This window comes from Triticum urartu, chromosome 3A (assembly GCF_056163025.1).
Source record: "Triticum urartu cultivar PI428250 chromosome 3A, HENAU_Tu73, whole genome shotgun sequence".
Classification (NCBI taxonomy): domain Eukaryota; kingdom Viridiplantae; phylum Streptophyta; class Magnoliopsida; order Poales; family Poaceae; genus Triticum; species Triticum urartu.
The window spans coordinates 261,743,976-261,888,154 of NC_141875.1; the positions used below are offsets into that span (position 1 = coordinate 261,743,976).

The following is a 144,179-nucleotide window of genomic DNA, read 5'->3' on the forward strand; positions in this document are numbered from 1 at the left end:
CTACTCCTTCCTTGTCATGGAGAGCACCGGGATGATGAAGACGGCCACCGGAGAGGGATTCCCCCTCCGGCAGGGTGCCGGAACGGGTCTAGATTGGTTTTCGGTGGCTACGGAGGCTTCTGGCGGCGGAACTCCCAATCTATTCTGCTCCTGGATGTTTGGGGGTATATGGATATATATAGGAGGAAGAAGTACGTCGGTGGAACAAAGAGGGGCCCACGAGGGTGGAGGGCGCGCCCCCTGCCTCGTGGCTGCCTCGTTGATTGCTTGACGTCCACTCCAAGTCTCTTGGATCATGTTTGTTCCAAAAATAACGCTCCCGAAGGTTTCATTCCGTTTGGACTCCGTTTGATGTTCCTTTTCAGCGAAACTCTGAAAGAGGCAAAAAAACAACAATTTGGGCTGGGCCTCAGGTAATAGGTTAGTCCCAAAGATAGTATAAAAGTGTAAAAATAAGCCCAATAACATCCAAAATAGATAATATAATAGCATGGAGCAATCAAATATTATAGATACGTTGGAGATGTATCAGCATCCCCAAGCTTAATTCCTGCTCGTCCTCGAGTAGGTAAATGATAAAATAAAGAATTTTTGATGTGGAATGCTTTCTAGAATATTCATTAGTGTATTTTTCTCTATTGTGGCATGAATGTTCAGATCCAAAAGATTCAAGATAAAAGTTTATTGTTGACATAAAAATAATAATACTTCAAGCATACTAACAAAGTAATCATGTCTTCTCAAAATAACATGGCCAAAGAAAGCTATCCCTACAAAATCATATAGTCTGGCTATGCTCTATCTTCATCGCACAAAATATTAAATCATGCACAACCCCGATGACAAGCGAAGCAATTGTTTCATACTTTTGATGTTCTCAAACTTTTTCAATCTTCACGCAATATATGAGCGTGAGCCATGGATATAGCACTATGGTGGAATAGAATGGTGGTTGTGGAGAAGACAAAAAGGAGAAGATAGTCTCACATCAACTAGGTGTATCAATGGGCTATGGAGATGCCCATCAATAGATATCCATGTGAGTGAGTATGGATTGCCATGCAACGAATGCACTAGAGCTATAAGTGTATGAAAGCTCAAAAAGAAACTAAGTGGGTGTGCATCCAACTTGCTTGCTCACGAAGACCAAGGGCATTTTGAGGAAGTCCATCATTGGAATATACAAGCCAAGTTCTATAATGAAATATTCCCACTAGTATATGAAAGTGACAACATGAGAGACTCTCTACTATGAAGATCATGGTGCTACTTTGAAGCACAAGTGTGGTAAAATGATAGTAGCATTGCCCCTTTTCTCTTTTTCTCTCATTCTTTTGTTTTTTTGTTTTTTTTTGTTTTTTTTGGGCCTTCTTTTTTTATGGCCTCTTTTTTCTCCTTTTTTTTATTTTTCGTCTGGAGTCTCATCCCGACTTGTGGGGGAATCATAATCTCCATCATCCTTTCCTCACATGGGACAATGCTCTAATAATGATGATCATCACACTTTTATTTACTTACAACTCAAGAATTACAACTCGATACTTAGAACAAAATATGACTCTATATGAATGCCTCCTGTGGTGTACCGGGATGTGCAATGAATCAAGAGTGACATGTATGAAAGAATTATGAACAGTGGCTTTGCCACAAATAAAATGTCAACTACATGATCATGCAAAGCAATATGACAATGATGGAGCGTGTCATAATAAACAGAATGGTGGAAAGTTGCATGGAAATATATCTCGGAATGGCTCTGGAAATGCCATAATAGGTAGGTATGGTGGCTGTTTTGAGGAAGGTAAATGGTGGGTTTATGGTACCGGCGAAAGTTGCGCGGTACTAGAGAGGCTAGCAATGGTGGAAGGGTGAGAGTGTGTATAATCCATGGACTCAACATTAGTCATAAAGAACTCATATACTTATTGCAAAAATCTATTAGTCATCGAAACAAAGTACTACATGCATGTTCCTAGGGGGATAGATTGGTAGGAAAAGACCATCGCTCGTCCCCGACTGCCACTCATAAGGAAGAAAATCAATAAATAAATCATGCTCCGACTTCATCACATAACGGTTCACCATACATGCATGCTACAGGAATCACAAACTTTAACACATGTATCTCTCAAATTCACAACTAATAAACTAGCATGACTCTAATATCACCATCTCCATATCTCAAAACAATTATCAAGTATCAAACTTCTCCTAGTATTCAATGCACTTATATGAAAGTTTTTATTATACCCATCTTGGATGCCCATCATATTAGGAATAGTTTCATAACCAAAGCAAATTACCATGCTGTTCTAAAGACTCTCAAAATAATATCCGTGAAGCATGAGAGTTCAACAATTTCTTCAAAATAAAACCACCGCCGTGCTCTAAAAAGATATAAGTGAAGCACTAGAGCAAATGACAAACTACTCCAAAAGATATAAGTGAAGATCAATGAGTAGTCGAATAATTATGCAACTATGTGAAGACTCTCTAAAATTTAAGAATTTAAGATCTTGGTATTTTATTCAAACCTCAAGCAAAACAAAATAAAATAAAATGATGCTCCAAGCAAAACACATATCATGTGGCGAATAAAAATATAGCTCCAAGTAAAATTACCGATGAACGAAGACGAAAGAGGGGATGCCATCCGGGGCATCCCCAAGCTTAGGCTCTTGGTTGTCCTTTAATATTACCTTGGGGTGCCTTGGTCATCCCCAATATTAGGCTCTTGCCACTCCTTATTCCATAGTCCATCGAATCTTTACCCAAAACTTGAAAACTTCACAACACAAAACTTAACAGAAAACTCGTAAGCTCCGTTAGTGCAAGAAAACAAAACACCACTTCAAGGTACTGTAATGAACTCATTCTTTATTTATATTGGTGTTAAACCTACTGTATTCCAACTTCTCTATGGTTTATAAACTCTTTTACTAGACATAGATTCATCAAAATAAGCAAACAACACATGAAAAAACAGAATCTGTCAAAAACAGAACAGTCTGTAGTAATCTGTAACTAACGCAACCTTCTGGAACCCCAAAAATTCTAAAATAAATTTCTGAACGTGAGGAATTTATCTATTAATCATCTGCAAAAATAATTAACTAAATAGCACTCCCCAATAAAAAATGGCAGCAATTCTCGTGAGCGCTAAAGTTTCTGTTTTTTACAGCAAGATCAACAAGACTTTCCCCAAGTCTTCCCAACGGTTCTACTTGGCACAAACACTAATTAAAACATAAAAACTCAATCATAACAGAGCATAGATAAATTATTTATTTCTAAACAGGAGAAAAAGTCAAGGAACAAAAATAAAGTTGGTTTGCCTCCCAACAAGCGCTATCGTTTAACGCCCCTAGCTAGGCATGATGATTTCAATGATGCTCACATAAAAGATAAGAACTGAAACATAAAGAGAGCATCATGAAGAATATGACTAGCACATTTAAGTCTAACCCACTTCCTATGAATAGGGATTTTGTGATCAAACAATTTATGGGAACAAGAATCAACTTGCATAGGAAGGTGAAACAAGGATAACTTCAAGATTTTCAACACATAGAGAGGAAACTTGATATTATTGCAACTCCTACAAGCATATGTTCCTCCCTCATAATAATTTTCAGTAGCATCATGAAGGAATTCAAAAATATAACCATCACCTAAAGCATTCTTTTCATGATCTACAAGCATAGAAAATTTACTACTCACCACATAAGCAAAATTCTTCTCATTCATAATAGTGGGAGCAAACTCAACAAAATAACTATCATGTGAGGCATAATCCAATTGAAAACTAAAATCATGATGACAATTTTCATGGTTATCATTATTCTTTATAGCATACATGTCCTCACAATAATCATCATAGTTAGCAACTTTGCTCTCATAATCAATTGGAACCTCTTCCAAAATAGTGGATTCATCACTAAATAAAGTCATGACCTCTCCAAATCCACTTTCATCAATATAATCATCATAAATAGGAGGCATGCTTTCGTCATAATAAATTTGCTCGTCAAAACTTGGGGGACAAAAAATATCATCTTCATTGAACATAGCATCCCCAATCTTGGGACAAACGTTAATTGCAGCAAATATATTCTCAAACATGTCATTCTCATCAAACATAGCATCCCCAAGCTTGGGCCATTTCATATCATAAGCATAATCATTCTCATCATTAATAGTATGGATAGCACCAATAGTATAGCAATTATCATCATCACAATGAGTAATAGGAGCAACATCATTTGGGAGGATTACCTTATTACCTTTGCTTCTCCGTCCTTTCTTTTTCTTCTTCACATCATGTGTGGGTTTAATCCTCTTTTTGGAGCTCGTTATTAATGAGATTGGTTGGATAGAAGGCTCCTCCTCATTACCTGATTCAGCATAAGAAATAATAGGAGGATATTGGGAAGTCTCTTCCCTTTCATTAGTATTCTCTCCATACTCTATTTGTTTTCTTTTCTTTATGTAATTGGCAATATAAGGATTTTCAATGCAATTCACCGCACAATACATAAGAATTTTTTCTAGATCAATATCGAGGAATTTCTCAAGGTTATATTCTGGAATATTCTTAGTTATACGTTTCATTTCTTCATAACCCAAAAGCAAACTAAGTTCATTATGATGTGCAAGGGAAATCAAATCATCATAATTTTTGGACACGATACGATCATGGAACAATTTGCATCGGAGATTTAAATGACCATGTTCATTGCAAAGTTCACAAGTATGGTGAAGAAATTTTAAATTTTCAGCACAAACATCTAGCCTCTCTTGCAACCACTTAGTTTCCAAATACTTATGCCTCTTGCAAAATCTATCTTCCCTATTTGGTGTGTACTTGCAAACTCTATGCACTCCACAAAAGTTGACATGCTTATAAGAGACATTTTCATCATGACTAGTGCAATCGTCATTAGTACTATGGATATTCAAGGAGTTCATACTAACAACATTGCAATCATGCTCATCATTCAAATATTTATAGACTTCTTCTTCTAGCATTTGAGCACAATTTTCCTTTCCATCATTCTCACGAATGATATTAAAAAGATGAAGCGTATGAGGCAAACTCAATTCCATTTTTTGTAGTTCTCTTATATAGAATAAACTAGTGCTAAAACAAGAAACAAAAAGATTCGATTGCAAGATCTAAAGATATACCTTCAAGCGCTAACCTCCCCGGCAATGGCGCCAGAAAAGAGCTTGATGTCTACTACGCAACCTTCTTCTTGTAGACGTTGTTGGGCCTCCAAGTGCAGAGGTTTGTCGGACAGTAGCAAATTTCCCTCAAGTGGATGACCTAAGGTTTATCAATCCGTGGGAGGCGTAGGTTGAAGACGGTCTCTCTCAAACAACCATTCAACCAAATAACAAAGAGTCTCTTGTGTCCCCAACACACCCAATACAATGGTAAATTGTATAGGTGCACTAGTTCGGCGAAGAGATGGTGATACAAGTGCAATATTGATAGTAGATATAGGTTTTTGTAATCTGAAAATATAAAAACAGCAAGGTAACTAATGATAAAAGTGAGCACAAACGGTATTGCAATGCTAGGAAACAAGGCCTAGGGTTCTTACTTTCACTACTGCAAGTTCTCTCAACAATAATAACATAATTGGATCATATAACTATCCCTCAACATGCAACAAAGAGTCACTCCAAAGTCACTAATAGCGGAGAACAAACGAAGAGATTATGGTAGGGTACAAAACCACCTCAAAGTTATTCTTTCTGATCGATCTATTCAAGAGTCCGTAGTAAAATAACATGAAGCTATTCTTTTCGTTCAATCTATCATAGAGCTCGTACTAGAATGGTATTGCATTGCATTGAAACAAGGCCTAGGGTTCATACTTTCACTAGTGCAAGTCCTCTCAACAATAATAACATAATTGGATCACATAACTATCCCTCAACATTCAACAAATAGTCACTCCAAAGTCACTAATAGCGGAGAACGAACGAAGAGATTATGGTAGGGTACGAAACCACCTCAAAGTTATTCTTTCCAATCAATCCGTTGGGCTATTCCTATAAGTGTCACAAACAGCCCTAGAGTTCGTACTCGAATAACACCTTAAGACACAAATCAACCAAAACCCTAATGTCACCTAGATACTCCAATGTCACCTCAAGTATCCGTGGGTATGATTATACGATATGCATCACACAATCTCAGATTCATCTATTCAACCAACAAAAAGAACTTCAAAGAGTGCCCCAAAGTTTCTACCGGAGAGTCAAGACAAAAACGTGTGCCAACCCTTATGCATAAGTTCACGAGGTCACGGAACTCGCAAGTTGATCACCAAAACATACATCAAGTGGATCACATGATATCCCATTGTCACCATAGATAAGCACGTGCAAGACATACATCAAGTGTTCTCAAATCCTTAAAGACGCAATCCGATAAGATAACTTCAAAGGGAAAACTCAATTCATCACAAGAGAGTAGAGGGGAAGAAACATCATAAGATCCAACTATAATAGCAAAGCTCGCGATACATAAAGATCGTACCACCTCAAGAACACCAGAGAGAGAGATCAAACACATAGCTACTGGTACATACCCTCAGCCCCGAGGGAGAACTACTCCCTCCTCATCATGGAGAGCACCGGGATGATGAAGATGGCCACTGGAGAGGGATTCCCCCTCCGGCAGGGTGTCGGAACGGGTCTAGATTGGTTTTCGGTGGCTACGGAGGCTTCTGGCGGCGGAACTCCCGATCTATTCTGCTCCTGGATGTTTGGGGGTATATGGATATATATAGGAGGAAAAAGTACGTCGGTGGAGCAAAGAGGGGCCCACGAGGGTGGAGGGCGTGCCCCCCTGCCTCGTGGCCGCCTCGTTGATTGCTTGACGTCCACTCCAAGTCTCCTGGATCATGTTTGTTCCAAAAATAATGCTCCCGAAGGTTTCATTCCATTTGGACTCCGTTTGATATTCCTTTTCGGCGAAACTCTAAAATAGGCCAAAAAACAGCAATTTGGGATGGGCCTCCGGTAATAGGTTAGTCCCAAAGATAGTATAAAAGTGTAAAAATAAGCCCAATAACATCCAAAATAGATAATATAATAGCATGGAGCAATCAAAAATTATAGATACGTTGGATACGTATCAAAGGTGTGTGTGATTGAGGGCATACTCTTCAGAAGGATTAACTATTTGCGATTAGGCAATAGAACAGAAACGGGTCAGCCAGATCAAAGTATCTGCGATTGATGGAATACACTTCACATGGATGAACTATTTGTGATTAGCCACAACAAACTGAAATAGTTAGATAGATAAATGTGTGTGCGCTAGACGGGAACACACATTCTAATTAAAAGAAGTGTGCGCGATGGTAATAACGAGCGTGCAGGGTTTTTGGAACAAGACGTGTGCTGACGCCACGTATGCGGCCGAGAAGGCGTACATGCCCACGTTACGCATTCCGGAAATAGCGCCGCACTTATAACCATCAGTAAATTTTGAGCATGCATCCCGTCACAATTTTTTTAGAAGAACAGGGAGGTCGCGTCCCGTCACATTCCAAATTGCAAACCTATTCACACCGATCAAAACCTAAATGTATTCCCACTTAGGAGCGTATTACTACTCGGTTATAAATACTACTACTCCAAGATGACTGCACATTCCTCCTCAACTCCTCGTCCATAAAAACAAACAAGTCATTCATCATCATTCCCTTGCGTCTACCATGGCCAGCGTGAGTTCTGGGTCGAGAGATTGCCACCAGGGAGAGGCCAGCCTGGAATCAAAAGCACGCGAGATGTCCCGCCTCACCGCGAAAGCAGCCAACATGTCCCGCCGCACGGCCGTAGCAGCAGAAAGGTCCTGCCGCGCCCCCGAAGTAGCACGGAGGTCCCGCCGCACCGTCGATGCAGCAGACTGGTCTGGCCGCGCCGCGGAAGCAGAAGAGATGTCCCTCCGCGCCGCGAATGTAGCAGAGATGTCCTCCCGCGCCGCGGAGGCCTGGGAAAATGTCTCGCGGGCAGGCGAGGACTCTTACAGGCGCATGCGTGCCCTCGTCCTTAGGCAGATGGATCGGATCTCCAGGTGGGCGAGGTTGCAGGATGACCTCAAAGCCTCCTTTGAAAAGTCTACCGACATCATCCGACAACTAAATGGGAGCAATGCGAAGCTCCAGGCCGACCGCGACCTGCTAAGGGCGAAGATCGTCGGAAGTGCGGAGTAGCAGGAGCAGACCACTGTCTTGTTGAAGAGGACCAGCATCATCGTCGAGAAACTTATGGATGAGAATGCTATGTTGCGCATCGAGCGCGGAAGGCTGGTGGAGGAATCCATGGATGCTCTCAAGCAGCATCTTGAGGACAAGAAAGAGCTCATCGCCGCTCGCCGCGGAGACTAGTTCCCGCGGCCTGCAGCAATGCATCAAGAAAGTAGAGATCAGCGAGCTAGATCATTGTATTCCTTCTTCTTTTGCCCTTGTGTATTTCAGGCGTTGCTGCATGTGGATTTTTTTAATTATGTTCCTAAATATGTAAGACAATTTTTATCCATTGTCATCATCCTTATATTCATCATGCTTGCTATAACTCGCAGTCGATGCTATATAGGTCCATCGGATCTTAATCAAGATCCATGCAAAACTTTCTTTTCAGATTTTCATTTTTCTCTCTTAAATCTCAGTCTAGTGAGACATTTAGCCACACCATAGAACAGGTGCTTGGGCACCATTAATGGAGACGTTGGGAGGGAGGTGCGCGGCGGGTAGCGGTCAAAGGGCTCTCCTCCCGATGAGCACGCGCAGGGGTCTGATCGCACACCTCCCGTACTCAAATAGCTACCCCGCACGACACCTCCTAGCCAATAAAATAAGGGGACGCGTGGCCGCACGTAATTGGTTAGTAGAACGCCCACGGTTTCAATAATACTTGTGTTTCTGATTTGTAACGTGACATCACTTGTTCCAAAATGACTTTGTTGATTGTTAATGTGTGCGCCTTCGCAAATCAGACAGAAAAATTACCACAGCATGTTGGTGCCATGTCATGACACCATGCCAAGTTTCATGATTTTCAGGCGTGTTTTGGATTTACAGGAATTAAAAAACCAAGTTTCTCAATCTTTCCGGTCGGGCCACGATGCCCAGATGTTTGAATTTCATTCCCATCTCTTGCATAGTACCTAGAAATTCACCCAAGGACACACATGTGATTTTTCAAACAACTTGGGTGCACTGGAGCGTGTGCTTGTAGTTCAAATCTGAATTATGCACATTAAATGCGCAGAAACTCAATTAATGTATAAAAATGCCAAACGAACCCGGAATAATTCCAAAATTTAGCACGATACTTCTATTTGGTCTAATCTGTCTGTGTAAAAAAATTACGGTGGGAGAAGGCAGTGTACGTAAGTCGTTTCGCACACGGAGGTGACACGTTCCCTCTCGGAACCACGAGCCTTCTAGAGGGAAGCTCGAGTTTGCAAGAAGCTTACACCAAAGCTTGTCCCAATTCGGCCAAATAAATTACACCAGCATGTTGGTGCCATGTCATGATACCATGCCAAGTTTCATGATTTTCAAGCGTGTTTTGGATTTACAGGAATTAAAAAACCAAAATTCTCAATCTTTCTGGCCGAGCCACGACGCCCAAATGTTTGAATTTCACTCCCACCTCTTGCATGGGACCTAGAAATTCACCCAAGGACACACATGTGATTTTTCAAACAACTTTGGTGCACTGGAGCATGTGCTTGTAGTACAAATTTGAATTATGCACATTAAATGCGTAGAAACTCAATTAATGTATAAAAAAGGCCAAACGAACCCGGAATAATTCCAAAATTTAGCATGATACTTCTATTTGGTCTAATCTGCCTGTGTAAAAAAATTAAGGCAGGAGAAGGCAGTGTATGTATGTCGTTTCGCACATGGAGGTGACACGTTCCCTCTCGGAACCACGAGTGACAAGCCTTCTTGAGGGAAGCTCCGGTTTGCAAGAAGCTTACACCAAAGCTTGTCCCGATCCAGCCAAAAAAATTACCGTGGCATGTTGGTGCCATGTCATGACACCATGTCAAGTTTCATGATTTTCAGGCGTGTTTTGGATTAACAGGAATTTAAAAACCAAAATTCTCAATCTTTCCGGCCGAGCCACGACGCCCAGATGTTTGAATTTCACTCCCATCTCTTGCATGGGACCTAGAAATTCACCCAAGGACACACATGTGATTTTTCAAACAACTTTGGTGCACTGGAGCCTATGCTTGTAGTTCAAATTTGAAATATGCACATTAAATGCATAGAAACTCAATTAATGTATAAAAAGGGCCAAACGAACCCGGAATAATTCCAAAATTTAGCATGATACTTCTATTTGGTCTAATCTGCATGTCTAAAAAAATTAAGGTGGGCGAAGGCACTGTACGTATGTCGTTTTTCACACGGAGATGAGACGTTCCCTCTCGGAACCACGAGCCTTCTTGAGGGAAGCTCCGGTTTGCAAGAAGCTTACACCAAAGCTTGTGCCAATTCAGCTAAAAACTTAACCGCAGCATGTTGGTGCCATGCCATGACGCCATGCCAACTTTCATGATTTTCAGGCGTGTTTTGGATTTACAGGAATTAAAAAACCAAGTTTCTCAATCTTTCTGGCCGAGCCACGATGCCCAAATGTTTGAATTTCATTCCCATTTTTGCATGGGACCTATAAATTCACCCAAGGACACACATGTGATTTTTAAACCAACTTTGTTTCACTGGAGCATGTGCTTCTGGTTTAAATTTGAATTATGCACATTAAATTCCCACAAACTCAATTAATGTATAAAAAAGGCCAAACGAACCTAGAATAATTCCAAAATTTAGCACGATACTTCTATTTGGTCTAATCTGCCAGTGTACAAAAATTAAGGCGGGAGAAGGCAGTGTATGTATGTCGTTTCGCACATGGAGGTGACACGTTCCCTCTCGGAACCACGAGCCTTCTTGAGGGAAGCTCCGGTTTGCAAGAAGCTTACACCAAAGCTTGTCCCAATTCGGCCAAAAAAATTACCGCAGCATGTTGCTGCCATGTCATGACACCATGCCAAGTTTCATGATTTTCAGGCGTGTTTTGGATTTACAGGAATTAAAAAACCAAGTTTCTCAATCTTTCCGGCCGAGCCACGACGCCCAGATGTTTGAATTTCACTCTCGTCTCTTGCATGGGACCTAGAAATTCACCCAAGGACACACATATGATTTTTCAAATAACTTTGTCGCACTGGAGCATGTGTTTGTAGTTCAAATTTGAATTATGCACATTAAATGCGCAGAAACTCAATTAATGTATAAAAAAGGCCAAACGAACCCGAAATAATTCCAAAATTTAGCATGATACTTCTATTTGGTCTAATCTGCCTGTGTAAAAAAATTAAGGCAGGAGAAGGCAGTGTACGTATGTCGATTCACACACGGAGGTGACATGTTCCCTCTCGGAACCACGAGCCTTCTTGAGGGAAGCTCCGGTTTGCAAGAAGCTTACACCAAAGCTTGTCCCAATTCGGCCAAAAAAATACCGCAGCATGTTGGTGCCATGTCATGACACCATGCCAAGTTTCATGATTTTCAGCTGTGTTTTGGATTTACAGGAATTAAAAAACCAAGTTCCTCAATCATTCCGGCCGAGCCACAACACCCAGATGTTTGAATTTTATTCCCATTTCTAGCATGGGACCTATAAATCCACCCAAAGACACACATGTGATTTTTCAACAAACTTTGGTGCATTGGAGCATGTGCTTGTAGTTCAAATTTGAATTATGCACATTAAATGCCCAAAACTCAATTAATGCATAAAATGCCAAACGAACCCGGAATAATTCCAAATTTAAACACGACACTCATGTACTAGTTGCATGTTCACTGTACGTAAATGTTCTAGCAATGTAAACGCCATCCTTTCCCTTCGTAACACCATTTCGTCTCTCAAAACATAATGAAAAAATCAGGTATGCCACAAACAGTTTACTAGAAAGAATCGTGTGGGATGCGATATAAAATATCTTGGCGCACTGTCCTGTCTGGCTTACACAGGAAGCTTCGTCGTCTATAGTCCACCGCCCCCGCTTGAACCACACTTGCGCGCCAGTTTCTCGCGGCACCGAGCGAAATTTTTTTGCCACCACGAAAATATCTATCTCCCCACCCCCTCCCTCCTACCAAAAGCCACATTTCCACTATTCCTCCTTGCTTTCCAAGTTCAAACCTTCACTGCTACTTACTGGCAGCTCAGCCTCCTCGCCGGTGAGCCTTCTTCTTGCAGCGCTGCCTCCTCGCCGGTGACCCTTCTTCTTGCAGCGCCGCCTCCTTGCCGGCGACCCTTCTTCTTGCTACGCGGCCTCCTCGTCGCCGACCCTTCTTCTTGTTGCGCGGACTCGTCGATATGGTCAGGTAATCCACACCCCACCCACACCATCCTCCTCCTTTCCCGTCCCACATGCCCCGACCGACGGAGCGACACCTTCCACCGAAATCACAGCCCCCTCCTCCAATTAAGTGTCGCCCACAGCCATTTTACACGCAATATAACGTGGAGCTCAGTAGCATGTGGCCGCACGCGTGAACAAGGTCGCTATGGCTGCCATGTGTGTCGACCACCAGATCTTGGAGGAGCACCTCGTCTTCGAGGCCACCGTCGACACCGTCATGCGGTTATCTACTTTAAAATACAGTTCGTGATGTTTTCTCGAGGCCACCGCCTGTGCCTTCTAGTGATTTGTCCTCTGTAATGTTAATATGCAATTTGATGTTCAGTTAACAGTTTGGTCCTCTAAAATGTAATGTTCAGTTAACACTTTGGTCCAACAGTTGCTACATTTCGTAGTACTGTTCTCAAGCATTCTTTGTTTTGTTAACTGACTTATCTTCTAGTACATGTTTTTATTCTGCAATGTCGTGCTCAGTTAACTATTTTGGTTCATTTGGTCTGCTGTCCATTTCACTGTTTGGTTCAGTTCTGCAATTTGATTTTCATTTGATGTGGGTACAATTTTGTATTGTTATGCATGTGACACCAATTGAATTTGGTTGTACTCAATACATATTATGCTGATAGTATGGCAACTCTTAGTTAACCTGATCAAGATCTTCATTATGTGTGTTGCAGGGAAACAATGGGAGACATTGTGGTTTATCATCGAGGTTTGTTCAAGCAGGGTCCTTTGGCTAATAGCACATTATTGTGCAGTTGCAGGAATCATTCTAATATTTAGGTTTCTTACAATTTGGTCATGCACATGTAGGTCCTGCTGTCAGAGAGTTAGACCCACTGTTCGACCCATTTTGTATATGGGGAAATGAGATGTCCATGAATATCAGACAAGTCAGGAAACTCAGAAAGATTGTTAGGATGAAGAAACTAGCGACGAATAATATCAAGATCTTTGTTTGCACAATGAAGAAGACATCAGTCAACTATAGGATAGTACCAACTCTTTTACCTTGTTTTTACCCCTTGCGCCATTTCAAAATTTACAACAACGATTTATGCATAGCTTTGTTTTCATTACTTTTCAAAGCAGTTCACCAATGATTACCTCTCAAACCACCTGCATGGTCAAGAGGCTAGGAAGGTATTCATTCAACACCCACGGTACAATATTGAAGTCTTGCTGAAGAGGTCGAAGGTTCGGCGGGCAATTATCCATAGCCACTGGCCTAAAGTTGCAAGGACATTCAACATCACTGAAGGCTCAATATTTGCCTTCCGCTTTTGTAGTTTCCCAGATGAGATTCATCTGTCTATTTACCATGTATGATGCTACTTTCCTAAGGTTTTTGATGCTGCATGTGAAACTTGGTGCTGTTGTGTAACGGCGTAACTGAGTGCCGAAGCTATCTGATGTAATTCGATTATGATATCCTGGTTGCTTTTATACGGATATGAAATATCTGGCGTGTTTTATAAGAAATATCAATTTGATTAGTACATGGATTATCAATAATAGGCTAATTGCCCTGCTTATTGGGGTTTTCTATTGCAGACGGTTACTCAGACAGCACCATGGGCGATGAACTCAAACAACACGCACGGTTTCTAGAAAGTAGGCATGTTCGATCAACTAACAATCACACACGGCTTCCAGCAGCGAACTGTTTGCGTTAGGCCACCTTGCACAAACGTTTCCACACAAAGAACTGTGTGTGATATACATACCTACGGAAATGTTTTTCTAGGATTCACCGTGTGGGATGTACATACCTACGGAAATGTTTTTCTGGGATTCACCGTGTGGGATGTACATACCTACGGAAATGATTTTCTAGGATTCACCATGTGGGATGTACATACCTACGGAAATGATTTTCTGGGATTCACCGTGTGAGATGTACATACCTACGAAAATGATTGGGTTTTGATGCCTTGCCCGATCACACACGGCCCCAGCCTGGGTCCTAGGAGGGCCTATCCCCAACGATTTCTGGGTCATGTGGGAAGGACCCCCCCCCCCAATCGCTCACACTCACTTGGCGACCGTTCCAAATGTTGTCGCGGAAAGGGGTTAAAAATCGTTTGTTTAGCATGTCGATGTACCAGCGTAGCATCATTGAACGTTACGCGTGCGGACCCTACGTGTTCGAGAATCATGTATACATGACCGAGACACATATCTGGTCAATAACCAATAGCTGGACCTAGATGTCCATATTGGTTCCTACATACTCCATGGAAATCTTTATCGGTTGAACCATGATGTCAAGGATTCAGTCAATCCCGGCAATTCCCTTTGTCTGGCGATATGTTACTTGCCCGAGATTCGATCGTCGGTATCTCCATACCTAGTTCAATCTCATTACCGGTAAGTCTCTTTACTCGTTCCATAATACAAGATTCCTTACTAAAACCATTAGTCACATGAAGCTTATTATGGTGTTGTATTAATGAGAGATATATGATATATCTCTCCATCACACTGAGTGAAATCCCAGTCTCGATCCATGCAACCAGGCAGACACCTTTGGAGATACCTGTAGAGCACCTTTATGATCACCCAGTTACGAAGTGACATTTGATAGAACACAAGGGACTCCTCCAGTATCCGTGAGTGGCATGATCTCATGGTCTAAGGAACTGATACTTGACATGAAGAAAGATATAACAAATAAACTAAGTGATATGATCTGTTGCTAAGCTTACAGTTGGGTCTTGCGCATCACATCATTCTCCTAATGATGTGATCCCTTTATCAAATTACAACTCATGTCTATGGTTAGGAAATCATAACCATCTTGTATCAATGAGCTAGTCTAATAGAGGCTTACTAGGGACACAGTGTAGTTTATGTATTCACACATGTATTTAAGTTTTCGATCAATACAATTCTAGCATGAATAATAAACATTTATCATGAACAGGAAATATGATAATAACCATTTTATTATTGCCTCTAGGTCATATTTGCAATTGTCTCCCACTTAAACTAGAGTCAATAATCTAGTTACATAGTAATGAATCTCACACCCATAGAGTTCTGGTGCTGATCATGTTTTGCTCGTGGAAGACGTTTAGTCAACGGGTCTTCCACATTCAGATCTGTGTGTACTTTGCAAATTTCTATGTCTCCATCCTTAATGTTATTACAAAGGGAGTTGAAGTGGCGCTTGATGTATTTTGTCTTCTTGTGAAACCTTAGCTCCTTGGCTATTGCAATGGCACCGATGCTGTCACAATAGAGAGTCATCGGATCTGATGCACTAGGCACAACTCCTAGATCAGATATGAACTCCTTCATTCACTGCTTCCGAAGCAACTATGTATTCCGCTTCACATGTAGATCCCGCTACAATGCTTTGCTTGGAACTGCACCCACTGACTGCTCCACCATTCAGAATATATATATATATGTATCCTGTCTGAGACTTTGAGTCATCCGGATCAGTGTCAAAGCTAGCATCGATGTAACCCTTTACGACGAGCTCTTCGTCACCTCCATAAACGAGAAACATGTCCTTAGTCCTCTTGAGGTATTTAAGGATATTTTTTACTGCTCTCCGGTGATCCACTCCTGGATTACTTTGGTACCTCCCTGCCAAACTTATGGCAAGGCACACATATGGTATGGTACATAGCATGGCATACATTATAGAGCCTATGGCTGAGGCATAGGGGATGACTTTCATCCTTTCTCTTTCTTCTGTGGTCGGGCTTTTAGTTTGACTCAACTTCACACCTTGCAACACAGGCAAGAACCCCTTCTTTGACTGGTCCATTTTGAACTTCTTCAAAATCTTGTCAAGGTATGTGCTTTGTGAAAGTCCTATTACGCATCTTGATCTATCTCTATAGATCTTAATACCCAATATGTAAGCAGCTTCACCTAGGTCTTTCACTAAAAAACTCTTGTTCAAATAACCTTTTATGTTTTCCAGAAATTCTATATCATTTCCAATCAACAATATGTCATCCACATATAATATTAGAAATGCTACAGAGCTCCCACTCACTTTCTTGTAAATACAATCTTTTCCATAAGTTTGTATAAAACTTTGATCACCTCATCAAAGCATATATTCCAACTCCGAGATGCTTGCACCATTCCATAGATGGATCGCTGGAGCTCGCATACCTTGTTAGCATCCTTAGGATCGACAAAACCTTCCGGTTGCATCATATACAACTCTTCCTTAAGGAACCCGTTAAGGAACGCTGTTTTGACGTACATCTGCCAGATTTCATAATCATAGTATGTGGCAATTGCTAACATAATTCTAACAGACTTAAGCATCGCTACGGGTGATAAAGTCTCATCGTAGTCAACTTCTTGAATTTGTCGAAAACCTTTTCTGACAAGTCATGCTTTATAGACAGTGACATTACCATTAGCGTATGTCTTCTTCTTGAAGATCCATTTATTTTCAATGGCTTGCCGATCATCGGGCAAGTCCACCAAAGTCCATACTTCGTTCTCATACATGGATCCCCTCTTGGATTTCATGGCCTGAAGCCTCTCTCGGAATCTAGGCTCATCATTGCTTCTTCAGAGTTCGCTAGTTCGCCATTGTCCAACAACGTGAATTCTGGGACAGGATTACCATACCACTCTGGTGCGGAACGTACCCTGATCGACCTACCAACTTTAGTAGTAACTTGATCTGAAGTTTCATGATTATCATCATTAGCTTCCTCTTTGGTTGGTGTAGGCATCACGAGAACTGCTTTCTGTGATGTGCTACCTTCCAATTCGAGAGAAGGTATGGTTATGTAACGCCCTCGATGCGGCTATATCTCCCACGTGTCGAAGCACGACTTAGAGGCATAACCGCATTGAAATCAATGTCGCAAGTGAGGTAATCTTCACACAACCCATGTAATACATAAAGGAAAAGATACATAGTTGGCTTACAATCGCCACTTCACACAATACATGAATAAAGCATTACATCAACCAGATACACTCAAGGTCCGACTACGGAACCAAAATAAAAGAAGACTACCCCAAAAGCTACACAGATCCCCGATCGACCCCAACTGGGCTCCAGTACTGATCAACTAGAATGAAACAACACAAAGGACAAGACTTCATCGAGCTCCTCCTTGAGCTTGGTTGCGTCACCTGCTCGGTAACATCGGCACCTGCAAGCTAGTTTGGAAGTATCTGTGAGTCACGGGGACTCAGCAATCTCACACCCTCGCGATCAAGACTATTTAAGCTTATAGGAAGGGTAAAAGGTATGAGGTGGAGCTGCAGCAAGCGACTAGCATATATGGTGGCTAACATACGCAAATGAGAGCGAGAAGAGAAGGCAAAGAACGGTCGAGAAACTATGATCAAGAAGTGATCCTAGAACAACCTACGTCAAGCATTACTCCAACACCGTGTTCACTTCCCGGACTCCGCCGAGAAGAGACCATCACGGTTACACATGCGGTTGATGTATTTTAATTAAGATCAACTTCATGTTTTCTACAACCGGACATTAACAAATTCCCATCTACCCATAACCGCGGGCACTGCTTTCGAAAGTTCAAATCCCTGCAGGGGTGTCCCAACTTAGCCCATCACAAGCTCTCATAGTCAACGAAGGATATTCCTTCTAGCGAGAAGACCCGATCAGGCTCGGAATCCCGGTTACAAGACATCCTCGACAATGGTAAAACAAGTCCAGCAACACCGCCCGAATGTGCCGACAAATCCCGATAGGAGCTGCACATATCTCGTTCTCAAGGCACACTCGAATAGGTTAAGCTACGAGTAAAACCAACCCTCGAGTTGCCCCGAGGTGGCCCCACCGGCTGCCCATTTCGGACCAACACTCAGAGGAGCACTGGCCCGGGGGGGTTAAAATAAAGATGACCCTTGAGTCTGCAGAACCCAAGGGAAAGAAAAGGCTAGGTGGCGAATGGTAAAACCAAGGTTGGGCATTGCTGGAGGAGTTTTATTCAAGGCGAACTGTCAAGGGGTTCCCATTATAACCCAACCATGTAAGGAACGCAAAATCCGGGAACATAACACCGATATGACAGAAACTAGGGCGGCAAGAGTGTAACAAAACACCAGGCATAAGGCCGAGCCTTCCACCCTTTACCAAGTATATAGATGCATTAATTAAATAAGAGATATTGTGATATCCCAACAAAATATCCATGTTCCAACATGGAACAAGCTCCAATCTTCACCTGCAACTAACAACGCTATAAGAGGGGCTGAGCAAAGCGGTAACATAGCCAAACAATGGTTTGCTAGGACAAGGTGGGTTAGAGGCTTGGCTCAACAATATAGGAGGCATGATAAGCAAGTGGTAGGTATCGCGGCATAGGCATAGCAAAAGAGCGAGCAACTAGCAAGCAAAGATAGAAGTGATTTTGAGGGTATGGTCATCTTGCCTGAAATCCCGCAAGGAAGAAGAACGAGTCCATGAAGAAGACAAACGGACGTAGTCGAACGGCTCCTCACAAACGCGACATTATCGGAACCAACCTGAAGAAGAAACACCGGAAAGAACCACACAACATAGTAAACAACCAACACATGAAGATGGTATGATATGCGGGATGCGGTATGTGATGCATATGCATGATTTGGAAAGGAATGATTGAACCTGGCCTCAACTTGGAAAACCAAGAGTTCCAGTGGAAAGAGGAGTTGATTTCGGTTGAAATCGATATAAAGATCACCGGAATCGGATGTACGGTTTGGAAATGGCAAGCAAAACAAATATGGCATCGGTCTGCGATAAACAGCAAGTGACCATATAGATGCATCAAGTTAAATATGCTACAGTACTCAAACATGACAAGAAAATACATTGCAGGGATCCACTCAAGATGCTTGACAAAAGATGAACAATGAACTACGGCTAATTCACTCAATAACATGTTCAAACAAGCATGGCAAAAGTGGAAATGATAACAAGTTTCAGACTTAGTGAAATTAACACAAGTCTGGAATTTATCATCAGGAAGCACACTATGGAGCATGAAAACTACAAGCTAAAGGAACTTAACATGGCAAAGCAAGGCATGGCATGAAGCTACTCAAAGCACTTAATAAAAGTCCCTTAGTGACCTTGAGCTAAAAGGGATTGGAAAATACAATTGCAAGCATGTGAACATAGCAAAAACATAAACAGATTCAGACTTAGTGAAAAACTGGAGCATGCAAAACAGTTAACGAGTAGGCATGTTTACGAGCTCGATGCACTCACTACAGAGCATGGCATGACAAAATAATCATACACCCATCAAGAAGACATGGCATAAAAGCTAGACATGGCAAGAACAACAACATAGCATGCACGGATCAATAACAACAAGCCCGGCAAAATCGCTAAACATGTCAACAACCTGCCAGGATCATTTTATAGCAAAAGTAGAGCTCGATTGACTCAAGCTAGGTTGCTCCATAATTGCAAACAAAGACATGGATGGATAGACCACAATGTTAACAAAACATCCTTACTGATCATCCTCAAAAGAGGCACGGATCACTAGGAAACAACATGAACATATGGCATAAAAACAATATCAGGACAAGGACTTAGTGAAATTCTAAGTCCCTGAAATTAGCATTATCGAGTAAGCTACTTTGCATGCTTGTGCTAGTCACCAAAAATATCACAAAAATATGTGGCAAGCACCTCTGTAAAGATGGCATGGCATATAACAAAACACATGTAGAGCTCAGGATCATAGCATGCACACATTAATCATGGCAAAAATGACAAAATGCCATTTGCTGAAACAGATCTGACAAATTCATCACATAGCCCTCTTCCAACAACATTTCGGGCATCAAGGTGAGCTCAAATGAAAATGATGCAATGAGATGAAATGATTTACTCGTCGAGACGAACATTTTGATATGCTACATGCACGAATTGGATCTACAATGAGAGAGTTATGACATGCCAAAGTTTGCAAAAAATTAGGGTTCGGGGATGAAAAAGTCAACCGAGGGGATTTCCAGATCTGGATCCAAATCGGATGCTTCCTGAGGATGACCTTGAGCTCGCCGGAAATGGTGTCACAGTGGCCAGAGCGAGGGGACTTGACGCCGGTGAGGAAGATCGTCGAGGAGGCGGCTCTGGTGGCCGAAGGTGAGGGCCGGCGAGGACGGGGCAGAGCAAGGCGGGGCCGGCGAGGTGGCGGCGCGGTGGCGCACGGCAGACGAAGTCCGGCAATGGGCCGGCGGAGTCGCGGTCGCCGGCGGGCGGGAGCGACCAGGCGCGGGGCGCCGAGCGCCTCGGGCGGCGACGGGGTCCGGATCCCGCGGGCCGGATCTGGGCCCTCAGGGCCTGGCGCGGTGGAGGAAAGGGCGGTGCCAAGTGGCGCCACGGGAATGGTGGAGGGCGCCGGTGGCGCTGAGGTGGCGGCGCCGGATTGGCCAGACGACGTGGCGGCGGCGCGGACATGTCCGGGCGGTGGGCAGTTTTTGTTCGGCGGCGCGAGGGGAAGAAGCTAGGGTTTCATCTGCGCGGATTTTGGGGGAGAGTCACTTATATATAGGTAGAGGGAGCTAGGAGAGTCCAAATGAGGTGCGGTTTTCGGCCATGCGATCGTGATCGAATGCTCTAGATGATAGAAGAGGTTTTGGTGGGTTTTGGTCCACTTTGGAAGGGTGTTGGGCTGCAACACACATGTGGCCTTTTCGGTCCCTCGGTTAACCGTTGGAGTATCAAACGAAGTCCAAATGGCACGAAACTTGACAGGCGGTCTACCGGTAGTAAACCAAGGACGCATGACAAATCTCGGTCCAATCCGAAAACGTTTAGCACCTGCACACGAAAGGAGGTAGAAAGGGACACCGGATGACATAGGAGCGCCGGATTGCAAAACGGACAACGGGGAAAATGCTCGAATGCATGAGACGAACATGTATCAAATGAAATGCACATGATGACATGATATGAGATGCATGATACGCAAGCAATGACAAGGAAACAACAGCAATAATTGGAAGACACCTGGCACATCGGTCACGGGGCGTTACAACACTCCACCACTATGAGAGGATCTCGTCCCGAGATCTAGAATGGCACCGGAGGGAAAATAGAAGAGAAAGAGAAGAGGTAAAACTAAGTTGCTTCTTTGACAGACGAGTGAAACCAACGAACCTTGAGAAGGTTGAAAAAATTGAAAGAAATAAAACAACGGAGAAGAACAAAGTTGAAAACACTCCGTTAGAAAAGAGGGACAAGGAAGAACAACTTCGGGCAGCACTCCGATTGAAAAATTATGCAAGACTTGATAAGATGAAAAGAACTTGAGCAGAGGGCACAACACTCCGTTAGGAAAAAGAAGGTAAAGAATATAAGCTTGACAAGATGAGAGGATACTTGATGAAATCACAAAACACTGCCTCCAGAAGAAAAGAGAGAATGGAATGGAATGAACGAAGGAGAAAAACAAGGTCTTGTGAGAGCACGCTAACAACAAATGCTAGAATGGAGTTGTTGGAAAACCAACAACGAAAAGAATAATCTTGATATGGTCTTATGGAATACATCTCAAATTATGAGGTGACAACATGCGAGTAACGGGAAAAAAAATTGGATTGATATGACCAAGGAGAGGAGAAAATATTTCACCGGAAGGATGGGTGAAGAACTTGGGTCACTTATAAGCACCATAATTAGAAACAATCTTTAGGGAAGGCTTTAGGTGGAATATAACCCAAGATAACTCCAATGAAGAGGTTGATGGATTTAAAATACCTCATTCTTAACCACATGTGAATCATGAGCCATGAACTCAAATTATCAAGAATGACATAATACCACCTCCAATAATATGGTAGAAAGAATTGCACTCTGGACTGCACGAAGAAGAAATGCTTGAGCTCCTTAGAAAAGAATCTCAATGAACACTTGGAGAAGGGATTATTTCCTTGATGAACCATCGTGTAGAACATCCATGAAGAACTCCGGTAACAAAAGGATGATGAAGATGAAAGGAAAAAGAAGTTGAAAACACAAGGTGAAGCCTTGCGATGATTTAAATGGAGCTTCGCGACAAGATAAAGTGGAAACTTGGAACCCTGGAAAAGAAAAAATGAGCAAAAGAAACCAAGAATTTTTCAATGAACCTCCGGATTAAGGAATTAATCACTTGGATGGACAAGAATAAGAATTATGTTATGCTTGTCCTTCATCAATTAAATTGATGATAAACAATGGATTTGGCACACTACTTATTCCCGTTGCAAAGGATTGAAGAGAGATATAGCCTAAACTTGAAAAAGGTCTTCCACGAACCACCAGTAGGATTGGAAAGAACGAATGAATTGATATGATAAACAAGGAAGAGAAATCTTGAACGAACCACTGTAAGAATTGAATATGAGCGAAGTAGGGGTGAATCACCGGTAAGAATTAGCAAATGAACGAAAATATATGAGAGAGTTTAGATATAAGAGAACGAAGAGATCATGAACTGATTAGAGAATATTTGAATGATGCACCGGTAAGATTTGTAGAACGAGAGCTGACAGCTGAGAATGAATAATTATGAGATGAGGGACTTCGGAGAAACAAACTGAAAAGACTCCTAAATTGCTCCGGATGAGTGAAAAGAATTCCCACAACTAAAACCAATTATGAGAGGATGGCGTCAAGCTACACCCATGAATCTTGAAGAGAACGGATAAGATTGCGAGAGAAATCTTCTTCGGTCTTCAAGTGTTGTGAAAGACGATGAGAGACACCACCATGAATTATTGAGGCACTCGGGAAGAATCAAAGCGAAGAGGTTGAGCCAACTATGAAAAGAATTTGAAAGATCTTGGAGAAAGACATTTGACTGATGATAAATCATTCTTACGTCAAACTTCGAAAAGAAATTTGAGGATAGCTCTGGAAAAATAAGAAGAGTCGGGTAAGATCCTGGGAAAAACCTGTGGGTTAGGGCCCACTCAAGAGAAAACACCATTTGAATGATTAAAAAGAGAGATTGCACCGGTTGAATTAAATGACTTGAATGAGATAACAACCTCGAAAGATCTTGAATGAATGCAGAGTGGAAAACATGAATCTTCGAGATATCTTCAGCACTCCGTAACAAATGAATAGCGAGAAGTGAATGAATATCAGGAGCACCGGCATGAGAGGGTATTTGAAACGAGGAAAAAGATATGATCAATAACGCTTGAATTTAAACCACCGGAGAAGAAAAATGAGTGATGAGTGATGAACTTGAAGCTCCGTTAGAATCTTCATGAGAATCGCCGGATGCGAACATTGAAAGAAAAGAATGGAGAGACTTCCATCGATAACATGGATACTTGATAAAGAAATCTTAGTCCTTCAAGAAAAAGGGTGGGTGGGCGGGAAAAACAAAGGCAACTTGGAGACGGATGAAACAAACACCGTTGAGAAGAACTGATACTAGATCTTGCGGATGTTGAAAATGGACGGATCCGCTTGAAGAGAAGCACACTAGTTGAAAAGGATTGGCAAGACAATCTCGATGATCAAGAAGGATTGTATTCACATAGGAATATGAGAACACCACTTAGACAAGGGATGTAATCAACATTTGACTTCGAAGCAACTCGAATACCACAACTCAACAAAAACAAAGGATTGGCTTGCAGAATAAGCCGGAACAAACATATGATAGAGATTTTGTCCGAAGTTTTCGTGGTGGGGCCTACACGGTCTCGATCGTACAGCACCATCATGTACAAGGCAGTGCACATGACATACGAAGCGTCCCCAAGTCGGCATAGCCAAGGACTCTTTAAGACACAATGAGACCACTGTAAAACCAACCGTGGATAGGCGGACCACTAGACGTCGAACCCCAATTTCATATCATACATCCGTCGGAAAGATATCCTAAGACCTACTTGAATTCCCACTTATAAACTCTCGAAATTTTCCGGTTATGCAATCAGGTGTTAGGGATACAGGGGAAGCATAATATCTCACCCAAACTAACAAATCCTACATCCAGTTGTATCCATCCTTCAACACATAACCAAGAAACCTTCGGAAATTGTTTACATCAACCTTCGAAAAGCATCCGTTATACGAGTTATGGCAATACTCCCGAACTCCCGCCCCAGTACTGGGTGGCGTCGAGGTTATCTCACCAACAACTGCATAAAAGAGATTTCCGATGTCGGCTTCCAGAACTGCAACGATAAAATTGTAACGACAACACCTCGGAGCTCAACTCCCCGGGACACTGCCACAACCCCTAAATGACAGGAGGCACCAAGAACAATGTTCTCGTCACAAATCGATCGGAACGATTCCAAGATACCCGCGTGATCCTAAAAAAAGTTTTAGTGAAATTGAGAAGAGAAGAGTCAAAACTCTACATCAGGATGCCTCACCAGAGCGACGAATGGACTAAGGAGTAAAAAGAATTCCTAACTCTCCGATATATATAATTCCTAAATGACTCAAAACATTTTTATAGACTCAACAACACCAACGATTCGATCAAGCAGGGGGGCTCCTAAGGTCGGGGAAGGCTCTGATACCAACTTGTAACGCCCTCGATGCGACTATATCTCCCACGTGTCAAAGCACGACTTAGAGGCATAACCGCATTGAAAGCAATGTCGCAAGTGAGGTAATCTTCACACAACCCATGTAATACATAAGGGGAAAGATACATAGTTGGCTTACAATCGCCACTTCACACAATACATGTATAAAGCATTACATCAACCAGATACACTCAAGGTCTGACTACGGAACCAAAATAAAAGAAGACTACCCCAAAAGCTACACATATCCCCGATCGACCCCAACTGGGCTCCACTACTAATCAACTAGAACGAAACAACACAAAGGAAAAGATCTTCATCGAGCTCTTCCTTGAGCTTGGTTGTGTCACCTGCTCGGTAACATCGGCACCTGCAAGCTGGTTTGGAAGTATTTGTGAGTCACGGGGACTCAGCAATCTCACACCCTTGCGATCAAGACTATTTAAGCTTATAGGAAGGGTAAAAGGTATGAGGTGGAGCTGCAGCAAGCGACAAGCATATATGGTGGCTAACATACGCAAATGAGAGCGAGAAGAGAAGGCAAAGCACGGTCGAGAAACTATGATCAAGAAGTGATCCTAGAACAACCTACGTCAAGCATTACTCCAACAGCATCTTCACTTCCCGGACTCCGCCGAGAAGAAACCATCACGGTTACACACGCGGTTGATGTATTTTAATTAAGATCAACTTCAGGTTTTCTACAACCGGACATTAACAAATTCCCATCTGCCCATAACCGCGGGCACGTCTTCGAAAGTTCAAATCCCTGCAAGGGTGTCCCAACTTAGCCCATCACAAGCTCTCACGGTCAATGAAGGATATTCCTTCTAGCGGGAAGACCCGATCAGGCTCGGAATCCCGGTTACAAGACATCCTCGACAATGGTAAAACAAGTCCAGCAACACCGCCCGAATGTGCCGACAAATCCCGATAGGAGCTGCACATATCTAGTTCTCAAGGCACACTCAGATAGGTCAAGCTATGAGTAAAACCAACCCTCGAGTTGCCCCGAGGTGACCCCGCGGGCTGCCCATTTCGTACCAACACTCAGAGGAGCACTGGCCCGGGGGGGTTAAAATAAAGATGACCCTTGAGTCTGCAGAACCCAAGGGAAAGAAAAGGCTAGGTGGCGAATGGTAAAACCAAGGTTGGGCATTGCTGGAGGAGTATTATTCAAGGCGAACTGTCAAGGGGTTCCCATTATAACCCAACCTCGTAAGGAACGCAAAATCCGGGAACATAACACCGATATGACGGAAACTAGGGCGGCAAGAGTGGAACAAAACACCAGGCATAAGGCCGATCCTTCCACCCTTTACCAAGTATATAGATGCATTAATTAAATAAGAGATATTGTGATATCCCAACAAAATATCCATGTTCCAACATGGAACAAGCTCCAATCTTCACCTGCAACTAACAACGCTATAAGAGGGGCTGAGCAAAGCGGTAACATAGCCAAACAACGGTTTGCTAGGACAAGGTGGGTTAGAGGCTTGGCTCAACAATATAGGAGGCATGATAAGCAAGTGGTAGGTATCGTGGCATAGGCATAGCAAAAGAGCGAGCAACTAGCAAGCAAAGATAGAAGTGATTTCGAGGGTATGGTCATCTTGCCTGAAATCCCGCAAGGAAGAAGAACGAGTCCATGAAGAAGACAAATGGACGTAGTCAAACGGGTCCTCACAAACGCGAAGTTATCGGAACCAACCCGAAGAAGCAACACCGGAAAGAAGCACACAACATAGTAAACAACCAACACATGAACATGAAATGATATGCGGGATGCGGTATGTGATGCGTATGCATGATTTGGAAAGGAATGATTGAACCTGGCCTCAACTTGGAAAACCAAGAGTTCCACTAGAAAGAGGAGTTGATTTCGGTTGAAATCGATATAAAGATCACCAGAATCGGATGCACGGTTTGGAAATGGCAAGCAAAACAAATATGGCATCGGTCTACGATAAACAGCAAGTGACCATCTAAATGCATCAAGTTAAATATGCTACAGTACTCAAACATGACAACAAAATACATGGCAGGTATCCACTCAAGATTCTTGACAAAAGATGAACACTGAGCTACGGCTAATTCACTCAATAACAGGCTCAAACAAGCATGGCAAAAGTGCAAATGATAATAGGTTTCAGACTTAGTGAAATTAACACAAGTCTGGAATTTATCATCAGGAAGCACACTTTAGAGCATGAAAACTACAAGCTACAGGAACTTAACATGGCAAAGCAAGGCATGGCATGAAGCTACTCAAAGCACTTAACAAACGTCCCTTAGTGACCTTGAGCTAGAAGGGATTGGAAAATACAATTGCAAGCATGTGAACATAGCAAAAACATAAACAGATTCAGACTTAGTGAAAAACTGGAGCATGCAAAACAGTTAACGAGTAGGCATGTTTACGAGCTCGATGCACTCACTAAAGAGCATGGCATGACAAACTAATCATACACCCATCAAGAAGACATGGCATAGAAGCTAGACATGGCAAGAACAACAACATAGCATGCACGGATCAATAACAACAAGCCCGGTAAAATCGCTTAACATGTCAACAACCTGCCAGGATCATTTTATAGCAAAAGTAGAGCTCGATTGACTCAAGCTAGGTTGCTCCATAATTGCAAACAAAGAAATGGATGGATATAGCACCACAATTTTAACAAAACATCCTTAATGATCATCCTCAAAAGAGGCACGGATCACTAGGAAACAACATGAACATATGGCATAAAAACAATATCAGGACAAGGACTTAGTGAAATTCTAAGTCCCTAAAATCAGCATTATCGAGTAAGCTACTTTGCATGCTTGTGCTAGTCACCACAAATATCACAAAAATACATGGCAAGCACCTCCGTAAAGATGGCATGGCATACAACAAAACACATGTAGAGCTCAGGATCATAGCATGCACACATTAATCATGGCAAAAATGACAAAATGCCATTTGCTGAAACAGATCTGACAAATTCATCACATAGCCCTCTTCCAACAGCATTTCAGGCATCAAGATGAGCTCAAATGAAAATGATGCAATGAGGTGAAATGATGTACTCGTCGAGGCGAACATTTTGATATGCTACACGCATGAATCGGATCTACAATCAGAGAGTTATGACATGCCAAAGTTTGAAAAAAAATTAGGGTTCAGGGATGAAAAAGTCAACCGAGGGGATTTCCAGATCTGGATCCAGATCGCACGCTTCCCGAGGATGACCTTGAGCTCTCCGGAAATGGTGTCACGGTGGCCGGAGCAAGGGGACTTGACGCCGGTGAGGAAGATCATCGAGGAGGCAGCTCTGGTGGCCGGAGGTGAGGGCTGGTGAGGACGGGGCGGAGCAAGGCGGGGCCGGCGAGGTGGGCGGCGCGCCGGCGCGGTGGCGCATGGCGGACGAAGTCCGGTGACGGGGCGGTGGAGTCGCGGTTGCCGGCGGGCGGCACCGACCAGGCGCGGGGCACCGAGCGCCTCGGGCGGCGACGGGGTCCGGATCCCGTGGGCCGGATCTGGGCCCTCAGGGCCTGGCGCGGTGGAGGAAAGGGCGGTGCCAAGTGGCGCCGTGGGAATGGTGGAGGGCGCCGGCGGCACTGAGGCGGCGGCGCCGGATTGGCTGGACGACGTGGCGGCGCTGCGGACATGTCCGGGCGGTGGGCAGTTTTTGTCCGGCGGCGCGAGGGGAAGAAGCTAGGGTTTCATCTGCGCGGATTTTCGGGGAGAGCCACTTATATATAGGTAGAGGGAGCTAGGAGAGTCCAAATGAGGTGCGGTTTTCGGCCACGCGATCGTGATCGAACGCTCGAGATGATAGAAGAAGTTTAGGTGGGTTTTGGGCCATTTTGGAAGGATGTTGGGCTGCAACACACACGAGGCCTTTCCGGTCCCTCGGTTAACCGTTGGAGTATCAAACGAAGTCCAAATGGCACGAAACTTGACAGGCGGTCTACCGGTAGTAAACCAAGGCCGCATGAAAAATCTACGTCCAATCCGAAAACGTTTAGCAGCCGCACACGAAAAGAGGTAGAAAGGGACACTTGATGACATAGGAGCGCCGGATTGCAAAACGGACAACGGGGAAAATGCTCGAATGCATGAGACAAACATGTATGCAAATGAAATGCACATGATGACATGATATGAGATGCATGACACGCAAGCAATGACAAGGCAACAACAGCGAATAACTGGAAGACACCTGGCACATCGGTCACGGGGCGTTACAGGTTACCTCATCAAGTTCTACTTCCTCCCACTCACTTCTTTCGAGAGAAAGGACCCATTCTTAGCAACAAAAATCTTGCCCTCGGATCTTTGATAGAAGGTATACCCAATGCTCTCTTTATGGTATCCTATGAAGACACATTTCTCCACTTTGGGTTCGATCTTATCAGGCAGAAGCCTCTTGACATAAGCGTCGCATCCCCAAACTTTAAGAAATGACAACTTAGGTTTCTTGCCAAACCATAATTCATACGGTGTTGTCTCAATGGATTTAGGCGGTGCCCTATTTAAAGTGAATGCGGCAGTCTCTAATGCATAACCCCAAAATGATGGTGGCAAATCAGTAAGAGACATCATAGAATTCACCATATCCAATAAAGTACAGTTACGACGTCCGGACACACCATTACGTTGTAGTGTTCCAGGTGGCGTGAGTTGTGAAACAATTTAGCATTGTCTTAAATGAGCACCAAACGTAACTCAAATATTCACCTCCACGATCGGATCTTAGAAACTTTATTTTCTTGTTATGATGATTCTCCACTTCATTCTGAAATTCCTTGAACTTTTCAAAGGTTTCAGACTTGTGTTTCATTAAGTAAATATACCCATATCTACTCTAATCATCTGTGAAGGTAAGAAAATAATCATTCCAATAAGTCACTAGCCCACTCCATTGTTCCGGAAAAGGGGGTTTTAGTCATCTTGCCCATAAGGCATGGTTCACATGTATCAAATGATTCATAATCAAGTGATTCCAAAAGTCCATCAGCATGGAGTTTCTTCATGCGCTTTACACCACTATGACCTAAGCGGCAGTGCCACAAGTATGTGGAATTATCATCATTAACTTTGCATCTTTTGGCATCAATATTATGAATATGTGTATCACTACAATCGAGATTCAACAAGAATAAACCATTCACAAGGGGTGCATGACCATAAAAGATATTATCCATATAAATAGAACAACTATTATTCTCTGACTTAAATGAATAACCGTCTCATAATAAACAAGATCCAGATATAATATTTATGCTTCACGCAGGCACTAAATAACAATTATTTAGGTTTAAAATTAATCTCGGAGGTAAATGTAGAGGGAGCGTGCCGACGGCGATCACATCAACCTTGGAACCATTTCCGACGCGCATCGTCACCTTGTCCTTAGCTAGTCTCCGTTTATTCTGTGGCTCCTGTTTTGAGTTACAAGTATTAGCAACCGAACCGGTATCAAATACCCAAGCACTACTACGAGCACTAGTAAGGTACACATCAATAACATGTATATCATATATACCTTTGTTGACGTTGCCAGCCTTCTTATCTGCCAAGTACTTGGGGCAGTTCCGCTTCCAGTGGCAATTCCCCTTGCAATAGAAACACTCAGTCTCAGGTTTGGTTCTAGCCTTGGGTTTCTTCACGGGAGCGGCAACTGGTTTGCCATTCTTCTTGAAGTTCCCTTTCTTTCCCTTGCCTTTCTTCTTGAAACTGGTGGCCTTGTTGGCCATCAACACTTGATGCTCTTTCTTCATCTCTACCTCCGCGGCCTTAAGCATTGCGAAGAGCTCAGGGATTGTTTTATCCATCCCTTGCATATTGTAGTTCATCATGAAGCTCTTGTAGGTTGGTGGCAGTGAATGAAGAACCTTGTCAATCGCTACTTCATCCAGAATATTAACTCCCAACTGATTCAAGCGGTTGAAGTACCCAGACATTTTGAGTACGTGCTCACTAACAGGGTTGTACTCTTCCATCTTGCAGCTAAAGAACTTATCGGAGGCGTCATACCTCTCAACCCGGGCGTGAGCCTGAAATACCAATTTCAGCTCCTGGAACATCTCATATGCTCTGTGGTGCTCAAAACATCTTTGGAGCCCCGGTTCTAAACCGTAAACCATGGCGCACTGAACTATCGAGTAGTCATCAGAACGTGTCTGCCAGATGTTCACAACATCCACAGACAGCGCTGGAGGGGGTGGCACACTGAGCGGTACATCAAGGACATAAGCCTTCTGTGCAACAATGAGGATAATCCTCAAATTACGGACCCAGACCGCATAGTTGCTTCCATCATCTTTCAATTTAGCTTTCTCTAGGAATGCACTAAAATTCAGGGGAGCTACAACGTGATCCATTTATCTACAACATTAATTTGCAAAGACAATTAGACTATGTTCATGATAATTGGTTATGTTAATCAAATTACTAAAGAAATCCCACTTAAATCAACATCCTTAAGTTGTCTAAGTGTTCACCCGGTCCATATCAACCAGCCCATGTCCGATCATCACGTGAGATGGTGTGGTCATCAACAGTGAACATCTCCATGTTGATCATATCTACTATATTACTCGTGTTCGACCTTTCGGTCCTCCGTGTTTCGAGGCCATGTATATACATGCTAGGCTTGTCAAGTTCAACCCAAGTATTCCGCATGTGTAAAACTGGCTTACACCCATGGTATGCGAACATAGAGTCTACCACACCCGATCATCATGAGGTGCTTCAAAATGACGAACTATCACAATGGTGCATACTTAAGGAGAACACATTTATCTTGAAATTAAGTGAATGGATCATCTTATAATGCTACTATCATTCTAAGCAAAATAAGATGCATAAAAGGTAAACATCACATGCAATCAAAATATGTGACATGATATGGCCATTATCATCTTGTACTTTTGATCTCCATCTCCAAAACATCGGCATGATCTCGATCGTCACCGGCATGACACCATGATCTCCATCATCGCGTCGTCACATGGTTGTCTCGCCAACTATTGCTTCTACAACTATTGCTAATGCATAGCGATAAACTAAAGCAATTACATGGTGTTATTTGTTGGCACGCAAGTCATACAATAAATTATAGACAACCCTATGGCTCCTGCCTGTTGTCGTACTCACCGACATGCAAGTCGTGAACCTATTACAAAACATGATCATCTCATACATCAACATATATCACATCACGTTTTGGCCATACCACATCACAACATGCCCTGCAAAAACAAGTTAGATGTCCTCTACTTTGTTATTGCAATTTTACATGGCTGCTAGAGCAAACTATAAGAACCGTTCTTATCTATGCAAAACCACAATGGTGATATACAAATTTCTTTTAATCTTCCACAAGGACCACCCTCGTCAAATCAAATTCAACTAAAGTGGGAGAGACAGACACCCGCAAAGCCACTTTTATGCAATACAAGTTGCTTGTCAAACAGTGGAACCGGTCTCATGTGCGTGGACATGTAAGGTTAGTCCGAGCCGCTTCATCCCACAATACCGTCGAATCCAAAAGTAAAGGGAAGTAAGCAATGAGGACATCAATGCCCACAACAACTTTGTGTTCTACTCATGCATATACATCTATGCATAGACCTAGCTCATCATGCCACTGATGGGGAACAAAGCATGAAAATTAAGAAAATCCTATGAGACACCCAAGATCTAATCTAGGAGACGCATAGCAACAAGAGGGGAGTTTGTCTACATACCCTTGTAGACCTAAAGAGAAAGCGTATATAACGCGGTTGATGTAGTCATACTCTTCGTGATCCAATCACCATCCAATCCGATCTAGCGTCGAACGGATGGCACCTCCGCATTCAGCACACGTGCGGCTCGATGATGTCTCCTCCTTCTTGATCTAGCAAGCAAGAGAGGAGAAGTAAATGGGATCTCAACCAGCACGGTGGCATGGTGGAGATGGTGGTGGTGCAATCCTGGTAGGGCTTCACCAAACGCTGTCGGAACCAATCTAAGGAGAAAACGGAGTTTTGGGAGAGGTAGGGCTGCCGCCGGGGCGTTGGATTTGGTGTGTCCAGCCCCTCCCTCTCCCCCGCTATTTATAGGAGGCAAGGGGGAGGGCTGGGGTGCAGCCTTGGCCCCTCCTCCAAAGGAGGGGCGCTGGCCTAGGGAGGAGTCCTCCCTCCCCAAGGCACCTAGGGGGTGCCTTCCCCCTTAGGACTCTACCACGTCTCCATGTTCTAGGTGCATGGGCCTCTTGGGGCTGGTGCCCATGGACCATGTAGGCCAGGGCGCACCCCCTACAGCCCATGTGGCCCCGGGGCAGGTGGACCCCCCTAGTGGACCCCGGAACCCTTTCAGCACTGCCGGTACAATACCAATAATGCCCGAAACTTTCCATGCGACCAAAACAGGACTTCCTATATATGAATCTTTACCTCCAGAGCTCCTCGTGATGTCTGGGATCTCATCCGGGACTCCTAACAGCATTCGGTTACCAATGCGCATATCCCAAAACTACTCTAGCATCACCCAATGTTAAGCGTGCGGACCCTACGGGTTCGAGAATCATGTAGACATGACCGAGACAGTTCTCCCATCAATAACCAGTAGCAGGATCTGGATGCCCATATTTCTTCCTACATATTCCACGAAAATCTTTATCGGTTGAACCATGATGTCAAGGATTTAGTTAATCACGTATGCAATTCCCTTTATCCATCGATATGTTCCTCGCCCGAGATTCAATCATCGATATATCCATACCTAGTTCAATCTCGTTACCGGAAAGTCTCTTTACTCGTTTTGTAATACAAGATTTCGTGACTAAACTCATTAGTCACATGAAGCTTCTTATGATGTTTTATTACCGAGAGGGCCCAGAGATATCTCTCTGCCACATGAAGTGACCAATCCCAGTCTCGATCCATGCAACCCAACAGACACCTTCAGAGATACCTATAGAGCACCTTTATGATCACCAAGTTATGAAGTGATGTTTGATAGCACACAAGGCATTCCTCCGGTATCCGGGAGTGGCATGATTTCATGATCTAAGGAACTGATACTTGACATGAAGAAAGCTATAGCAAATAAACTAAGTGATACGATCCGTTGCTAAGCTTATGGTTGGGTCTTGTCCATCACATCATTCTCCTAATGATGTGATCATGTTATCAAAAGACAACTCATGTCTATGGTTAGGAAACCATAACCATCTTTGATCAACATGCTAGTCTAGTAGAGGCTTACTAGGGACACAGTGTAGTTTATGTATTCACACATGTATTTAAGTTTCTGATCAATACAATTCTAGCATGAATAATAAACATTTATCATGAATGGAAAATATGATAATAACCATTTTTATTGCCTCTAGGGCATATTTCCAACACTAGTGTCCAGCAGTTTCTGCTCGCGGACGATCAGGTTGTGCTCCCGCTGAGCCAGTCAGACGCTTTCTACCACAGACTCCTGGCGAGCGGCCTCAAGGGCCCTATCATCCAGTGAATCACCCGCTGTGGGAGTGTGAAGGACTCGCTCGGCTGCCCCGTGTTGTCCCTGAATAGTCGGGTCCTCAGCAGATGCATCTCCTGCGAATGCCATGCTTGGTTTTGCCGCATTCTTCCCGCGACTCGGCTCGGGTAGTGGAGTTCCACCCATAAAGACTTTCGCCACGGATGTCTGTCATCTGCAGCTCTCTTCTCCCTCGGAGACGGACTCCAAGAGGATAGATATACTCAGAGTCCATCATTCCCACGAGCCGACTCACGGGATGGCAGAACTGGGGGCGAGGTGCTAGCTATGTCGACTAGTATGACGATGGGAGCTGCATACCCAAATCTCCCAAGTACGTGGCTTGGTAGTGGATGCTCCCGCGAGCCGGCAGGTTAGCACAATTCAATAGGGCATCAGAATGGCACGCTGAATCATCGATGGGGAACTCGAGGATCCCGAAGTGGATGTTGCCAGCCGGAACCGATGAAGATGAAGCCAAATGCACCATACTGTCGTTAGACGCTTGCCCCATGTGGGCGCCAACTGCCATGAATATAATACTGACAATACTAGGGGGTATGGATGTAGAGGCAATCGTATCTAGTGAATGGTGGGGTTGGGAGTAAGCCCTCTGCACTGGACGTAACACCTTACTCCTATGGTGCTCTTTGTTCTTAGCGTAGGTACAATGTCAGTATGTTCAACCTTCTGCCCGAGGCTTCCCTCCCGGCTTATATAGAGTGCGTCAGGTAGGGGTACATAAAGGGCTGGTATTAATACTATTCATGGCCTCAGGTGTGGCCAACTGGTTCCTAGCATTTACTAGTGGTAATTGTCGTATTTAACAAGATTATACCATTGTTAGGTAACTACCCCCATTATGACATCGTGGCCGAGAGGTATCCTAGGTAGCAGCCGACTAGAGGCATAGCCGACTGCTCCCTTAGTCTCTGACCGAGTGCCTTGGCGATCGTTAGTCAAGTGGCCTACCGTTCGGCTGTTGGGACTTAGCGCGGCCTTATGCCACCCCCCTTGGCCCATTATCTTCCGGACTGCATTTTATACGAGTCTTGGGCCTCTAGTGGGTCACTTGTGCACTTAGGACCACCCCGTATTTGTAACCCCGACAGCTGACTACACAATAACACCCCAGCCGGCCAACGAGATCACATAAAATGTGGTCGGCACCGGACCAGAAAACAACAACTGCCACCAGAATGGAATGATTTAAGAAATAGAAGAAGAGGGGTGCCTTTCGGGTTGCCCTCTCTCCCAAACCGACATGCGAGTGGAAAGACCAATGCACCCATCCAAAACCGACATACGAGTGGAAATACTAAATTACCCACCCAGCGCCACAGTGGCCCTCGAACATGGTTCGAACTTTACGAACATCATAGGAGTAAATTTATAAAAGAATTAAATTGATTTGGATTTGTGGCATTAACTATATGTTCAACTATAGTTTGAGTTTAAATTTAAATAAATTTATATTTAGAAAGCCAATCTTGAGTCAAGCTGATCTCAAATGTTTGGTTTATCTTTTGGGATCCAAATAAAAAGCAAATTTTCAATTCAAATAACAATTTGAATTGGATTCCAAAAACATTGTCATTGTAAAGTAAAATGGTCGCCATGGCGGCATCTTTCAAACCTCTGACATGGCAAGAATTTCTATTTTCGTCCAGTTAGGCACACATGTTGGCTTGACATAGCCGGCTGGATGACCGTTCTCACAGCCGGCAAGACGGCCCTCCCCACAGTCGGTGCACATGAGGAGTGGCGGTGTCAAAACCGGCGGATCTCGGGTAGGGGATCCCGAACTGTGCGTCTAGGCCGGATGGTAACAGGAGGCAGGGGACACGATGTTTTACCCAGGTTCGGGCCCTCTTGATGGAGGTAAAACCCTACGTCCTGCTTGATTAATATTGATGATATGGGTAGTACAAGAGTAGATCTACCACGAGATTAGAAAGGCTAAACCCTAGAAGCTAGCCTATGGTATGATTGTTGTTCGTCCTATGGACTAAAACCCTCCGGTTTATATAGACACCGGAGAGGTCTAGGGTTACACAGAGTCGGTTACAATGGTAGGAGATCTACATATCCGTATCGCCAAGCTTGCCTTCCACGCCAAGGAAAGTCCCTTCCGGACACAGGACAAAGTCTTCAATCTTGTATGTTCATAGTCCAGGAGTCCGGCCGAAGGTATAGTCCGGCTATCCGGACACCCCCTAATCCAGGACTCCCTCAGTAACCCCTGAACCAGGCTTCATTGACGATGAGTCCGGCGCGCAAATTGTCTTCGGCATTGCAAGGCGGGTTCTTCTCCAAATTCCGTGTACCTATTGAACAGTGTCCGGTTTCTTGTAAATGTAGTGCTCCTTGGCTTCTACGCCCAATAATGGCCGTTTTCCACGTATCAAACGAATACGAAAAGTTAGGGTGTTTTTTATATTTACACCCCTAGCCGCGTGAATGAGCCACCTATTTAAGGGGATGAGGATTTAGATCCAAACCACACCTTCTCCCTTCCGCGAGTATTCATCCGAGCGTATCCGACAGAGGTCCATTCCATCATGGCCGGCCACCGCAGCTCCTCCTCTCGCCCTTCCAGCCCTCAGCCTAGAGATTGGAAGAGGTGCTACGTCCCGCACAGCGAGCTAGTGACGCTCCAGACCAAGGGATTTCTCCCCCCGGCCTATATGGTCCCGGTTCGAGCCGGACTTGCCACCTATAATGGCGGAGAGCAAGCGGAGAGCGCCCCCAATCCCTCCAAAGGAGAGCGGGTATGCCTTGTCCCTTACTTAATAAGAGGGCTCGGATTTCCAATTCATCCGTTTCTCCGGGGGCTTCTGGAGTTCTATGGCCTCCAGCTGCACAACCTCACGCATGTCTCCATATTGCATATCGCGGGCTTCGTAGCCCTTTGCGAGCTGTTCTTGGGCTACGAGGCTCATTTCGCGCTGTGAAAAAGGCTATTCTGCCTTGTGCCCCGCTCTAAGGAGGGGTCAATATATCAGGTGGGCGGAGCCGAAGTGTGGTGCATCGCCGGGACCGGATATCTATCCGGAACCCCAAAGAAGGCGTCCGAGGACTGGCCTTCGGAATGGTTTTATATAGAGGACGTCCCGCTGCCGGATCCTGTCCGGATCGGCCTCCCTGAGTTCGACAGTGCTCCCCTAAAGAAGCGCCTAAGCTGGCGTCCATGGAGCCCTCAGAGGGAAAGTGACAGGGACGTTATTTACCTAATGGGCCGGATAAGGTTGTTAGCTCATTCCGGACTGACCATGATCGGGGTCATGGCCACATGCATCATGCGAGGGGTGCATCCGCTTCAGTATAGAGGCCTCCCCATGTGGGACTTCAACGGGGAGGACGACACCACCCGCTACGGTCGTAAGGGGCCGGATTCAGCTGTCGCTCTAATAAAGACCTTGTCCGCTTTATACAAGGGAGAAGAGGAGGAATTTCTCCGCGTCAACACATGGGGTGGATTTTCTATGTACAATCCCCCAAGTTGGGTAAGTGGACACTTTTACTTGCCCATCCGTTTTATATTCCCATTGTTAAATTTTCAGTCTAACGACTTCAACGCAGGAACTGCGCCAGGCTGTTAAAGAAATAAACAGCCCTCCTCCACAACCCGAGGATCCGGGACGGTCCCTCGACCCGGCCTCTCAAGAGGATCCGGACTTATCTGTGGAGCTGATTGATGGAGTGTTTCATCAATTGAGCAAGGACAACGCCTTGGTGGCCATTACGGCCGATTATCCAGGGCTACTCCCAGCCTCACAGGTAACTGAGACCGGAGTCCCAACACTTTGAAAAGGGATCTGTCCTCGCGTATTTTCGACTGCCGTATGACAACCGTGTTTTGCAGGGGAGGTCCTTGAGACGGGAGGCCGAGCCTGCGGCGACTAGCCAACGAGGGGCGGCAAGGCCCCGCGAGCTGAAAAGAAGTGCGGTCCGGACTGAGGCATCGGCGCAAAGGTATAGCGCGCCACCTTATTCCCAGGTGTTATTCCTTCGAGGCATATTAACGCTCATGCTCTCTTCAGGACAAAGAGACCTCGCCGGACTATATCCGGAGAGGCTGCCAATCACGCCTCCACCAGCCAGGCTCCAAAGCCTGGTCCGGAAGCGGAGGCGAACACGAGGCGCGCACCGGACGCTCCTCCGACGGAGGATGCGGACAGGCTGCCTGCCACCAATACCGAGGTGGAGAGTGCCATGAACCACAGGCGTCGCCGACAGTTCTTCGCGATGCTTGTTTCTCCCAAGAGGCATTGGATGCCTTCAATTCGGGAGACGCGTACCTCCATGCCGCTCAAAATGGTCTAGCCAGAGCCACGGAGCAGTATGTGAAAGACATACGGGTAAGAAAATTTTGGTAATTATATATATGTACCAGTAGCCCCCGAGACTTGAAACAGTTAGAATAACTGATTTAAGGATCATCTGTTATGCAGGTTCTTACAGAAAAGAATACCCTGCTATCCCAGGAGCTGGAAGAGTGCAAAGCCCAACTTGAGGCCGCACTAGCCGCGGCAGGGGAGCCCAGGGAGACCCCCTCTAGTAATATACGCTTTGAAAGATAAGTATTTTGCAAAGTGCAGCGTGGGTGCAAATCTGACAAATGAAATTGCAGATGGCGCCGGATTAAATCCGGAAGTGCAACAACTCCGACGCCAGCTAAAGGTTGGTGAGAGCGTGCTGACAAAGGTGAGGCGGGAGAAGAATGATCTCCAAGATGCCAACACCAAGCTGGGCATTGAAATGAAGGACGTTCGTGCCCAGCTGTTGGACTTCGTGAAGGAGAATCAGCGGCTTCGACGCAGCATATATAGTAAGTGCTTAAACGAACTTTGAAAAAAGAGTTCGGCGAGGAAGTCGACTAACAGAGTAATGTTTGTAGGTATGCTAACAGGTCGTCCTTCAGAGGAAATGCCCGGTTCTACGGGTGATCTTCTTCCCGAGCTCTCACAACTGCATGAGCGAGTTCGGCAGGTGATGCAAGGCGTTGCCCAGGCTTTGTGGCCATCTGTCTCCATGCCCGAAGGCCTTGGAGAGCTTGTAGAGAAGCTGAAGGGAGCGTGGTGGCGCTTCCGATTGTGGAAGATGTCGGCCTGCCGTCAAGGTGCCAGGGAGGCCTAGGCCATGGTGAAGACGCGGTACACGAAGGCTGACCCAAACCACATGGCCGAGGTCGGACCCGTAGGGCCCGATGGGAAGGAGATCCCTGTGAGCTTAGTATATGGCCAAGTAGAGTTGTCCGCAAAGTATTCCCAACAGGACTATAAACTAGACAGCCTGTTAGATGGTATTGAAGAGGAATACTATCAGTCAGATTGACTATGTAATTTTAATTGACATGTGTAATGCCTTCTAGCCGGATTGTAGATCGTTTGTCATGGCCGACCTTTTCGCTTCAACCTCGGGACCTGACAGTCCGGAGTGTGTCCGAATACCCTCGCGGTTATATAAGAACCGGGGTATGCATGGAGACCAGGCGTAGGGGTCATTAGTGCTTGAACAGACAAGTGCCCAACTAGTTATGTTATATTACATGGTTAGTAAGAAGCATCTTCCAGGGAGAATAGTTCCATTAGGGGTTCCTTTCCCTGGGAGGCATGCCCTAAAGTGCATGTCCATTCTGCGAAAAGAGGCGCAGGAAAAACATCTGGGGCGTATAGATAAAAAAAAGATCATCTTTAGTTCACCGACCGAATATTCCCTTAAGAACATTAGCTTTCGGCTTCACCCAATCTGAGGTACACATCCGGCTGACCCGGCAGTAACAATCACAGAGGTGCTCCCTTTACCACCTAGCCGAACAATCGGGAATGTAGGGGTAAGCACAGGAGCCAGGCAACCCAGCTTGGCCAAAACTTAAGTCATATCGATGCATATCATGGCGAATAAAAGGTACATGCGGAAGTGTGACACATGTGTTGGGCATGAAGCCCGTATAAATAAGCTTCTGTTTAAAGAAGCCCCCAGGTTTAATGAGCGCGGATAGAGCGTCATTTTATGAGCCTTTAAAGGCTATAAGAGAGAGAGGAGAAGGAGAGAAATGTAAGACAGAAAGTATGTAAAAATGGACAGAGGAAGGAGACGAACACAGAGTCCGGCGCTAGGCATAGAATCTTCGGAGACGGGTTGCGTTCCATGGGTTCGGCTCGAGTCGGTTATCCGATGCATCTCGCAGGCGGTACGCTCCACCAGTCAGGACTTGGTCAATTATGAAGGGACCTTCCCACTTGGGCTTGAGTTTGTCCTTTTTCTTGTCCGGCAGGCGTAGAACTAATTCGCCAACATTGTAATTTTTGGCCCGTACTTCTCTGCTTTGGTATCTTCGAGCCTGCTGTTGATAGAATGTGGAACGGGCTTTTGCCACGTCTCGCTCTTCCTCCAAGGCGTCCAAACTGTCCTGCCGATCGAGCTCGGCTTCTCTTTCTTCGTACATGCACACTCGAGGTGAGTCATGAATTATGTCGCAGGGCAAAACTGCCTCTGCGCCGTACACCATGAAGAATGGTGTGTATCCGGTGGTGCGATTCGGCATGGTCCGCAGCCCCCAGAGTACGGAGTCGAGCTCCTCTACCTAGTGCGTATTAGATTCCTTGAGGGACCGCACTAATCTGGGTTTGATGCCGCTCATGATAAGACCATTTGCACGTTCGACCTGGCCATTGGTTTGTGGGTGATAGACGGAAGCATAATCGAGCTTGATGCCCATGTTTTTGCACCAGAGTTTTACCTCATCGGCCGTAAAGTTCGTGCCGTTATCAGTGATGATGTTGTTGGGAACGCCGTAACGGTGTACAACCCCGGATATAAAGTCTATCACCGGTCCGGATTCGGCCGTCTTAACAGGCTTGGCTTCTATCCATTTGGTGAACTTATCCACCATGACCAGTAAGTATTTTTTCTTATGGGTTCCGCCTTTAAGGAGTCCAACCATGTCAAGCCCCCAGACCGCGAAGGGCTAGGTGATGGGGATAGTTTGGAGGGCAGTGGGTGGCATATGGCTTTGGTTTGCAAAAAGCTGGCAACCGACGCACCGTTGGACTAAGTCCTGGGCGTCTGCCTGGGCCGTCGGCCAATAAAAGCCTGTACGGAAGGCCTTGCTTACAAGGGACCGAGCTGCAGTGTGATGTCCATCGAGTCCGGCATGAATTTCAGCTAGGAGGTTCCGCCCTTCCTCTTCGGAGATGCACCTTTGAAGGACTCCGGTAGTGCTTTTCTTATAAAGCTCTCCCTCATGGACTTTATAGGCTTTAGATCGCTACACTATGCAGCGTGCCTCATTTTGGTCCTCAGGGAGTTCCTGCCTGGTAAGGTAGGCGAGGAATGGTTCTGTCCACGGGGCGATGACGGCCATTATTACATGGGCTGAAGGTGTTATTTCATTGGCAGAGCCTTCAATTATGTCAGAGTGTTCGGTGTCGGGCAGTGCGGTTGGGTCCGGGCTGTTATTGCCAGGTTCCCCTTCCCATACTACGGACGGCTTGAACAGCCTTTCCAAGAAGATGTTGGGGGGGACTACATCGCGTTTTGCGCCATGCGTGCCAGGACATCTGCCGCCTGATTATTTTCCCGGGCTATATGGTGAAATTCGAGGCCTTCGAACCGAGCTGACATTTTTAGGACGGCGTTGCGATAAGCTGCCATTTTTGGATCCTTGGCATCAAAGTCTCCATTTATTTGGGATATTGCGAGGTTCGAGTCCCCGCGCACCTCTAGCTGTTGAATGCCCATGGATACTGCCACCCGGAGACCATGTAAAAGGGCCTCATATTCGGCTGTGTTGTTGGAGTCTGTGTACATTATCTGGAGTACATATTGAACTGTGTCTCCTGTGGGGGACGTCAAAACGACGCCAGCCCCTAGACCGGCCAACATTTTGGAGCCGTCGAAGTGCATGACCCAGTTTGAATATGTGCCGTAGTCTTTAGGGAGTTCGGCCTCCGTCCATTCTGCGATGAAGTCGGCCAAAACTTGCGACTTTATAGCTCGCCGTGGCTTGTAAGTTATGTCGAACGGGGGGAGCTCAATGGCCCATTTTGCAATCCGGCCCGTCGCGTCGCGGTTGTTTATAATATTGTTAAGTGGCACTTCCGAGGCTACTGTTATTGAACACTCTTGAAAGTAGTGTCACAGCTTCCCGGATGCCATAAATACCGCGTACGCAATCTTTTGATAATGTGGGTACCGTGACATGCACGGAGTAAGGACAGTGGACACATAATAGACCGGCTTTTGAAGGGGGAATTTGTGTCCATCTGTTTCTCCTTCGACGACGAGCACTGCGCTTACGACCTGATGGGTTGCTGCAATGTATAATAGCATTGGTTCGCCAATGTTTGGCGCGGCCAGGACTGGGTTTGTTGCCAAGATGGCTTTTATTTCGTCGAGTCCGGCCGTGGCTGCATCCGTCTACTCGAAGTGTTCGGTGCGCCGAAGGAGGCGGTAAAGGGGTAGGGCCTTTTCTCCTAAGCGGGAGATAAAGCGGCTTAGAGCCGCCACGCATCCGGTTAATTTTTGTATTTGTTTGAGGTCCTTCGGGATATCCAATTGTGACAGCGCTCGGATCTTGGCTGGATTTGCTTCAATTCCTCTACCGGATACAATGAAGCCCAAGAGCTTTCCGGCTGGAACGCCGAAAACGCATTTTTCCGGGTTGAGCTTGATGGCGTATGTTCGGAGGTTATTGAATGTTAGCCTCAAGTCGTCTACTAGAGATTCGACATGTCTTGTTTTAACGACCACATCATCTACATATGCCTCCACTGTTTTACCGATCTGGTTTGCCAGACATGTCTGAATCATGCGTTGATATGTTGCGCCGGCGTTTTTGAGCCCGAAGGGCATTGTGTTGAAGCAGAATGGGCCGTATGGTGTGATGAATGCCGTCGCGGCTTGGTATGACTCTGCCATCTTTATTTGATGGTAGCCGGAGTATGCGTCGAGGAAACACAACGAATCGTGTCCTGCGATAGCGTCGATAATTTGATCGATGTGGGGGAGAGGGAAGGGATCCTTTGGGCAAGCCTTGTTAAGGTCTTTGAAATCAACGCACAGGCGCCAGGATTTGTCATTCTTTGGTACCATCACCAGGTTTGCTAGCCAGTCCGGATGTTTTATATCTTTGATGAATCCGGCCTCCAATAGCTTGGCTAGTTCCTCTCCCATGGCCTGTCTCTTAGGTTCGGAAAAACGCCGAAGAGCCTGTTTGACTGGCTTGAATCCTTTTAGGATATTTAAGCTGTGTTCGGCCAGCCTGCGTGGGATTCCTGGCATGTCTGAAGGGTGACAGGCGAAAATGTCCCAGTTCTCTCGTAGGAACTCTCGCAGTGCGGCGTCTACATCAGGGTTTAACTATGCCCCGATGGAAGCTGTTTTATTGCGGTCCGTTGGATGGACCTGGAATTTGACTATTTCGTCTGCCGGTTTAAAGGATGTGGACTTGGATCTTTTATCGAGTATCATATCGTCCCTATTCACCGTGGAGCGCAGCACAGTCAGTTCCTCAGCCGCTAGGGCTTCGGATAGCGCCTCCAGGGCCAGTGCGGCTGTCTTATTTTCGGCGCGGAGTGCTATGTCCGGATCACTAACGAGAGTGATGATTCCGTTAGGCCCGGGCATCTTGAGCTTCATGTACCCGTAATGGGGTATTGCTTGGAAGACTGTAAACGCTTCCCGCCCTAGCAGAGCATGATATCCGCTACTGAACGGGGCCACCTGGAACGTGACCTCTTCAGACCTGTAATTATCCGGCGTGCCGAACACCACATCTAGTGTGATTTTTCCTGTACAGCGTGCTTCCTGACTGGGGATTATTCCTCTAAAGGTTGTGCTGCTTCGCTCAATGCGGTTCCAGTCTATTTCCATTTTTTGAAGGGTTTCCTCATAAATGAGGTTCAATCTGCTGCCGCCATCCATGAGTACCTTGGTAAGACGAAAGCCATCCACTATTGGACTGAGGACCAATGCAGCTGGTGCTCGGGCTGTTCGGAATTTAGGTTCATCACTGGTGTTAAAAGTAATAGCCGTGTCACTCCATGGGTTTATTGTTGCTATTTGGTAGACTTCGGCAAGGCCGCGGAGTGTTCTTTTTCACATATTATTTGATGCGAAAGTCTCGAAGACTGTTAATACCGTACTGGTTTCTCTGGGGTGGCTTTCTATGGCTTCTGGAATTAGAAGATCTTCGCCAATTTTTGCCACCTGCCGGAGTATCCAACATGCTCTAAGGCTGTGAGTTGGTGTGGCGCCCTCTGCACTATGAATTTTACAGGGTCCATCAAGCCATCCTTCCAGTACGGTTCCGTGCCCTGTAGAGGGCTTTTGCTTTTTGGTATTGAACCCGGGTGTCTGACGATGATGCACCCTTTTATTTCGGACCGGGTTTGTATTCAAGGCCGGATTGTCCCAAAAAAAATTTCGGTTTTCCAGGCACTTTCCATCGCACAGTACTTTCGTACTATGGATGCCAAGTCAGCAAAGCGTGTAATATCACAGCGACTTATGGCGTTGAGGATTCCCTTGTCCGTGCAATTATTGCAGAAGAATGAAATTGCGTCTTCCTCGCGGCAGTCCTTTATCCTGTTCATAACCAGGAGGAATCTGGCCCAGTAATGATGTATTGTTTCTTCGGGCTCTTGCCTAATTTGGGATAGATCGCATATGTACGGGTGGGTGGGAGGAATCAAATCCGAAACCTCACCCAATCTGAGACCCAGGGGCCAAGGAGTTTCCGAACTCGGAAGTTTGGATTCTTGGATGCTGTCCAATGAATCTAGCCCGTCACCTGACTTTAAGTTCAGGTCTTGAGTGATGTCCTCCCCTCCGCGGGTATCTGACTTGGAGGAATCGGGAATCCAGACATATCTAGTCCTTAAGATAGATGAAGGGTCGCCGCACTGTCCCTCTACCACGGCAACGTGATGGGTGACCTGGGGGAGTTAATCTCTCTCAGATCGGGTTTAGACCCAATCTGGTCGTAATCCGTAGCGACTCCCAGGGCGGCAAAGCAATCCAAGAGATCATTTAGGGAAGAGATCTCCATTGGATCTAGCTGCTCGGCAAATTCCGAGCTGACGTGAAGATTGCTTTTGATGACCCGAGAGGTCATCGTCGGCGCAGCAGCCGAATGGGTGGTCATAAGGAAACCACCTAGCCTGAGAGTCTAGCCGACAGCCAAAGCTCCCTTAGCAACGGTGTCGTCTTTAAAGACGGGATGAGGCATCCTTCCTGATGGTGACGGCACAGAGGAACTCTCAATGAAAGCACCAATGGCGGTGTCAAAATCGGCGGATCTCGGGTAGGGGGGTCCCGAACTGTGCGTCTAGGCCGGATGGTAACAGGAGGCAGGGGACACGATGTTTTACCCAGGTTCGGGCCCTCTTGATGGAGGTAAAACCCTACGTCCTGCTTGATTAATATTGATGATATGGGTAGTACAAGAGTAGATCTACCACGAGATCAGAGAGGCTAAACCCTAGAAGCTAGCCTATGGTATGATTGTTGTTCGTCCTATGGACTAAAACCCTCCGGTTTATATAGACACCGGAGAGGGCTAGGGTTACACAGAGTCGGTTACAATGGTAGGAGATCTACATATCCATATTGCCAAGCTTGCCTTCCACGCTAAGGAAAGTCCCTTCCGGACACGGGACGAAGTCTTCAATCTTGTATCTTCATAGTCCAGGACTCCGACTGAAGGTATAGTCCGGCTATCCGGACACCCCCTAATCCAGGACTCCCTCAGGGAGCGCAACATGCGAGTCACGTGCATGGGGCCAACGAACAGCCAGAAAAGGCCCCCCATGCTCGAGCCGGTGCTATGACCGCAACCGACCAGACCAGCCTGACAAGGGCCGAAGACGTCAACACACGGGTCTAGATACGCCTTCAGTCCACTGGTCATGGGCACTGTAGCGATTGTGCACCTTTGGTCCACCAGTCATAGGCACGCGATGACTACGACGATCGCACGCCCTCGGCCCACACGTCATCGAACTGCCAACCGGGTTGCTCGAGTGCAAGACGCCCGAGCAGCTTGAAGTGCCCTACCAATAGGCGGGGCTGGGCATGGCATCGCGTGCGAAGCGGCGCGTAGTACCTCACCCCCCGAAAGCGCCCGAAGGCGCCCAATGACGGTGGCCCCATGCATGCCGGGTGGTCCCCCTTCATCGACCCTTTAGCCGGGTCACCTAGTGCGAGCCGTCCGGGCACAATGGCCGGTTCGGAGCGACGCCGTGTAGCCATCGCAACACGCCATCGACTAATAGATGCTGATGGGTGGGTCCAGGCACACCTTTGCGCGCAACAAAGCGCTCGATCCGTCGTCACCCACGGGCACGTCCGGAGTCGCCCAATGGCGGTGGCCCCAGCGAACCAGGCGTTCCACCTATCATGGACCGTCTAGCCGAGTCGCCTGCTTGGACATCTCACGTAACTACCGAGTAGCTCCCATGGCAAGCCACCCGGCAACGGACCACCAAGAGGGTCTCTTCGCACCATGAGAGTCCAGGGAGGCGGGTACTCCTGTTGGGGAACGTGGTAGTTTCAAAAATTTCCTACGCACACACAGGATCATGGTGATGCATAGCAACGAGAGGGGAGAGTGTTGTCTACGTACCCTCGTAGACCGTTCACGGAAGCGTTATATCAATGAGGTTGACGTAGTCGTACGTCTTCACAATCCGACCAATCCAAGTACCGAAAGCACGGCACCTCCGAGTTCTGCACACTTTCGGCTTGGTGACGTCCTCGCCTTCTCGATCCAGCAAGAGGGGCAAAGTAGTAGATGAGTTCCGGCAGCACGACGGCGTGGTGACGGTGTTGGTGAAGAACAATCTCCGCAGGGCTTCGCCTAAGCACTACGAAAACTATGAAGGAGGATAAACTAGAGGGGACGGGGTAGCCGGCACACGGCTTGGTGTTTCTTGATCTGTCTTGGGTGCTAGCCCTACCCCTCTATTTATATGTTGAGCCTTGGGGTCGAAACTTGGAGTAAAAGCCTCCACAAAGTCGGTTTCACCCGAAAGGCAAGAGTCCTTCTCGGACTCCAGGGCCAGATGCCAGGGTTCCCGGCGTCTGGACCCCTGGACTCCGCAAAACTTCCTTTTGCGCTTTCCAAAAACCTTGTGGGCTTTCCCCTTTGGCCCAAACAAAGTGTTCTCGTACCCAAACATTTCGGGAAACATACGAAACCCCTTCCGGTGAATTCCGGAACCCTTCCGGAGTCCAAACACTATTATCCCAAATATCAATCTTTATCTCCGGACCATTCCGGAGTTCCTCGTCATGTCCGTGATCTTATCCGGAACTCCGAACAACATTCGGTCACCAACATACATAACTCATAGTACTATATCGTCAACGAACGTTAAGCGTGCGGACCCTACGGGTCCGAGAACTATGTAGACATGACCGAGACACCTCTCTAGTCAATAACTAATAGCGGAACCTGGATGCCCATATTGGTTCCTACATATTCTACGAAGATCTTTATCGGTCAGACCGCATAACAACATACGTTGTTCCCTTTGTCATCGGTATGTTACTTGCCCGAGATTTGATCGTCGGTATCTCAATACCTAGTTCAATCTCGTTACCGGCAAGTCTCTTTACTCGTTCTGTAATACATCATCTCGCAACTAACTCATTAGTTGCGATGCTTGCAAGGCTTATAGTGATGTGTATTACAGAGTGGGCCCTGAGATACCTCTCCGACAATCGGAGTGACAAATCCTAATCTCGAAATACGCCAACCCAACAAGTACCTTCGGAGACACCTGTAGAGCACCTTTATAATCACCTAGTTACATTGTGACGTTTAGTAGCACACAAAGTGTTCCTCCAATAAACGGGAGTTGCATAATCGCATAGTCATAGGAACATGTATAAGTCATGAAGAAAGCAATAGCAGAATACTAAACGATCGAGTGCTAAGCTAACGGAATGGGTCAAGTCAATCACATCATTCTCCTAATGATGTGATCCCGTTAATCAAACGACAACTCATGTCAATGGCTAGGAAACATAACCATCTTTGATCAACGAGCTAGTCAAGTAGAGGCATACTAGTGACAGTCTGTTTGTCTATGTATTCACACAAGTATTATGTTTTCGGTTAATACAATTCTAGCATGAATAATAAACATTTATCATGAATTAAGGAAATAAATAATAACTTTATTATTGCCTCTAGGGCCTATTTCCTTCAGTCTCCCACTTGCACTAGAGTCAATAATCTAGTTCACATCGTCATGTGATTTAACACTAATAAATCACATTACCATGTGATTAACACCCATAGTTCACATCGCCATGTGACCAACACTCAAAGGGTTTACTAGAGTCAGTAATCTAGTTCACATCGCCATGTGATTAACACCCAAAGAGTATTAAGGTGTGATCATGTTTTGCTTGTGATAGAAGTTTAGTCAACGGGTCTGCCACATTCAGATCCGTATGTATTTTGCAAATTTCTATGTCAACAATGCTCTGCACGGAGCTACTCTAACTAATTGCTCCCACTTTCAATATGTATCCAGATTGAGACTTAGATTCATCTGGATCAGTGTCAAAATTTGCATCGACGTAACCCTTTACGACGAACCTTTTTGTCACTTCCATAATCGAGAAACATATCCTTATTTCACTAAGGATAATTTTGAATGATGTCTAGTGATCTACTCCTATATCACTATTGTACTCCCTTGCCAAAATCAGTGTAGGGTATACAATAGATCTGGTACACAGCATGGCATATTTTATAGAACCTATGGACAAGGCATAGGGAATGACTTTCATTCTCTTTCTATCTTCTGCCGTGGTCGGGTTTTGAGTCTTACTCAGTTTCACACCTTGTAACACAGGCAATAACTCCTTCTTTGACTTGTTCCATTTTGAACTACTTCAAAATCTTGTCAAGGTATGTACTCATTGAAAAACTTATCAAGCGTCTTGATCTATCTCTATAGATCTTGATGCTCAATATGTAAGCAGCTTCACTGAGGTCTTTCTTTGAAAAACTTCTTTCAAACATTTATTTATGCTTTGCAGAATAATTCTACATTATCTCCGATCAACAATATGTCATTCACATATACTTATCAGAAATGTTGTAGTGCTCCCACTCACTTTCTTGTAAATACAGGCTTCACCGCAAGTCTGTATAAAACTATATTCTTTGATCAACTTATCAAAGCGTATATTCGAACTCCGAGATGCTTGCACCAATCCATAGATGGATCGCTGGAGCTTGCATATTTTGTTAGCACCTTTAGAATTGACAAAACCTTCTGGTTGCATCATATACAACTCTTCTTTAATAAATCCATTAAGGAATGCAGTTTTGTTTATCCATTTGCCAGATTTCATAAAATGCGGCAATTGGTAACATGATTCAGACAGACTTAAGCATAGATACGAGTGAGAAACTCTCATCGTAGTCAACACCTTGAACTTGTCGAAAACCTTTTTGCGACAATTCTAGCTTTGTAGATAGTAACACTACTATCAGCGTCCGTCTTCCTCTTGAAGATCCATTTAATCTCAATGGCTCGCCGATCATTGGGAAAGTCAATCAAAGTCCATACTTTTTTCTCATACATGGATCTCATCTCAGATTTCATGGCCTCAAGCCATTTCGTGGAATCTGGGCTCATCGTCGCTTCCTCATAGTTCGTAGGTTCATCATGGTCAAGTAACATGACCTCCAGAATAGGATTACCATACCACTCTGGTGCGGATCTCACTCTGGTTTACCTACGAGGTTCGGTAGTAACTTGATCTGAAGTTACATGATCATCATCATTAGCTTCCTCACTAATTGGTGTAGTAGTCACAGGAACAGATTTCTGTGATGAACTACTTTCCAATAAGGGAGCAGGTACAGTTACCTCATCAAGTTCTACTTTCCTCCCACTCACTTCTTTCGAGAGAAACCCCTTCTCTAGAAAGGATCCATTCTCAGCAATGAATATCTTGCCTTCAGATCTGTGATAGAAGGTGTACCCAACATTTTCTTTTGGGTATCCTATGAAGACGCACTTCTCCGATTTGGGTTTGAGCTTATCAGGTTGAAACTTTTTCACATAAGCATTGAACCCTCAAACTTTAAGAAATGACAGCTTAGGTCTCTTGCCAAACCATAGTTCATACGGTGTCGTCTCAACGGATTTAGATGGTGCCCTATTTAACGTGAATGTAGTTATCTCTAATGCATAACCCCAAAACGATAGTGGTAAATCAGTAAGAGACATCATAGATCGCACCATATCTAATAAAGTACGGTTACGATGTTCGGACACACCATTACACTGTGGTGTTCCAGGTGGCATGAGTAGTGAAACTATTTCACATTGTTTTAACTAAAGGCCAAACTCGTAACTCAAATATTTTACTTCTGCGATCATATCGTAGAAACTTTTATTTTTGTTACGATGATTCTCCACTTCACTCTGAAATTCTTTGAACTTTTCAAATGTTTCAGACTTGTGTTTCATCAAGTAGATATACTCATATCTGCTCAAATCATCTGTGAAGATCAGAAAATGATGATACCTGCCGCGAGCTTCAATATTCATCGGACCACATACATCAGTATGTATGATTTCCAACAAATCTGTTGCTCGCTCCATTGTTCTGGAGAACAGAGTCTTAGTCATCTTGCCCATGAGGCATGGTTCGCAAGCATCAACTGATTCATAATCAAGTGATTCCAAAAGCCCATCAGTATGGATTTTCTTCATGCGCTTTACACCAATATGACCTAAACGGCAGTGCCACAAATAAGTTGCACTATCATTATTAACTTTGCATCTTTTGGCTTTAATATTATGAAAATGTGTATCACCACGATCGAGATCCAACAAACCATTTTCATTGGGTGTATGACCATAGAAGGTTTTATTCATGTAAATAGAACAACAATTATTCTCTAACTTACATGAATAACTGTATTGCAATAAACATGATCCAATCATATTCATGCTCAACGCAAACACTAAATAACATTTATTTTAGGTTTAACACTAATCCCGAAAGTATAGGGAGTGTGCGATGATGATCATATCAATTTTGGAACCATTTCCAATACACATCGTCACTTCACCCTTAACTAGTCTCTGTTCATTCTGCAACTCCCGCTTCGAGTTACTATTCTTAGCAACTGAACTAGTATCAAATACTGAGGGGTTTATATAAACACTAGTAAAGTACACATCAATAACATGTATATCAAATATACCTATGTTCACTTTGCCATCCTTCTTATCCGCCAATTACTTGGGTAGTTCCGCTTCCAGTGACCAGTTCGTTTGCAGTAGAAGCACTCAGTTTCAGGCTTAGGTCCAGACTTGGGTTTTTTCACTTGAGCAGCAACTTGCTTGTCGTTCTTCTTGAAGTTCCCCTTTCTTCCCTTTGTCCCTTTACTTGAAACTAGTGGTTTTGTTTACCATCAACACTTGATGTTTTCTTGATTTCTACTTTCGTCGATTTCAGCATCACGAAGAGCTTGGGAATCGTTTCCTTTATCCCTTGCATATTATAGTTCATCACGAAGTTCTACTAACTTGGTGATGGTGACTAGAGAATTCTGTCAATCACTATTTTATCTGGAAGATTAACTCCCACTTGATTCAAGCGATTGTAGTACCCAGACAATCTGAGCACATGCTCACTGCTTGAGCTATTCTCCTCCATCTTTTAGCTATAGAACTTGTTGGAGACTTCATATCTCTCAACTCGGGTATTTGCTTGAAATATTAACTTCAACTCCTGGAACATCTCATATGGTCCATGACGTTCAAAACATCTTTGAAGTCCCGATTCTACATCGTTTAAGCATGGTGCACTAAACTATCAAGTAGTCATCATATTGAGCTAGCCAAACGTTCATAACATCTGCATCTGCTCCTGCAATAGGTTTGTCACCTAGCGGTGCATCAAGGACATAATTCTTTTGTGCAGCAATGAGGATAAACCTCAGATCACGGATCCAATCCGCATCATTGCTACTAACATCTTTCAACTTAGTTTTCTCTAGGAACATATCAAAAATAAAACAGGGGAGCTAAACACGAGCTATTGATCTGCAACATAGATATGCTAATACTACCAGGACTAAGTTTATGATAAATTTAAGTTCAATTAATCATATTACTTAAGAACTCCCACTTAGATAGACATCCCTCTAATCCTCTAAGTGATCACGTGATCCACATCAACTAAACCATGTCCGATCATCACGTGAGATGGAGTAGTTTCAATGGTGAACATCATTATGTTGATCATATCTACTATATGATTCACGCTCGACCTTTAGGTCTTAGTGTTCTGAGGCCATATCTGTTATATGCTAGGCTCGTCAAGTTTAACCTGAGTATTCCGCGTGTGCAACTGTTTTGCACCCATTGTATTTGAACGTAGAGCCTATCACACCCGATCATCACGTGGTGTCTCAGCATGAAGAACTTTCACGACGGTGCATACTCAGGGAGAACACTTGTACCTTGATAATTAGTGAGAGATCATCTTATAAAGCTACCGTCGAACTAAGCAAAATAAGATGTATAAAAGATAAACATGACATGCAATCAAAATATGTGGCATGACATGGCCATCATCATCTTGTGTCTTTGATCTCCATCTCCAAAGCATTGTCATGATTTCCATTGTTACCGGCATGACACCATGATCTCCATCATCTTGATCTATATCAATGTGTCGTCACATGGTCGTCTCACCAACTATTGCTCTTGCAACTATTGCTATCGCATAGCGATAAAGTAAAAAGCAATTATTTGGCGCTTACATCTTATGCAATAAAGAGACAACCATAAGGCTTCTGCCAGTTGCCGATAACTTCAACAAAACATGATCATCTTATACAACAACTTATATATCATCACGTCTTAACCATATCACATCACAACATGCCCTGCAAAAACAAGTTAGACGTCCTCTACTTTGTTGTTGCAAGTTTTACATGGCTGCTACAGGCTGAGCAAGAACCGTTCTTACCTACGCATCAAAACCACAATGATAGTTTGTCAAATTAGTATTGTTTTAACCTTCTCAAGGACCGGGCGTAGCCACACTCGGTTCAACTAAAGTTGGAGAAACTGACACCCGCTAGTCACTTGTGTGCATAGCACGGCGGTAAAACCAGTCTCGCGTAAGCGTACGCGTAATGTCGGTCCGGGCCGCTTCATCCAACAATACCGCCGAACCAAAGTGTGACATGCTAGTAAGCAGTATGTCTTATATCGCCCACAACTCACTTGTGTTCTACTCGTGCATATTACATCAACGCATAAAACCTGGCTCGGATGCCACTGTTGGAGAACGTGGTAATTTCAAAAATTTCCTATGCACACACAGGATCATGGTGATGCATAGCAACGAGAGGGGAGAGTGTTGTCTACGTACCCTCGTAGACCGTTCGCGGAAGCGTTATATCAACGCGGTTGATGTAGTCGTACGTCTTCATGATCCGACCGATCCAAGTACCGAAAGCACGGCACCTCCGAGTTCTGCACACGTTCGGCTCGGTGATGTCCTCGCCTTCTCAATCCAGCAAGAGGGACGAAGTAGTAGATGAGTTCCGGCAGCACGATGGCGTGGTGACGGTGTTGGTGAAGAACAATCTTCGTAGGGCTTCGCCTAAGCACTACGAAAACTATGACGGAGGATAAACTAGATGGGACGGGGTAGCCGGCACACGGCTTGGTGTTTCTTGATCTGTCTTGGGTGCTAGCCCTACCCCTCTATTTATATGTTGAGCCTTGGGGTCGAAACTTGGAGTAAAAGCCTTCACAAAGTCGGTTTCACCCGAAAGGCAAGAGTCCTTCTCGGACTCCAAGGCCAGATGCCAGGGTTCCCGGCGTCTGGACCCAGACGCCAGGGACCCTGGCGTCTGGCCCTTGGACTCCGCAAAACTTCCTTTTGCGCTTTCCAAAAACCTTGTGTGCTTTCCCCTTTGGCCCAAATAAAGTGTTCTCGTACCCAAACATTTCGGGAAACATCGAAACCCCTTCCGGTGAATTCTGGAACCCTTCCGGAGTCCAAACACTATTATCCCATATATCAATCTTTATCTCCGAACCATTCCGGAGTTCCTCGTCATGTCCGTGATCTTATCCGAAACTCCGAGCAACATTCGGTCACCAACATACATAACTCATAGTACTATATTGTCAACGAACGTTAAGCGTGCGGACCCTACGGGTTCGAGAACTATGTAGACATGACCGAGACACCTCTCTAGTCAATAACCAATAGCGGGACCTGGATGCCCATATTGGCTCCTACATATTCTACGAAGATCTTTATCGGTCAGACCGCATAACAACATACGTTGTTCCCTTTGTCATCGGTATGTTATTTGCCCGAGGTTCGATCGTCGGTATCTCAATACCTAGTTCAATCTCGTTACCGGCAAGTCTCTTTACTCGTTCCATAATACATCATCTCGCAACTAACTCATTAGTTGCAATGCTTGCAAGGCTTATAGTGATGTGTATTACCGAGTGGGCCCAGAGATACCTCTCCAACAATCGGAGTGACAAATCCTAATCTCGAAATACGCCAACCCAACAAGTACCTTCGGAGACACCTGTAGAGCACATTTATAATCACCCAGTTACGTTGTGACGTTTGGTAGCACATAAAGTGTTCCTCCGGTAAACGAGAGTTGCATAATCTCATAGTCATAGGAACATGTATAAGTCATGAAGAAAGCAATAGCAGAATACTAAACGATCGAGTGCTAAGCTAACGGAATGGGTCAAGTCAATCACATCATTCTCCTAATGATGTGATCCTGTTAATCAAATGACAACTCATGTCAATGGCTAGGAAACATAACCATCTTTGATCAACGAGCTAGTCAAGTAAAGGCATACTAGTGACACTCTGTTTGTCTATGTATTCACACAAGTATTATGTTTCGATTAATACAATTATAGCATGAATAATAAACATTTATCATGAATTAAGGAAATAAATAATGACTTTATTATTGCCTCCAGGGCATATTTCCTTCAACTCCATCATCCTTTATAAGAGTAATCCATGTGTAAGAATTGGCTAGTAATCCACGTATTCGTGAAGTCACTGTTGAGTATAATGTTTAGATTGAAAACATAGGATAGACTAGGAAATATTCTGGCTTGTCTTGTACTCCAAGAAGATCATGTACTCCTATATATATGTCTATGAGGCTCAAACAATACAAGAACTATTCCATCTATCTCTCTCCGTTCTAACATGGTATCAGCCTAATCTCGATCCAAACCCTAGCCATCGCCGCTTCCACACCGCACAGCCCCCGGGCGGTCGATCTCCATGATCGTCACCGAGGGCTGTGCCGCCCGTACCTAAGGTTCGTTCGCCGATCGTGTTGATCGGCTGTCCTAGAAAATCTTTTTCCCAATCCTTATTCGGGTTTTCTCTCTCAGCCGGCCATCTTGATCGGCGCTTCTTTTTGTTAACGTACACTAGCAAAGGGGCCCGTGCGTTGCAACGGGAGAAATAAATCCTTGCTCGTCCTAGTCTATGATTCCACTTCTCTTGCTTGCCACCATTGTCGTCCGTGCGTTGCAACGGGTCAAAAAAATAGCAAAATTTGCTTTGTGTGTGCGATTGCGCAACATTTCTTATGTTCAATTCTCTTTTTCGGAGTATGAAGTGTGGATTTAAAGAAGCCACCTTAACATCCTTCATCTGATTAAAGAGTAGTTGTGCATGGAATAATTTGTCAATCATTTTTTTACTTTCCGAGAGAACATGAATATTTATTTATTTTAAAAGTAACATTTTTGAATTTTTTAATCATTTTTAAATGGGATTTTTTACAATTCACATTCGTTACACATTTAAAAATAATTTTGATTTATTTAATTTTTGAAAATATTTTTAAATGCAACATTTTTAAAAAAATTGGTACATTTTTAGGAAATATTGAATATAAAAATGATGAACATATTTAAAAATGTTCACATTTTTTGAAATAAAAACCAATTTGATACAACCTTTCTCTTAAAAAAACACACGCTCGGTGTCTGCAATAAAAAAAAGAATTGTCGATGTTTGGACCATGTAGTATAGAGTTGAGAAAGTCATAGTCATGTCCTTCGATGTCACCTCCTTCGACTTATCACTATCATCGGGTAAAAAATAGAATTGTTGGTGTTTGGACCATGTAGTATTGAGTTGAGAAAGTCAGTCATGTCCTTCTATGGCACCTCCTTCGACTTATCACTATCACCGGGTGGAAGAGAAGTGATGGATGTGTTCTGAGTGGTATATACAAACGGTGTAATTGTTGTATACAATTTAAAAGCTTAATAACTAAACCAAAATTTTATTTAGAATTTGCAGAAGATAATAAATGAAAAAGGATTTGAATAGTTTTAGAGATAGTGTTTTATTTTCATTATTTGGGCTTGGCCCAAACAAAACACTTCATGCACACAGAAGTACAATACACACGCTCTTTCCCTAAAAATCATGCAAGCACGAACTCATCTCCCTTCCCTTTCCCTATGATCAAGTATCCCTACTGCTCGAAGTGCGAAGCACTGCCACCGGCTGATCATGTCTCCTCGTCGTTCTCGGGATACAAAGCACTTCATGTCGTGTTCTTCCACCATGGCCATCGGACTATATTTTTTAAAACCGAACGGGCAACTGAACCGTTGCGTCTGTCACCGGTTGGACCGCCGGTTCATCGATTTGTTCGTGACAAAAAAAACAAGTTATTAAAAATAACCTTAGATCAAATGAGTACACATAATATTGGATGTAATATAAACATAACCAGCCAGGTCACAGGGGCTGAGACATTTTAACTCACCTTCCCTTTAGTTGCCAATTTGAAGGGAGGGATCGAATTATGTTGTGTTTATGGCCAATTGAGCGGTCCATGAGCGATCAATTTAAAATACATAGTGATAACCTGGCTTCTAATGTAAATAATAATCCAATTCTTTTGCAATTGGATACCCAAATTTAGCATACTGCACATTCATCTCTCTTATCGTCAGTGTTTGATTATGCAAAAATAGGTTCAGCATGTAAAATCAAGGCAGCTTCTCTGCACACAATTTCTTGGGAAGAGACAACAAACCTTTGCATCATTCAAATTTCATAGGTGACTTGTTTTAGTTTGGGATCTTGAAAGAATCAAACCAACATACCTTTCCCGGCAAGAGTCAGCAGTGGTAAGCATGTGCCACTGGAGCCCGACCAACTTCCCTTGATCCCATTTATTGTCTCCTATCCACGGCGACAAAGTGAAAAAGGTTTCAGCGGACTTAGTCGGGCATCCACGATCAGGTTTTAGAGGGAGAAGACTCACCGCCTGCTGGCAAGGTCGGGACCGTGGTCGTCCGTCTCCGCTTTGCCGGCCGATAAGATCATTGATATTGGCCAGCCAGCTGAGTACTCATCACCTTGCTCTGCTGAATCACCTTGAGGCTATCGTTGGTGCTCCGTGAGGTCTGCGGCCAGGCTCTAAAGTCCTTGATTTGCTGTTCGGTTCACCACAGTGACCAGCGAACAGTGTCAGGAGAAAAATGTCGCTTTACGATCAAGACGGTAGAATAAATCGAGATTATTTCCAAATAAAACGAACAAGAAACTTCATGCATCTACGTGAACAAAATTATAATCAGCAGGGAACATAATTATATTTGACAGAAGCCTCAAACTCGATTGAAATCACAACCGGTACAATTTTCTAAGTTTGGTCTTCACAACTATACAAAAGAAGAAGAATAAATGTATACCATCATTTCAAATCCAAGACAATATTATCAAGGTTAAGAAAAATCGAATCACAACACAGTCCACTGCAATGAATTCTCAAAATATCTTGGAATTACTCTGCTTCGCGTTATTTAGTATGCTTGTTCTCCTTCCCATAGAGTGTCCGTTGATTCAGCTAGTTGGTGATTGTTTTTAGTCCATAGTAGCAAATTTGTTGCACATGCTGCATGCATGTAAAAAAACAATGCACGGTGCTGTTTTTTTGTCTGTGAATCGTGTGCACAGCCCACGACAACATAACTGAAGACATACTAAATGCTTTCTAGTTAACTCTTCAAATGACTAATCAATACAGTAAGTCCTCACTGCATCTCTAGGTAGGAACCGAATATCCCGGTCTGTTTTCTCTACCAGTTCAGATCTCACAAAAGTAGGGAGTACGAAAAATATAGCAGAAGGGATAACCTGAAGTAGCTATTATGAACCAAGCATCATATATATCAGCTGCCCATTAATGGGTAGTTCGTGCAATGTGCACAATTTCTATTCAAGTAATAAAAGTGATGGAAGACCTCAAGTACGTTCAACCCAGATTACTTACACATGCAATGCACTTGCCATCAATCGGGCTTAAAATTTGTTCACAGGAGACGGAGATATCGGGTTAGAACTTCCCTTGTTTTTACATTGATTTTAGGGTGGATGCAGTAGTAGGGCTCTCTTGAATCTAGATGATGTGCAGGTTAGGTGTGGCTGTGAAGGAGATCTGTGAGTTCTTAATATAATCATGAAAAATAGAAAGCTCTTAATATAATCATGAAAAATAGGATGCTCTAGTTCACAAGAAACCAAATTGGCTCTTATAAGTCGATCGATCGGCACAATCAAAACAGTTGTTAAATTAACAACAAAATTGAAGGTCATGGCTTTGTTGGAGCAAAGATCTAATCTCCACATCTTGAATATGTGGGAACCAGATTAGGATGACAATGTCCTACAAATTCAATACTTCATTTTTCTGTGATCAATGCAAATGTCTTCTACGGGCTTCTGGCTACTTGTTGGCAGCAATAGTAGGTTGGTGAGCAACTGAGCCTGCTTCCTTGTTTAGATATTCAGACCAGCACATGGAAAGGCCGAACAAGTATACTTATATAATACTAACAACCTGTCAGTACCAGGGTAATATTTGTTGGTGATTTTAGGGTGGATGCAGTAGTAGGGCTCTCTTGAATCTAGATGATGTGCAGGTTAGGTGTGGCTGTGAAGGAGATCTGTGAGTTCTTAATATAATCATGAAAAATATGAAGCTCTTATAATATAATCATGAAAAATAGGATGCTCTAGTTCACAAGAAACCAAATTGGCTCTTATAAGCCGATCGATCGGCACAATCAAAACAGCTGTTAAATTAACAACAAAATTGAAGGTCATGGCTTTGTTGGAGCAAAGATCTAATCTCCACATCTTGAATATGTGGGAACCAGATTAGGATGACAATGTCCTACAAATTCAATACTTCATTTTTCTGTGATCAATGCAAATGTCTTCTATGGGCTTCTGGCTACTTGTTGGCAGCAATAGTAGGTTGGTGAGCAACTGAGCCTGCTTCCTTGTTTAGATATTCAGACCAGGACATGGAAAGGCTGAACAAGTATACTTATATAATACTAACAACCTGTCAGTACCAGGGTAATATTTGTTGGTGAAGATGCCTGAAAACCAAAGTTGTGAGTCTAGCTTCTTTCCTCTTGCATCATCTGTGTGGAGGTCATGGCTTTCCATACAGCGGAACAGGGCTAAACTCCACACCTTCAACCAACCAGAGAGAGCTAGTTAGGAAAGGTGGTTATAATGGCGTACTGGAAGCTCAACTCTTCTTTGTCTACACTAATGTACTATTTAACTACTTGGGCCCAGATGCATACAAAAATTGAAGATGAAAGGTTAGGTAGATGCAAATGAGGTTACAGTACATTAGGAAAATTCACTGCTACAACGGACCTGCTATTTTGAAACTTATGTTTGGGACTGTATATGCCAATATCTTCATATCATGTGCAGCAGCCTCTTCAAATTGCTAGTCTTGTTGACATGATTTGTGAAAGAGTCCTACAGGCACAAATTATTGATGCAGTAAGTTGCCGCTGCTATTGCCAGCTTCCGAAGTATAGCAAAAGAATCTGCGTCATGTAAGTTGCAACTCGCACAATCTCGTCGGGAGGCTTGGGAGCAACATCGTGAACGACAGTGCGATGACAGTTTGCCTGATGGATAACCTCAGGGTGCAGCCAAGGTGCTTGTGACGCGCTCCATCTCCTACTCGTCAAAATCGCCGCGCTGCTCCTGCGCCGACTGAGCGGAGGCAGAGGGAGAGGAGGAACACGTCAACGAGCAGCAAGAAATTGTAATCGAAGCAGGCCGAATTGGCGGAGTGAGGCGGGCGGATGCAGATCTCGCGCCCGGCGGCTCACCTTGTCCTGCGCTGCCGCCGCCTCGTCGTCGTCGAGGAAGGCGAGCGGGGTGTCCGGGCTATCGGCCGCGGGCTTCTTCGCCGGCGGAGCCGCTAGGGCCTTCCTCGGCCGGCGCCGGCTCCACGAGGGGATCTCCGGCCGCGCCTGCTCCTGCTGCTGGCCCGCACGATGGACGACAGGTCCGCGAGAATGGCTGCCACCTCCAGCTCATGCTCGCCGAACTCCTCCTCCCGCGTGGGTCCGCTCCCAGCCGACGCGCCCGCCTTGGATCTCACCGAGCGAGCGAGGGATTGGGTGGAGCTCTGCGGGCGATGGCGAGAGCAGGGGAGGAGGCGGAGGATTCGTTTGGTAGTTTTGGTTTAATAGAGGTTTTTTTTGGTAAAAACAAAGTGCGGGCTCAAATTAGTACCACCTCATTTATATTACGATTTTGTCTATACAAATCATAATCATAAAAGCGTATTATGTCATGAGAAGAAAGCGTATTGTGATGATGAACCCACGGAGTCAATCCGTGCTTTATTATTAGAGATTAGGGATAAATAGAATAGTATCAGTCATATCTCATGTAATTATGATGAAGATATTAAATAGCAATTGTAATCTGCCGTGAATTGCCCCTGAGCTGCATTTCTATTTAATCTGATAAACCTTGTACAACAAGGATACAATCAATCTGATACTAATTAAATTAGTTTTCCAATCTATAGATCGGTTTGCATCGCCCGTCACCGTTCGTCATCAACAACGCGCGTCTGCTTCATCAACATCTTTGTCATCTCCTGGAAGATGTTTACTTGGGCAGTCAGGTTCACGCATGTCTCGCGAGCGCGCTGGTACGGGCGGCCGCTACGGTGCTCCCGCACTGGACCCCTCTCCTCGCAGCGTCGCTGCACGCGGCCACTCATGCGCCATGCCCGGACAGAGTTGACCGCGGGACTGCCTGGACGAATGGCTTGGTCCACTCACGCGTTGCATGGCTGATCAGTGCTCACGTATGTAGCATCCTGGACGGATGTGGCTACACGTGCGCCCGTTGCACACGCTTGTCACGTTCGCCCACGCGACGTACGGCGCCGGCACGTCCATCCACGACAGAGCAGCTGGTCTGACCACGCGAACAATTGGCTTTATCAGTCGCGAGCACGCGATCTACTCTGTCCTTGTCGCCTGTTCGGTCTGATCAATCATATGCGCGTCATTGCAAGTTTTGGTGAAGATTGTTATCAAGCTTACACGCCTCTCTACCGATCCAGTAACGGACTGCAGTTGTGTCGTCCCTTCGGACAGCAGCGTAGCTGTCCCATAGTTTTTCCCGCGACTGCATCGATCCGCGTGCTGCCGCTGTGTCGTCCCTTCATACCGTAGTGTCGCGGCCCGCAGTCTACTGTCGCCCAAGATCGTTCGCTCCAGGGCGTCCCCGTGGCTGCAGTGACCCTCGCGCTGCCATTATGTCACCCCATTCGACCGTAGCGAGCGTGACACGCGGTCCCTGTGGTTGCCCCATGGTTCTTTCTGTGGCTGCATTGACTCGCGCGCTGCCGCTGCGTCGTCCCTTCGAGCCGTAGTGCCGCGGCCCGCGGTCCGCCGCCGCCCCGAGGTCGTCCGCTTCAGGCTGTCCTCAAAGCTGCACCGACCCTCGCGTTGTCACTGTGTCGCCCAGTCGGGTTGTAGCGAGCGTGACACGCGGTCCCTGCAACCGCCATGAGGTCTTCCCCGCCGTCGCCCCGACCAGCATGCTGCCGCTGCATCGCCCCTTCAGGTCATAGCGTCACGGCGCACGGTCTACTCCGCCTTCTCCACGAGTCGACTTCTATGTGATATGCGTCGCGCCGCCTCCTTAGGCACGAAAACGCCACCGTTCGCGCCGGTCTTCGTCATATTGTCGGGTTCTTCCTCACCTACTTCGAGCACCATCACCGCGCTTCTGACCTAGCCGCCGCCGCTCTTTTTTCCGGTGCACGGCGACTACCTCGACATCGGCCACCCCGACTCGACATCGACCACGGCGTCCCTCGCACGGCTATCTCGACCACGGCTACACCACTCTACGTTCTCGGCTATCTAGACAAACGGCACAAGGGGCTACCGCTTTGCTTGAGCAGCTTCGTCGGTTTCCACTCCAGCCACGACTTCCCCGATGCATCGACCGTTACGACTGTGGGGGGTGTCCGTCGGCTTGCCTTCGGATGCTTCTCCAGCCTCACCGTCTGCGACGCTACCGTTGTGACTACGGGGGATGTTGAGTATAATGTTTAGATTGGAAACATAGGATAGACTAGGAAATATTCTGGTTTGTCTTGTACTCCAAAAAGATTATCTATACCTACTAATAAAAGAAATATGTATTTTTAATCCGTCATACTATTTTACAGAAAAAACGTTAATGTTTCTGATATTAAACTCGCAGTACATATCAAATGTTTTTTAAAACGCTCATATTTTCTAAACCGTAACTACAAATTTAACATGCTATATACGGAATTTGATTAGAAAAATATATAGAATCTGAATATGATGTTATTTTACCTGTTAACCATTTAAAAAGTACTATCTACTATCCATCTTTCTTTTATATCATTACTGATTCGGATTGTGGATGAACATCTCAACAAAATCAGGATTGGAGACAAAATTGAAGATCACTTCCCCGTTTCTTTGTATGTATTAAATCTACATGTAAACCGTGTTTAAATAGAAGAAAGGTGGAATCTTGAACTTGTGCTTTTGTATGCAAAGACCATCTTTGTTTGGGCCATAGCTACAAATACTCAGATTATAGACCATTTTTTGTAAATTAAAAGCATGTGGTATTCTTTACTCCCGTTGCAACGCACGGGCCCTTTTGCTAGTATATTTCTCTCTCTCTCTCTCTCTCTCTATATATATATATATGTCCACGAGGCTCAAGCAATACAAGAATTATTTCACATATCTCTCTCTCCCTTCTAACAGTCACCTAGAACTGAATTCCATCCTCCTCATCTATTAGAAACGCTACTGAGGCCCAGTTCTTTTGAACATATTGTGTAGAATCTCGTCCTGGAAAATCCTGAGCGAAAAGAACTCGATTTGCCTTCCAAAATCTCGAGCGGATTCTGCAGAATCCTAGTGCAATTCAAAATCCTCGAAAAACATAGATTTTCACAGAATCCCAGGATTCTGGTAAGTCCCACCAAAGAAAACGTTTTGGATATGAGAGTACCCCTATTGGAGGGATAATTTACAGCCAAACTGCCCCTTTCGCACGACCGAACGGCCCAGCAAACCCTCGATCCCCACGAGCGCTAGCCGACGCTCCGCCCGCCACCGCCGGACGGGAGCTCCACCAGTCCGCCACCGGCCACCCCCTGGCCGCCCAGCCTACACGCCGGTTCTCGCCTAGGGGCGGCCCCTCTCCTCACGACGGCCCGCCTCGCCGCCGCCAGACGGGAACTCCGCCAGCGCCCCTCCTCACGACGCCGCCGGACGGGAGCTCCGTCAGCCTCGCTCCTCGCGACCAAGCTGGACGGGCAGCCCGCCGCCTCTGGCCGCCCTACCTAGACACCCGATGGGAACTCTTCTTCTCTGTCTCGTCTCTCTTCTACCTCTGTATTCTTCCCTGTTTCTCTGTTAACATCTAGGTGAATAGATGGATGGATAGATGCATGTATTGATGAATAAATGGTACTGCTAATGCATTGATGTATGTTTAAATTTGTATCTGTCGCTTGACAATTTCAATTTGGTAATTGCCAATTTGGTACTGCTACTTGGTGCTTGGTAATTTTGGTATGTGCTGATGAATAGATGCGCTAATGGTTGTATGTTTTAGATGGAGAAAGTCAGTGCAGCTAAAGCTAAAGTGTTAACAATTCATCAAACATTTTCCGTCTAAGGGCAGTATGGACATTTTGCCACATAACTGAATCCACAATCTCAAACTATAATCTTAGAAAAGAACTAGGCGGCAGATTCTGTGAGAAATTTCTAGAATCTTGATTCTGCAGAATCCACCGTGAAAAGAACTGGGCCTGAACCGAGTCGAAAGCGTTTGAGATGTCCGGTTTTAGTATAACCTCGGATCCTTGAGCGCATGCAAGAGACACGTCGTGCAATCATACAAGCATTAAATTATCATGAAGAGATCGCCTCGCGAAAATGCACTCTCATGCTTCCCCACTATAGTTGGTAGATCCTCCACAAGACGAGAAGACAGAATTTTATCATAAATCTTGATAGCTCTATGAACAACACTGACCGGTCTATAATCTCGCAAATCCACAGCTCCCTCCTTTGGAAGCAACAACACCAACGCCTCCGCATATCTCCACGGTAGAAGGACTGCAGGGCCTTCATGAAATCAACCTTAATGATGTTTCAGCAGGATGCATAAAAGCGGTGAGTGAACCCATCTTGCCTAAACTTTATCTGCCAGCATGGATTAGATAATTTTCGTCCTCCAAAGAGAACGGAAGCTCCGGACAGGAAAGTTCTAGCCTTGTAAGGATGGCGCGGATCCAAAGATTTTCACAACTATACCTATACAGATAAAAGGGATTAGTGTTTATGCCTGTCCGTTGATAATTTTATAGAAAACCCCCAGTAGTTTTTAGTAATTAACCCACGACACTAAACAATTTTGTTCACAACCCCCCCCCCCCCCCCCCCCCACACACACACACACACACACAAATTGGGTAATTTACCTGCAATGTTGTTTTAAGTAACTCCAAAGAAAACATTTTGCTTTTTGCAAAAAAGGCCCCTACATTTTCTCAAATCAACTTGCGGTCCAGTTTCAAGTGATTACTGAAAAACTTTGTTGTTTATGGAAAACACCCTGATATTTAGTTTAATCAACCCGCAATCCATATCATATGTTTCTTAAAATAGTCATCTTTTAAAACGTAACTCTAATTTTATCATATTATATGGAATTTGATTAAAAATGTATAGAATCTGATTATTATGTTATTTTATCTATCAACCATTTTTAAAATGTTATCTAGGGTACAACCTTAATTAATAGTGCACAATTCGTCTTTCTTCCTTATCAGTGTAGATCCAGATTTAAGATAAGTACCTCAGCAAAACCAAATTGGACACGAAAGAAACCGTCTATAACCACCCATGCACGCGTTGGGAAAATTTCGAAGGGGGAAAAGAAAGCATATTTCTCATCTTATGCCGAGAGATAGACGCCTTAAGACCACGTTCAAACGCATTGTAATTGTGTGAGCACCGAAGCCACCGTCAGCGAGGATGAGAAGGAGAATAAGTGGCAACACATATGGATGCCATGTTGAAATACAAGACATGAACCTATTAGGGTCTAGAATCATGATTATTGGATTAGGGGTGTGTTATTTTTCTTCTCCCATTACAACCCATGGGCTCTTTGAACAGTAATATACTCATCCACCACGTCTGTCATTTGTTACTACCCCATGTATATCTCCTCATTGTTGCACAGGGTCGTAATGATATCCTTCTCTAGCGACGGCAGACATGTTTGACGGAAAAATCGCCGTGTTAGCGTCCCCTTCTCCCAACTATAGCTGCCACGCGATCGTCCGCTCTACAGAGCATAGGCCCAATAGCTTTCATTTTAACAGCCTACGCAGCTCAAATTCCTCATGAGACATCGATTGAGAGTCAGAAGCAATGTCCAGCCCAAGAATTACCTCCAGAGCAATGGAAATTTGTAGCTTGATGTGCCAATCCACTTGTCACTCCACCATTGCAGGCTCTTCGCGGCGGCCCTCAGTTTGTTATTCAGCGTAAGGGATTTCCGGTCGACAAGAATGTGCTGGATGTTGTCAAATTGTGGGACGCTGTCTGTTTCGATCGATCGATTGCTGATATCCTCCAAGAAACCTAAGAACTTTCCAGAAATTTGCTACTACTTTTCATATCTCCGTCGTTGAGCAGGAAGCTGACGAGTTAGTCCGCCGCTGAGCAAGACAAGCTAGTGAGAATATAAGTTGTATCACCCGCAAAAAAAAAAGAATAAAAGTTGTATCAGCAGAGAACAAAGCATTCTGACAAAAAGAAATGGACATGCCTGAGTCTGTGTGTAAGGATCATAAGATAACCGGAATTGAACCCATTCTGCCGGGTGGGCTGACCTTGATTGAATGAATTGCATCTTTCTCAACAACTTTTTACTACAGATTAGTTACTGGGATAACTTCAACTATCAAACTTTGACGTATACATTATCAAATGTACATGCTATCAGAAAAAACGTACTGTATTTAGCGAGAACTACGAGGTCTATTTACATGGTATTGTTCTAAGCAGCCTGAAAGCCGAAAATACAGAGGGCCTCGAGTGATGTGGCTCCTCATGGATCAGTTAAAGACCTATCAGCTAAGCCTCTTGTAAAATACTGGGATTAGTATTTGCAAAGTTGCTCCTTTTGCAGAATCGGAGGCCTAGTCTGGCTTGGTGTACTCGAGCAGCATGTGTGGTGACCTGTAAACATTTACCAATGTCCAATATAAAACTTCTTCCACTTCTAACTCGCCCTCTGCCCGCGCAGCATAAATGCCTTCACAGATGTCGAGCAACCTATAAAAGACAGGCATACCTCATTAGTACAATTCTACTATTCAGGTTATGCAAACAAAATGCCTTGAGGTAATTGTAGCATCAATTAGATCCGGAAATTTTCACTTATGAGCTTCCAATCCCACAAAAATGATCCATTTTTCCCTCGTTTCAGATGGAGCCAAAATAAGTCGACCAAAAGATCAGGAGGTTAGAGCATCTGTTGCAGATAACTTATCCTATATTCCACAAAAATCAGACCATTTTGGAAGAACTTTATCGACACGGAACCTCTCCACCAACCATCAAGCTCATTTTGTCATCCAGACATCTTGTAAGTGATCATTGGGTAAGCCTACATCTACCACCACGACTACTTCGACAATGACCGCTTCATCCTTTTTGATACCATAAGCAAGGCATATCATTTCGACTTCATCAAGGGTAAAAGATGGCGTCGAGGTATCCACTCCGTCACAAGCTTTACTTCCACCTTGCCATTGCCTTTGTGAGCCACTCACTACTTTTATACGGAAACGTCACACTTGAAAGTCGTTAGAGTGGTGCCAACTTTGTGAATCTTTTTCGTATCGTGCAATCTAGCTAGCATCTCTCATTGTGTTTGAGCAACACGAGCCTAGTCTTCAATAGGTCAATATTGTATGCTCATTCCTTTGGTTGCAGAAGCCTCGTCATCTTTGCACGTGAGTTCCCTTTGTTCATTCTTATATTTGTGGTCAACTTGCATTTCTTTGAGTTTTGTGGATATTTACCAATATTTTCAATATCTTGATCTACTTCTTGCTTGATTTTGTTTCCACTAACCTTACCAAGCTGCACATATAGCTTCCTTATGAGTGTGTATGTGTGCAGATAAGATTCTTTGCCAGCATATCTCTCATTTCCAATTGTCCATTGAGAGGTCTTTTGGATCTTTCAACTCCACCGGAAAGGGGTAACTTTGGTATGGTTCATTTCCTTTTAGCTACTTACATCTTGCACTAGTGCCATTATGTATAAGGAGAATGGAGCAAGAACTTGTGGCGAAACCTTAAAAACTTAATCGCCCACACTCTATCCGAGTGACCGATAGAAGCAATGACAACTATGGTGGCCATAGCAAGTCCACCCACAACTCCCACAAGCCAAGTACCTTTACATCAAGAGAGTACACCGACAAGGGTTACAACCGAACTCATCGTCTAAGTGCAACCTCGGCAAGCCCCTCAAGTCCACAGGCACAAGAAGCTTCCCATGCTCAAGTCCACTACTGCCAACAATTACAACGACTCCACCAATCAATTGGACACCCTGGAACCTCGGCCCAATGGACCCCCGGAGCCCCCCCCCCCCCCCTTGCGGTCTTTGGAGACATCAGTGCTCCCTCCGGTCACCCCCAGGCCTCCGGCCATGCCTGCAAGCATTAGGGGTAATTCCTTTGCCCCCCCCCCCCCCCCCCATTTACCCACTCATTACCCTAGGACCTATATATTACGTACCTCTCTCATTTTCAAGCATAGAACTAAAAATTGACATAGCTTTGCTCAATCTACCCTTCTCCCTAAGAAACCAAGGCCTCCTTGAAGGAGAAGACTCCATTAGAGTAACCAAGACCGACATTCAAGAAGAATCCTCTTGGATTTCAAGACATCTCTTGGGAGATGAACTATCCCTTTGTTTCTCTTTCGTTTTGTGGTGTTTGAAGTTTGAACTATCCCATTATTCCTCTTTTATTGACTTTGGTTATGAGAAAGGATCTTGGGTGTGAATATTGTCTTTGTTCTTCCGTTTCCACTTGTGTTCTTGAGTTTCCCCTCACATCCACCTCCAATTCATGAAGATTGGGCCACCCTAGCGGTTTGCCCATATCATTTGGTACCATGAGAAAGGTTGCCACGATTTGGAGCCCTCCCCTCGTATTTCTAGCCTAATTTTGGATTTGTGCTTCCGAATTTTGAAAACCCCACCAAAAATAGCCATACCCGATTTTGAGCAACTAGATGTTTCTAGTGAGTTTTGATTGGATATAATCAACGGATCATGTGTTTTGCAAGTGATTCAACCTCAAATTGTGCCCCCATAGCCGAAATCTTTCTTTTTTACATCGATTTCATGTTTGAGATCCACCAACCCCAAACCTCCGGGCCCTTGACCCCTCCCCCCCCCCCCACCCCCGAGCCTCCAACCCCGGCCCCCGCAGTTCATCTATGGCATCTTCGCCAACTTCACTCCCAGACGCACGACATCTTCGTCAATGCTCCAAGGCCACGTGTAAAGCTCCATCGACTACATCAACCCTCCAAGTTCGCCACCGACGATGATCATCCCATCCTTCTTTACACCGACATGGGGAGCAAGGCCGACCATCACTGCTTTTCTTGAGGTAAAAGTATTGACGACGTATACATTCCATCAAACTAGTTTTGCCTTCCTTGCCATTACCCTTTGTGAGCCATTCCGTCTTTGCGACACTTTAACCCTATTGACACTAATTACCCGAGTGTTGTCGAGCCTCGCGAACTTGCGCACCGTAGTAATTATTTTTGAATCATATAGTGTGCATAGTTACTCTGTGCATCATCTTGTGATACTTGTCTTGCATATTCGGTCAAGGCTCAAAAGGGAAGTGGTGAATATGAAGGAAAAGTTCAAAAGAAAAGAGAAAGAAGAAAAAGCAAGAGTCGCAAAAGCTTATAAGCAAGATCAATCTTGAGCAGAAGATAGTTGTACCAAGGATATAGTGGATATGAAAACCTTACGCTTGTTATTCTAGGTTGGTGTCAAGTTCTCGAATCTTGACATACCCTGCAACCAAGCTTAGCATCTCTCCTCAAGTTCGTATAACACAGAGCCTAGTCTTTGTTAGGACAATTTTGTATGCTCATTTTCTTAGTTGCACAAGCCCCATAATCTTTTCATGTGAGACTTTCATTTGCCTCTATCTTTGCACTTGTGAGCACTTGCATAACATTTGAGTTCATTTTGGTTTGCTTCCAACTTCTACATATCTTGAACTTCATCTTGCTTATTATCCTGCCACTTACCCCTCGAAACTACACATATAAGCCTTGTCTTAGGTGTGACCCCAAGGATGCGGTTCACTACCAATTCTTTCTCAATTCCAGTTAACAATTAAGAGGTCATTTAATACTCGCCGACATCGGAAAAGAGGTAACTTGGTATAGTTCATTTCCATTTGATACTCAAACCTCACTCGGGTGTCATAATGTCTAGGGAAGGTACATCCCATCCGGTCTACGACGACCAAGCGAACGCGCACGACTACGTCTCCAAGGCTACACAGTTCAGACTTCAACGAGCTATGTACGATGCAAATGCCATATTGGATGAGCGCATTCAAAACCTTGCCATTGAGATGGGAGAAGCCAAAGCTCGCAACAAGGACTACTTCAACGCCAAGATGGATGCACAAATGGAAAACATTCAAATCATGTTCAATAACAACAAGTCATCATTTCAAGATGCCGCTCAAGTGCACATTCTTCCAAGCGACCATCCAAATCAAGTTCACACCGGCCTCGATGAAAAATCGCCACCACGAAGACCAATAGCCCATTCAAGGACTAATTGTCATAGCATGTCACACAGTGTTGTTCCGACTCAACCGTTTGCAGTTGCGCACACCGTAAGGGCGTAGAGCGATGGCGTGTATCTCGGGTAGGAGGCGGATGCGGTGGGTGCGCTCATGCTTAGGTTGCATGCCATGGGGCTCAATGATGACGTCGTTGAGCACGACCAACGTCGTGCAAGTTGCTGTACGAGCCAAGCAGGCTGCTGGTGGCAGGCCATGCCATGTCACTTGCTTGCCAATGGCCCTCCCTCACAAAGGACGTGGTGTTGTTGGTGAAGTCCCATGTGATCGGTCCTAGCGTACTTGGCCATTGGAACCCTACGTCAAAGCCATCAAGAGGCAGGGCATAGCAGTCCAGGAAAATGTTGTTGGCGAGGGCATGATTTTCCATTAATATCGGCAGGGAGGCGCAAGGTCTGTCCCATGCGTGGCTGAACGCCTGCTATGGCTGCCAGTGATATTTCCATCACCTCCCTATCTTCGATATTAAGATCTTGCTCATTGACGCCCACAAACGGATCAACCACTAGGAGAAAGGGCTTCTTCCAGCAATGGCCAGGAGCAAATTGCTCCTCGCAGTTGTAGCAGACGCCTTGTTGGCAATGCACGTCCATCTCAGCCGGCATAATAGTGCGTGCTCCAGTGGTGCCGCTGGAACAGCCCCGCACCCTGGTGGTTCTGCCATCGTGAGGGCTCCTCAGCCCTCTGATGCCACCACGAACCAGCTAGTGGTGCCCAATTGGCATGCCGTTCACATGAGCGAGCCAAGCTCATGGCATCCAATAGGCTGCCTGGCCGCCACATCTCCACATCGATCTGCAATGGTTCCTGTAGGTTAGTGGTGTAGATGGAAACCACCTGGTCCTCTCGAAGTCATGCATGCAGCATAAGAGCGCGGTGAACTTGTTGTAATCTCACACCGAGCTTGTGCGCTTGAAGGAGATGAGTTCTCCTAGAGCATCGCTGCACGACCGTGGCCCAAACTGAATAATCAATTCAGTGAGGCAGTGCCATGTGGGAGGTCCATGTTCGCCTTGTACTACTTGTACCACAGTTGTGCATCGCCCGTCAGGTGTAAGGTGGCGATGCCTAAAGTTGCACATTGCCCGTCAGGTGGAAGGAGGCAATGCCCACCTTCTCCGTGCAGGCCCTGCGCTGGGTATCAAAGAATTGGTCGCGGCAGTTCAACCAGGCAAGTGGGTCAACTTCCCCTAGGGAATTCCATTTTGAAGAAGCGCGGCGAATGGGCGTCCGTCGCCTTAGGGATGGTTATAGGCAAGGAAAACAGCCCGCCATGCCCCTTCTTATCATCCGCATGTGTGCTGGACTCTTGCTGCACACCAGTCTCTAGCTTGGCGACAGCCAGATTATGGGCATGGACGTGCTGGCTGGTGTCACACAGATCGGCAGAGATGAAGTTGAGTTTTTTGTTCTGCCCACTGAATCTCTGCTTGCTGCCATCTAAGCGCTTCATGAGGGTGATGAGCATGATGTTGATCTTCTCGACATCATCAGTTGTAGCCAAGATGTTATGAACGTGGTAGGCTGCCGCACAACAAGAACGGGGAAGAAATAGAGATAACTGGGATAATTTTCTGCTTGTCTATTGATTGATGCTGCTAGGCATTATTTAGCCAGCTTAAAAACTTGGAGGCTAAGCCGAACTAACAAACATTAGGAAATAAGAAACCTGAGGATCAAGAATATCTCTAAGAGGTTTAAACTGCTAAGGATAACTAGGGATACTTATCCCCTTAAGTTTCAACCGTAACTCTCTCCTTGGTGGCCTTTGAAACTTACCGATCGATAGTCACAAATTCTTTCCATAAGAAATAAATTATTTGAGCTGTGAATATTAAATTTTGAAGACATCAGTACGTCACATCAGCAATGTGCAAGCAAATAAACACCCAATATTCATATTAGTTGGTGCAACTCTCAGCCTCCTCCTATGGTTGGTTACAGAATACGCAAGATGAAAGTTTATCATAAAATAATTAGCATACCTGTCGCAAGATGGGAGATTCTCATATGGTATCCTCATTCTCAAGTCTGAGCATTGCAGTCTAATAAATCTTGCAACAGCTAACACAAAAGTAATGTACAAACTCCATATGCTTAATTTGCTGAGTGTTTCACCAATAATGCCCTCTGATCAGTAAAAGTACATATATAAATGTTAGCAGAAAAGCAATAACAGATAAAATCAACTTTACTTTACTAATAACACTGATCTTGAAAATATATTCATAAACACTAATGCTTTTCAGTATGAACAAGTGTAGCAAGAACAAATAAGTAATTTTAGAAACATGGATAGATACATACGAGGTGTCTCCTCAGACACGACGATTGCCATAGGACCATTCTGCCCTTGACAACCTGCCAGATCTGATGGGTTTGTATCGTAGAATGACCACCAAGGAGGAGTGCCATTATTCAAGAGCAGTTCACCGCTTACTGAATCTATCTACACTTATGAACAGATAAAATTATTTAGCTTCTTTTCGGGAAAAGTAACAAGAAAACAAAAGGCTGCATTCAGTTGCGTACCGATGACTCTAGTCGCCGCACTTCACCTGATCCAGTAACCCGGAAGTACCTAGGGTAAGCATCAGTTATCCTCAAGCTGTGTGCAGATCCATTGAGCACTTGCTTAACATTCTCTACACTCGGGCACTGCTCGACGGGTGATTCATATTTCACTAACTCCTTACCTTTTGGTCTAGCTCTGAGAAAATCCCAATTTAAAATAAGTTCCATCTTTCCAAAAATCATTTCTGTCTCTTCAAGGGATCGAACGAATCTACTTTGGACTGGAGGAGGTACCAACCACATTGTGGATGCATCAGGTTGGCAACAGATTAGCTGAATGTCCTCAACATTGTAAGCCCCTAAGTAATCTAGAGGATCAACATCATTATAGGCCTTCAAATACTTCCAAGGTATCTTTTCACAAGCAGTTGTTTGGAAAAATGTTAGCCTTCCACCAAGAGCCTTTATGTCAATCTTAACACTTACATCAATAATTGGATTAGCAATATTTGTGGGATTGCCACTGCTGTAAATCTGAAATATAAATTTGTATATGGAAATTAGCTTTAGAACACCAATGAGCTTGTAAGAGTTCGTGCAGACACGTGAACAAATATTTAACTGGCTGAGGTTAATTAAACCATTTCCACAAAGAGAAGAGGAGAGGATCAATAGGGGAAAGCATAATCAAGATATCCACAATATTTATTCCTTTACATTTACATATGGCAAAGCTGTTGTGAACCTTAGTTCATAGTGGGGTAACTACAGCAAAGAATGGACCGATGAAATGATGAGACCATATGGTTAATGAAAATTACAACAGTGCCTCATTTAGAACTGTCTCTTGGCAGATCCAATATATGGATAAACCAGACTAAACAACTAAAGATAAGATGCAATCCGACATAAATCACTTATCTCCAAGTAAGTAAATTATACTCAACCCATGGAATAAGACCCACATACTACAGTAACGCACAAGCAGTACACAGTATCACGTACGCTGCTAATGCAAGCAGGTGTCAGTTGCTCTGCCAAGAACTATAGGGCTACAGAAAAGTAAATATGAGTATACAACCAAGGGGAGGATCCACAAGTATGGTGGTAACTTGTAACTGGAAAAGAATCAGCTGAGTCTATGTATAATAGATAAGCACGCTAACTAGAAGGACTGGGTAGGCACCCTGAATAAAAGGTTACCAGCATTCTCATGGTCCAAACACATGCATCTTTCTACCAGACATGCAATGTGCAAACATCAGATGCTGAGAAAGGGTAGAACGGTAGATATGCTCAGGGGTGCACCCACACATGCTATCGTGTTGAGGCACCCTCAAGTTCTGAATTGTGAAAGAAAAATATACATGTTCATGGAATAACATGTGAACCTGCAAATTTTCATCTGAAAAATATGAACATTTCTGGCCTGCACTAAGAAAAAAGAGGTAGAGCAGTGATTTTTTTTCCGAGCATCAGTAACCAGCAAGCAACCATCCCCGAGAAGGAACCACTGCTCGTCCCGCACGGTGCAGGAGCCGCTTGTGGACCAACGCTAGATCACTGACATTGGGAGGGGGGGGGGGGGGGGGGGGGGGGGGGGAGGGCGGGCAGCCCACTTGCCCTCTGGCAGTACATCCAGCTCTGGGTGATGGCCCGCGGGGTGCACCTCACGACAGAGCCAGATGTGTTGGTTTGGCGTTGGACACCCCCAGTACTCCGCCAAATTTGTTGTCTCAAGATCTTGGTGGTTGAGCTGACGCTCCTGGGCTGCCCCAAGGGTCAGGTTTTCCATTTTGCTTGCTTGCCAAAGCTGCTGCTAGACTGCCAAGACGCTCACAAGACGAGGTCTGCAACACCACCTGCGGTGTCTGTTTTGCCAATCAGAGGAGACCATGAGCCACCTCCTCATCAGTTGCCCTTTCTTGGGAACCCTGTGACGTGAAGTTCTATCTTGGTCCGATCCACTACTACGACTTTGTTGATTGGTGGCAGCAGACCACCCGGTTCACCTCGGCCGCGAAGCGCAAGGGTGCCTCCTTGGTGATCATGCCCAGGGCCTGGTGGATCTGTGAACCAGTGGAGTGAAGCCACAGCCGCCATGGCCTGCTTTCTTTTTAGTGGTGAGGAACTTCCAATTTTCGCTTGGAGTAGTACATGCTCGATCCGAGCAATTCAATTCTTGGTTGAGACCTTCCATCCTTTGATCAATATAGATGCCAACGCCCTGTTCTTCGTGGTTTCTCGTTCCTGTTAAAACAGGGACTATGCAGGAACAAAAATGGAGAGGAAGCACCTTGTTTTCCTATCTTGCTTGACGCAAATTGCCCCTGGATATCATGTGCATGGTGCCCGGAGTTGAAAATTGCCAGATTTGCTGCCTCCATTTTGCATCGAAACGCCGCCATATTCGACAACACAAAACCCAACACTGACATTCTGCTCGACACGATCAAGTCCAAGGCTCAGTCGTTGGAGAGGGCAAGGTGCGGTGGGTCTTGACACGATCCTCCAGGGGTAACTACTGCCTAGTTGCCTCGCATAGCGTCATACTTGGGGTGTTGGTCATCTGGGCTTGTACTGAACTCTTTCTCTATCTACCAATGCATCGACACGCAAGTTTTTATGTTTTCTCGAAAACAAATCGAGAAAACGCAAAGCTTGTGTTTCTATGTATTGAGGTCCTAAAAGTATTCCGCGTGTGTCAGCTGGATCCTAAAAGTGGATAAGTGATTCATCGCAGGTCCTATCCAACTCTTGCCTGTCTGCGTGACGTGTTGACCGATGCTACGTACTTTGTGATGCAGCCTCTAGACATTCTCTATTCTAATTTCGTGGCCCATCCTCTGCCATCGCGGCCCCAGCTACGATCGATTCCATGGATTTGTACCCAGCGAAGCACCGGGTGCACCGCTGCCACCATTCTGTCATCACCTCAGCTGGCGGATACGGAGTTTTAAGTTGTTGCCCTGCTCCAGGGCGCCAACCTCGCTAACGGCCAAGACTCTTGATGGAGGGCATGGTCACGAACGACGATGGTAAGGAGTCACGAGCGCTATCACCGCTGTGCTGCTGTACCACCACCGTCGTTTGAACCGTAGTTATTGCCAACAAAGCAAGCAATTGGGGATGCTTCAGTTGCGGTGGAAGGTACACCATGGCCCATGCAGGCGAAGACGAGGCAGAGTGGGTGAATCTGGTGGTGGAAATGAAGGATCACCAGCAGCTGCTCAATGAACAACAGAAGGAGGCGGCTGGTGTTGTAGAACACGCAGAAATTTCGGCGGAGGAAAGCTCGGAACAAAGAATTGATCAGGGATCCTCTTCCTCGTGTTGTCGCGCTACTCCTACCAGAAGGAATTGGACCAGGGCGTCGCTGAGGCAACAGTTCGACGATGGTAGTGGCTCTAGTGGAGATAGTGACACCATGAAGCAGCAGGGAGCGAGGGCGACAGCATGGGTGGGAAGCTGCCAATCTCCTCTCCGCCCAGCACGTGCGCGATTGCACCTCTCCGCCGCCACCACTCTGCCACTCATCTCCGCTGTCGAAGTCGTGGCGACGACCATGGCACGGATCCGGGGTTTTTGAAGTGAGGTGATGTGTGTCTGGGGTTGCAGAGTGTGGTGGCGGGATTGCCGAAGCATGGTGGTGCAGCGGTGGCCGTGGGGTGGCCGGTGGCGCATGCCGTTCTGCATGCGCGTCGCCGATGACATGATCGACGAGGCGGCATCGTGCCCTTCCCAGGATGGAGGGCAGCAGTGGTCACTTCCCAACGGTGGTGGGCATCCTCGCTGACATCCGCAAGATGAAGGGTGACGGCTCCTCGTCAGACACCGGGGCTAATGTACACTTGAGATGGGTTCCAGCACTACTTTGTCCTACAGGAGGAACGGTGGCAAGCGAGGCAAGGCGTGCCGCGTGCACCAGGTCTACAAAATTAGAAGAGAGAAAGATGGGTCACGAAAATAGAAGACACCACCTTTTAGGGGGGTTTGTGAAAAATATTGTCCACATGGTGGTGGTCAATCCGCCACACGTGCAGGTCAAAGCTAATCAGGGCTGTATAGGACCTCGGTGAACCACTTATCCACTTTTAGGACCCAGATGTGCATTTTTATACTTATAGGACCTAGCTGACACACAAACAATATTTTTTGGATCTTTGATGCATTTTACTCAAAAAGAAGTATTTACAAGCTTCAAGCAAAGCTAGGTACAATGTACTCACAAGAAACAGCTAAATGAATAATATTGCAGTTTGTAGTGTTTACTATCTCTTCTTTCCTGCACAACCACAGATGGAGATATTTTGGATGAAATTGTGCAGTCTCACATTTTCTAGCAGACACTATATCCATGAATTTTGAAAGTTAGTCTCAACCTAACAGCATGTGGACGCGCACCCCTGAGCACGCAATCCACATTTGAAAAAGCAGTAATTCTTTCGCGGGAGTGAAACCCAAAATCGCACAGCATTTTTGCATGTGCAAAGAGGTTGGAATAACATTAGTGTGACTATTCTAGAAAGGTATTGCACTCACGTACCAACATTGGAGCCCAAATAACACAGATAAGTACGAAGAATAAGCATATCCCACCACAGAATTTTGTCATTTTTGTTTGCTTTTCCCCGTGTTGATGATTTGCCCTATTTAAAATTGTGTCGCATTTCACAAGGAACAAGCTCGCATATATGTCCTCCAACTGTGCAGAGGAACAAAAATATCAGATGCCAAAATTTGCTCTATTACAGCAATTAACACATTAGTGTAAAAGCTAAATACAAGAAATATGGTGAAAAGGTACATTATGCTGCATAACTAGTACCACCAAACGTTGTACCTAACTGATTCCTAGAAAAGCTGTTTTTACTTTATCGTACAGCGCATGAACAAAAACAAATGTAGGAGAAACTGCTAATATCCATATTTATTTGAGTAAGACAAAGCCCGACTCCAACTGAAGCCTTAAATAAGCGGAATCAGGTGAGCAAGGAACTTTTGGACTAATTATGTATTCTGAGGCTACGAATAGGCTAACTAATTGCCAAGCAGGGTTCCAAGTACAAGTTCAGACTTCAGAAGCCTACAACAACCAAAACAGAAACAATTGTGATGAAGTAGACTAAACCATTCAACACAGATCACCAATATCACACATATCCAACTACTCTCGGCAGTGTTCGAAAATCAATATCTAAAAATGAAATGCTAAAGTCACAGCACGGCAAAAGTAGAATCATCATACAGGATTATATGGGTTAACCAAAGTAAAAACATACTGGTGTTTAACCTAATTGTTGTACCAACTGATCAGGTGGTCCAAAAAAACAAAAATTAGTATCAATCATCATAGACTATAGTGCCCAGTCTTCGGCGCCTATATGCTAATAAATTTATGGCAGAATTACCCACATGCTTGCAAAAACAGATCTACTGATATGTACCTTAAGCCAATCATACATTGTTAATGATGTAGTCGTGCAAGACCAATCAAGAACACATCGAAGCTCATACAAGAACGGTAAAGCTCGGTATAGCCGGAAACCCAAGTAGTTTACTTGTGTTACTTTGCTAGTCAGAAACTGTCTATACAAGTTACTTTTGTTGGGGATACCATATCTGATCTGCAAAGCCTGCAGTGCAAGGGAAATTGATTTTGTAAGGTAGATGGCACGTAAAACAAATCCTCCAACATCCCTGTGGGCTAGCTCCATTCCCCAGGCATACTCAGTGACCGAGTATGTGAAGAGCACAAGATTGAAAATATAGAAAACAACTTTTCCGGTTGCAAATGACCACAAGTATATAATGCGGTCAACTACAATCAAGAAAAAGAGAATCTGCAAAATTAAAATAGCATGCATTAGAAACCTAAGCAAAGAGAAGTACAACAGCGTTCAAGTGCAATAATAACCATGTAAACTGAAAGATGAGCTCTCACCATTAGGATGAAAACAAACTCTTTAGGGAATTGTTCTTCCAGCTGATAAACTTCCAAGAATTCACTCTTGTTTTTTAGGATAGATTGATAGAACATGAGAACAAGAAAGAAAACTGCCATGTCAGCACCAAAATAATATGCATAAAGATCAATCTCTCTTTTACCGCCGCCAATTACAGAGACAACTGGGTAGGGGAAATTTATTTCTTCAAAAAGGCCTGCCTTTTGTGAGTCATGAATTTCCCTTTCTACATCAGCTGCTGGAGTAAGTGATTTGAACCATCCTGCTGACTGGCATTCTGTAGGAGCAGCATAAACAACTTCTAGCACAGCAAGAGCCATACTAGGATTTTCTTTGCTCCGTTCAATACTTTGAATCCGAACTCGACTAGAAGAATGGCATGATGAAGGCGAATTAGATTGACATCTTTCTTCATGGGCTGTCACAAGTACCTTATTTATTGCTGACTCTATCCTCTCTGGTTGGATTCCATCTTCTGGCCAATGTTTTACTTCCATTGTAACTTGCACAAAAAAGGGAGGAGATTCTGCACCCTGTGTTAGTGATAGCCAATATCTAGATAAGCCCCTCCCAAACATCCTTATAAGATTCATTAAAGGCATGTGCAAACTTTTTACCCTATCTTTCCAGTTGTATGGTATACAAAATTTCTCTTCAATGTTATTTCTTGCACTAAGGAAACTGAATTCTGTTACAGGGACCCATTCACCATCTTTGGCTGTGATTGAGCTCTGCAGGAGAGTAGATATATATACCAAAAACAAAGGCAATATGCTGACAACAAAGGATGCTTTTATTTTATCATCAGGGAAACCTAATCTCTGGAGAAGAGGCAAATGTATATTCAAACCACAGTGTTGGATAATAATCTGATATATATACTGTGATAGAATGTTGAGCTCAGTGTAGATCAGAACAATGACCCAAAACAAGTAACTTGGCCCATAGTTGACACAAAGAGCATATAAGAAAAGCGCTCCAAGGTAGACCATGGAGAGCAAACTAAAATTCCACAGAAATACCAGGATAAAACAGCAATAGCAAACATAATCATAATTACTTCGCATCTGATACCATATATACCGAAAGATAACACCAACTGGCATACTTGCTGAGGATTCTGCTGCAGTTCCCAAGCTATCTGAATGTGTCCTCAGAAACTGGCCATCTTGTGTTCCCCTCTGGTTTTCTACTACATCATAAAAGCTACCTTCTGTGGGATGCTCATTGGAGAGTGATTCTTCTGGATCAATGTTCAAGAAGCTCACAATGTTTGTAACTGCCTGGTTTCCAAATGACTGAACTTGGGAAACACCATCACCAATTAACTGCACAGCAGATTTAAGTGGGTTTTCCTTGGGTTGTCTTCTTTCCTTCTCCTCTTTTAGTAAGTTAGGATGCAATTTGATATCACACTCATCAAGCTCAATAATCTCAGATGTTGAGCCCACAGAATTTTTAGCATTATCAGCCAGCATAAATTCTTCACTCCTCCCCCTGATTGGTGACCGCGGAGCATCAGACGAGCTTGGGAACAATAAATCTGGTATGTTTCTCTTTGTATCTGCTACAGAGAATTCAAATGACTGAGATGCTGCAGCTGGTGAACCAATCTCATTATCTAGCAATGGAGCATCAATATCACTGTACAACCTAGTAGTCCTCCTGCGCCGTAAGCCTTCATTGCAGGAAGCATTATTGATTGGGGTGAAGGAATTCATTGTATTTAGTTGACTTTGTAAATTGTACATCTCAGATTTCATCCTTTCTACTTGCATGTTGCGTTGACGTTTTTGCTCCTCAGACCTGCGAAGATGCTGCAGCTGTTCGGTTTTCTTTAAAGCCTTCTTCTCCTGTTCACGGACCATTGCACCGATTTGCTCTGCTTCAAGGTATCTTGATACATAATCAAACTCACCAGAACTAAAGATGTATGATTGCACTGCCACCAATAAGAAGATCACTATCTCAACAAAAGCTGACCGTGATGTTATCTTAAAACCATAATCATACTTGTAGAATCCAATAATTTCATAGAGGTAATCTATTTGATCACACTTGCCAGAGCTAAACTGCCCAACATAAGGAGATTGATATGCAAGTGACAAAACTATAACAGCGAAATTATACATCCGTAGATACTTGAAAATCTTATTCTTCTTCTTCAGTATTTCAAGTCTCATTCGGAAGAAAACCAGAGCAAACCCGAGATAACCGAGGTGTAAAAAATCATACTCCAGAGTACCAGTAATAGCAATTAGTGCCAAAACTATATCTAATAAATGGCAGTAAGCATAAAGCCGCACATAATCAAGAAAGGTCCAGAAGCTTTTTGTTTCCAATGAGAGGTCCCTCCAAACAAACGCATTTTTCCTTTGGGATCGCATCTGACGGTATGTATCCGAGTCCGAGAAACCAGAGAAGTGGTCAGAGCGTAGCTTGAATGACGAAAAAATGAACACAACATAGTAGCTAACCAACATTCGAGGATCATCAGCTATTAACCCTGCATCAAATAAATGTACATACATTTCATAAATTATCTGTTTTAAGCTGAATAGTAATATAACATTGGATTGCATAAGTTCAAGATATGACAGGAAGGACATGCCTAGCCAGCATTTCGAGCAATAATCAAAGAAAATCTGCGAATTTTTCCAGCATCCGTGGCAACGCATTTCAATATCATTGACACCCTGTAACCAGAGCATTCCATCTTTCCAAAGGGCAAAATACTCGAGTACTAAGACAGTAGCAAAGAGAGACACGAAAAGGGGCCACAGTTTCTGGATTAGATCTCTGTTCATAAGAATACATGCCACGAGGCACATGATATAAAACATTGATACAACATTTAACAATGTAAAGCTTGCCAATAGTAACACAATCATGTTAATTTCCAGACCTCGCAATTTAAAAAGATTCTCCATCCAGAATATTATGTAGCTCTTAAATGTCGACTTCTGGGTGTCAAATCTTTCTCTTTTCAGAGAGACGATCCTTTGCTTATCCCACTTGTGGCTTTCTTTTGACATTCCCCACATCTTTGCAAATGAGTACCTTTTGTCCTCGTCCAGACCTTTGGTCACATTCTGGACAGCTTCTGAGGTCTGATAGGTGTTGCCTGAACTAAGGGATGAAGATAAGCTGCTACCCACAAGACCTTGGACTTTAGAAAACAACAAGGCAAACCTATTTGAGGAATGTATCTCCTCCCTGTTGTTCAAAAGACTAGCAGATTGATCGGAAGAGATAAACAGCTGACAAGGCTCTTCCCATTTACCCTCATGTACTAGAGATGCTGGCATTAAGTCCAGCCAGTGGAACACATTATATTGAATGGTGCAAGCCACAATCACCAGAACTTTTCCTCTAAGCCCATATTCAACACCCCAAAGCCCAGAATCGTAATGTTTCAAACCAAGAAATGCAGCAAATCCATACAAGCGCTGACCAGGACACATTTGAGCAGGTTTGCATATCATTTGGAAGAGGTATTCAGATACAGCAAGTAAACCAGTGTAGACTAGGTAGACCTTCGAAGGAATTCGAGAAACTTTCGGTAAGGTGGAAAAGACAATGAGACCTAACAGATAAACTAGGCCAGATAGACTGATTGATGATAGGCAAGCATAGAACACACTAACTGATAGTATCTTCTCACTGTGCCAAATTAGCAACCTTCTAAGGAACCCTAGAAGCCCAGATACAGAAGCATCAGAAACACTGAAGTTCTTGTCACTGTTCTGCCTTCTTTCATAACTGTAAAGTTGCATCACTACTAGAATAGACAATGATTGCCAAACATTTACCAACAAAGAGGCTTCAGGATCAAATCCAAGATCAGGATATAGTTTAACAAACTTTGAAACCAAGCGCGCAAAGAGTGGAGAAATACTCAGGCTATAGGTGAAGATAAACACCACAGCAGCATATACTTTTAATGGAAACCAAAGTCGTCTCTTCGTCTTCTCGACAAGCTGCCTTCCGATTATCCAAAGTAGAAGGAACCAAAGGTAACCAAATGATATATAATTGGGAGTCACCAAGTATAGAGTCAACAGAATTGTGAGGAAAGCCACATAAGTTCCGTATGAGCGATACATAGAGAGAAATTTCTGGCCGATTTTACTGAGATATGACGCAATCTTTTTTTCTGCAAAATACAAAATAGAGGGTTGGCATAGTAAACATATATTCAGTCAATAACTCATGTCAAACAATAGAGTGGACATCTGGAGTCATCCAAGTACTCAAGGTTCAAATTTTCTACTAAACAATTAAATATAAATTTGTAGTATCCCTTTACGAAAAAGGCACACTGTGAAACAGTTTACAAAAGATCAAGGAAGCGAACTAATCCTGCATTGGTCCTCTCCCCATGCACTCTTTTCGGCACAAACATTAGCCCTGCACCTAAAACATTTTTCTTATTTGTCAGCGACAAAGAGCTCTTGCCACCATGAACGCATCTGAGAAGTATAAAACCTAGTAACGTTAAGCATGACATAATTTATCTTGTAGTTCATTTAACAAGTAAAGGCTGTGCCAAACAAGAAATAATTAATATAGATGTCCATGATGCAAGAACGTACCATGTAAGTTGTGGCAAACTTGACCTTCTCGTGAATTTTGTGAGCTATAAACTGACAAGAGTACTGACTTATTCAAACCAGCCTTTAGGATACTGAACCCAACAGGTGGACACGGTGTATGCCGAAGAACAGCAGAGAGAGCAAAAAGCATTTTGAAACCATGGCTATGCACAGCACAGAAGCATATAATTGAGCCAATCTCCACTAAGTCTTTTGTTTTAGCATTACTTGAGAGGCCTGTCAAACATACGAGAAAGGAGTGCTGTTACTGTAGTATAAAAAGTATGCTGTGCTTCACAATTTAATTCAAGAGAACTATTAGATATGTCAATCTGTGCATCCACTGTTCAAAACTCGTTAAAATTGTTAAGAGTATTTTGCATGTGGATATATACTGGCGTGCGGCCTCATAGGAATACAAGTTGCTATTTCCCTAACATGGTATTAGAGCCTATGGTTTTTTCCCTCTCCGTGCACACGCAACTCGTGCACCGTGATTGATCTCCGTGTGCTTCCTCTCCATTCTCATATCTGATGGCCCGACCCCTTCCCCGATTGGATCGACCAAGCATTTGTTGCCTCCCCGCTGGAATCGGGCTACCCTCCCAAATCGCATCGCAACCCCCCGACCCCCTCGCCCGAGCAGCAGGCCACCCAAGTCACCATCCCGCCAGGCTCTCCCGTCTCGTACATGCACCGTCTATTGTGTTTGGTGCTCGTCTGCTAGTTGCTCTTTTCCGCTGCTTCTCGTTGGCATCTCACATGCACGACTTTTTCCACAGGCCACAGGCTCTTCTGTATGCACGAAGGCTCTTGCATCTTCGTTCGTGTATACTTCCTAGATTCTAGCTCTATATTTCCGCTGCGTCCACCAAGTCCGTTTCTCTTTTTCTCATGTCATGCGAGTCACCATACCTTTATCCGTCAGCCTTTTTCTGGTCCTTGTCCTTTCTATAGGATTTTCGTGGCCTCTTTTTGCATTGTTAATCTACACCCATTATCTTGTCACCAAGCTTCTTTTGCTGCGAGTTTTCTCGCGCTATGATTTTGTGTGCAATGCTTCATTCTCTCGATGTGCCATCTTCTTTTGACAATCCATCTTCTCTTGTATCTTCTACTGATGCGACGTTCCTCTGATGCGTCATCTTCTCGTTATATCCTTTGGCTTTACTCGGCAGGTTTTGAAGACTCTCATGCTAGGACGACATTCTCAAGACACGGACTTTCGATTATCTTTTTTTCCCTAGTGTTACACTTCTTCAAATGCAATGCTATGGCATACGCTTTGCATTTGAAGGGGGGGGGGGGGGGTGTTATGACCAGCCTGGCTTATGGCCGTAGAAGGCTCACCGGGCAATCTTAGCCCACAAGTTATCTTAGGTTAATTCGCGTGCAAGTTATTTAGGTTATAAATATATGTTGTAAGACTCTTTTTCAGATTAAGCAATAAGAATATTATTATCCCTATTGCCCGGCTCCCAGAGGAGCCGGAACCCTAGCCGCCTCTAACCCTAGCCGCCGCCGCCATCTCCCTCCAACGCGACGGCGTGCAGCCGCCGGCGCGCCCGATCATCGCCCCGTCCCGCTCCATCCTTCCCCTACAACCTCCGGAGCAGGTCCGGTAGGACCCCTGGTTCTACCAATTTGGTATCCAGAGACTCAGTTGCGATCGTGTCATCATCATCATCATCCACGCCGACGCTGCCCGGCGGCACCACCGCGCCGATGGCCCCCGTCCCGATGACCTCCGCCGGGCTCCCGTGCTGTCAGACTAGGCCACCACCGCGGGCCTCCCCACGCCGCCAACCCCAGTCACCTCCGCGCCGCCACCAGCCGCTGTCTTCACGCCGGAACAGATGACCAGCACACTGCAGCAGCTCATGACGGCCGTCCAAGGGCTCCACATGAACCAGCACCATCAGTACATGGCAGGCGCGTACGGCCCCCCGGCGGCTGCGCCGATCGCCGCCTACGGCCACCCAGCGCCGTGGCCGTTCCCGGGCGCACCCGCAGGCGGCGGCCCCCCGATGTTGCCGTTCCAGGCAAGGAACTCCAGCGGGCCTGTGGCACCTGCCGCCGCCACCATCGACGGCGCCCCTCTGGCACCTACAGCAGCTGCCGACCCCGGCACCCACCGCCCTGGTCCCAAGGTGGGCGGCAAATCGGTCATTCTCACGGTGGTCGACCGCTTCTCCAAGTATGCTCACTTCATCGCGCTCGGTCACACTGCTGCCTCAGTGGCCCGCGCCTTCTTCGACAGGATCATTCGTCTCGACGGGTTTCCCTCTTCGATCGTTAGTGATCGGGACCCGGTGTTCACCGGTCATGTTTGGCGCGATCTCTTCCGGTTGGCGGGCGTGAAACTCCGCCTGAGCACAGCATTCCATCCTCAAACGGACGGCCAGTCCGAGGTCGTCAACAAGGTGATTGCCATGTATTTGCGTTGTGTCACAGGCGATCGTCCTCGCGCTTGGGTCGATTGGCTCCCCTGGGCGGAGTACTGCTACAACACCTCCTACCACCCCGCCCTGCGCGCCACTCCTTTTGAGGTGGTCTATGGCCGGCCGCCACCGCCCATCCTTCCGGTGGATCCTACAACAGCTCGGACGGAGGTGGCCGGTGAGCTTCTGTGGCGTCGTGACGACATGTTGGCCGAAGTTCGGCAACGTCTTCTTCAAGCCCAACAGCTGGCCAAACACTACTACGACGGCCACCATCGCGAGATGGAGTACGCGGTGGGTGATTGGGTGTGGCTGCGTCTTCTTCACCGCTCTACGCAGCCACTGGACCCACGCGCGAAGCGCAAGCTGGGCCCTCGTTACGCGGGGCCCTTTGCTGTTTTGGAGCGCATCGGGAAGGTGGCCTACCGCCTTCAGCTTCCTGCCGGAGCCCGCATCCACGACGTCTTCCATGTGGGGCTGCTGAAGCCTTACCGTGGGGAGCCACCTGCGGCCCCTCCAGCGCTCCCTCCGACCTTCGATGGACGCATCCTTCCGGGGCCGGAGAAGGTCTTGAAAGCTCAGCTCCGTCGCGGGGTGTGGTACGTGCTGATTCAGTGGGCTGGACTTTCGGAGGACGAGGCCACTTGGGAGCAGCGTGATGAGTTCCGCCAACACTATCCAGACTTTCAGCTCGAGGACGAGCTGTTTGCGCAGAGGCAGGGATAGATGTTATGACCGGCCTGGCTTATGGCCGTAGAAGGCTCGCCGGGCAATCTTAGCCCACAAGTTATCTTAGGTTAATTCACGTGCAAGTTATCTAGGTTATAAATATATGCTGTAAGACTCTTTTTCAGATTAAGCAATAAGAATATTATTATCCCTGTTGCCCAGATTAAGCAATAAGAATATTATTATCCCTATTGCCTGGCTCCCAGAGGAGCCGAAACCCTAGCTGCCTCTAACCCTAGCCGCCGCCGCCATCTCCCTCTGACGCCTCTAACCCTAGCCGCCGCCATCTCCCTCCGACACGACGGCGCCCAGGCGCCGGCGCGCCCGCTCATCGCCCCGTCCCGCTCCATCCTTCCCCTACAACCTTCGGAGCAGGTCCGGTAGGACCCCTGGTTCTACCGGGGGGGGGGGGGGGTGTTAAGGAGTATTAGTAATAGGTGTATTAGGTGTAGGAGTCCTATCAGGCTATGTTTCCTTTCCTTGTACCCCAAGTCTTACGTGATATATATACACCCCATGAGCTATGCAATAGAGATAAGGTGCATCCATAACAATGTCCATTGCCTTGCTATGCAGAACCTGAACACCTAAGAATACACCTTCAGCACTGGGTTGTCATTGATTTAACAAAGAAACAAGGTTAACTTTACAGAAAAGCAAAGACATGAAACAGAGTGCGCACCTAACTGTGAGAATACCTCCATCATAAGTGGACCACTGCACTCAAGAGCATTGGAGACTAGATCAAGCTGAAGAATGTACAGTATTGAAAAATGCACCTCGCAAAATAACACTAAGAATTGGCGTAGTCTTTTATTGATTGAATGATTCACCAGAAACACCAGGAAAAAGCACACTGAGACAAGAGTAATGCTCATTAGGTATGGCTCAGCTTGAGGCAAAAACATAAAATGTAGATGCTACAAAATGATTTATAAGATCCATCAAATGACTGTGGGGCAACGGGTACTAGAGAAGAAGATGGTAAACTGAAATCCAGAAATCAATGGGACAAATAACAGTAACTTCGGAATTAAATAAGATAACACAGAGAAGGATATTGCACCGTACTGTAAACAGCATGAATAAATCCAGGTTTCATCACAAGAAGAAACAGTAACATTAAAGTAATTGCACGTGAAAGTTTGCGTAGACCCCATGCTAGCGTTGCTACAATCAAAACCATTGCATCTTCCTTGTCTGCAAAAATAGGCCTCGAACAGATCAGAATTAATTGCAATATTAAACATAAGACAGCAGAACTGTGATGTAATCTATTTCGAACAAAAAATCAAGAATAAAATTGTGAAAAACATGATAAAGTTATTAAATTATGAAAAACATTAACACTATGTACCATTTACGAACTTAAAGAAAAATCTGTAGCCTTCTAACAACCACAAGTATGGTCATTTACTCATTACTATGTGCCCATGCACCTCCAGACAACACTTGTTTAACAAAACAGCAACTGCAAAAGGGAACCATGCCAGAACAGTCATGCAGGGAGCTTTTTGTACCTAATTGTTTTCACTGGTTGTCAGACAGTGAACAGTTAAGTTTCCAAATTGGATTTAAATACGAACAAGCATCTTCGAGAATTGATCTCTGGTTCCAGTGTAACAATTTGCGATAACATATAAACCTATATGAGAACTCATCTGCCATACATAACGTTTACACTATTATGTTTTAGTATATTTAGGGGCTGTTTGGTTCCTAACCACACCTTGCCATACCTCAAGTTAGGCAAGTTTGACCAAGTTAGATGGGTGTTTGGTTCTAGCCACACCTAAGGCAAGATTCTTTTTGTGAGAAATAAGCCCCACATGTCATACACACAAAAGTGTAGCAAGATTCACTTGAGCAAGCTGAAGTGCGGCTAACAATTCGAGCACCAAAGCTAATGCAAGTTTGGCTAAAATAGTGTGGCAAACTATGGCAAAGTTAGCCACCAACCAAACAGGCCCTTGGTCATTAACTACAGCATAGATACAAGTGTTAACAGCTCGCTAGTAAAGCTACAAACAATACCAGATATCATAATCTGTTACCAAGGGGCAAACATCTAATCACACAACTAACACCATATATGCTTTCCTGTATAGCTTTTTTGTTCTCTTCCTGTATAACTTTTTGTATAGTTTTCTTTTCCTTTCTTGTTCACACCTATTTTGTATTCCTTTACCCAAAATTAATAAAAAATACGCAGCAGAGTCCTGCTGTTTCCCTCAAAAACACCATATATGCTTACGAATACTGCAAATAAGCACACCCTCTCTTCCTACATGTCCAAAACTTTATCACTTCCCCTCCTCAATTCCTAACAATCCTAAGAGGTTCCCTTTCCTTCCCCAGCCATGGCGCTGCTGCGAGATAGCACATAGCCACAGCTGAAATGTCTGCCATTTGCATGTAGACCGTAGGGGGCGCAACAGCAATAAATCAATGATATGTCAGCAGCATTAATTTAGCATAAGTAGCTCCCATATTAGACACCTCATTTTGGTTAGACGATTTCCTTTTAACCAGTATTTGTGTTTGTTAAGCTTCATGCGCTAGCCAACGCAACCAAAAGTCCTAACTATGGGAGATGGATAGCATGTTAAGCTTCGTGCAGTAGCAAACGCAATCAAAAGTCCGAACTGATGGAAAGGGCTAGGCAATACACATATACACCTCAACACCCCCTCTCATGTGTTTAGCGGGAAGTCAACACATGAAAATAGACTCAAGAGGTATGGCTCAAGAGGCCTATACGTGGACATGGAGGGGGGCAGCAGAAATTTTTGGATAAATTGTGAAAGCCAGGACTTGAACTCAAGACCTTAGGCCCTGATACCATGTTAAGCTTCATGCACTAGCCAACGCAACCAAAAGTTCTAACTGTGGGAGAGGGTACTCCAATAGTCATCTGGAGAATTATTTACCAAGGAGACATGGGCTCAACCAGCAGTATAGTTTTGGCTAGTCCAGAAAATCAGCCAGGATTCCATTTAGTCTTTAGTATTTACTAAAAATAGAAGAAATGTACATAGTTTGATGTCGCGGTTTCTTTTTCAGTGCGATGTGGCAGTTACTTTCGAGTGCTCATCATTGCCCATGTCAACAATATGCATCATGCATATCCAATCATTTCATCAATTTAAGGCATTATCTCACAGAGAATATATTTTTTACTCAATTGAAAACCAGGCAGCAAGGAAAAGTAAACTGAAAATGTTAACAGTGACAAATTCACTTACCATCAATAAGGTGATCATCACTAGACGATGGCCCCTCCTCAGAGGTAAGGTAATGAAAAACAGAATTGTTTACAAGATTACAAAGTGCTACAAAAACACCAAGGCAGAATTGTGCGAGTAGAAATAGTCCAGGGATAGAATAATGCCATAGGCCAATAGTCTCCCATATTATCGTATCCTGCAAAATTGACCAAAATAAATTTTCACGAACTTCAATAATCAATAGAACTTGGATAGCTAAGTCTGATACCTTCTGAAATCTTTTGTTGAAGAATGTGAATGCCACATTGAAGACATATGTGCTTACTGCCCAAAACAGGATAAACACTAGGAGTGACCCATTCAACCGATGCATTTGGAACAAGGAAGGGAAAGCATATAAAATGTATCCAACGTATGCAAGGAGACCAAAAGCGCAAATACTAGTGAAGTTGAAACTCCATAAGGAAAGGGCAAGAAGCAAAACCTGCAACAGTCATCAATTGTAATCTCGAATAAGATGTTCTTTCGGTTTCTCTCAGACACAATGAGCAAAAGACAATTGCTTGAATTCAGAAACAGAAGTTAGAATATAACTGGAAAGGATATCCATCACTGCATCCAAGAGTACTATCATTTGATAAACTGCTCATTATTCTGTTTTGGCCTTAGTAGGCAAAGTTGAGCCCATATCCTGCATGACCTACCACCCAAAAGAAATTTACACGTGTCTCATGCAACTGGTATCAGAGTGGTTAGTAAGCCACAACTAAGTCTATAGTTGATTTACTGAATCATGCTTGTTGAACAATATTTATTTGAAGTTTATGAACGGAAACCAAGGGCATGTACAATGCTAGATGCGTATATGTGGATGCTTAAGAGAAAGTATACAGCCACATCATCAATCACTTATGTAAGCTTTCATCAGTTCAATGCTTCTTTGTATGTTCTTGCATGATTTTCTTATTTATTATTTGGTGCTAGTTATATGCATAAGCACTTGCTAAGCACCAGTGCCTAATCAACCAGCCATGCGACACTAATGGCACAAAAAAAGGTTTATTTTGCTAAGTCATCTCCAGGCAGCTGCACTGTGCATGTGCTTAGCGTGAGAAAGCTCATGACCACTATCCGCGGCAACCGTGCACGGATATTATCTCATGCTAATAGCCGAATGGATGAATCATGCTCTTGCCCTGGTAGAAACACAGGCAATGTTATTCTGCACATTTGTGAGGGGTGAGGAATTGCATACCCCAACAAATATAAGAGTGGGAACTGCAATTAATATGCGAAAGGAAAAGCATGGACTGAGCGAGGAAAAAAATAGAATACCGGAAAGCCATAAGTGAAGAAGTTGATACTGAATGTTCTGAAAACTGAACCCCCTAGTAATACATTAGCATGCCTTCTGCCAGTTCTGAAGTAGAAAAGGTTCTTTAGCAAGAAAATACAGTATAAAATGGTAAATCTAGATAAATAGGGGTGGTTAGAAAGAACTATCGCAAAAGTTATTCAGCTTGGCAAGAACATACTACCATTTAATACATTTCGAAATGTGTATGGCTAAGTATATTGACCATAAAAATGAAGGAAGCACAATTAAAAGGTTTGATGAATCAAAGAGAAAATTGTGTAAGTTACAAACTTATACTGCCAACATGAAAGTAGTTTTAGCACCTACAAAAGCTGCTGACTTGGACATGTATGACATAGTACACGGGCATTAGTTTCCCCTTTGGGTGATTAACATTTCTTCATTGTCATCACTGCATTTGGCACTAATTGCATTCGGCTTGCTAACCTGCCAATAAGGTAAAACATGACCAGTACAAATAGATGGGATTGCACTATCTAGGTAGGAGAGGAAAAGGGACGAAACAGAAGAGGTAGCAACAGGATGAAAAAAACGCCCAATCTGAAAATCACGGAGACGATTTTAAGCCCTCCTCTCCCAGGACTGCCATGGTGGCAGTGCCAGCCATAGTCGTTCCCCTTATTCTATCATTTACCCATTCATGCTGCCATGAGGACGCCAAGGCAAGCATCCGTGCCCAGTGCGCGCACCCCACTGCGAGAGAGCCACGCGTCGAGCCACTCACTCATCCGCAACCATGAAGGACGGCACACACGACGCTGCGAGGGCACAGTGCATCACCTGAAGCAGCACAAAGGTTGTGGAGGAGCAACTCCACCTTGCTGCTACAATGTTTACAGCACAAGTGTTGAAGGAACAACTTCAACATGCTGCGCTAGATATCGATTTAGAGGCGAATGTAGGCTGATATGGCAGCAAGAGTTCAATCCAGAACTCCTAGAGCACAAGATCTACTCCAAGATCTTAGATAAGAACAACAAGTTCTATTATAGGTAGTGGGTACATAGTCTGGGTTCAAAGTAGAGGTGAGGACCTCTATTTATAGGGCTTTGGGAAGCCTTCACATACTTCTACTTATAGCTGGGATACTCTAGAAAACATTATTTAAGTTTCACCATTCTACTCATAGCTACTCACAACTAAAAGACTAGAAAACAATAGGTAGGATAGAAAAGAAAAGAAAAGAAATACTACACTAGAGTGGAAGTATCTAGAAGTACCCAAACAGATCTGGCATGTGTTTTTCTCTCTTCTTCTTTTTCTCTCATCTATTGTTCCTCATCATTCTCCCCTGGTTGTTTGGAACTCGCCCTCGAGTTATCGTCATAGAGCGCTTCTTCTGGATGGCAGAGAGTCAAGTCCGTGTCGAGTCAACCATGGTCTTCGGTTGCATGCATGCAGCACCAACAGCTTCCTTGGCGTGCAAGGACTAGGTAGTTTCCTAGTTATTTCCTGTAGTTTTCCTTAATGTTGAGGAACTTGACTAGAAGTAGACTTTAGCTGTGCAAGCAAGTACGTAGTAGTTGCTAGGAAGGTGCTTTGCATGGTCGTGGTAGTAGTCCCGTAAGTGACATGCAAGTACGTACGAATTTCAGTGTGTGTGTGCTGTGTGCACGTCCAGCCCGGCCTATAAAAGGACCCGGCTCCTTCACTTGTAATCAAGCCAGTTCAGAAGCAAAATCATTCAGCTTCCACTAGTAGTACCACCGTGTCTCCTCACTAGTACGTGAGTGTGTGTGCTTGGTAGTGTTCGTGCTAGTGATCCTCGTCCAGATATTCTGCTCTTTAGTCTGGTACTAACTAGTCTGTAGTTCGATCCCAACGGGAGAGCTAGCTAGACTGTAGTTGGGCTAACAATTGGCATCAGAGCCTTAGGTTATGCCGAAGCATAGGCCGAAAGAAGGCGTCGCCGGCGACGGCTCCAAGACCGCTGAGCAGAGCTCGGCTGAGGAGGCCCGTGCGGCGGATGCGGACGCGCTCGCGCTGCGAGGCAGGCCGGGAGGCGAGCTGGGTGCGCCACGCTCCATGCGAGACGTGGGCATGTCCAGTACCTCCTTCCCTCTCCTCACGCGGACCAACTACCCCCCTTGGTCGCTCCTGATGAAAGTCATCATGGAGGCGCGGCATATGTGGAAAGCCGTGGAAACCAGCAATGTCAAGTATGAGCAAGACCGGTTGGCGATGGAGGCGATTTTGCGCTCCGTCCGACAGGAGATGGTGCTCACCTTTGGCGCCAAGAAGACGGCCAAAGAATCATGGGACACCATCAAAGACTCTGCGCATCGGCGTGGAGCGCGTACGGGAGTCGAAGACCCAGACCTTGCGCCTCCAGTATGAGGAGATCCGGTTCAAGGCCGGTGAACAAGTCGACGACTTCGCCTTGCGGTTGCAAGGTCTTGTCACCGAGCTCGCAACGCTCGGCGATCCCATCGACAACAAGATGGTGATTCTTAAGTTTCTCCGCGTCGTCCCCAGGCAGTACAAGCAACTGGCCTGGTCCATCGAGAGCTTGGTGGATCTCTACACCATGACGATCGAGGAGTTGGTAGGGCGGCTCAAGGTCGTCGAGGAGCGCAGAGAGGAAGCCAACAACCGCGCCGGCGGCGAACTACTGCTCACCTGGGAGCAGTGGGACGCACGCCTTCAGCAGCGAAGCCGTGATGGCTCCTCTGGCAGTAGGGGAGGGACCGCCACGGGAGGCAGAGCGCGTGGCAGAGGCAGAGGCCACGCCCAGAGCGGCGGCGCCAACCGCGGTCGTAGACGGGGCCAGCCCAGCAACAAGGTGGACCTGGGCGACTTGGCGGCAATGGCGACCGGAACAAGTGCCGCTACTGCAACATGCCACGTCACTGGATCCGGGATTGCCACACGAGGAAAGCCGATGAGGCAGCCGCGGCAACGGCAAACCTCGTCCAGGCTGACGTGGACGGTGGGCCAGCAATGATGTTGGCAAGAGTCGAGCCCGTGCAGGAGAGCTCAGCGTCTCCCGCGACCACGGCCCCGACAACCACCCATTCCGTGCAGGAGGCACGGAGCCCGTCCACGGGTTCCATCCCTTCAGTGACAGCCCACACCCCGACAACGACGTTTTCGGGGCCTGTCGACTGGGAGGCGGTGAAAGCCCGGGTGTGGGGGAACCACACCACGACGACAAAGGGGTACAACGTCACCTGATGGCCCCTACTCGCCACAGCAGAACGGCGTCGTCAAGTAGAGAAACAAAACAGTGCTCGGGATGGCACGCTGCATACTCAAGGCAAAGCAGGTGCCGAGCACGTACTGGGGGGAGGCCGTGCTCACGGCCGTTTTCATCCTCAACCGCTCTTTCACAAGGAGTGTCGACGACAAGACGCCTTACGAGGCGTGGTATGGGAGGAAGCTCGACATACGCTTCCTCCGCACCTTTGGTTGCGTCGGGCACGTCAAGAGGACGCGCCCTCAGCTGAAGAAGCTCGACGACAGGAGCACCCCGATGGTGTTCATGGGCTACGAGATGGGCTCCAAGGCGTACAAGATGTACGATCCTGTCGCGAAGCATGTGCATGTCTCGTGTGACGTCATCTTTGACGAAGACACGCGATGGACTTGGGAGGCGTCGGGGGAGTCCCCAGCAAGCAGCTCCTTCACCGTGGAGTACCCGATGTACTCTACAACCCCGGGAAGCAAGACCCCGGGAAGCCCGGCAGGTGTGGATCCGGGAACTGCAACCCCAAGAACACCGTCCCCAGGCACAGCATCCCCAGACACCCTGTCGTCAAGCAAGGTGGTTCCCGGGAGGCTGTTTGCAACCCCGCCAACAGCAAGGTTGGGGTTGTTCGACGCCGACGATGGCGTTGGCGCCCCCCACATGTTTCGGCGCATGGGGGATCTCCTCGGCGAGGCTGCGGCAACACCGCAACAGCCCAAGGACGAAGACATTGATGACGACGACGTCCTGCATCTGATGGCCGGCGAGGAGCCAACCACGTTCGCGGAGGCCGAGCAAGAGGATTGCTGGCGCCGCGCGACGAGCTGGCGTCGATCAACGACAACGCCACTTGGACACTCACCACTTTACCTGTTGGGCATCGAGCCATCGGGCTTAAGTGGGTGTTCAAGGTGAAGGACGAGCACGGCGCCATTGTCAAGCACAAGGCACGCCTCGTCGCAAAGGGCTATGTGCAGCGTGTAGGAGTGGACTTCGAGGAAGTCTTTGCTCCAGTGGCAAGGCTGGAGTCCGTGCGGCTCATCCTTGCCGCGGGTGCTCACCACGGGTGGGAGGTACACCACATGGACGTCAAGTCGGTGTTTCTCAACGGCGACCTTAACGAGGAGGTGTACGTCTCCCAGCCTCCAGGGTTCGTTGCCAAGAACCGTGAGCAGGGCGTGTACAGGCTACACAAGGCCCTGTATGGTCTCCGGCAAGCCCCAAGGGCGTGGAACACTAAGTTTGATGCAAGCCTCGCATTCCTTGGGTTCTCACGCAGCATTTCTGAGCATGGCATGTACTCGCGTGGCACCGCGAACACGCTGCTCATCGTCGGCATCTACGTCGTTGATCAGCCGAGGGCGGGCGCTTATCTTTCGGCACACAGGCAGTGGCCTGTGCACAGGGAGGCTCCCAATGCCAATGGCGGTGTCCGGCGCTGATGGGGCAGGGTCGCACTGGCGATGTCTGCTTCAGGGACGGCGACGTTCGCCTCTCTTCTTCACCACCAGCCAGACCCTGCACGTGCTTCCCACGGAGGACGTCGAGACCTTGCAAAGTTCACATGGAGGACGCAGGGGAAACGGCTTCAAGGTTGTGGTGGATGTTGCAGGTTGGTTTACGTTAGTGTGGAGTGACAGCGGACGGATCTGTGTCGGGTGACAGTCTTAAGGTGGGAAGACATTCCATCCATCTGCTAGCACCACTCAGGCCTGATATGGAGTATTGGCTGGCACAACTATTCAAAGATATGTCATCAAGATGGTGACTGGAGCAGCACTTCATGTCCGGGGTGAAAACTCTTGTTCTGGCCTTTATTGGTCGGGCTCAACAGCGACGAACTTGCGTCGTTAGCGTTGTCTCCTTGCTGATGTGCTGGCCTTCATTGGTTGGTCTCAAGAACCCGAATGAAAATCCTTGTCAACAACAGCACGAGGGAGAGCCAAACTATTACTATTTCATCTAACTTGAATAACCAAGGACTGAATTTGACTATGGATTCTGATAACTCGAGAAGTTTTTATTTGGTTATGATCCAAAAAGAATTTACCAAAAAAGGCTTTAGCCCCGCTTTATACATAAAGCCATTATCAACAACCACCTGGCACAAACGCACACCACTACAACACATGCACATACCCAAGGCAGGAACATAGGCGCTGAGGCGCAGCAACACCACCCCTAGCACTACACGAGCACCCGAGGACTCCAACCATGAACACGCCACCGTGAAGAGAAGAAGCCGCATATGACGAACCGAGGGCTCCAAGGCGGCACCTTCAGGAAGTTACGACACCTAAGTGCCGCCACCGCCCGATCCAAGGATCAGAGTTTCCCCTAGAGCACCACGCCGAGCAATGAGAGCCGCGAAAACGCCTTCAAGAAGGGAGCGAGCTTCACCGCCGCCGGTTTGTCCGAAGATAGATCAGGTTTTCACCTCGGCCAACACTCACCGTCACCGAATGCCACACCCCGGCTGCCAAGCCACCCACACGGCCATGACCACCGGGCAGCACCGAGCCACGGGCTCTGCCCAAGAGCACCGCGCTACCACCACCAAGGCCGCCGCCCCGGCATCCAAGACCTAGACACCACCACACTCGAGACCCACCGCTACCCCAACCAAAGAGACGAGCGGAAAGGCCCCGCCTTTCGCACCCCTAGACGACCCCCAACGCCGAGACCCAATAGGCCGGCCGAAATTGGCTCCCATCGACCCGTCCGGCCACACCGAGCACGAGACGAGCACGACCCTGCAGCCAGGCACGGGACGAGCACGATCCTTCAGCCGGGCGCGAGATGAGCTCGGTCTTGCAGCCGCTCGCGAGACGAGCATGGTCCTGCTGCCACGCGCGAGACAAACTCAGTCCTGCTGCCGCGCGCGAGACAAACTCAGTCCTGCTGCCGCGCGCGAGACAAACTCGGTCCTGCAGCCGGGCGCGGGACGAGCTCAGTCCTGCAACACCATGCGTGAGACGGGCGATGGACCGCAGCTGGGAGAGGACCAGCCCTTCGACGAAAGTAGCGCACGGCGCCGAGGAGAGGGATTGAAGGCTGAAACAGTCCACCTGCAAACGAACCGACGCCGACGGAGAAGCTAACCGTCGTAGCAGCCGGAACCGCCGAGTTGCCGTGTAGACACCAAGCAGCAGGGAGGCCACCATACCTCCCTGCGCCGCCGTAGCCCATGACAAGAGAAGCCACCACGCCGGGCCGTTGCCCTAACCCGCGCCGCTCACCAAGACCCAGCCTAGGTCCGACAGAGCAAGCAACCATCGACCGCACCTCCGCCCGCCAGCCCTGCCGCCAAAGCAACAGCAGACGCGCCGCCAGGACGCAGCCACCACGGCACCACCAGCCATCCCCGCTGCCGCGCACGGCGCTCAGATCTAGCCGCCAGCCCCGTCCGACCGCGTCCACCCCACCACGTGTCTGGGCCACCATGACGACACCGGTCGCAGCCAGCAGCCCACCGTGGACCACGGCTGCTCCCCGCCGCCAGACCTCGCAGATCGGGCGCGTGCAGCCGCCACACCCAGCGAGGAGGGAAGGAGAAGAACAGAGGGCACCCAAGGAGAGGCCCCGCCGCCACCCTCACTGGAGCCTGCCCGAGTTTCGCCGGCGGAGGGCCTCCAACGGCGACGAGACGAGTAGGGGGGGAGGCCCGACAACGCTCAAGGGGAGTCACCCCCCATGTCGCTAGTGGAGGGCGACGCGGGGGTGTTTTTTCTGGGGCATTTATCCCTTCTTGAAGGTGTTGTTGTGGACAAAGTTGACTAAATCATAGGTGTTAGATTCATACCTTGTAACGGTTATGACATAGTTATCTTTGTTATGTTCTGCTTGTTCATGACTTTAGTCTCGTTGCCTTGCATCTACTTCAGCAAAGATAGATGTGTGCATCACAATAATGCAGAGGCCAGGGGGTTCAACCTCCTCGAAAAGAAAGGCAAATCAGGGTAGGAGAAGAGAGTTTAGGACTGAAGGGCACATAAGCATGGAATTGTTAGTGTCTAACCCAACTTGATTAATCTTGCTTTTCTTGATCTTGTTCGCCATCAATTCTCAGTTTCTCTCGCATTGTACTTCAAATACAGGAGGCTCCAAAAACTTGTTTCACGAGCTCGACAAACCTGCCAGAATGAGTGGAAACTTTTTTCTGGGCAGATTTACATAACATGGGTTTTCAGTTTAGTAAGCAGATATCTTAACCCGAAACCGATAGTTTGTAATATATTATTGGTACTCAGCATCTTATGTGAACAATCTGCACACTTCTGTTCCAGCAGAGCAACCACAATGAGCAAATCTGAGAAGATCACTTTAAAGGGGAGACAGATCAAGCAGTAGAGCCTGTAAGCAAAACAGAGGAACCAAAAGTACAGGCACACCACAAACAGATGAAATTAAAGAAATATTGGAGCAGATGGGCTCAACTACCAGATATCATCACAATAACTGTTTAATGCAGAAAATAACGTCGTTATAGCTGAAATAAAGTTTATGTCCTCCTAGTCTTTCAGAGATCTTGGAGAAGCTATGACGGTGGTGAGGAAGAAGACTGCAGGGACACAAATTAGACGAAGCAGTGGCAATGCTGGCTGAATGAGCAGCAGTGGCTGCTAGTAGAGGCGACAGGAGTTGGTCAGGGAAGAAATGGCAAGTGTATTTATTTTATTTTTGGGAAACTTACAAAAGAGTACTTGCTTTATGCAGTGTCATTTTCCATAATAAACTCTGATCGCAGTGTCATTTAGTAACTGAGCTCCTTTATGGTGTTGTTTCTCTAATTTCATCATCTGTGGTGTTACTGAGCTAATTTCCCTAATTACAAAATATAAAATAGCGAGCATGTTCCGCAGTTCAGGAAATAAAAAGTGGATAATTCAATGATTTTTTAATGTACAAAAAAATTCCATACCGAGATTGACGAACCAAAAATGCATTCCTAGAAGGGAGAAGGTCCTCTGTTAAGCTGTCGTTTTCTAGAGACATTAGACTATCCATTTCTTGTATGTCTCGCTTGAATGATGACAGCTACAATGAGAGAAAAAGAGCATTAGAAGGCAAAGATCTTTTGACTACTGACATGTGAAAAGCCAAAGGCCCTGAAAAGTGATGGTAGAGTGTAACTGATTCTTCATTAAGCGCTGGTAGACTGTAACTGATTCTTAATTAAGAGGACTAACGCAAAGTTATTTCTAATGTTACTCCCTCTGTAAACAAATGTAAGACGTTTTATTTACAGAGGTAGTATATTCTATCATATGTCACTTCACGTTCCTTTGTTCATTCCATGGTTTTTAAGGCATCGCTTAGGCGCTCAGGCTGCAGCTGAAGGCATCCACCTTGGAGCTTTGAGGGATTTGGAGCGTCAGTTAGCCGTAGCCATAGGGCGTCGCCCTAGGCCAGGGAAGTCATCACAAGAGCATCGAGCGGAAAACATGAAAAAGAGATCAAGTGGGGATTTGCGCGCGGGGATAAGAAGAGAAGGCGGAGAGAGAGTGATGCTGACCAAACAACTGACAACCAGAAGTCTGAACTAATGGAAAGGGCTAGGCAATCCACATATACACTTCAACAGCCCCCTCTCACGTGTGACGCGGGAAGTCAACACGTGAATAGACTCAGAGGTATGGCTCAAGAGGCCTATACGTGGACACAAAGGGGGCAACAGCAATTTTTGGACAAATTGCGAAAGCCAAGACTTGAACTCAAGACCTTAGGCTCTGATACCATGTTAAGCTTCGTGGACTAGCCAACGCAACCAAAAGTCTGAACTTATGGAAAGGGCTAGGCAATCCACATATACACTTCAACACTCTGCACCAGGGAACTATCAGGTACAAAAATAAAGTAGAGGTTGGTCACAGCCCTACTCTCAGGAAAGATATAATTACTGCACCGTATAGCAGTGAATTAGGAGGCCGCTCAGGTCAAGGAGCAACTTATCAGACTCAAACTCCTCTTCCACTGGTCTGGCATGAAACAAGATGTGCAAACCTTCATTCAGCAATGCACTAGGTGCCAAACAAACAAGCCTGACCACACACAATACACAAGCCTCCTCCAAGCACTCCCTATACCTAAATCTGTCTAGACCCATGTCAACATGGACTTTGTGGAAGGACTGCCATTCGCAAACAATAAAGATCTCATTTTGGTTGTTATGGACAATTCACTAAGTACAGTCATTACATTCCTCTAAAGCACTCCATCACTGTTATATCTCTTGTTGCAGCCTTCACTGACGACATCTTTAAGTTGCATGGCATTCCCTCACCTTGCGCATTAAGCGCTTAAAAGGTGAAAAGGGGCAAGGGTGCCTCACCTCACCTCACCTTACCACCTTAAAACCCATGGCTCATTCTAATTTAGGCCCTGTTCGGGACGGAGGAAAAGCATAGCAAAAGTAAAGAAAGTTCATTCCTGAGGAACTGTAACAAGTTATGGTATGCGGAAGGCAGGAATAGCCTTGTACCAATCCTTTGGAAAGTTTCTTAGCCCCGCACTTCCAAAGGCTGATCAACCATGCACTTTGGGACCCACATAGAGTTCAAAATAGGTAGCATGCATGCATGCTGGGGCATGTCTAGACCTGAACTCAAACAATGTGACATAGAAAAATTATCCAGTGAGACCTACTTCTGTAGATTTCCTGGGCTATTTTTCCTGCATTCCAAACACCACCAGCGGTGTTCAAATGGTGTATTTCTATCCCTATGTTTTACACCTTGTTTCCTTTCCTATTCCTCCATTTTGTCCCAATCCTATTTTTTCTTCCCTTTGATCCAAATAGGACCTTACATGGTGTATATCCATTATGTCCATCCAAACAAACAAACACCACCACTTGTACTGGATGGAACACATACCACATTATGGGTAACACTAGGCACTACATAATCCAACTAGTTTAGTTGCTACACTGTTGTGGTTGATCCTACATTGGCTAAGCTCTACCTTACTTGTAGCCTGTGAAGTTACCACTTCAATTTGCTGGTACAGTATTCATAAACTTGTTTCAACCATCTTACAAATGCATGTTGACAAGCAACAACACTTCATCTCTAATCAAATTAAACATGTGTTAGAATAATTTAAAGAAGATGGCATTCCCGTTATTGCTTGAAGCTATGTCCCCGTATGTAAATCACTAGCCCTCTTAGAGCATCTCCAACAGCTGCATAAAAGTTTCGCGCGCTAAAATAGTTTTAGCGCACCACTGTAGCACTTTTAGGGCGCCAGACCCAACATTGATTTAGCAGATGCCCGAAAACGCGCGCCCAAAAAAACACGCAGTGCAAATTGTGAAGCGCGCGCAATCCGGCGCCCCAAATTTGCAGCTTCTGATAGCGCTTTTTAGCGCGTGCCCAATCCTTTTTTGCGCGTGCACTATTTTACAGCTTCGGCTGGAGCTGTCCGACGCCCAAAAAACCCAAATTTTAGCGCGTGGAGCAGTTTTTGTGCGCCTGTTGGAGATGCTCTTACTTCACAGTTATCTATTCCTTTTACTATTTAGACTACTGGATGTTAGAATAAATAAGTCGACGAGAAGAAATGTTTTTCAAATTGGTTGTACATACATATTTTTTTAATAAAGCACGAATTGAATGAAGTGGCAACAATGGCATGAGTTTGCCATTTTACAGCCTCTCCAAGAATTTGGTACAATTTCATTCTCTGGAATTCTATACACGACAGATACTAAGCAAGTAAGCTTGAAGCATCAAGAACGAGCAAAGAAAAAACAAAGGATGATCAGTATCACTGCCAATATCATGGTTTTACCATATGATTCAAAATATCCTCACACAGTGTGTGCCCACTATATTATATTTGAGATTCTTAGCTGCTTACCATGAAGTAATACACCAGAAGAGAAATACCGGAGGACAGCTCAGGCCATTCTGATTTTGAAGAAACTTTGAATAGACCAATAAAGTCAGCAAATGCTACCACAACATAGGGAAACTTGACACGCAGTTGGTAAATATAAAGAAGAAGAATGCTGAAGACTGAATATATCTCAAGTAACCTCCACCACCTTCAGAATGCATTGCAAACACAATTTAACAATTATCAACAAATGTGCAATCTCAATATAATAGACTAATTGTTCACAGCAAAGAAGAAAAAGCAAAGATGGAGCTTACCGGAAAAGACCAAGAAAGTTACTCGTTAAGGACCAATCCACAAGACCGATGCAGCTAAATACAAAGAATGGCAACGAAATCCAAGAAGGGTGACTGATACTGACAATTAATTGGACAGCAGGCAGCAACAAACAGCACGCAACCCGAAAATGATAACCTGCACACAGAAAATGCATATATCCATTAGGCAGTAGACAATGGTAAGTATTGAACTTAAGTTTGTACAGTTCTTCAGTACAGACCTATGGTAAGATAAACAGCTCGGCTGCATCCTTTCTAAACAGGCATATATGGACTAAAACATTGCAAGAAAAACATATTTTAATAGCAAACGAAGTAACATCATTTCCTAGTATATGAATGAATGTATTTCACAAAACAGTTTGAAATCTCCTATTACACAGTCCAGGAATATAACTATCATTTATTTAGGTTAGTCTGACTCGATGCACAGTGCACCACATGCTGACCTATTTGCTCAATGTCAAAGGAGAAGTTGAGCCAACATGAATCTTGATGGATCCTGCTTCCAAAGACTTCAACCAAAGAAAGGACAGCAGCAGATAGCTGTATGATAAGAAAATAGATAACAGATGGTGATTCCCAAGGCTGGTCCCTGCATCAACTATCATGATTAAGTGCAATCCAGATATTGCCTGCATAGGAGGCATATAGAGACAGTTGTACTCATGGATATGAGCAGATACATGAACATGAACACAACAAAAGTCAATGCAAATAACGGAGTCATTTAAATACCTTGCAAAACCAACCAGCTTCGCCCACCAGGAATGAGCCACAATCCATCCCTTTCCCTCAATTCCCCATATTATATGAAACGTAACTTGAGCCAAAATGACAACTGCTGAGTAAATAACTGTACACCAGTATAATAGGTACAGCCTCCAATTGTGAAATCCTTCCAGATAAGGATAGAACATTAGTTATCCAAGATGTGCAGAAATAAATAATGTAGATGTAGATTATATAGATAATACACAAAGAAAACAGTTTCTCATGTGAAAGTTGCAACCAGACTACGTATCATCTTTGAATTCAGTACTCCCTCCGATCCAAATTAATTGACGCAGCCTCTATACAATGTAGCCCAAGGGGGCAAAAATATAGTACAAACACAAGGAGATTATGACCACAGGTCAATTTACCGGAGACTAGGAACTAATAGTACCTTAATACACCCCGCCCCCTCCCCAATGGAAAGCATATGTCACATAAATATCCGAAATCTGAGTTTTGATAGCATTAATCTAGAAAAGGTGTCAAGGAGAGTCATGACATCTTCTACAATCAAACCATGCCAAAAGAGGTCCCACGATCAGGGAAAAGGACCAGAAGCAAAGGTTGATGGACAAAAAGGTTGTGGACTTGCGCCATACATGAACATGGTATAGCAACGGACCTTAGTGGATGCAACAGAAGGGACGATTCTAGATAGAAAAGACGTGAAGCATGCATCAGCTCCTCGGCCTTCACAAAAACAGCAGGCATAGCTCACCAAATTCTCTGCCACAACAAGACCATCGCAGAAGCAAAACACAAGCAGACCACCAGCAATAGCCACACACAAGAGGCACAAAGTAGCAACAGCCCAAGTAGTAGCAGGCCCAACAAAAGTCACCATGGAGCTCTTATAGTTGCAAAGGCAAACAATGGTTAGTGACACTTGATGAAGATGCCCAGACAGATTGACCTCCATGATGGCCCAGAGAAGGCAAGGTTGATGAAGACCACGACCTGTAGATGGAGATGAGACACAATGGGTCATGTTCCCTCTCCCTGTCACAACACCACCAGTCAATTACCATCAGTAATGACAAAGTCCCAAACCCCTGCAGCTGCCAACACCTTGCCTGCACTGAATCGAGTACCCATCGCTTTGCACTGAGAAGCAGCCTCATGATGGAGCCCCAAGCCTGAGCTTGGGCGCTAGTGCCACAGGTTCATCTTGGTAAAGGAGTATTAGTATAGGTCTAGGTCTCTTTTAAGTAGTCGTATTAGTCTAGGTTTCCTTCCTTGTACCCCAAGTCTACTGTGCTATATATTTGACCCACAGGCTATGCAATACAACTAGGTTCCTCCTCTAACATGGTACCATGAGCCCAGGTTTAGGGTTTTCGGCATGCCGCAACGCACGCTCTAATTGGAAAAAATCCAGTCTCCACCTCTCTCAATCGATCTCATCACTCTTCTTCCATTGTACATCGTCATTCTCATCGAACATTTCCTGAATGCGCCACCCATCCACCGCCAACCCGATTTCCTCACCCGGCTCATTTTCATCCATCAATCGAGCCTCCTCTGCTTCAGATCGAAGCCACGTCCAGATCACAGGAGCCGCTAGGCGATCCAGCTTCCCGACTCCATCGTGCACAACCAAGAGATCGAGGTCGGCATGTACCAGCCATTAGCTTCTCCATGGGGCCTACTCCGTCTAGATCGGGCCAACGTTGGGCCATCTTCTTGCCTACTCCGGACCTCCTAGATTGACGCGCCTCTCACCGGCCTTTGTTGAAGCCTGCTCCCCTCAGATCGAGCGACATCGCCGCCATCGAGATCTCTGACCACCTCTAACACTTCCTCGCTGCATCGCACGCTTGTGCTGCTCCGCCCGGCACCAAGTTTCCCCAGCCAGCTGCTCCACGTCTCGGAGGCTAGTTGGTCTACTGCATCACACGTAGGCAGCTCTAAGAGACAGCGCACTCCCTCACTGTTGTTCATACCACCCCTAAACGAGAGCTCACTGCCACTCAGACACGTGACATCGCCACAGTATCTCCCTTTAGTCCCAACCACCGACGATAGCCTCAGGCTGATCTGCCCGACTCCTCCCCATCTAGTGCTACTACAGCTTCCAAGTGGCATCGTGCACACCCCTAAGCTCGACGCACACGTCTAGCATGCCTGCCTTCTCAAGGACACCACCAACGCTTGCACCATGAGTTCCCTCTTGGATTGGGCTGCCTGTATCGACCGCGTTACTCTACCGCCCCTTGCACCACTGCCATCTCCCACCAAGCCACTGCGATCCACCCTCTTCGCCGCCTCCCCATCCAGTCTCGGAGCTCCACTGGCCACCCTTACCGCCACAGTCGTCGCCTACTCCCGCAATGCCTTGGCCTGCTTAGCACCTCCCTGTGTGGGCTTCTTCCACGCTTGTCGACAGGCCACTAGCCTTGCCTGTTCTTTTGACCAAGTGTAAGTCATTCCAAAATACAATCTTTAAAAAAAGAGCAATTACAATGTCCTTGCCGACGGGCATCGTTTCTCTCCCTCGGTGGTCGGTGATTCTTGACGGTGGTCGTTTCTCCGACTCTGTCTCACACGTATACCTTCCATCAGTGTTGGGTGCTCGTCCGCTAGTTGATGTTCTTCGGTGCTCCTCGCCAACATCTCACCTGCATGGCCTCTTCCGCCGCCTCCCCTACAGGCACAACTGCTCCTGCATCATTGTCTTGCATCTGTTTTCTATTTTCCGTCAAATCGTTATTTGCCAGCCTTCTTTTCTTTTCTGATCCTGGTCAGCATAACTTTTGTTGGCCTTACCGTCCTTGTTGTCTTCTATAAGCCTGATGTCTACGCCCATTTCCATGCCTCCGAGCTTCTTTTGCCGCCGGTTTCTTGGGCTATAAACTTTTGCGCTTCATTCTCTTGATGTGCATCTTCCTTTGACAACCCATCAAATCTTGTATATTCTCCTTGTTGAGGTGTATATGTGGATCGCCTAGCCCTTTCCATCGGTTCGGACTTTTGGTTGTGTTGGCTAGTGCATGAAGCTTAGCATGGTATCAAAGCCCAAGGTCTTGAGTTCCAAGTCTTGGCATTTGCAGTTTATCTAAAAATTACGGTTGTCCCCTTCTATGTCCACATATAGGCCTCTTGAGCCATACCTAAGTCTATTCACGTGTTGACTTCCAGCGTCACATGTGAGAGGGGGTGTTGAAGTGTATATGTGAATTGCATGGCCCTTTCCATCAGTTCAGAATTTTGGTTGTGTTGGCTAGTGCATGAAGCTTAACACTCCTGATGTGTTGTCTTCCTCTGATGAGCCATCTTCTCGTTATCCCTCTTTGGATTGACTCAACGGGTTTTTGAAGATTCCTTGCTAAAACGACACTATCAAGACGCGGATTTTGGAGTTTCATTATTTTTGTTTGTAGTGTTATACTTTTGCAACCACTATTCTATTGCATACACTTTGCATTTGAGGGGGGGTGTTAAGGAGTATTAGTATGGGTCTAGGTCTGTTTACGTAGTCCTATTAGTCTAGATTTCCTTCCTTGTACCCCAAGTCTACTGCACTATATATTTGCCACATGCGCTATGCAATGCAACTAAGTTGCTCCTCAAGACATTTGCCACTGCCTTTGAGGGCGGGGTAGTAACGCGGCAAATTTGTCCTCGTAGCGTAGGAGGGCTGTGGTGAAAATATCCTTCATGGGTAAAGGGCTCAGTGGTAAGTCTCTGGTAATGGCAGCCATGAAGATAGGAAGGTAACAAAATGGCAAGATAGAAGAGGAAGCATGTGGAACTGATGGACAGGCCACTGTCTTTTAGTGCTATAATCCACATTGTGTTTTGCCACTGCCTATCACCTAGCTTGCCTATGCACGCTTAGGCATTCTGATACAAAGAGTTGCTAGCAGGGCTGTGAGAGGTTGGACGACATAGAACCAAGAGGAGGAGGAGCAGAATGGTGAGAGGTCACCCGAAAAAGGTGAGCAGCAAGGCTAGGAGGTCACACCGGAGGAGGAGCGACAGTGGAGGATTCGGGGTCTAGGAATACAGTGTGTGTCATACTCCTCTCTTTCCGCGACATAGCTAATCCGGTACAGCAAATTATGGAACCCTAGCATGCCAACCCGGTCTAAGTCGTCTATCTGCTCTAATCTAAACTGTCCATCTGCTCTCCTCTATCTCTTTCTCTAGCATGTTCCCTTCAACACACACATCGATGGCGACAATGGTCGGCGCTGCAGCTCCTCCTCCACAGCGGCATCTCGTTCCCCGGCGCTACAGCTCTTCCCTGCAGCCACATCTCCTTCCCTGCCGCCGGAGTACCTCGTCGGACGCCTAATAGTTAGTGTGTTGTCTGGTTTTATAATTGATCGGAGAAAACAGATTTTGGCGTGTAAAGTTGAAGTTTTCAAAGAATAAATCGAGGACAGGGTACACCGCATTACTAGCCATAAGAAAGAGAATTTATTTGGTACGAGAAATACTAGTCTCATGTCAATAAGAAAAAAATGAATTTGTTCTTACGCTTTGCAAATGCATTTTTATAGAAACACCTAGATACCACAATACAAACTATCCACAGCAAATTAAATAGCATAGGAAGACACTAATGTAAAGTTAAGAAATGAATATTAAGTTCGTAACCACACATGTCTATAGTAACTTGATTGACAAGAGTTCGCAGTTATAAGAAAAGGATTATTAACTTTTATGTTGTGGTGCTGTAGATTAGTTCTTCAAACAGTATATGGATCCAAACAAAGTGTAGTTTAGCTCCAAAGAGATATATTGACAATACTTAGCTAACGTAGAAAAAAAAGCTGGCATACCTCTCCTTGGAGCAACAAAGCGGATAGCAAAGAAGATAACCATATTAACAAGAGAAATCAAGCTCCAGTCAAGTAAGGAAGCTGCAAAAAAAGGTACACATTGAAGGGTTAGATCAAAAAATCCATGTTAAAGCTCAAAAAGGTTTCAAGTAGTTATTGTATCCAAACATCCAGAAATAGGTGTGTTTTCAAACCAAAACAAAGCATACCAACCACTCAGCTACCTAGCAATCCATAAGGGCATCTCCAACGCCCGGCGCTTAGCACCAGCGCCAGGATTAGAAACCTGGCTAATTGGCAGTTTACGCCCTGAATCCCATCGTCGGACGTAGCGTCGGCGCAAGACCTGGCAGCGAGCGCTTGATTGATTCTCTTCCCATGCGAAGCTCCCGGCTATTTTAATTTAGCCCGCAGAATTAGCACCTGCCGTTGTAACCTCAGGCGCTTAGGCATTTTTTATGTTATAAAATGTATTTATTTTCTCTATTAGCGCCTCCACAAGCGTGTACCATTGCAGATGCCCTAAGCAAGCCTTATGTTTCTAGATTAAATTATCATGACAAATTCCAACAACTAAGTCTTCAAACCAAAAGTGTGGGCACCGATTGATCCCAGAACATAACTTTGTTGTCCTTTACAAATAGGAGCTATCGTATATAAGCAATAAGTATAACAAGACCCCAAGAAGAGACGAGTGGCATAAATATGAACGAATCCATCTTGCAGTGGAATTTTACTGTTTCTTCTTTTGCCATTCTCCCGATTGGCCAATAGACGCCGTATGAAGTGGCAATATCAAATTTTATGCTAATCCGCATTTCAAAAGGGCTCGGATCGGCAGGGGGGAAGAGGAGCCGCACCTGTCAGGAGGAGCAGCGGTAGCAGACAGCGGCCGGCGCACCCACCTGTTCGCCACGCCATCTCGAGACGGCAGCCGCGGCCGCTCCTCTCCTTTCGGTCCAACTAGTCCGATGCCGGCAGCATCTCGCGAACCGAATCTTGCGCGCGGGGAGAGAGATCAGGATTTTAGGACGATTAGGGAAGGGTGGCGAGGGGATCTTACTAGGTGGGTTTATTTTCTTTTTCCTCTTCTCTGTTTTTATTTGCCTATTTGTGGTACCTGGACCCGGGTGTGTGTGCGCTTCCCGTGCTCCATCCTAGCGTTGACCATCGGCTCAAGAGTGTGACTTTTGCCCGGTGGTTAGAGCATCTGCAACCGGACGGATGGCTTGTCCTGCTCAAACCCATCCCAGATGCTCGGACATAACGCAGATATCCAACTCGTATCTGAGATAGAATGTGTCTGTCGCGTTTCTCCGACCATGTTCCTCAAAAGAAAAGGTACGGGTTATGTTGAATATATGAGCAAATCATTACGAGATTTAATTTGAGTAAACAGTAAATAAATCATGACGACGAAGACAGAGATTAAACTAATCGTGCGGACTAGCATAGTAGAAGAACATATCATATCTAGGGCATAGACTAGAACTAAGAATTCTAGCACGATCTCGAACAAAGAGGACAAGATCACATACGGTGCAGCGGGGGCAGAACCGCCGGCGTTGATATTGTCGCCCATGTCGTTGAGGAAAAGGTCGCCGAGGTCGGGGAAGAAGTCGTTGACGAAGTCGTCGCTGCCAGATGTCGCGCGGATGCGCTCCCCAAAAATCTGATCGCCCCTCTCCCGTACAGGATCATGAGAGACGGGATTCCGAAGGCCTGTTGTCCCTTCTTGTGATGCATGCCGAAAGAAGGGATGGAGAAGACTTGTGTGGCGGCGCAATGATCTGGAACGATGGTGTGAAACCATACGATGCGGCGGCGGCTAGAGTAGAGGTCTGTCTGACTATATAATACGGGTCGAGTAAGTCGTGGGAGTAAACCCCATGTCCGAGTCACGATCCGAAAGAATCAGAAACGGTTCAGTAATTAACGCGTCCGTTAATTATTAATTAATGACTCATTAATTTTTCCAAGTAGCAAAAATATAGACAACATGCATAGCTCTGTCCTCGGCTTGGCTCAAACCCGCAACCTGCGGCGCGTCGTGACGAGGCGTGGCGAGCGAGGAGGAGGAGCACGCATGTAGGTCTCCTCTTCTCATGCTCATACAAGTGGTAGAATAGCTCGCTGATACGTCCATTTTGCATTATGCTTTTATATCGATATTTATTGTATTATGGGTTGTTGTTACACATTATAGCACAATACTTATGTCTTACAAGGTTTACATGAAGAGGGAGAATGTCGGCAGCTAGAATTCTGGGCTGAAAAATGAGCAAATACTAGAGAACTATTCTGCACAATCTTAAAAGTCATGAAACTTCACAGAGAATTATTTTGGAATATATAAAAAATATTGGACGAAGAAAGCATCAGAAAGGACCCACCAGCCATCCCCTGGGAGCGCCCCTTGCCTTGTGGGCCTCCTGGCAGGCCTCTGGTGTTCATCTTCTGCTATATGATGTGTTTTGACTTGAAAAAAATCATATGGAAATTTTCAGGACGAAGCGCCGCCGTCCCGAGGCGGAACCTGGGCAGAACCAACCTAGGGCTCCGGCGGAGCTGTTTTGTCGGAGAAACTTCCCTCCGGAAGGGGGAAATTGAAGCCATCATCATCACCAACGATCCTCTCATCGAGAGGGGGTCAATCTCCGTCAACATCTTCACAAACATCATCTCCACTCCAAACCCTAGTCCATCTCTTGTATCTGATTTTCGTCTCAAAACCTCAAATTGGTACCTGTGGGTTGCTAGTAGTGTTGATTACTCCTTGTAGTTGATGTTAGTTGGTTTGTTCGGTGGAAGATCATATATTCAGATCCTTAATGATAATTAATACTTCTCTGATTATGAACATGAATATGCTTTGTTAATAGTTACGTTTGTTCCTGAGAACATAAGAGAAGGCTTGTTACAAGTAATCATGTGAATTTGGTATTTGTTCGATATTTTAATGAGATGTATGTTGTCTCTTCTCTAGTGATGTTATGTGAATGTCTACTACATGACACTTCACCATTATTTGGGTCTAGGGAAAGGCGTTGGGAAGTAATAAGTCGATGATGGATTGCTAGAGGGACAGAAGTTTAAACCCTAGTTTATGTGTTGCTTCGTAAGGGGCTGATTTGGATCCATATATTTTATGATATGGTTAGATTTATCTTAATTCTTCTTTCATAGTTGCGGATGCTTGTGAGAGGGGTTAATCATAAGTGGGAGGCTTGTTCAAAGAAGGACAACACCCAAGCACCAGTCCACCCACATATCAAATTATCAAAGTAACAAATGTGAATCATATGAGCATGATGAAAACTAGCTTGACAGTAATTCACATGTGTCCTCGGGAGCGCTTTGCATTATATAAGAGTTCGTCCAGGCTTGTTCTTTGCTACAAAAAGGATTGGGCCACCTTGCTGCACCTTAGTTACTTTTGTTACTTGTTACCCATTACGAATTATCTTATCACAAAACTATTTGTTATCAATAATTTCAGTGTTTACAGAGAATACCTTGCTGAAAACCGCTTGTCGTTTCCTTCTGCTCCTCGTTGGGTTCGACACTCTTACTTATGAAAGGACTACGATAGATCCTCTATAATTGTGGGTCATCACTCACTTTATAAAGAGGTGCAAGTCTCACTCAACTTCCGAGGTGAGACTAAACTTTAGTCTCACTCACACCACTCACATGTGTGCATGAATGGGACAAGAGAATTTCAGAATTTTAGTTGGGCTTTGGGCCAAAGGACCACTAGCAAATTCCAACAATCCGCCACAAAGTCTCATTGGCACATCTCATCATTTAGTTCCAAAACATTGTTTATATACCGGTGCATAGTGAAGACTTTGAAGTTGAACTTTCACTTAGAGTTTTATGCTACACTATATCACAACTTGAATAGTGGACTAAGCCTTAAACTACAAGTTTTCTGCGAGACTAATTTCACACAAATTCTTGACTGATACTGGGCTACCGCAAGGCTTCCCCGCGGGTGGAGCGTGTACGTCATACTCCAAGGCCTTTCATGAATTTATTAGAGAATACCCAATTCTCACAGACTGCGACGTTAACAGTCAAATTCATATAGGTGTGTTCCTCAGGAGATGATCTGCAGGACAACATCTCTGCTTACCCAAATAAGCCACTTGGAACACATTAAGATAAATATCAACCTGCCATGCAGATCAGGAGAGTATTGCATCTTCACGGAGTGGGATAGTAAAAATAGGGATACTCTCCTCTCAGCTGACCAACAGCTTGTCTCTCACTTCTACTTCACGGGATCTCCGATCACATAGAGTGGGTTATCACTATGGACAACTCATGCGGTGGGTCACAAACCCATCTCTATCGATGCATTATCTATCACATTACATGATAGACCCTTTGTGAAGGGATCTGCCAAGTTTTCCGACGTTTGGATATAATCCAACATAATAAATCCGGAGTTCCTGAATTTTCTGACTGATTTTGGTCTCCTCTTCACATGCCTTGAGGACTTCATATTGGCCTTAGAACTATTTATCTTGACGATCACAGTTCAATTATCACAGTTCATCGGGATAGGGGGTATTGGTTTTTCAACCATAGGTAAGTCCATCAAAAGCTCACCAAGCCACTCTGCTTCAATAGTGGTAGTTGATGTCTACTATGCAACCTTCTACTTGTAGACTCGTGTTGGGCCTCCGAGCGTAGAGTTTTGTAGGACAGTAGCAAATTTCCCTCAAGTGGATGACCTAAGGTTTATCAATCCGTGTGAGGCGTAGGATGAAGATGGTCTCTCTCAAACAACCCTGCAACCAAATAACAAAGAGTCTCTTGTGTCCCCAACACGCCCAATACAATGGTAAATTGTATAGGTGCACTAGCTCGGTGAAGAGATGATGATACAAGTGCAATATGGATGGTAGATATAGGTTTTTGTAATCTGAAAATATAAAAACAGCGAGGTAACTAGTAACAAAAGTGAGCGAAAACGACATTGCAATGCTTGAAAATAAGGCCTAGGGTTCATACTTTCACTAGTGCAAGTTCTCTCAACAATGATAACATAATTAAATCATATGGCAATCCCTTCAACGTGCGACAAAAGTCACTCCAAAGTTCCTATCGTGAAGAACATAAGATGAAATTGCTTGTAGGGTACGAAACCACCTCAAAGTTATTCTTTCCGATCAATCCATTGAGCTATTCCTATAAGTGTCACAAACAGCCCTAGAGTTTGTAGTAAAATAACACCATATGACACTACCAGAGAAACAAGGACGAAAACTGTTGGGGAACGTTGCATGCAATTTCAAAAAAATCCTACGATCACACAAGATCTATCTAGGAGATGCATAGCAACAAGAGGGGAGAGTGTGTCCACGTACCCTCGTAGACCGAAAGCGGAAGCGTTAGATTAACGTGGTTAATGTAGTCGAACGTCTTCGCGATCCAACCGATCAAGTACCGAACGTACGGCACCTCCGAGTTCAGCACACATTCAGCTCGAGGACGTCCCTCGAACTCTTGATCCAGCAAAGTGTCGAGGGAGAGTTTCGTTAGCATGACGGCGTGGTGACGGTGATGGTGATGTGTTCTACGCAGGGCTTTGCCTAAGAACTACGACAATATGACCGGAGGAGTAAACTGTGGAAGGGGCACCGCATACGGCTAAGAAACAATTGTTATGCTTTGGGGTTCCCCCTGCCCCCGTATATAAAGGAGGAGGGGAGGAGGCCGGCCCTAGGGGCGCGCCCAAGTGGGGGGAAACCGACTAGGACTCCTAATCCTAGTCGCCCCCCCTCCCTTCCTTTCTTTCGGAGGGGGGAAAGGGAAGGAGAGGGAGAAGGAAAGGGGGCCGCGCCCCCTCCCCCTTGCCCAATTCGGACTCCCATGGGGGGGCACCCCTTGTGGGCTCCCCTCTCTCTCCCCTATGGCCCATGTAGGCCCATTACTTCCTCGGGGGGTTCCGGTAACCTCCCGGCACTCCAAAAAATACCCGAAACATTCCAAAACCATTCCGGTGTCCGAATACCATCGTCCAATGTATCAATATTTACCTCTCGACCATTTTGAGACTCCTCGTTATGTCCGTGATCTCATCCGGGACTCCGAATAATCTTCTGTCACCAAAACACATAACTCATAATACAAATCATCATCGAACGTTAAGCGTGCGGACCCTACGGGTTCGAGACTATGTAGACATGACCGAGACACATCTTCAGTCAATAACCAACAGCGGAACCTGGATGCTCATATTGGTTCCTACATATTCTACGAAGATCTTTATCGGTCAAACGCAATGACAACATACGTCATTCCCTTTGTCATCGGTATGTTACTTGCTCGAGACTCGATCGTCGGTATCTTCATACCTAGTTCAATCTCGTTACCGGGAAGTCTCTTTACTCGTTCTGTAATGCATCATCCTGCAATTAACTTATTAGTCACATTTCTTGCAAGGCTTATCGTGATGTGCATTACCGAGAGGGCCCAGAGATACCTCTCTGATACTCGGAGTGACAAATCCTAATCTTGATCTATGCCAACCCAACAAACACCTTCAGAGAAACCTGTAGAGCATCTTTATAATCACCCAATTACGTTGTGATGTTTGATATCACACAAGGTGTTCCTCCGGTATTCGGGAGTTGCATAATCACATAGTCAAAGGAATATGTATAAGTCATGAAGAAAATAATAGCAATAAGACTTATCGATCATTATGCTAAGCTAACAGATGGGTCTTGTCCATCACATCATTCTCCTAATGATGTGATCTCGTTCATCAAATGACAACACATGTCTATGGTCAGGAAATTTAACCATCTTTGATTAACGAGCTAGTCAAGTAGAGGCATACTAGGGACACTCTGTTTTGTCTATGTATTCACACGTGTATCAAGTTTCCGGTTAATACGATTCTAGCATGAATAATAAACATTTATCATGATATAAGGAAATATAAATAACAACTTTATTATTGCCTCTAGGGCATATTTCCTTTAGTCTCCCACTTGCACTAGTCAATAACCTAGATTACATTGTAATGATTCTAACACCCATGGAGTCTTGGTGCTGATCATGTTTTGCTCGTGGAAGAGGCTTAGTCAACGGGTCTGCCACATTCAGATCCATATGTATTTTGCAAATCTCTATGTCTCCCTCCTTGACTTGATCGCAGATGGAGTTGAAGCGTCTCTTGGTGTGTTTGGTTCTCTTGTGAAATCTAGATTCCTTCGCTAAGGTAATTGCTCCAGTATTGTCACAAAAGATTTTCATTGGACCCGATGCACTAGGTATTACACCTAGATCGGATATGAACTCCTTCATCCAGACTCCTTCATTTGCTGCTTTCGAAGCAGCTATGTACTCCGCTTCACACGTATATCCCGCCACGATGCTTAGTTTGGAACTGCACCAACTGACAGCTCCACCATTCAATATAAATACATATCCGGTTTGCGACTTAGAGCCATCCGGGTCAGTGTCAAAGCTAGCATCGACGTACCCATTTACGACAAGCTCTTTGTCACCTCCATAAACGAGAAACATATCCTTAGTCCTTTTCAGGTATTTCGGGATGTTCTTGACCGTTGTCCAGTGATCCACTCCTGGATTACTTTGGTACCTCCATGCTAAACTTATAGCAAGGGACACATCAGGTCTGGTACACAATATTGCATACATGATAGAACCTATGGCTGAGGCATAGGGAATGACTTTCAATTTTCTCTCTATCTTCTGTAGTGGTCGGGCATGGAGTCTGACTCAACTTCACTCCTTATAACACAGGCAAGAACCCTTTCTTTGACTGACTCATTTTGAACTTCTTCAAAACTTTATCAAGGTATGTGCTTTGCGAAAGTCCAATTAAGCATCTTGATCTATCTCTATAGATCTTGATGCCCAATATATAAGCAGCTTCACCCAGGTCTGTCATTGGTAAATTCTTATTCAAGTATCCTTTTATGCTATCCAGAAATTCTGTATTATTTCCAATCAACAATGTCACCCACATATAATATTAGAAATGCTACAGAGATCTCACTCACTTTCTTGTAAATACAGGCTTCTCCAAAAGTCTGTATAAAACCATATGCTTTGATCACACTATCAAAGCGTATATTCCAACTCCGAGATGCTTGCACCAGTCCATAAATGGATCGCTGGAGCTTGCACACTTTGTTAGCACCTTTAGGATCGACAAAACCTTCTGGTTGCATCATATACAACTCTTTTTTAAGAAATCTATTAAGGAATGCAGTTTTGATATCCATTTGCCAAATTTCATAATCATAAAATGTGGCAATTGCTAACATGATTCAGACGGACTTAAGCATTGCTACAGGTGAGAAGGTCTCATCGTAGTCAACCCCTTGAACTTGTCGAAAACCTTTCGCAACAAGCCGAGCTTTGTAGACAGTAACATTACCATCAACGTCAGTCTTCTTCTTGAAGATCCATTTATTCTCTATGGCTTGCCGATCATCAGGCAAGTCAACCAAAGTCCATACTTTGTTCTCATACATGTATCTCATCTCAGATTTCATGGCCTAGAGCCATTTCGCGGAATCTGGGCTCATCATCGCTTCCTCATAGTTCGTAGGTTCATCATGGTCTAGTAACATGACTTCCAGAACAAGATTACCGTACCACTCTAGTGCGGAATGTATTCTACTTGACCTACGAGGTTCGGTAGTAACTTGATATGAAGTTTCATGATCATCAACATTAGCTTCCTCACTAATTGGTGTAGGCATCACTGGAACTGATTTCTGTGATAAACTACTTTCTAATTCGAGAGAAGGTACAACTACCTCATCAAGTTCTACTTTCCTCCCACTCACTTCTTTCGCGAGAAACTCCTTCTCTAGAAAGGATCCATTCTTAGCAACAGATATCTTGCTTTCAGATCTGTGATAGAAGGTGTACCCAACAGTTTCTTTTGGGTATCCTATGAGGACGCACTTCTCTGATTTGGGTTCGAGCTTATCAGGCTGAAGCTTTTTCACATAAGCATCGCAACCCCAAACTTTAAGAAACGGCAACTTAGGTTTCTTGTCAAACCACATTTCATACAATGTCGTCCCAATGGATTTAGATGGTGCCCTATTTAACGTGAATGCGGCTGTCTCTAATGCATAACCCCAAAACGATAGTGGTAAATCGGTAAGAGACATCACAGATCGCACCATATCAAATAAAGTATGGTTACGACGTTCAGACACATCATTACGCTGTGGTGTTCTAGGTGGCGTGAGTTGCGAAACTATTCCACATTGTTTAAAATGAAGACCAAACTCGTAACTCAAATATTTGCCTCCGCGATCAGATCGTAGAAACTTTATTTTCTTATTACGATGATTTTCCACTTCATTCTGAAGTTCTTTGAACTTTTCAAATGTTTCAGACTTATGTTTAATCAAGTAGATATACCAATATCTTCTCAAATCATCTGTGAAGGTCAGAAAATAACGATACCCGCCGCGAGCCTCAACACTCATCGGACCGCATACATCAGTATGTATTATTTCCAATAAGTCAGTGGCTCGCTCCATTGTTCCGGAGAACGGAGTCTTAGTCATCTTGCCCATGAGGCATGGTTCGCAAGCATCAAGTGATTCATAATCAAGTGATTCCAAAAGCCCATCGGCATGGAGTTTCTTTATGCGCTTTACACCAATGTGACCTAAATGGTAGTGCCACAAATAAGTTGCACTGTCATTATTAACTTTGCATCTTTTGGCATCAATATTATGAATATGTGTATCACCACGATCGAGATTCAACAAAAATAGACCATTCATCAAGGGTGCATGACCATAAAAGATATTACCCATATAAATAGAATAACCATTATTCTCTGATTTAAATGAATAACCGTCTCGCATCAAACAAGATCCAGATATAATGTTCATGCTCAACGCTAGCACCAAATAACAATTATTCAGGTCTAAAACTAACCCCGGAGGTAGATGTAGAGGTAGCGTGCCAACAGCGATCACATCGACCTTGGAACCATTTTCGACGCACATCGTCACCTCATCCTTAGCCAATCTTCGTTTAATCCGTAGCCCCTTTTTTGAGTTGCAAATATGAGCAGCAGAACCAGTATCAAATACCCAGGCGCTACTACGAGCATTAGTAAGGTACACATCAATAACATGTATATCAAATATACCTTTCACTTTGCCATCCTTCTTATCCGCCAAATACTTGGGGTAGTTCCGCTTCCAGTGACCAGTCCCTTTGTAGTAGAAGCACTCAGTTTCAGGCTTAGGTCCAGACTTGGGCTTCTTCCCGGGAGCAGCAACTTGCTTGCTATTCGTCTTGAAGTTCCCCTTCTTTCCTTTGCCCTTTTTCTTGAAACTAGTGGTCTTGTTAACCGTCAACACTTTATGCTCCTTCTTGATTTCTACCTCCGCAGCTTTGAGCATTGCGAAGAGCTCGGGAATAGTCTTCCCCATCCCTTGCATATTATAGTTCATCATGAAGCCTTTATATATTGGTGGCAGTGATTGAAGAACTCTGTCAATGACACTATCATCTGGAAGATTAACTCCCAGCTGAGTCAAGTGGTTATGGTACCCATACATTCTGAGTATGTGTTCACTGACAGAACTGTTCTCCTCCATCTTGCAGCTATAGAACTTGTTGGAGACTTCTTATCTCTCAACTTGGGCATTTGCTTGAAATATTAACTTCAACTCCTGGAACATCTCATATGCTCCATGATGTTCAAAACGTCTTTGAAGTCCCGATTCTAAGCCGTAAAGCATGGCACACTGAACTATCGAGTAGTCATCAGATTTAGCTTGCCAGACGTTCATAACGTCCGGAGTTGCTCCTGTAGTAGGCCTTGCACCTAGCGGTGCATCAAGGACATAATTCTTCTGTGCAACAATGAGGATAATCCTCAAATTACGGACCCAATCCGTGTAGTTGATACCATCATCTTTCAACTTAGCTTTCTCTAGGGTCGCATTAAAATTCAAGGGAACGGTAGCACGGGCCATTGATCTACAACATAGATATGAAAAAACTATAAGGACTAAGTTCATGATAAATTTAAGTTCAGTTAATCGTAGTACTAAAGAACTCCCACTTAGATAGACATCCCTCGAGTCATCTAAATGATCACGTGATCCATATCAACTAAACCATGTCCGATCATCACGTGAGATGGAGTAGTTTTCTATGGTGAACATCTCAATGTTGATCATATCTACTATATGATTCACGTTTGACCTTTCGCTCTCAGTGTTCCGAGGCCATGTCTGCACATGCTAGGCTCGTCAAGTTTAACCCGAGTATTCTGCACATGCAAAACCGTCTTGCACCCGTTGTATGTGAACATAGAGCTTATCACACCCGATCATCACGTGGTGTCTCGGCATGACGAACTGTCGCAATAGTGCATACTCAGGGAGAACACTTATACCTTGAAATTTAGTGAGTGATCATCTTATAATGCTACCCCCATACTAAGCAAAATAAGATGCATAAAAGATAAACATCACATGCAATCAAAATATGTGACATGATATGGCCATCATCTTCTTGTGCCTTTGATCTCCATCTCCAAAGCACCGTCATGATCTCCACCATCACCGGCTTGACACCTTGATCTACATCGTAGCGTCGTTGTCGTCTCGCAAACTATTGCTTCTACGACTATCACTAATGCATAGTGATAAAGTAAAGCAATTACATGACGATTACATTTCATACAATAAAGCGGCAACCATAAGGCTCCTGCCAGTTGCTGATAACTTTTACAAAAACTTGATCATCTCATACAATAACGTATATCACATCATGTCTTGACTATATCACATCACAGAAAGCCCTGCAAAAACAAGTTAGACGTCCTCTACTTTGTTGCTGCAAGTCTTACGTGGCTGCTACAGGCTTCTAGTAAGAACCGTTCTTACCTACACATCAAAACCACAACGATTTTTCGTCAAGTGTGTTGTTTTAACCTTCAACCAGGACCGGCCGTAGTAAAAATTGATTTAACTAAAGTTGGAGAAATAGACACCCGCCAGCCGCCTTTATGCAAAACTAGTTGCATGTCTGTCGGTGGAACCGGTCTCATGAACATGGTCATGTAAGGTTGGTCCGGGCCGCTTCATCCAACAATACCGCCGAATCAAAATAAGACGTTGGTGGTAAGCAGTATGACTATGATCGCCCACAACTCTTTGTGTTCTACTCGTGCATATCATCTACGCATAGACCTGGCTCGGATGCTACTGTTGGGGAACGTAGCATGCAATTTCAAAAAAATTCCTACGATAACGCAAGATCTATCTAGGAGATGCATAGCAACGAGAGGGGGAGAGTGTGTCCACGTACCCTCGTAGACCGAAAGCAGAAGCGTTAGGTTAACGCGGTTGATGTAGTCGAACATCTTCGCGATCCAACCGATCAAGTACCGAACGTACGACATCTCCGAGTTCAGCACACGTTCAGCTTGATGCCGTCCCTCGAACTCTTGATCCAGCAAAGTGTCAAGGGAGAGTATTGTTAGCACGATGGCGTGGTGATGGTGATGGTGATGTGATCCGCGCAGGGCTTTGCCTAAGCACTACAACAATATGACCGGAGGAGTAAACTGTGGAAGGGGGCACTGCACATGGCTAAGAAACAACTATTATGCTTTGGGGTGCGCCCTACCCCCGTATATAAAGGAAGAGGGGAGGAGGCCGGCCCTAGGGGCGCGCCCAAGTGCGGGGAAACCGACTAGGACTCCCAATCCTAGTCGCCCCCTTTCCTTTCTTTCAGAGGGGGAAAAGGGAATGAGAGGGAGAGGAAGAGGGAGAAGGAAAGGGGGGCGCGCCCCCTCCCCCTTGTCCAATTCGGACTCCCATGGGGGGGTGCGCGTCACCCCTTGTGGGCTCCCCTCTCTCTCCCCTCTGGCCCATGTAGGCCCATTACTTCCCCCGGGGGGGGGGGGTCCGGTAACCTTCTTGTAAGACATATCTCCGGTCAATAACCAACAACGGAACCTGTATGCTCATATTGGTTCCTACATATTCTATGAAGGTCTTTATCGGTCAAACCGCAATGACAACATACGTCATTCCCTTTGTCATCGGTATGTTACTTGCCCGAGACTCGATCGTCGGTATCTTCATACCTAGTTCAATCTCATTACCGGCAAGTCTCTTTACTCGTTCCGTTATGCATCATCCCGCAACTAACTCATTAGTCACATTGCTTACAAGGCTTATCGTGATGTGCATTACCGAGAGGGCCCAGAGATACCTATCTGATACATGGATTGACAAATCCTAATCTCGATCTATGCCAACCCAACAAACGCCTTTGGAGACACCTATAGAGCATCTTTATAATCACCCAATTACGCTGTGACGTTTGATAGCACACAAGGTGTTCATCCGGTATTCTGGAGTTGCATAATCTCATAGTCAAAGGAATATGTCTTGTCCATCACATTATTCTCTTAATGATGTGACCCCGTTCATCAAATGACAACACATGTCTATGGTCAGGAAACTTAACCATCTTTAATTAACGAGCTAGTCAAGTAGAGGCATACTAGGGACACTCTGTTTTGTCTATGTATTCACACATGTATCAAGTTTCCGGTTAATACAATTCTAGCATGAATAATAAAAATTTATCATGATATAAGGAAATATAAATAACAACTTTATTATTGCCTCTAGGGCATATTTCCTTCAAAAAACATGCATCAACCCCTATGCATAGATTACCCCAATGTCACCTCGGGAATCCGCGAGTTGTGTGCCAAAACATACATCAAGTGAATCAATAGAACACCCCATTGTCACCACGGGTATCCCATGCAAGACATACATTAACTGTTCTCAAATCCATAAAAGTATTCAATCCAATAATACTGAAACCTCAAAGGTAAAACTCAATTCATCACAAGAAGGTAGAGGGGGGAAACAGAAGGAAATATGTCCTAGAGGCAATAATAAAGTTGTTATTTATATTTCCTTATATCATGATAAATGCTTATTATTTATGCTAGAATTGTATTAACCGGAAACTTGATACATGTGTGGATACATAGACAAAACACAGTGTCCCTAGTAAGCCTCTACTACACTAGCTCGTTAATCAAAGATGGTTAAGTTTCCTAACCATAAACATGTGTTATTATTTGATGAACGGGATCACATCTTTAGGAGAATGATGTGATGGACAAGATCCATTCGTTAGCTTAGCATAATGATCGTTAAGTTTTATTGCCATTGCTTTCTTCATGTCATATACATATTGCTTTGACTATAAGATTATGCAACTCACGGATACCGGAGGAATACCTTGTGTGCTATCAAACGCCACAACGTAACTGGGGGATTATAAAGATGCTCTACAGGTATCTCTGAAGGTGTTTGTTGGGTTAGCATAGATCAAGATTAGGATTTGTCACTCCGGGTATCGGAGAGGTATCTCTGGGCCCTCTCGGTAATGCACATCATAATAAGCCTTGCAAGCAATGTGAATAATGAGTTAGTTATGGGATGATGCATTACGAAATGAGTAAAGAGACTTTCCGGTAACAAGATTGAACTAGGTATGAAGATACCGACGATCGAATCTCGGGCAAGTAACATACCGATGACAAAGGGAATAACGTATTTTGTCATCACGGTATGACCGATAAAGATCTTCATAGAATATGGGGGAACCAATATGAGCATCCAAGTTCCGCTCTTGGTTATTGACCAGAGAGGTGTCTCGGTCATGTCTACATAGTTCTTGAACCCATAGGGTCCGCTCGCTTAACGTTCAATGACGATATTGTATTATATGAGTTATGTGATTTGGTGACCGAATGTTGTTCGGAGTCCCAGGTGAGATCACGGACATGATGAGGAGTATCGAAATGGTCGAGAGGTAAAGATTCATATACTGGATGATGATATTCAGACACCGGAAGTGTTCCGGGGGTACCGCGTACATATCGGGTCACCAGAAGGGGTTCCGGGCACCCCCCGGGCAACTACATGCGCCTAATGGGACAAGAAGGGGACAGACCAGCCCCTAGGGGGCTGGTGCACCCCATGTAGGCCAAAATAAGGGGGGAAGGAAAGAGGGGAAGGGAGAAAGGAAGGGGAGCAATTCGGCCTCCCCCTTCCTTCTCTCCTTCCTCTTCCTTCCTTCCCCCTCCGGATGAATATGGAGAAGGGGGAGGCCGAATTGGGAGGCACCCAAGTAGGATTCCTCCTACTTGGGGTGCCCCCTTGGCTGCCATATATATATATATATATATATATATATATATATATATATATATATATATATATATATATATGAGGGGGGCACTGCTAGAACAAACATCAACAGTTCTTAGCTGTGTGCGGCGCCCCCGTCCACAGTTTACGCCTCCGGTCATATTGGCGTAGTGCTTAGGCGAAGCCCTGCGCGGACCACTTCACCATCGCTGTCACCATGCCATCGTGCTGATGAAACTCTCCCTCAACACCTTGCTAGATCAAGAGTTTGAGGGACGTCATCGAGCTGAACGTGTGCGGAACTCGGAGGTGTCGTACGTTCGGTGCTTGATCAGTCAGAACGAGAAGAAGTTTGACTACATCAACCGCATTGTTAAACGCTTCCGCTTTCGGTCTACGAGGGTACGTGGACACACTCTCCCCTCTCGTTGCTATGAATCTCCTAGATAGATCTTGCGTGAGCGTATGAATTTTTTTGAATTGCATGCTACGTTCCCCAACAGTGGCATCCGAGCCAGGTCTATGCGTAGATGATATGCATGAGTAGAACACAAAGAGTTGTGGGCGGTGATCGTCATACTGCTTACCACCAATGTCTTATTTTGATTCGGCGGTATTGTTGGATGAAGCGGCCCAGACCAACCTTACATGACCACATTCATGAGACCGGTTCCACCGACAGACATGCAACTAGTTTTGCCTAAAGGTGGTTGGCGGGTGTCTGTTTCTCCAACTTTAGTTAAATCGAATTTGACTACGGCCGATCCTTGTTGAATGTTAAAACAACAAACTTGATAAATCACCGTTGTGGTTTTTGATGCGTAGGTCAGAACAGTTCTTACTAGAAGCCCGTAGCAGCCATGTAAAACTTGCAACAACAAAGTAGAGGACGTCTAACTTGTTTTTGCAGGGCATGTCGTGATGTGATATGGTCAAGACATGATGTGATACACGTTATTGTATGAGATAATCATGTTTCGTAAAAGTTATCGGCAACTGGCAGGAGCCTTATGGTTGTCGCTTTATTGTATGAAATGCAAATGCCATGTAATTGCTTTACTTTATCACTATGCATTAGCGATAGTTGTAGAAGCAATAGTTGGCGAGGCGACCACGACCACGACCTAAGCCTGAAACTGAGTGCTTCTACTGCAAAGGGATTGGTCACTAGAAGCGGAACTGCCCCAAGTATTTGGTGGATAAGAAGGATGGCAAAGTGAACAAAGGCATATTTGATATACATGTTATTGATGTGTACCTTACTAATGCTCGTAGTAGTGCCTGGGTATTTGATACCGGTTCGGTTGCTCATATTTGTAACTCGAAACAGGGACTACAGATTAAACCAATATTGGCTAAGGACGAGGTGACGATGCGCGTCGGGAATGGTTCCATGGTCGATGTGATCGCTGTCAGCATGCTACCTCTACATCTACCTTCGAGATTAGTTTTAGACCTGCATAATTGTTATTTGGTGCCAACGTTGAGCATGAGCATTATATCTGGATCTTGTTTAATGCGAGATTGTTATTCATTTAAATCAGAGAATAATGGTTATTCTATTTATATGAGTAATATATTTTATGGTCATGCACCCTTGAAGAGTGGTCTATTTTTGTTGAATCTTGATTGTGGTGATACACATATTCATAATATTGATGCCAAAAGATGCAAAGTTGATAATGATAGTGCAACATATTTGTGGCACTGCCGTTTAGGTCATATTGGTGTAAAGTGCATGAAGAAACTCCATGCAGATGGACTTTTGAAATCACTTGATTATGAATCATTTGATGCTTGCGAACCATGCCTCATGGGCAAGATGACTAAGACTCTGTTTGTAACACCCACGATGTGGTTATATCTCCCACGTGTCGGAGCACGACTTAGAGGCATAACCGCATGGTAGGCATGTCGCACGAGGGGTAATCTTTACACATCCCATGTACTGAATATGAAAGGGATAAAGAGTTGGCTTACAATCGGCACTTCACACAATACATCAATATAGCATTACATCATCCAGATACAAACAAGGTCTGACTACGGAACCAAAATAAAAGAAGACTACCCCTAATGCTAGATCCCCGATCGCCCCGACTGGGCTCCCCTAATGATCAACTGAAACGAAACAACACAATGAACAAGATCTTCATCGAGCTCCTCCTTGAGCTGGGCTGCGTCACCTGCACGGTTTCATCGGCACCTGCAAACTGGTTTTGGAAGTAATCTGTGAGTCACGGGGACTCAGCAATCTCACACCCTCGCGATCAAGACTATTTAAGCTTATGGGTAGGAAAGGGGTAATGAGGTGGAGCTGCAGGAAGCACTAGCATATATGGTGGCTAACTTACGCAAAATGAGAGCGAGAAGAGAAGCAAAGCACGGTCGTGAACTAGAAGTGATCAAGAAGTGATCCTGAAACTACTTATGTTCAAGCATAACTCCAACGACGTGTTCACTTCTCGGACTCCGCCGAGAAGAGACCATCACGGCTACACACGCGGTAGATGCATTTTAATTAAGCTAAGTTTCAAGTTCTCTACAACCAGACATTAACAAATTCCCATCTGCCCATAACCACGGGCACGGCTTTGGAAAGTTCAAAACCCTGCAGGGGTGTCCCAACTTAGCCCATCACAAGCTCTCACGGTCAACGAAGGATATTCCTTCTCCCAGGAAGACCCGATCAGACTCGGAATCCCGGTTACAAGACATTTCGACAATGGTAAAACAAGACCAGCAAGACCGCCCGATGCGCCGACATCCCGATAGGAGCTGCACATATCTCGTTCTCAGGGTAACACCGGATGAACACTACGTACAACTAAAACCAACACTCAAGTTTCCCCGAGGTGGCGCTGCAAGTGGCTCTATTTCAGAACAACACTTAGAGAAGCACTAGCCCAGGGGGGTTAAAATAAAGATGACCCTCGAGAGAGCGACTCCCAAGGTAAAAGTAGGTGGTGGTGAGGCAAATGGTAAAACCAAGGTTGGGCCTTGCTGGAGGAGTTTTATTCAAGGCGAACTGTCAAGGCGTCCCCATAACACCCAACCATGTAAGGAACGCAAAATCAAGGAACATAACACCGGTATGACGGAAACTAGGGCGGCAAGAGTGGAACAAAACACCAGGCATAAGGCCGAGCCTTCCACCCTTTACCAAGTATATAGATGCATTAATTAAAATAAGAGGAAGCAGGGGGACGGCGGCATGGTTGGACGACGGCAAAGGCAACAACGGAGGGCGGCGTCTGGCGCAGTGCCACGCGCGAAGGAGGGCGCCGGATCAGAAGAAGAGGAGGGCCTCGGCGCTGGATACGGCCCACGTGGTCACCTCGCTCGCTCGACCAGGCAGCAGCGGGAGAAGCAGGGGCGCAGGAGATGGGCGCCGGTGATGGAGAAGCTCCAGAGCGGTGGCTTGGCCCGGGAGCTGCGGGAATCGAGCGCGGAGGAGGCTGGGAGGCGCGGGGATGGCGGATCCAGCAATGAGACGGCATCCCAGTGAGACCCAAGGCGAGGCAGGGGTCGGGGACCATGGGGTTACCTGTCAGAGAAACGCGAGGGAGATGATATATAGAGAGGAAAACGGAGGAAGGAGAGGGCGCGACGGGGGCTCATCTGCTCGTCGGGGATGCGAGAGCTGCTCCTGCTGCTGGCGGCAGGGACGAGGCAGAGGAGGCTGGGGGTACTCCAGGCTCCTGGTGGGGTCACGTGAAGCTCCTGCAACGACCATGGGGGTCTCCCTGTCCAGGGAACAAGGAGAGAGAGACATGAGCACAAGAGGGAGGAAGGGATGGAGGGGAGACGAAGGGGAGAGAGAAAGGAGGGGCGGCACTCATCTGTTGGTCGCAGCTGCCGGTGACGGCCGTACCTAGAGTCAAGGTGGCGGAGCAAAGCGGCGGTGCTGCATCTCCGGTTGGTGGACGAGGGACTCCAGGGGAGGCGCAGGTCGGAGGCGGCCTCGGGCACTCGTTGGTTGGGAGAGGAGGACGAACGGGAGGCACGGGAGGATGGTGGGTTGCGAGGGGATTTGGGCAGGTGGTGGCTGCAGCGAACTGGTAGGGTGGGGATGGATCGGGATGGATCCCGAGGTGAAAGAGGACTGGCGGCGGCGGGATGGGACAAGGGTCCTAATTTTTAGGGTTTGCTCATATTTATATAGTGAGTGGTTTAGGTTAGGGGCTAATCCGGTCCCTCCGATTTAGATCGGACGCTCGAGATAAATAGGCTAGGGAGACCAAAAAGAAAAACGGAGATGCTTTGTAGATGTTAGGGGATGATCCGGATCCAACAGTGACGACTGCCCGGGTCGGGTCCGGGACAGCTTTCGGACGCGCGCGCGAGGAGGGCCGCGGGCTGACGAGAGAGGTTAAGTTGGGCCTGGCTGTAGGTGATGGCCTGTGTAGAGGGGCTTGGGCTGAGAGGAGAGGAAAGAAGGCAGCCCGGCAACCGTTTCCGGAGACCAAAAACGTCCGACGTTTGACCGACTATATTGTCGCTATAGTTATCTGTTGGGGCGTCAAATAGACTCCGAATGCGATGAAACTTGGTAGGCGGTCTATTGACAACAAAACAACACTACATGCCAACTTTCACCCCATTCCGAGAACATTTCCCGGCCACTTATAAAATACTATTTCGGACGTGCCGCGGGCGCGTGCAAGTGTGTCTGGGCTCAGAACGGAAAACGGATGGAACTGGGGGAACCCGGAGGGATGCAAGTTATGAAAACATGATGATGCAATGCACATGATGACATGGCAAGATGCAACACGCAAAAAAATGACATGGCAACAACGGCGAATAACTGGAAGACACCTGGCGCATCGGTCTCGGGGTGTCACAACACTCCACCACTACGAGAGGATCTCGTCCCGAGATCTAGGATGGCACCGGAGGGAAACGGAAGAGGAAGAGAACAGGTAAAACTAAGTTGCTTCTTTGATAAACGAGTGAAACCGAAGAACCTTGCGAGGTTGAACAAATTGAAAGAAAGAATGCAACGAAGAAGAACAAAGTTGCAAACACTCCGTTAGACAAGAGGAACAAGGAACATTACTAGAACCTTGTAGTTTGAAAGACATAAGAAAAGGGTTTGGATGGACTAGAAGTACAAGCAAGCACTCCGGTTGAAACGAGATGTACAAGGAATGATAAAGATCAATTACGACAACAATCCGGTTAAAACAAGATAGAGAAGGGAAAAGAATATATAATTTGGACAGCAATCCGACTGTAATCGGAAGGAATCGAACATGAACTTGGGAAGATTGGATGATACTTGATGAAATCAACAACACACTGCCTCTGGAACTATTTGAAAGAATGGCACAATGGGTAAGAACGATTTCAGACAGCACTCTGATTGAGAAGGGATGGAAAAACTTGATAAGGTGAGAGAACTTGAATGAAGGACACGACACTCCGATTAAATGGATAAGCACGAAAAGAACATGATCTTTGACCAAACGAGATGATGGGTGAAAATAGCAACAACATCACAAAGCATCCGGAAGAAAATAAAAGAATGGAATTAAAAGAATGGAGAAGAAAACAACATCTTCTACCTCAAATGAGCTTGAAAATCATCTTTTGGAGAAGGTTCGAACGGAGTTGTTGGAAAACCAACAACGAAAAGAGTAAGCTTGTTGTGGGCTTATGGAAAACATCTCGAAATCAAGAGGTGAAATTCTACCACTAATGGAAACAATAGATTGGATTGATATGAACAAGGAAACGAGAAACTTATTTGACCGGGAGGACTTGGGTCATTTATAAGAACCATGATAGCAACAATCCTTAGGGAAAGCTTTAGGTGAAATATAACCCAAGATAACTCCAATGACGAGATTGATGGATTTAAAATACCTCAATCTTGATAACTTTTGAATCATGGAGCACGAAGGAAAATTATCAAGAATGACATAACACCACCTCAAAAGATAAGGTAGAAGGAATTGCACTACGGAATGCAAGATGAAGAATGCTTGAGCTTCTTTGAAAAGAATCTTGATGAACACTTCGAGAAGGAATTTAAGTCCTTGATGAACCAACATGTAGAGCCTCCATGAAGAAACTCCGGTAATAAAAGGATGATAAAAAGAAAGAGAAGTTGAAAAACACAAAGTGAATCCTTGTAATGATTTATATGGATCTTCACGACGATATAGTTGATAGAACTTGGGACTCTGGGAAGGAAAAGATGACACAATTGAAACCGAGAACTTAATGAGCCTCCGGAATAAGGAATTGAATTTACTCGATGAAACAAGAATAAGAATTATATTATGCTTATCCTTCACCAATTAAATTGATGACAAGCAACGGATTTGGCATACTACTTATTTTTCTTATAAAAGGATTGAGGAGAGATATAGCGCAAACTTGCGAAAAGACTTCAACAAACCACCATTAGGATTTGAAAGAACGAATGAATTGATATGATAACCATGGAATAGAATCTTGAGAAAACCACCGTAAGAATTGAAAATGAACAAAGAAAAGATAAAGAAACACCAGGAAGAATTAGCAAATGAATGAAGGTGCTTGAGAGGATATAGATACAAATGAACAAAGAGATCATGAACTGATTAGAGGATATTGCACGATGCACCGGTAAGATTTAGAGAAAGAGAGCTGAAAACTGAGAATGAATAATTTTTGAGATGATGGACTTAGGAGAATCAAACTAAAAAGACTCCTGAAATACTCCGGATGGGTGAAAAGAATTCTCACAATCAAAACAATTATGAGAGGATGACATGGAGCTAGAACCACGAGTCTTCATGAGAACAGATATGATTTAAAAGAAACTCTTCTTCGGTCTTCAAAATCCGAGAATGATGACAAGAAACACCATCATGAATTGTTGAGATACTTCGGAAAGAAAATTAGAAAGGTTGAACCAACGATGAAAAGAGTTTGAAAGATCTTGGAGAAGGCATTTGACTTATGATAATTCATTCTTACGTCAAACTTCGAAAAGAATTTGAGGATAGCTCCGGTATAATTAGAAGAGTCGGGTAAGATCCTGGGAAAAGACCTGTGGGTAAGAGCCCACTCAAGAGAAGACACCGTTGAACGATTACTTGAAAAGGAGATAGCACCGGTTGAAATAAACGGCTTGAATGAGATAACAACCTCGAAAAAGGTTGAACGGATCTTGAATGACAAGACGAGCCTTCTAAGATATCTTCAGCACTCCGGAACAATTGAATAGCGAGAAGTGGATGATTAAGAGTTGCACCGGCATGAGAAAACATTTGGAACGAGGAAAAGATATGATCGACAAAGCTTGAATTGAATCCACCGGAGAAGAAAAAAGAACGAAGAATAATAAACTTGAAGCTCCACTAGTATCTTCTTGAGAATCACCGGATAAGAACATTGACTGAAAAGAACGAAGAGACTTCACATGAATAAAATGGATATTTGATTAAGAAATCTGAATCCTTGAAGAAAAAGGGTGGGAGGGCGGGAAAAACAAAGACAACTTGGGGACGGATTAAACAAACAACGTTGGGAAAACCGAGAGGTGATCTTGCGGATGTTAAAATGATCGGATCCACTTGAAGAGAAAACACACCGGTTGAAAAGGATTGAGATGACAATCTCAATTATCATGAAGGATTGGTATTCACATAGGAGTATGGGAACACCATTTGGGGAAGGTATGGAATCAACACTTGACATTGAAGCAACTCGAATACCACAACTCAAAACAAAACAAAGGATTGACTTGCAAAATAAGCCGGAACAAACATATGATAGAGATTTCATCCGAAGTTTTCATGGTGGGGCCCACACGGGCTCGATCGTACATCACCATCATGTACAAGGCAGTGCACATGACATACGAAACGTCCCCGAGTCAGCATAGCCAAGGACTCTTTAAGACACAATGAAACCACTATAAAACCAACCGTGGATGGGCGGACCACTAGACGTCGAACCCCAATCTCATATCATGCATCTGTCGGAAAGATATCCTAAGAGCTACTTGAATTCCCACTTATAAACTCCCGAAACTTTCTGGTTATGCAATCAGGTGTTGGGGATACAGGGGAAGCATAATATCTCACCCAAAACTAGCAAATCCTACATCCAGCTATATCCATCCTTCAACACATAACCAAGAAACCTTCGGAAATCATTTACCTCAACCTTTGAAAAGCATCTGTTATACGAGTTATGGCAATACTCCCGAACTCCCGCCCCAGTACTGGGTGGCGTCGAGGTTATCTCACCAACAACTGCATAAAAGAGATTTTTGATGTCGGTGAACTCAGGTATTCCAGAACTGCAACGATAAAATTGTGACGACAACACCTCGGAGCTCAACTCCCCGGGACACTGCCACAACCCCTAATGTCAGGAGGCACCAAGAACAATGTTCTCATCACAAAACCATCGGAATGATTCCAAGATACCCGCGTGATCCTAATTTTTTAGTGAAATTTGAGAAGAGAAGAGTCAAAACTCTACGTTAGGATGCCTCGCCAGAGTGACGAAGGGGCTGAGGAGTAAAAAGAATCCTACTCTCCGATATATATAATCCTATAAGACTCAAAACATTTTTTCTAGACTCAACAACGCCAACGATTCGATCAAGCAGGGGGCTCCTAAGTCGGGGAAGGCTCTGATACCAACTTGTAACACCCACGATGCGGTTATATCTCCCACGTGTCGGAGCACGACTTAGAGGCATAACCGCATGGTAGGCATGTCACAAGAGGGGTAATCTTTACACATCCCATGTACTGAATATGAAAGGGATAAAGAGTTGGCTTACAATCGGCACTTCACACAATACATGAATATAGCATTACATCATCCAGATACAAACAAGGTCCGACTACGGAACCAAAATAAAAGAAGACTACCCCTAATGCTAGATCCCCGATCGCCCCGACTGGGCTCCACTAATGATCAACTGAAACGAAACAACACAATGAACAAGATCTTCATCGAGCTCCTCCTTGAGTTGGGTTGCGTCACCTGCATGATTTCATCGGCACCTGCAAACTGGTTTTGGAAGTAATCTGTGAGTCACGGGGACTCAGCAATCTCACACCCTCGCGATCAAGACTATTTAAGCTTATGGGTAGGAAAGGGGTAATGAGGTGGAGCTGCAGGAAGCACTAGCATATATGGTGGCTAACTTACGCAAAATGAGAGCGAGAAGAGAAGCAAAGCACGGTCGTGAACTAGAAGTGATCAAGAAGTGGTCCTGAAACTACTTACGTTCAAGCATAACTCCAACGTCGTGTTCACTTCTCGGACTCCGCCGAGAAGAGACCATCACGGCTACACACGCGGTTGATGCATTTTAGTTAAGTTAAATTTCAAGTTCTCTACAACCGGACATTAACAAATTCCCATCTGCCCATAACCGCGGGCACGGCTTTGGAAAGTTCAAAACCCTGCAGGGGTGTCCCAACTTAGCCCATCACAAGCTCTCACGGTCAACGAAGGATATTCCTTCTCCCAGGAAGACCCGATCAGACTCGGAATCCCGGTTACAAGACATTTCGACAATGGTAAAACAAGACCAGCAAGACCGCCCGATGCGCTGACATCCCGATAGGAGCTGCACATATCTCGTTCTCAGGGCAACACCGGATGAACACTACGTACAACTAAAACCAACCCTCAAGTTTCCCTCAGGTGGCACTGTAAGTGGCTCTGTTTCGGACCAACACTTAGAGAAGCACTAGTCCGGGGGGGGGGTTAAAATAAAGATGACCCTCGAGAGAGCGACTCCCAAGGTAAAAGTAGGTGGTGGTGAGGCAAATGGTAAAACCAAGGTTGGGCCTTGCCGGAGGAGTTTTATTCAAGGCGAACTGTTAAGGGGTCCCCATAACACCCAACCGTGTAAGGAACGCAAAATCAAGGAACATAACACCGCTATGACGGAAACTAGGGCGGCAAGAGTGGAACAAAACACCAGGCATAAGGCTGAGCCTTCCACCCTTTACCAAGTATATAGATGCATTAATTAAAATAAGAGAAATTGTGATATCCCAACATATCCATGTTCCAAACATGGAACAAACTCCATCTTCACGTGCAACTAACAACGCTATAAGAGGGGCTGAGCAAAGCGGTAACTTAGCCAAACAATGGATTGATAGGAAAGGTGGGTTAGAGGCTTGACATGGCAAAATGGGAGGCATGATATAGCAAGTGGTAGGTATCGTGGCATAGCAAAAAGAGCGAGCAACTAGCAAGCAAAGATATAAGTGATTTCGAGGGTATGGTCATCTTGCCTGAGATCCCGCAAGGAAGAAGAACGAGTCCATGAAGAAGACAAAGGACGTAGTCGAATGAATCCTCACAAACGCGACGTTATCGGAACCAACCCGAAGAAGCAACACCGAAAAGAAGCAAACAACATAGTAAACAACCAACACATAAGCATGGCATGATGCACAACCAAGTATGATGCATGTCCGGTTTAATGAGCCATGGCATGGCAATATGCACAAACAATCCTACAAATTAAGTGGAGCTCAATATGCAACGAGTTGGATATTGACGAAACACCACGTGACTTATTTAGTTCTCTCTCGTTTAGGTACCCAACAATATTAAATGTTGATTAACATGGCAAGAGGTGAAGCATACATAAACTAACTATCTAGTCAAGTTCAAATGAGGCCGGAAACAACAAACAACAATTCCGGAAAATCCTCATGTGCATAATTTTAGGTTTGGTACTGTTCTGCCCTAAACCATATTTTAGAGTTATTAAACATGCAAAGTAAAGCCACCATGTTAAACTAGGCATTTTCTACCCCATTTACATATAAAGTTTATTTAAAACCGAGCTACGGTTATTTAGTTATGAATTAAAGCATTTTAACATGGCATAGGAGAAAATTCAACCAAACAACATCTTAAACATTTTAACATGGATGAAAGTGGCATATTATGAAACTATATGAAAAACTAAGCATTTTTCATATATAAATTATTTTAAACCGATGCACGGTTGAGAAGTTATTAAATGTAGGAAGCTTAGGGGGTTTTCTGTAAAAATAGGTAAATCTGGAATAATTAACAAAATTGTCCGCTGAAAAAAAAGGAGTTGGGCCGAAACTGGCTGGCCCAATCGTGCACAGTGGGGGTTAGGGCGGCTGCTCACAGTGGGCTTGGCCCATTCGGAAAATAGAGGAGGCCTGGCGCTGGGCCTGATGCGCTGTCAACGCGAGCGTTCTCCTCGCTCGTTCACGAAGCAGAGGAAGCAGGGGGATGGCGGCACGGCTGGACGATGACAAAGGCAGCAGCGGAGGGCGGCGTCTGGTGCGGTGCCACGCGCGAAGGAGGGCGCCGGATCAGAAGAAGAGGAGGGCCTCAGCGTTGGATGCGGCCCACGTGGTCACCTCGCTCGCTTGACCAGGCAGCAGCGGGAGAAGCATGGGCGCAGGAGACGGGCGCCGGCGACGGAGAAGCTCCAGGGCGATGGCTTGGCCCGGGAGCTGCGGGAATCGAGAGCGGAGGAGGCTGGGAGGCGCGGGGATGGCAGATCCAACAATGAGACGACATCCCAGCGAGACCCAAGGCAAGGCAGGGGTCGGCGGCCATGGGGTTACCTGACAGAGAAACGCGAGGGAGATGATATACAGAGAGGAAAACGGAGGAAGGAGAGGGCGCGACGGGGGCTCATCTGCTCGTCGGGGATGCAAGAGCTGCTCCTGCTGCCGGCGGCAGGGACGAGGAAAAGGAGGCGGGGGGTACTCGAGGCTCCTGGTGGAGCTCGTCGGCGGCGGGGTCGCGTGAAGCTCCTGCAACAACCATGGGGGTCTCCCTGTCCAGAGAACAAGGAGAGAGAGACATGAGCACAAGAGGGAGGAAGGGATGGAGGGGAGACGAATGGGAGAGAGAAAGGAGGGGCGGCGCTCATCTGTTGGTCGCAACTGCCGGCGACGGCCGGACCTAGAGTCAAGGTGGCGGAGCAAAGCGGCGGTGCTGCATCTCCGGTTGGTGGAGGAGGGACTCCAGGGGAGGCGCAAGTCGGAGGCGGCCTCGGGCACTCGTTGGTTGGGAGCGGAGGACGAACGGGAGGCACGGGAGGATGGTGGGTTGCGAGGGGATTTGGGCAGGTGGTGGCTGCAGCGAACTGGTAGGGTGGGGATGGATCGGTATGGATCCCGAGGTGAAAGAGATGGGACAAGGGTCCTAATTTTTAGGGTTTGCTCAGATTTATATAGTGAGTGGTTTAGGTTAGGGGCTAATCTGGTCCCTCCGATTTAGATCGGACGCTCGAGATAAATAGGCTAGGGAGACCAAAAAGAAAAACGGAGATGTTTTGTAGATGTTAGGGGATGATCCGGATCCAACAGTGACGACTGCCCGGGTCGGGTCCGGGACAGCTTTCGGACGCGCGCACGAGGAGGGCCGCAGGCTGACGAGAGAGGTTAAGTTGGGCCTGGCGATAGGTGATGGCCTGTGTAGAGGGGCTTGGGCTGAGAGGAGAGGAAAGAAGGTAGCCCGGCAACCGTTTCCGGAGACCAAAAACGTCCGACGTTTGACCGACTATATTGTCGCTATAGTTATCTGTTGGGGCGTCAAACGAACTCCGAATGCGATGAAACTTGGTAGGCGGTCTATTGACAACAAAACAACACTGCATGCCAACTTTCACCCCATTCTGAGAACATTTCCCGGCCACTTATAAAATACTATTTCGGACGTGCCGCGGGCGCGTGCAAGTGTGTCTGGGCTCAGAACGGAAAACGGACGGAACTGGGGGAACCCGGAGGGATGCAAGTTATGAAAACATGATGATGCAATGCACATGATGACATGGCAAGATGCAACATGCAAACAAATTACATGGCAACAACGGCGAATAACTGGAAGACACCTGGCACATCGGTCTCGGGGCATCACACTGTTCTCCGAAACAATGGAGGGAGCCACTGACTTATTGGAAGTAATACATACCGATGTATGCGGTCCGATGAGTGTTGAGGCTCGTGGCGGGTATCATTATTTTCTAAAATGCACATATGATTTGAGTAGATATGGGTATATCTACTTAATGAAATACATGTCTGAAATGTTGAAAAGTTCAAAGAATTTCAGAGTGAAGCGGAGAATCATCGTAACAAGAAAATAAAGTTTTTATGATCTGACCGCGGAGGCGAATATTTGAGTTATGAGTTTGGCCTTCATTTAAAACAATGTGGAATAGTTTCACAACTCACGCCACCTGGAACACCACAGCGTAATGGTGTGTCCGAACATCCTAACCATATTTTATTAGATATGGTGCGATCTACATTGAGCAATTGCCTTGGCGAAGGAATCTAGATTTCACAAAAGAACCAAACACATCAAGAGACGCTTCAACTCCATCCGTGATCAAGTCAAGGCGGGGGACATAGAGATTTTCAAAATACATACCGATCTGAATGTGGCAGACCCGTTGACTAAGCCTCTTCCACGAGCAAAACGTGATCAGCACCAAGACTCCATGGGTGTTAGAATCATTACAATGTAATCTAGATTATTGACTCTAGTGCAAGTGGGAGACTGAAGGAAATATGCCCTAGAGGCAATAATATAAGTTGTGATTTATATTTCCTTATGTCATGATAAATGTTTATTATTCATGCTAGAATTGTATTAACTGGAAACTTGATACATGTGTGGATACATAGACAAAACACAGTGTCCCTAGTATGCCTCTACTAGACTAGCTCGTTAATCAAAGATGGTTAAGTTTCCTAACCATAGACATGTGTTGTCATTTGATGAACGGGATCACATCATTAGGAGTATGATGTGATGGACAACACCCATCCGTTAGCATAGCATAATGATTGTTAAAGTTTTATTGCTATTGCTTTCTTTAGGACTTATACATATTCCTTTGACTATGATATTATGCAACTCCCGGATACCGGAGGAATACCTTGTGCACTATCAAATGTCACAACATAACTGGGTGATTATAAAGATTCTCTACATGTATCTCCGAAGGTGTCTGTTGGGTTGTCATAGATCGAGATTAGGATTTGTCACTCCGAGTATCGGAGAGGTATCTCTAGGCCCTCTCGGTAAGGCACATCATGATAAGCCTTGCAAACAATGTGACTAATGAGTTAGTTACGGGATGATGCATTACGGAATGAGTAAATAGACTTTCCAGTAACGAGATTGAACTAGGTATGAAGATACCGACGATCGAATCTCGGGTAAGTAAACTACCCATGACAAAGGGAATGACGTATGTTGTCATTACGGTATGACCGATAAAGATCCTTGTAGAATATGTGGGAACCAATATGAGCATCTAGGTTCCATTGTTGGTTATTGACTGGAGATGTGTCTCGGTCATGTCTACATAGTTCTCAAACTCGTAGGGTCCGCATGCTTAACGTTCGATGACGATTTTGTATTATATGAGTTATGTGATTTGGTGACCGAATGTTGTTTGGAGTCCCGGATGAGATCTCGGACATGACGAGGAGTCTAGAAATGGTCGAGACGTAAAGATTCATATATTGGATGATGATATTCGGACACCAGAAGTGCTCCAGGGGTACCGGGTACATATCGGGTCACCGGAAGGGGTTCCGGGCATCTCCCCGGCAACTACATGGGCCTAATGGGCCAAGAAGGAGACAGAGCAGCCCCTAGGGGGCTGGTGTGACTCATGTAGGCCGAAATAAGGGGGGAAGGAAAGAGGGGAAGGGTGAAAGGAAGGGGAGCAATTCGGCCTCCCCCTTCCTTCTCTCCTCCCTCCTCCTTCCTTCCCCCTCCGGATGATTATGGAAAAGGGGGAGGCTGAATGGGAGGCGCCGAAGTAGGATTCCTCCTACTTGGGGCGCCCCCTTGGCTGCCTCTCCTCCCCTCCAACCTATATATATGAGGGGGGCACCGCTAGAACACACATCAACAGTTGTTAGCCGTGTGCGGTGAAGGAAATATGCCCTAGAGGCAATAATAAAGTTGTTATTTATATTTCCTTATATCATGATAAATGTTTATAATTCATGCTAGAATTGTATTAACCGGAAACTTGATACATGTGTGGATACATAGGCAAAACACAGTGTCCCTAGTATGCCTCTGCTAGACTAGCTCATTAATCAAAGATGGTTAAGTTTCCTAACCATAGACATGTGTTGTCATTTGATGAATGGGATCACATCATTAGGAGTATGATGTGATGGACAACACCCATCCGTTAGCATAGCACAATGATTGTTAAAGTTTTATTGCTATTGCTTTCTTTAGGACTCATACATATTCCTTTGACTATGAGATTATGCAACTCCCGGATACCGGAGGAATACCTTGTGTGCTATCAAACGTCACAACATAATTGGGTGATTATAAAGATGCTCTACATGTATCTTTGAAGGTGTTTGTTGGGTTGGCATAGATCGAGATTAGGATTTGTCACTGTGAGTACAGGAGAGGTATCTCTGGGCCCTCTCGGTAAGGCACATCATGATAAGCCTTCCAAGCAATGTGACTAATGAGTTAGTTACGTGATGATGCATTATGGAACGAGTAAAGAGACTTGCCAGTAACGAGATTGAACTAGGTATGAAGATACCGACGATCGAATCTCAGGCAAGTAAACTGCTGATGACAAAGGGAATGATGTATGTTGCCATTATGGTTTGACCGATAAAGATCTTCGTAGAATATGTAGGAACCAATATGAGCATCTAGGTTCCGCTGTTGGTTATTGACTGGAGATGTGCCTCGGTCATGTCTACATAGTTCTCGAACCCGTAGGGTCCGCACGCTTAACGTTCGATGACGATTTGTATTATGAGTTATGTGATTTGGTGACCGAATGTTGTTCGGAGTCCCGGATGAGATCACGGACATGACGAGGAGTCTCGAAATGGTCGAGAGGTAAAGATTGATATATTAGACGATAGTATTCGTACACCGGAAGTGTTTCGGAATGTATCGGGTACGTATCGGAGTACCGGGGGGGGGGGGTTACCGGAACCCCCTAGGGGAAGATATGGGCTATATGGGCCATAGGAGGGAGGTAGGCCAGCCCACAAGGGGTGCCCCTCCCAAAGGGAGGAGTCCGAATTGGACTAGGGGAGGGGGAGGCACCCCCCTTTCCTTCTCCTTCTCCCTCTCCTTCCCCCTTTCTCCCTCCGATAAAAGGAAGGATGGGGGGATGAATTGGACTAGGAGCCCAAGTGGGACTCCTCCCACGTGGGGCACGCCTAGGCCGGCCTTCTCCGCTGTCCCTCCTTTATATACGGGGGTGGGGGCGCCTCTAACACACATCAATTGTTCCAAGCCGTGTGTGGTGCACCCCTCCACCGTTTACTCCTCCGGTCAAACTGTCGTAGTGCTTAGGCGAAGCCCTGTGCGGATCACTTCATCATCACCGTCACCACACCATCGTGCTGACGAAACTCTCCCTCGACACTTTGTAGATCAAGAGTTCGAGGGACGTCATCGAGCTGAGTGTGTGCAGAACTCGGAGGTGCCGTACGTTCGGTGCTTGATTGGTTGAATCGAGAAGACGTTCGACTACATCAACCGTGTCAAGCTGACACTTCCGCTTTCGGTCTACGAGGGCATGTGAACACACTCTCCCCCTCTCGTTGCTATGCATATCCTAGATAGATCTTGCATGATCGTAGGAATTGTTTTGAAATTGCATGCTACGTTACCCAATAGTGGCATCCGCGCCAGGTCTATGCGTAGATGATATGCACAAGTAGAACACAAAGAATTGTGGGCGATCATAGTCATACTGCTTTCCACCAATGTATTATTTTGATTCGGCGGTATTGTTTGATGAAGCGGCCCGGACCAACCTTACATGACCACGTTCATGAGACCGGTTCCACAGACAGACATGCAACTTGTTTTGCATAAAGGTGGCTGGCAGGTGTCTGTTTATCCAACTTAGATGAATCAAATTTTAGTGTGGCCGGTCCTTGTTGAAGGTTAAAAAACAAACTTGACGAAGCATCATTGTGGTTTTGATGCGTAGGTAAGAACGGTTCTTACTAGAAGCCCGTAGCAGCCACGTAAAACTTGCAACAACAAAGTAGAGGACGTCTAACTTATTTTTGCATGGCATGTTGTGATGTGATATGGTCAAGACATGATGTGATATACGTTATTCTATGAGATGATCATGTTTTGTAAAAGTTATCGGCAACTGAAAGGAGCCTTATGATTGTCACTTTATTGTATGAAATGCAATCGCCATGTAACTGCTTTACTTTATCACTATGCGTTAGCGATAGTTGTAGAAGCAATAGTTGGCAAGACGACAACGATGCTACGATGGAGATCAAGGTGTCAAGATGGTGACAATGGAGATCATGATGGTGCTTTGGAGATGGAGATCAAAGGCACAAGATGATGATGGCCATATGATGTCACATATTTTGATTGCATGTGATGTTTATCTTTTATGCATCTTATTTTGCTTAGTATGGCGGTAGCATTATAAGATGACCCCTCACTAAATTTCAAGGTATAAGTGTTCTCCCTGAGTATGCACCGTTGCGATAGTTCGTCGTGCCGAGACACCACATGATGATCGGGTGTGATAAGCTCTACGTTCACATACAACAGGTGCAAGACAGTTTTGCATGTGCGGAATACCCGGGTTAAACTTGACGAGCCTAGCATGTACAGACATGGCCTCGGAACAATGGAGACTGAAAGGTCGAACGTGAATCCTATAGTATATATGATCAACATAGAGATGTTCACCATTGAAAATTACTCCATGTCACGTGATGACCAGACATGGTTTAGTTGATATGGATCACGTGATCATTTAGATGACTCGAGGGATGTCTATCTAAGTGGGAGTTCTTAAGTAATATGATTAATTGAACTTAATTTACCATGAACTTAGTCCTGATAGTTTTTGCATATCTATATTGTAGATCAATGGCCTGTGCTACCGTTCCCTTGAATTTTAATGCGTTCCTAGAGAAAGCTAAGTTGAAAGATGATGGTAGCAACTACACGGACTAGGTCCGTGTAGGATCGAAAGTATGTCTAGAGGGGGGGGGTGATTAGACTACTTCCAAATAAAAATCTAGCCTTTTCCCAATTTTAAGTCTTGGCAGATTTTAGCAACTTAGCACAAACAAGTAATCAACCTACACACGCAATTCTAAGAGTATAGCAGCGGAATGTAAAACAATTGCATATGAAGGTAAAGGGAGGAGTTTGGAGGGAGAAAACGCAATGTAGACACGAAGATTTTTGGCGTGGTTCCGATAGGTGGTGCTATCGTACATCCATGTTGATGGAGACTTCAACCCACGAAGGGTAACGGCTGCGCGAGTCCACGGAGGGCTCCACCCACGAAGGGTCCATGAAGAAGCAACCTTGTCTATCCCACCATGGCCATCGCCCACGAAGGACTTGCCTCACTAGGGTAGATCTTCACGAAGTAGGCGTACAAACTCCTTGGTTCAACTCCACAATCTTGACAGAGGCTCCCAAGTGACACCTAACCAATATAGGAGACACCACTCTCCAAAAGGTAATAGATGGTGTGTTGTTCATGAACTCCTTGCTCTTGTGCTTCAAGTGATAGTCTCCCCAACACTCAAATCTCTCTCATAGGATTGGATTTGGTAGAAAGATGATTTGAGTGGAAAGCAACTTGGGGAAGGCTAGAGATCAAGATTCATGTGGTTGGATTGGAATATCTTGACCTCAACACAAGTGTAGGTGGTTCTCTCTCAGAAAATGTATATTGGAAGTGTAGGCATATTCTGATGGCTCTCTCCATGAATGAAGAGTGGGTGGAGGGGTATATATAGCCTCCACACAAAATCTAACCGTTACACACAAATCACCAAACTCGGTGGGACCGAATCATATAACTCGGTCAGACCGATTTATTTCAAAATGTGAATGTTAGGATTTTTGGTGGGACCGATATGTCAACTCGGTGGGACCGATTCCATTAGGGTTAGGGCATAACGTAATCTCGGTGAGACCAATTACACAAACTCGGTGGGACCAATTTTGGTAATAGGCAAACAAAGAGTTGGTCAGGGAAACTTGGTGGGACCGATTCGCTCATCTCGGTTAAACCGAAACGTTACAAAGGGGAAACAGAGAGTTTGCATTGCAATCTCGGTGGGACTGATCGCTCATATCGGTTGGACCGAAACGTTACGAAGGGAAACAAAGAGTTTGCAATCCCATCTCGGTGAGACCGAGATCCCTATCGGTGAGACCGAAGTGACTAGGGTTTCTGGCAGTAGCTATGTCAAGTAAACTCGGTGGCGCCGGATAGAAGATTTCGGTGGGGCCGAGTTTGACTTTTGGTTTGGGACATATGTGGATATGGGAAAGTATTTGAGGGTTTTTGGAGCATATCACTAAGCATTTTGAGCAAGCAACTCATTAAGCAACACCTCACCCCCTTTTAATAGTATTGGCTTTTCCTATGGACTCAATGTGATCTTGGATCACTAAAAGTAAAATGTAGAGTCTTGTGCTTTGAGCTTGAGCCAATCTTTTGTCCTTAGCATTTTGAGGGGTCCACTTTCTAATCCATGCCATGCCAATCATTGAGCTTTTCCTGAAATATTTATCTTCAAGTAGCATTAGCTCAATGAGCTATATGTTGTTAGGAATTACCAAAACCACCCAGGGATAGTTGCACTTTCAATCTCCCCCTTTTTGGTAATTGATGACAACATATAGATCAAAGCTTTGACAAATGATTATAAGATTGAAAAACATCGTCGCTTTGAGAAGCATGTGATAAGCAAGAGCTCCCCCTAAATTTGTGCATTATTTAAAAATTTGCTTTTGAATGCAAATGCACAATCGATTAGGATCATGGGTTACTCTTCCATGTCACATACATCTTGGTGGAGCGCTTAAAATGATAGAAATTAAAAACATGCACTCATCACTAAGCAAGTGAATGATCATATATGGAATATAAAGGATATCATCATTCAACCAAACATTAATGTAGCATATGATCAACCACATGATCACATAAGTATCTCACAAGGACATAAGGACATAAAGTATCTCACACAAGCACACAAAAAGTTCAACCAAAAGCAAGAGAGATAAAAAGCAGACACTCTCTCTCGAAGCCTATGATCTATACATATTTCTCCCCCTTTGGCAACAAGTTACCAAAAAGTTTGAAAATGCGTAGTGCTATACGTCTCTTAGGCTTGGTCTTTGGGAGGTGGTGTAGATAGAACTCCAAGGACGAAGGCTTACAACGATGTAGTTGGAGCTGATGGAGTGGGTGCTGGAGGTGG

At 45.3% G+C, this 144,179-nt stretch overlaps 2 protein-coding genes and 1 long non-coding RNA gene across 12 annotated transcripts; all 3 read right to left on the reverse strand.

Moving 5' to 3' along the window:
- Window positions 1–30,262: 30,262 nt before the first annotated feature.
- LOC147979394 (uncharacterized) lies at window positions 30,263–31,360 on the reverse strand. The gene has a single exon (XM_087515185.1). The coding sequence runs from the start codon at window positions 31,358–31,360 to the stop codon at window positions 30,263–30,265; it is 1,098 nt and encodes a 365-aa protein (XP_087371311.1).
- A 25,529-nt stretch (window positions 31,361–56,889) lies between these two features.
- Window positions 56,890–61,118, reverse strand: LOC125543975 (uncharacterized). 4 transcript variants are annotated; one of them, XR_007299181.2, is made up of 6 exons: window positions 60,746–61,118; window positions 60,482–60,626; window positions 60,276–60,383; window positions 59,950–60,083; window positions 57,862–58,033; window positions 56,890–57,779 (listed from the first exon to the last, which is right to left on the reverse strand). It is a non-coding gene; the product is annotated as an uncharacterized LOC125543975 (long non-coding RNA). The 4 variants fall into 4 exon arrangements; XR_007299183.2 differs by having other exon boundaries at window positions 59,960–60,083; window positions 60,476–60,626; XR_007299182.2 differs by having other exon boundaries at window positions 59,960–60,083; window positions 60,551–60,626; window positions 60,746–61,116.
- Window positions 61,119–66,860: 5,742 nt separating this feature from the next.
- Window positions 66,861–109,917, reverse strand: LOC125543974 (piezo-type mechanosensitive ion channel component). 7 transcript variants are annotated; one of them, XM_048707485.2, is made up of 22 exons: window positions 109,531–109,916; window positions 108,895–109,093; window positions 108,671–108,751; window positions 103,845–104,004; window positions 103,556–103,701; window positions 103,086–103,242; window positions 102,790–102,976; window positions 99,851–99,966; window positions 91,700–91,784; window positions 90,633–90,848; window positions 90,383–90,560; window positions 88,209–88,337; window positions 87,820–87,993; window positions 83,968–84,204; window positions 81,984–83,528; window positions 79,351–81,878; window positions 78,854–79,249; window positions 77,953–78,111; window positions 73,425–73,940; window positions 73,200–73,341; window positions 72,878–73,022; window positions 66,861–67,300 (listed from the first exon to the last, which is right to left on the reverse strand). In XM_048707485.2, the coding sequence occupies exons 3-22, from the start codon at window positions 108,711–108,713 to the stop codon at window positions 67,165–67,167; spliced, it is 7,395 nt and encodes a 2,464-aa protein (XP_048563442.1). In that variant the 5' UTR covers window positions 108,714–108,751; window positions 108,895–109,093; window positions 109,531–109,916; the 3' UTR covers window positions 66,861–67,164. The 7 variants fall into 7 exon arrangements, with proteins under 7 accessions (XP_048563442.1, XP_048563443.1, XP_048563441.1 ...); XM_048707486.2 differs by lacking the exon at window positions 108,895–109,093 and having other exon boundaries at window positions 82,278–83,528; window positions 109,531–109,917; XM_048707484.2 differs by lacking the exon at window positions 108,895–109,093.
- Between the last annotated feature and the right edge of the window lie 34,262 nt (window positions 109,918–144,179).

What these genes read in the sequence shown, in the direction of transcription:
- LOC147979394 (XM_087515185.1), bottom strand. Translation starts at nt 31,360, where the DNA reads ATGGATCACGTTGTAGCTCCCCTGAATTTTAGTGCATTCCTAGAGAAA.
- LOC125543974 (XM_048707484.2), bottom strand. Translation starts at nt 109,591, where the DNA reads ATGGCGTGGCGAACAGGTGGGTGCGCCGGCCGCTGTCTGCTACCGCTG. An exon ending in CAATGTATGATTGGCTTAAG is followed by an intron (nt 78,112 to 78,853) that starts GTACATATCAGT and finishes TCCTCTGCACAG; the next exon opens with TTGGAGGACATATATGCGAG. An exon ending in CGTGTCTGAGGAGACACCTC is followed by an intron (nt 73,023 to 73,199) that starts GTATGTATCTAT and finishes TTTACTGATCAG; the next exon opens with AGGGCATTATTGGTGAAACA.